General features: G+C 42.6%; 5 protein-coding genes across 6 annotated transcripts; 2 read left to right on the top strand and 3 right to left on the bottom strand.

The window, feature by feature from the left end:
- Positions 1-25440: 25440 nt before the first annotated feature.
- On the bottom strand, positions 25441-40485 carry mrpl3 (mitochondrial ribosomal protein L3). Its single transcript, XM_036555583.1, has 10 exons — positions 40256-40485; positions 39644-39825; positions 38921-39012; positions 38266-38364; positions 36581-36680; positions 36059-36119; positions 30839-30950; positions 29838-29915; positions 29276-29353; positions 25441-25855 (listed from the first exon to the last, which is right to left on the bottom strand). Exons 1-10 carry the CDS (start codon positions 40348-40350, stop codon positions 25706-25708), a joined length of 1047 nt encoding a protein of 348 aa, XP_036411476.1. The 5' UTR covers positions 40351-40485; the 3' UTR covers positions 25441-25705.
- Positions 40486-43643: 3158 nt separating this feature from the next.
- Positions 43644-86126, bottom strand: cpne4b (copine IVb). The gene is made up of 16 exons (XM_036555294.1): positions 85922-86126; positions 79036-79226; positions 69292-69471; positions 68192-68263; positions 66936-67010; positions 65360-65443; positions 65148-65237; positions 56445-56543; positions 54341-54427; positions 53838-53897; positions 52691-52824; positions 52118-52172; positions 51498-51549; positions 48050-48183; positions 47190-47426; positions 43644-43798 (listed from the first exon to the last, which is right to left on the bottom strand). The coding sequence occupies exons 2-16, from the start codon at positions 79204-79206 to the stop codon at positions 43667-43669; spliced, it is 1662 nt and encodes a 553-aa protein (XP_036411187.1). The 5' UTR covers positions 79207-79226; positions 85922-86126; the 3' UTR covers positions 43644-43666.
- Positions 86127-87366: 1240 nt separating this feature from the next.
- Positions 87367-97298, top strand: dync1li1 (dynein, cytoplasmic 1, light intermediate chain 1). Of its 2 annotated transcripts, none has more exons than XM_036516000.1 (13): positions 87367-87479; positions 87695-87768; positions 89220-89336; positions 90323-90553; positions 90782-90951; positions 91265-91358; positions 91868-92003; positions 92144-92255; positions 92911-92970; positions 93261-93305; positions 93572-93662; positions 93979-94110; positions 95888-97298. In XM_036516000.1, the coding sequence occupies exons 1-13, from the start codon at positions 87376-87378 to the stop codon at positions 96004-96006; spliced, it is 1485 nt and encodes a 494-aa protein (XP_036371893.1). In that variant the 5' UTR covers positions 87367-87375; the 3' UTR covers positions 96007-97298. The 2 variants fall into 2 exon arrangements, with proteins under 2 accessions (XP_036371893.1, XP_036371891.1); XM_036515998.1 differs by having other exon boundaries at positions 93572-93692.
- A 1701-nt stretch (positions 97299-98999) lies between these two features.
- Positions 99000-104266, top strand: LOC118796228 (CKLF-like MARVEL transmembrane domain-containing protein 4). The gene is made up of 4 exons (XM_036555023.1): positions 99000-99248; positions 101962-102138; positions 102538-102636; positions 104014-104266. Exons 1-4 carry the CDS (start codon positions 99126-99128, stop codon positions 104185-104187), a joined length of 573 nt encoding a protein of 190 aa, XP_036410916.1. The 5' UTR covers positions 99000-99125; the 3' UTR covers positions 104188-104266.
- A 4273-nt stretch (positions 104267-108539) lies between these two features.
- LOC118769015 (CKLF-like MARVEL transmembrane domain-containing protein 7) lies at positions 108540-112018 on the bottom strand. Its single transcript, XM_036516014.1, has 5 exons — positions 111735-112018; positions 110491-110667; positions 109997-110095; positions 109417-109498; positions 108540-108832 (listed from the first exon to the last, which is right to left on the bottom strand). The coding sequence occupies exons 1-5, from the start codon at positions 111840-111842 to the stop codon at positions 108819-108821; spliced, it is 480 nt and encodes a 159-aa protein (XP_036371907.1). The 5' UTR covers positions 111843-112018; the 3' UTR covers positions 108540-108818.
- Positions 112019-144179: the final 32161 nt, after the last annotated feature.

The raw sequence follows: 144179 nt of genomic DNA, 5'->3' as shown, positions 1-144179 counted from the left end.
CACCCTGAAAAACCTGTTGTGCAAGCGACCCCTGCTTGGTGTCAGCTCAACGAATGATTTCAAATTGAGCTGGTGTAATTTTCTGCGTCTCAAACAAACTCCGATGTGAACTCATTCCCAAGATATCCAGGGCTTGTTAAAAGTTACAGTCGCGGATGTTGTTTGCTGTGGTGGGTCCCGGAAGTGTCACTGAGATCAGGCTGAAACAGCGGTCCCTGCTATAACTAAGTGGCAGAGGGAGGAATGCACGCTTCAGTACTGCGGGGATAAAACAACGTTTCAGTCCCTGCGCCACAGCCTTCCCAGCTAATGCGCTGCTGATGTGTCAGACCGGCCTGTCATGGCTCATGATCTTCCATTTCCTGATTCCCGAGAGGGCGGGGCGTGAAAAGCGCTATTAGAGAGAGCTCTGCTGGGATGTGGCTCCGCGACACAGCAAATGGGTGACAGAGGGCAGCCGGCGAGTCGGTAAAAGCCCGTCAGTAAGCTGTGTTCTTTCGCCTCCTTCCTCTTCTGTACCGCCGTTGTCGTCATCATCACCATTATCGACATGATGAACATCATCATCATAAATGATGCAGCAGTGTAGCATAGTGGTAACGGGCAGGGCTTGTAACCAAAAGGTTGCAGGTTCAATCCCCTGCTGGATCACTGCTGCTGTACCCTTAGGCAAGGTACTTAACCCAGAATTTCCTCAGTAAATATCCAGCTGTGTAAATAGATAACACATAAAAATTGTAACCTCTGAAGGTTACTCTGGATAAGAGTGTCTGCTAAATGACAATAACGTAATATTAATTTCCTCCTTGTCACCACAGAAGATTTGGCTGGGCTCCTTGAAGCTCACCTCTATGCAAGCCATCAAACAGTTACAGGTGCACAAGGGCTAGCATTTAGACTCCTTTCTGGCTTTTACAGCTGCAGTCCAGTCAGCTTGCGCCCAGACACCCACGAAAACTAGAGATTTGCTGTTCCTCATAGGGAGTGCTGTAAGCACTGGATTGATCCTCACAGCCCCTAGTTAAGAGCACTGTCTCTTGCAGGCTTAGGAAACGAAATGTCAGGCTGTTTACAGGAACAGGGTGTGAGAGAGGAAAAAAAACAGGAGAAAAAGCCAGGCCAAATGGCCTTGGGAATTCTCGTCACAACTTGCTGCCACGGTCACAGATCAACAGCCAGGCTCACTGTTATGAGGTGGGAGCGGCCTGTTCGCTCTCTCCAAAACTCCTGCTCTCTGATCTGTGAGTCGAATGAGGGCTCAGCTACATCTCCGCTTTATGGGCATCTCTGGGGAAAATGAAGGAGGGGAGATTTCCGCATCGAGACTCACCGTATCTGATAAAAGCTGGCAAACCCAGCATGAAAGAGCTGAAGAATTTCATAAAAGTTTTCAATAGCGGAAATCAGACTACATGCGCTTTAGAATTATAAATCGATTTTTACTAGGCATTTTTGAGGGATTTTATGATATTATGAGATATGATGTGTGGGGAATTCAGCTTTTGTGCTTCTCCTTACTCTGAGAGTTTTTTTTCTTTTCTGTGCTCCGAGTTCCTAATTTTCTGGCTTTTATCTCAGTAGGTGCATTCAGAAGACACATATACACACACACACACACACACAATGACTGTGTAAACCACTACTGAGAACAGGCCAAAGTAGAACTGACTACACAGAATTGTCCTGTTTATATATCTCTCTTCTCTTTCACCGCAGCGGTGACAGCACACATGTCTAATGCATGCTAAAATCTTGGGTGCGTGCTAATGTCTTTAGTGCATGCTGACGTCTTTGACCCAACCTTATGTTCTCAGTTCTCCATCACTGAGAGGTGTGGATGTGCAAATGTGTTCTTGGGTCCTGAGGGAGGACAGGCTGAGGAGAAACTCTGATTTCACCTCAGTATGCATATAGTCACTTCGGATGTTCCCTGCATCACAAGACAAACTCTCCAGATACTCTTGGAAGGAACACCATGTTTTAGATGCAGCGAACCTGAGAGTGTTGAAAGGCAGGCATGTCCGCTTGTAAGAGGTCCCTGGTGATTGCGGGTAATGGAGTGACTGTGACTTTGTCTCAGTCAGTGCAGCTGACCTGATCCAACCCAACAGGTATAGTTAGTGAGTCACTGCTAGGAGCCCACACTGGGTAACATGTCAAAAGGTGTGTTAAATTAATCATTTGTTTGCCGTTGTTGAAAAGTGTTGAGTTTCCCAACAGCCCCCAAAGAGATTTTTGTACATTATATTATATTACGGTCCAAACATGAAAATGAATATGTATTTTCACATTTCTTTTACAGTCTTTTACAAACTGCATATGTTCTTCATTGAACATTCTTTCAGTCTTCAACATTTCACAGTGCAAGGGGATGTGACAATGGTCTTTTAATGTTACAGTAGTGATACAAAATTGCTATTCATTGCCTGGCCTGCTGAGAGACTACACAGTGTGGACTGACACCGGGTGTATCCAGTTTGATTTCAGTTCAATTCCCACAAACAAACATTTTTAGAAATAAAATTGGTTGACGTCCTATATTTTGTTAATTCCTTGCTTTTATCATTAGTGTTATTCATAGCACTTTAAAAAGTTTCGGGGCATTACTAAATTCTGATTACGCATTGGATTTAACACTCAGGTTGTCGTTGCCATGGAAACACACCATGAGCTGGGAGGTGTCACAGTGACTGAGGAGACCCTTTGCCCACATTTTTAAAAAAGCCTGTTTGCTATTCCAGCTATTTGGTTTCTCAAATGTGCATCTTACCATGCTTTAGCATTGGAATGGCATGCTTGGTGAACTTGTCTGCTCTTACAAGGTACAGAAGAGGGATGTTATTGTTGAATAACAGGAAACAGCCCCAAATTTGTTCTCTTTCTTAGGTGCATTGCCTGTGTGCTTAATGTTAAGGATTTTTTCTAAGTAGTAAAACATTTTAGCATTTTTCGTTCAGCATTCCATAATTACACCTTCTCATATTTTTCTGTTTTAGTTAGAAGAGAATCAACAAGAATGTTTTCCATCAGTTTGCTCTTTCCTCTATAGTTTTTGCTTCGTTTCCCTGTTAATGACCTGTTGTCAGATGTGCACATGTGTCACGCCTGAGTGTGAATTACAAGTTTGTTAGTGACGCAATAGGCCAGCACTAAAGGCAGCTAATATCACAGGTCCGCCCCGACTGGTTGAATCCGCATTTATCCCAGATACAATTCAAAGAAAGTCAATAATCTCCCATTTCCCCCTTTTTTACATTTAATTGATCCTGATTTTGACATCTTGAGACACCTGATGATGTAATTTTCGTTTCATTACTGCTCTGAGAAGGACCGAAAATGCAATAACTTGCACCTTGCGGAGATGAATTTTTCATAAACTCGCACCTGAAATCTAATTTGAGTGGAGTATCTCCTGCCATCCTGTTTCTGGTGGGGGGGTGGGGGAGGAAAGGTGATTTTCTGTGGGGGCCGCTGATTGACGTTCACATCTGAATCTAATTCAAGGTCCAGCAGGTAGCCTGCTGAGTGATTCAATATCGAACAGTTACACTGGTCACCGCCTCCCGCTGTGGGTCATCTCCTAAGGGGAAACTTAAAGGTCACCCTCCTTGGTTGTCTCTGACAATAAGCAACAATAATAACAAAAAAAAAGATCTTTTTCCATGCTATTTTTATCTTTCCGGTTAAAATTTCAGAGCCGCAAATCACCAGCAAAATGGTAGATCAAAGAAACTGATACCGTCCTACCTGTAAACTGAATTATTGTTTCTGGAACCACAGTGATACGAATGTAATGCATACTTTACATACAGGCTTGTCCTTCACATGATACCCACTTTAATTCTTTGCCCTGAAGTTCCGTGAGCTCATTCTTCAGGTATGCTATGTATTTCCCACAATATCATTTGTGTGCACAGTGGATTTCTTTTTAACAGCAGGGTGTCATTTATTTGACCCCCTGTTTTTGTCTTGGGTTTGATACAGCTGAGTATATCTATATGCAATGCATAGGAATGTTCAGTAAAGGAGGACTTGGAAACTTTTTTGCACTAACAATTATTACCTTGCATTCTAATGAAACATTATAATTACTGTAGAGGCTGTCTCCTCACAGGATGTGTGGTGACGTTAATAAGATTATCTACACTTGGTATACTGTTCTTAAGGAGGAGGCTTTTGTTTCATGAATATTGTGTTCCTCCCAGGTTTTATATATTCCCGGAAAGTAATTGTCTCTTTGATTTTCTGCAATTGTGAATGTCTCTCTTTTCTCCCTAAAATAACGCACACGCCATATTCCTTTTGTGACTTGCATCTTTGAAGGAAATCCCAGAGCTTGTTAATTATCAGCTGGCTTTGTTTTATCTGTGAAAATAGCATGGATAGTTCAGAGGTTTTTAGGCATGGGGGCGTTCAGTAGTCCCTCTGTGCTAACGATTCAAGATGGCCTCCAAGATGGTTTTAGGAACAATATCCCACCAAAAGTCATGGGACGTGAGAAGTTATGAATAAAACATCTCTTCTCCGAGAAATTCATAATGTGTTGGCTCAGCTTTAGCCTTTAATGGCTGTTTCAATGTGCTGTGGAAGATTTCCTTCTAATTTCTGGCAGAAAACTGGTGGTATTGTGCTTCACTCCTCCTTTAAGTCATTAGCAAGCTCCACTACTGAAAAGAGACATCATGGCCTTGCCCTAATTCTGCATTCCAATTCATCCCACAGATGTTGTAGTTAAAACCCCTTATGTCAATATCAATATGCCTCTGAGATGGCAATGAATTATTGAAAATTTATTTTGCCTCTATGGAGGCCATATTGGATACAGTGTCTAGTTCTCATTGAGTACAATGTCTGTTATACATCAAATTAATACCAATGTTTTCTTATAAAACTCAGCTTTTTTAAAACTCCTCAGTTTGACCTAAAAATGTTAAATATTTCTCAAGGATGACTGGCAGGGAAAAACAACAAGCAAATAGAAGTGTGACAGAGACAAAGCTTTAATCATAATTTTTCCATATTCATATAATGATTTTTGATGTGATAGTTTACTTCTTCACAGTCCCATAAATGCAATGTCACTTTCACGTTCCACCGAAAGATAAACTTCATGCGATATCATCTATGTGGGAGAGTTAGCTGTGGAGGATGTGTTCCTGCTGCAGACGGCAAAGGGACCTAAAAATAGTTAGGAGAACCAAGTGCTTGGACTCTATCTAAATTCATTTATCGTCAGTTGGGCATGTCAATCATATCTCCTCATTAGGTTTGTGACCAACACAATTAACACTGACACTCTGTACCATCATAACAGCTAAAAAAACGACCCCAAATGTGTCTGAAAAATCCGACTTGAGAGCAAATAGCAAGGATTATGTTAGACTTGAATTCAATTTCTTGTATGCTCATTAGCATTTTACAGCTCTTGAGTAAGGGCAATTACTAGTTTGTGTCTTTGGATTTAACTGCTGCCAGTTGCTCTCTCATGATAAACAGAAAGCTTTTTGCTTTTTCCTTTCTGTTACCTTCCCTTGAAGTTGAATTGACAATAGATGATTTTAACAGGAAGTGGTGTGGTAGGGGAAATACTTTGGCATATTAAGTGGAGAACGTGAGACTAAACCTAAGGTGTGTGGGTCTTTGTAAGCCCAGCTGTTTGAATAGGATACATAACAGAAATTACTTTTTCCTTTGTGGAATCTTTCATCATAATTTTGTTTCTGTTGGTTCTGTTTGGTTTTCAGTATTTTTTTTTTATGAAATAAAGACAGGGGGAATGTTTAACCCATCAATTTCATTGTAGTTCTGAAAGCAAACACCTTTTATAATATATGAAAAAAACATTTATTTTCTTGTTCTTGGACTGGCAATTGGAGTCTTGTCTGCTAAACTTTACAATCAGTGATAGGACTATGAGGTTTGGGGCTATTCCTGTATGCTTGCGAAGTTTGGATGACAATATCATTGAACAAGATCATTCACACAGCAACCAGTCTGCCATCTTTGGCCCTGGTTTTCATCAGAAACACAGAGAGTGTGGAAACTTGATTTTAACTGCCATAAGAGCATGACTCCTGCTTGCAATGCCTCCATCTTGTGTATGGTCTTTGTGTTTTGGTCTCCCAACAGCAAGGAAAATGGTGACTCCCGAAGGAGCGGGAGCTGAAAGATAAAAGAGGGCAGGTTTGCTGGGGTACGACTCCCACCCCTCTCTTGGCAGAGGCTGGAAGCGGGTTGGGCGGCAAGGAGCTTGGCGCACTCCTGCGGAGAAGCAGCTGTGCTCGGGATAGGGGATGTGGATGGTTTACCGGGCACCATGCAGCCTCAGAGTCCGACTCCAGCTGCGCTAACAGCTCAAGGAGAGACAGCCAGTCACGGGAGGACAGGTGTGTGTGTGTGCATGTGTGCGTGCGTGTGTGTGTGTGTGTGTGTGTGTGTGTGTGTGTGTGTGTGTGTGTGTGTGGGTTAATCACTTGCAGAACATTCCCCACTGTTTGAGAGAAGCCAATGATAAACCCTTCATGATGAAGGGGTGGAGTGACTTATCCGCTGGCCAGTTGGAACCAGGCTTGGAGGCATCACGCTGATGAGGCAGCAGTGTAGTGTAGTGGCAAGGAGCAGGACTCATAACCCAAGGTTGCTGGTTCGATTTCCCAGAGGGGAACTGCTGTTGTACCCTTGAGCAAGGTACTTAACCCACACCTGCCTCAATAAATATCCAACAATATAAAAGGCCTATGTAAGTCACTCTGGATAAGAGGGTCTGCTAAATGACAAAAATGTAAAATCAGTAGAACATGAAACAAAAGATTATATTCATGTCTTCCTTTACTTACTTTTAGTAGTGTCTTTAATATTCTGCATTTCTATTCTTTGCAAAGCTGTCCCCATTGAAGTCTCTCTTGCCGTACATTAACGCTGACCTACATTTGAAACTTTCTTTTTTTTTCTTTGAAATTGCACCCTCAGAGAGCAAGTACACTGAAAACTGCCGACTCACCCATGGAGTGCAGTCAGCTTCATAAAAACATGCTCAATTATTCATGAAAGCCGTGTACCATAAACGTGTTACTGGGGTCACCAGATTCCACACACATGACAGGAGACATGATTCTCCATTAGCCTTGTGGGATCGTATCCAAGGATAGAAGCAGGTCAGGTTTTGACTCTTGCACTGAATTAGAAAAAAAATGTGCTTCATCTATTACTAATTCAATTTATCAGTCAGCTTGATAAATGTAGTTCCTTGGCAGAGATCATGATCTGACCTGCTCCATGGAATTCTTTATTGACATTTATGCTTGAATTTTTCCAGTCAATACCAGAGGGTCATGAGTTCAAGCCCAAGCAGGAAAATTGCCATTCCTGCTCCTTTAAAAATCCATGTCTATGGATTGGAAGTATGAGTGGGATATGAAAATAAAATAATGTATAACTAGCGTGAATTTGAAATGAGTAAATGAACAGCTCAATAAAATTAGAATTAAATATGTCAAAATGAATAAATGCGTTAAGTAATAAATATGTGAAATTATGTGTATTATTTATTTGTTTTACATTTTTTCATGCTTTCATTCACACGTCTTTTTACACCAAAGCTGGGAGTATCATAAGCAGTCTAATGAGCTTTTAGTTCTTTAATTCTTATGTGCTTACAGTATGTGAATCTCATTTCATATCCAGGATGTTCACTATCAGATCTTTGTGAATATTATATTGCAAATCCTGTTTGGATAAACATGTACAGTTCAGATGTTTCAGTACTACAAAGGTTTTCTTTTCAAATTATTATGTCTTTTTAACTGGATCTTACATTAGCTTTTCTGTCCTGTAGTTTGATTTCTGAAAATTTGTTCAGTGAGAAGTATTCAACACAGTGGCACAGTGTTTATGGGGCTGGACCTCTACAGTAACTGTACACTTTCTACATAAACTAGATTCACATTCTCTCAGTAGACAACTAGCTGTCAATACTCAAGACCTGTATGTCATCACGGGTGAGTTCATCTGCAAAGAAAATCAATATTTTAGTTTAATATTGCAATGTCTGAGATGGTAATTTAGACAAGTAGGAATTTGCAAGAATGCAGTGTGCCTATTGACATTGTCATGTTTCAGAGGACCAGTAAAGATGCAGCACCTGTGCAAGTAGCCCTGCATAATCACAGTCAAGGTAGACATAAATAGTATTTGAATTCATGCTGATAAGCTTTTCCTTTTTTAACTGGAATTATTTCCCACTTTTGCCATACTGTAAATCATTTATTCAGATGGATTTTTGTTGCCATAACTGGGGCAAAGAACCTCACTCAAGGCTCCATCAGGATCTTGAACCCGCAACATTCAAGCTCAGAGTCGGACGCTTTAACACTCGTCCCAGCTACAGGGCTCTGCTGTAAATGATTCCGGTCCCTTTGTGGAGACTGTATGGATATTGCATTAGTCGGTGCTGCTTCGTTGACAGCCATAATGGCATTGTTCAGCTATTCACTGGGACTTGGAGACTCGAGACGGCAGAAATATTTTATTGCTTGAATGTGTTTGAGCTCATATATGGCTCCACTCTCCCGGCAGCGTCACGACAGAGAAAAGAAAGATCATACAAAATAATGAAGCACAGCTGAATCTTTTAAACATGAAGCAAATTTTATATTTGTTGTAATTGCCTGCTCTTAAACAATCAGTGTGATGGTTACTTTATACTTATTGTTTTAGAGTACACAGACACTCTGCATAGTAGATATTTTATGATCCAAGGTTTATCCCTGCAAAGTAACTCCCTAACCATACCTATGGGACTCTTGTACATAAAGTCGGGCTCTTCAAATAAGTGGCTGTCAAATGATATGGAGAGCGTCTCTCTGGCATCAGCAGTTCCAGCACCATATTAACATTGCTAATTAAAATCAATGAATTTCTCTCTCTGGAAAGAGGCTGAAAATGCTGACTTGTTTACGAATGCCCTGGGGTCATTATTAGGCCAGGGTAGCTGGCTCATCAGTGAAAACGCTTGTCTATGCATGCATTCAGGGTTATTGTATATTGTATAGGTTAGATGTAAATATCACCGCTTATGTGTGCAATTTTTGAGGTGTGGTTTAGATGCATGCAAGCCAGTACTTTGGCTGACTGTCTTTTATACACGACATTATAATAACTGTTTATTTAGACTTATTTTCTGGATGCAGTCACTCTAGCCTGATATTTCAGCGTATCAAAATAAATCAATCAGAAATCCCACCATGAGTTTCCTGTATTAATCTGCTGTTATCAACGGTTAGCAAGCAGTCTGTGTCCTGTTTTCGGCAGCCATAGCAACACCCAGCTGTTCTGGGTATAGGCTGGCTATTCCTTTGATGTCTAAGGCTGATAAGACCGCCCTGCATGGATTCTGTCCTAAGCTGACTGAGGTATGACTGATCACATGACTGACGTGTGGTTCCGAGCTGGCTTGTGGGCAGCTGGTTGGTCCCAGTGTATGACAGGTACATGGAAAAGCTGGGCAGGGGGATTGTGTTGGGATACAGTTATTGCAGGTACAGAACAGGCATAATGTGTTGCATATGAAAGAGGTGGTCAGCGAAATTATCACATGGATATGCAAAAATGGAATGAAGAATAGTAGGAGATGTGGGTGTGATTGCACAATCAATCCTGCAGGGGGCGCAAGCATTGGGTTCCAGTCAACAGACAGCCAGCGTGCCACAGCTCTGAGGACTCCAGATGTTGAAGGGTTTGATATTGTTTCACGAGCAACAAAAGTTAACTTTCTAACCTTGTCAGCAAACAAATGTGTACTGATTTTTAACCAAAAAAGAGGGGCCACGGAAAGGAGGTACATGAGCCGTAGCGGGATTAGGTAGCTCTTTCTTTTTTTTTTTAATTCTCAGAAATAACTTCTTTTTGACTGTTTGACTGAGTATTCTCACTCCTCATGAATACAAACTGGTAATAGAATGACGGTGTCCATTGAAGTGTGCAAATTGAAAGTTTAGTAATCCGTGTCAACGCAAAAAACTGTTCACTCAAACGTCCATCTCATCTCGTCTTATATTTCCAGGACAGGAGTCATAAATAAAAAAACATTAATGGAGAGGTTTTCAGATGCCTCTATATTGCAGTTTTCTGTTTGTTTGTCGTCTGTTGGCCACTTCTCAGTCGATCTCTGTTGAAGGTGTCAGTTATACTCAATGTAAGTCAATTATACAAACCGCTCATGCTTGTCGAGGGCTGTCTTGGCAATAAGCAGGTTATCAGCTCCAGCACTCTTGGACACACTCCGTCCAATTACCTGCACCGTCCCAAGTGGCTCGCTGTGACAGACAGCCCAAAACTTTAAGAACAACCGTGGCCTTGTCTGACACAATACATCATTTGTGTGCTCGGGTCCCTAAAGTCCCGCTGAAAGTCTTTGAAGTTGTTCTTCTTTCCTTCGGATAGAGCCCGTTTGCTCTTTGTTCAAGACTCCCAAAACCTATTCAACCTTATTTTAGAGGGAGGCCTGTGAGTACCCTGACCCGGTGGGTCTCTTGTGGAGAGTGCAGCAGGACTGGCTGAGGGGGCTCATTCACAGACAGGTAGACAGCATGTACCCTAATGGCTCCATTTAGCTAGGAGTGGAAGAAACCGGCAGCCCAAATTGTCACCCCAAGAGGGCATTGTTGTCGCTCTCTCTTTATCTCTCTCTCTCTCTCTCTCTCTCTCTCTCTCTCTCTCTCTGTCTCATGCTCACAAGCGCTGCTGCCTCAAGGGTATTTCAATGGTCAGGTAATCTGAACATTTTTATTGGGTTTCAGTGGGAATGGAGTACAGCTGCTGACTGGGTGATCATACAAGTGCATAGCACATGTAAACCCATTGCGTTAGCATAAAACCTTTGTGCAGATGCAGTGTGCCTTCAGGGAGTCAGAGATGATAGCACTTTCAGTCTGCTGCGTAAGAAATACGGATCTATTACCAAGATGTAAATCTGTGAACATGTTCCACCTCATGTCAGAAGAATATAAGAGCTAGACCTGGAGGAAAAGCCAAAATGGCAGTTAGCAGACAGTACCCTCATTCATATTCAGCTACTATGTAACAGGGTTTCATGCTCTGCCACCGCACCCATTATTTACAGTAGCCCCTGCAGACATTTGCTGGCAAAGTAATGGATTCTGCATCACAACATGGTTCGTGACTTTTCTGGGTCATATGAGGTTAGGATTTCACTCTTCCCCTATTAAACATGACAAGCAGGACAGAGACTCACACTGGGATATCAAGGTCTTTGAAGTGGTAACAACCACCATGCTCAGCCTCCCATATGGGTTATCCACTAAAATCTGGAATCCTGTTTGTTGCCCTTGACCTCAGTATCAGAGTATTCCAGGTGTGCTGTTGTTGACTTCATGCAGCGGATGCTATTTCTTAGACAGCATTGCTACACAAGCAGCTGGGAGCTGCCTCCCTTAGCTCTGAGCTTCACACCATTACATGCTATTCTGTGAAGCAGGAAGCAGTGTTGCTGTTACCTAACAGCCGGCTTGTAACGACCATGCTAGGCACCTCGGCAGCAAAAAGAAAGAAAAGCAGACATGAGCATAGAAGACATATGACACACACACACGCACATGCGCACACGCACACACGCACACGTACACACACGCACACGCACACGCACACGCACACGCACACGCACACACACACACACACACACACATACATACACAACACACATTCAAATACTTCAGATAACTACTGTGGGCAGAAGTCTGTTTCATTATTTTCTCGAAATTGTTTTTTTTTTTTTTTGTAATTTCCTCCAACAGTGGAAAATAGTTCTAATCTACTTTAAACTTGTCAGCACTTATTGTTAGCTGGCATAAAGCCTAAAGAATTTCAGTAAGGAAATGTCTATCTGTATAATCCCTGCAGCTCAGCTTTTAAAATGAAAATAATTCTTAGGTTGTTTTCTTTCCATTTGAATTATACGAATTAATAACCAGTGCGTCACAGCATAATCCACTCAGAGGCAAGTCATAGTGATATGTGTTCACAACATTAATCAGAAAATGCTCTCAGCTCCCTCAAAACAAGCCAATATTTGCCTGTAATTGCAACCACAGTCTGAGTGTTTCAGTTAGACTGAGCAAATGTTTCTCAAGAAAATGGGATAATATTATTACATGTCCTGGGATATGACCTGGACCATTCCCATGGGATAATATAATTATATTATATATAAAATTATGCTAATTGTTCAGTATAAAAATACTATCATACTGGTCATGGTGCAGGATTTATCATAAATGTATAATTATGCACCAGGACATTTTATCCAGACCACAATGTTAATGGTGGTCTCTGAGCACTGCACACAATACAAAATAGATTTTTTTTTATCAAGTTATTTAAGTTTTTGGGGGACAATATATATTGCATTTGGGGAACAACATACAGTATATTGCATTTTTTATTTTCTAGAGATACACAAGAGACTGATAATAACATAATCTCCACATCAGTGCTGCTGGAAAAAGGCACTTGTGCAACACTTGAGTGGCAAAGCTAGCATGCTCTGCAATGTGCTGACAGATGGGGTCGGATGGAGTGAGTACAGTAAAGCTGGCCGAGGCAGCGAGGTCAGGCTGAGTTTCTGCTCTCATGTGTAATTAATGGCAGTGCTGCTGCGACTGTGAAGGTCAGGCGTCTGCCGAGCGCCCTTCAGAGCATTTGCTGTGGGTCCTCAAGGAACGCGGGGGCCCCCGCCAACCGAGCGAGGGATCAGACGCATCGAGGTGCGTGCACGTTGCTTTTCGGAGGTCCGGTGGGGTCGCAGGAGGGACGAAACCAGAGGGCCCCAGATCGTCCCCCGCTCAGCGGCGGAGACGAGCGCACCGCGTGAAAAGGGTGAGCAGAACGCTTTCACCCTGACCTCTGACCTTCGCGTTCCCGAGTGGGTGCCAAACACAATCCCACACCCCGTTGTCAAGCTGTCCTCAATGCAATGCGCCGCTCGGTTGCTGTCGAGTCAGAGCGGATCTCAAAAAACAAAATATGACTAATGCTGCCAAAACTGTGACTCAGTCGCTCGTCGAACAGGACAAACACGATACAATTAGTGGCGTGTTTTTGCTCGGTGGAAGGCTGTAGGTTTGTGCGTCAGACCTCAGCCGCTAACAGAAAAGTGTTAGGGGTTATTAATCAGCGGGGGGGTCAAAGTTCAGATTCAATCTAGCTCGTTGCCCACAGTTCCAATGCCACGCTGTTTGATTATATGTGCTTCTCACGAAGGGGCTCTCTTGAAATTTATATGAATAATTTCAATGTTCTGGCACCGCATCTTGCCGAGGGCCCCCCCCCCCCCCCCCCCCCCCTGCTTGTGAGAAATACGCTTTGCATTCAGTGACTGAGCCTACTTGGGTGGTACGGCCTGGAATATTTAGTAGATAACAAGGAGTGTCATTGATTTGACTCTGCTACTATGGTGGACAAAAGGCACATTCCCCTTCGCTTCAAGCGGCATTTCAGAGAGAAGAAGCTTTTTAGCCCCCGGTTTCTTTCCTCTGTGAATAGAGGATGAAGCTCTTCTCATGGGTAAGTGATTTGTCTCAATGATTGACTCAGCTGTCCATGGGAGCCTGCCAGTTTCATTAAATTAATCTGAACCACTTTAGTGCCTTGTTTATGACTGGTTCAAGGGGAGACTGAGGTGCTGTCTGAACTGAGATGAACAGGAAATATTTTAGTAAAGGCCTCCTTATTCCTCCTCAGTGACTGATAATTAATGTCTTGCACATAGCCACTCCTACATTACTGTGATTACTGTAGCTTACTGTGACAAGATGTGGTTTGACCACACAAGTTACAGAAAAACTTCCCTACCGTAACTGTGAATTTAAGTACATTGTATTTTCATCTGTGAAAAGATTATGTAATATGGTGTCTAATATGTTTTTCTCTTCATCATGTCAGATGAGGTATTAGCTCATGATTGATGCTTTTCTCGGTGTAACATCTCGATTTATATTCAGCACAGACGAAGGTCCTCTGATCAACTCAATCATAATGAAGTGTTCTAGTTTGACTCCCTTGACAGGGTACTCTGTTTTCATTTGTGCTCGTATAAAAAGCCTTCTGAATCGATGAGTTAACAGTGATGTTCTCCCTGTTTCTGCTTGCCGTTAATTTTAAATGCGTCATTTTGATTAACATTTAACCTTTGGGCTTTGCTATTGTTTACAGTGATAATGAATGTAGGGCGCAATTACGCCTGCATGCGTGAGGAGGGGGCGAACTGATGACTCAGTGGTAAATCACAGAAACGCTTCCTGCTGCAGAAGGTCAGACAGCTTCTCTGAAGCGGAGCGGCATCGCACCTATTAAGGACCGATCTGCGCCGAGGTGTTCGCGGTGGAGACGGGCGCTACCGCGGAACACGATGCGCACCCCAGGCCGTGGGACCATATGTGGTGATAGCAGTGAAATTCAGGGTGAGAGTGCGTTTGGGATGCGGAGGCCCGGAGAGAACACTCCGTTCTCTTTGGAGGAACTTCGACTAACAAACCTTTGACGCTAACCGTGTGATGTATCCACCGTTTCCCCCCGGGCGTGGAGAAGACGTTATCTTGGAACTGATACTTGACACCAATGGAGTGCGTAACCATAGCAGCGAAGGGTAAAAAGACACAGCCAACAGAAAAAGTGATGCATTTAAATTCTCCAGCAACCGGCAACTCACCACCTTTTTATCTGCAATAAGAGACATGTTTTCCAGGTGGTTGACACAGAGGACAGCTTTTGTCATGTAAAAAAGTTAAACTTACACTAAAGTCAAAAACTGCTCAGCTTAAATGAAACTCTGAATGTTAATGATCTCATCCTTTAATGACTGTTGTTTCTGCTTCTGTTGACTCATATGAAGGGTTGCTTTTTACATTAACCTTCATGATTGGTGATTTTACAAGGTGGAGGATACCCACTTGTATTATGCTTTAAATTTCAATTCCTTTTCCTCTGGTACAAAACTCTTGAAAGCAAATCAGTAGATGTCCTTAAATGGCTTTAAAGAGTTGAAAAATGATTCTCTCCAGTTGTTTACTGATGCTATTTATATTCTAAACCCTACAGAGCCATATTTCAATCTCAGACAGAGAGAAAGAGAGACTCAGACAGCAATTACCTCAAGCTAAACGGGGCATGATACATGCAGGCAGTTCAATTCCAGACCTTTCGGAGGTTCGGGAGAAAATGGCAGTGTTAAAACTTTTTACCAAGTAAGTGGATGAGTTCGTGTTGCAGGATTCCTACCATGGCCATCCGCAATCTTATTAGGGGTCAATGGCATCCATGAACAGGGTGCCACCTGGTGCCCTCTTCCCCGGAGAACAGATACTGAGGGGTTTCCTGCCCCACTGTTCTGCCAGCTCTCTGGTTGTATGCGTCTATAAGCCATCTCCTCTCTCCAGGACCAGAAATATTGGCTCGCTCTATCTGGGTACCTTCAGAGTGAGGATGGAGCAGGGACGGCAGACCTGGACCATTCCCAGGTCCCTGCTGATATCTGAAAGGCGTTGCACCTTCAAGAGCGCCAGTCACCCTCCGGGAACGCTGATCAACACCGTCCCCTCCCCGTCGCCCTTCCCCGAAAGCTGAAAACAGGCTCGCCATGAGCCCTCCCAGGCTCAGGATGCTCACCCGCCTCCACCCTCGCGGGAACCAGCTGACGAACCAGCAGGGCAGTGAGGCGCTCTCTCCTGCTCTGTGGGCTGCGTGGAAGTAAAGACCACAGATAGGAAACGCAGACACCGAGGCTGCCTGCACCTCGCAGCACATACGCAGCACATAATCAATATGAGTACTTCTGGTTAACATAACTAAAAGAGCCCTTGAGCATTAATGCTCTTGGCTTCCAGATTTCTGGTTTAGGTCAGAGAGGGGGTCAGCTGCAGTTGTGTGCAGACCACAGTAAAGACTGAACTTTGCCCATGTTGCTTGTTCAAGTCATTCTTTCATAGACCTAGAAGTGGAAAGACTCCATGCTTGGATTCAATCAACGTTTATCTGTAACTTACAAATAAATTCTAGTGTTTCTTTTTTTCAATATAACCAACATTTTTCATTTACTTTGGCAATTTCTGAACTGGTCATACTGTGTTTTGTTTAATTGTAAGTCAGGATTAAGGACGAAAGCTGACTGGATCCAGGGGCAACATCCTTGTCTTGCTGTTCCTGTTTAATGCAAAAGTGAAACAGGGTTTGATGTGTGAAGACTACCTGATGCAGGTGAAGGGGTGGTAAATGAGGAAGGAGGAAGGTGGACTAAAAGGACCCTCTGAACAAGCTGCACCTGCAAACATTGCATGAAAAACATGGTACTTATGGGAGTGCTGCAAGAACTTTTGAATTGAGGGGTGTGATTGTTAAAGTCCATTTACCTTTGGAATGTGTGTGTGTGTGTGTGTGTGTGTGTGCTTGAATTCCACTTCCAACAGGCATTGGAGAAGATCAAACAGTCAACAGAGAGGAGAAGAACTCGAGACAGGTGATGGGGCCAGGCTAAATTAATACAGACAAGTGTTCGCAAAGACAGGCTCTGCAGAAACTGATCAATGCACACCCAATTTTCGCCCCGCGCAGGCATTCTGTTTCAGCCTATTGGACTCTTAATCCCTGTTTATTCCACTTCAGAGGTAAGAAAGCTGTTGTATGACTGACTATATCCATTTGGATGCTGAATATTGCTTTCCTATTTAAAAAGTTCCACTTTAAATGAGTTTCAAGGCACTTTGAGGTAGGTGTGGGTCAAACTAAACAGATGATGACCTGCATATTTAGGGCTTTATAAATTTATGAATTCACCTCTCACAGGACTCAGTGACCTTCCACAGCTCTTTAAATGGTGAAATGGTCAAGCAAGACAACCACAGAGCAGTTCATGTTTTCCCCGTTAAAACTGAAGAAAATGTTACGCCTTTTGGTCGGTGGTTGCCCGAAATGAAAGAATGAAAAGTTCACGAATCAAGAACGCGCCACACGTGATGAAACGTGTCACCCAAAGCCAGCGACAAGATAAATCAGAGGAATCTGTTGCCTCGGCCCAATTAAAACTGCTCATCCAACGGCCCGGCTAGAAGCAGCTGCGGAGGCCTCGGGTCCATCTCGCACAGACGCCTCACTGCACCCACTGAGACGCCGTGCACCATGGGAGCAGACGGAGCAGAGAAGGGGAGGCAGGCTGCGGAGTCTAAGCAGCCACACGGGCCGTCACACCCCTCCCCTCACCCATCAAAGTACTGCCTTCTAAATATTGTAGCTTGAATCGTAACTTTTAGTCTGAAACACTGAGCGTGTTGCAAGCGGGCCCGATTTGATTTGCCCGGGTTGCTAAGGTGTAGGCTACATGTGGGTGGGAAATGAGATGAGGTTCTTTGTATTCTCTGTAACACAGTGGGGTCCTTGAAGAATAAAATATTCCTATCACACTGTATTGTTTCACTGATGCGGTTTGAAAAACCTTCTTGGAATGCTGAAAACAACACTCGAGAAGGCAGCAGCACTCTGCTACCTTCGATTTGAAATGTTGACCTTGTGGCCAGACCTCTAGGCAGTATTCAGAAACTTCAGTCACTTCAGCTCTGTTTTGTCTCTGATAATGGCGGCAGTGTAGCATAGTGGTTAAGGAGCAGGACTCGTAACCGAAAGGTTGCCGGTTCAATCCCCGCTGGGACACTGCTGCTGTACCCTTGGGCAAGGTACTTAACCCACAATTGCCTCAGTAAATATCCAGCTGTATAAATGGATAACATTGTAAAGAACTGTAACCTATGTAAGTCGCTTTGGATAAAAGCGTCTGCCAAATGAATAAATGTAAATGTAATGGCTGGCAGACGTGTGTTTTGCAGAGAAACATGCCTGTTGTCCCGTTTCAGAAGGTGGAAGAGGATGGAGCTGAGCCACACTGCCATCGATCATGAGGGCGGAATGAGAAAAATGCAGTGATGCTGGCGCATGCCTGTTCAAAAGAGGGAAGCAACTGCAAAAGCAAATGGCATGGTGGTAGTAAAGGCACGGTGTAAAGTGACCCCTCATCCATGATACCAATCAGCACCTGGTGGAATTCAGTGAGGGTTGTGCTGTCCTGCCTGCTCTCTCTCACTTTCCCTCTCTTTCTCTCCTCTTACTCCCCCTCTCTGTTATCTCATCTCAGTTTTAGAAAGCATGATAACTGTCGTAGTATGGGACCGACACAAGAAATATACTCCCTGAAGAAAGATAGACCTTCGCTTCATGCTAATTGGTCGTAGCGTAGATGCACTGATGTCACAGACACGTGTCTCTTCCACAGTGCTTTCCATCAGTCAACGCCGTACGTCCTCTCCTTGTGCTCTCCAGGCTTCCCTGAACCACAGAGAATGCAGGCAGCAGAACACACACACCTGCATGCACAAAAACTCTGCACGGCACCTAATTTGAATACCATCTACAAGAATTTACCATTAAATACCACAGTCTGGTAATAGTTGTAATGGCAGCATTTAACTTAGGCACTATGTTAAATTGTGAGGGAAGTTTTGCCTGCAGTTTCTCATTTTGCTCTTTTCAAGGGTTCCTTTTGTTAAAGTTGAATAGCCACTTTCCCTCAAAAATGGATATGGTTCTTTAAATGAAAAGATTTGACAGCAATCACACCTTTCCAGTCACACCTATCCGGGATTATTGTTTGCCTGTTTACAGTTTTATTTTGAATGGCAGTTACTGGCTTTATCACAACAGAGTGGCGTGATTAAAGTGCATCTTGTATTTGGATAGTTATAAAAGTGGACCGCAGAGATCAAAACTCTGGTATTTATATGCACTCCGGGGTGCTCTCTAGAAAATGGCTTTTTTTTCATAACTTTAAGCACTTCCATTTCCCCAAGAAAAACGCCTGTTAACCTGTAATTTGGCATAACATAGCTGAGCATAATAAAGCTAGCTAAAAAAACAGGGTGAATTTTGAAATTCAGTGTGGTCGTGCAGCCCATTTTTTTAAGATTATTTTCAGCGTCGTGCCAAGCATGAAAACTGCTGAAAGACTTGCACTCAAAATGCTTACACATGGAGGCACATAAATATGCATGCCTGAACTGACACTTGCTAACACTTGAGAAGAAGTATCCAAAATCTTTAACTCTGATCCCTTATCCCAAGGGCTTGGAGTCTATGGTGGCTCTGAAATCCAGCATGGGGTTCTCTCCTGGAGTCCTCAACAACATATCAGCAGGGTACAAGCAGAGATTAAAGAGATGACCCTCTGAACAAGGGGGAAAAGGGTAATATCCTACATAAAGGTGACAGCTTTGAGAGGTCAACACTCAAGTGCTGTTGACCTTGTTAAAGCCTCAATATGTGCTCTGTGCTCTGTTTCGTATTTGGCCTGTGCTTCAGAGGACATTACAGCAGCTTTCATCACCTTGTCCCTGCATCTAACATCAAACACCAACCATAGATATGTGTCATATCCATCTCTGTCCACTGCATTCATTAAAACTGTAAAGAAATGGAGCACTGTATGTGCCTTGCAGAGATGGCCAGTTGTTTTTAAAATAATACTACAAGATCATGATAATGGTAATACTGATGATGAAACAATCAATTGGTCATTTTTTCAGCACAGTCACTGGCCATCTTTCAACGTAGACCTGAAAACCCACCTCTTCAAACTGCATCTCGGTTCCACTTCAATCCCCACCCCCTAACATAACAACTGCTATGTCTAGTATTTGATACTTATTTTACGTGTAGTATTGTGATGTACTTCTGTGTTCTAGTGACTGATGTAATGTAGTACTCTTGGCTTCCTTTGTCTAGTCAGATTGCACAATTTAACTTTTGGTAGGACTTGAATGGTGTTATGCCCACACTCACTGATCAGAGAATGTTAGTCTGGTCTGACACTGTTGCTCATTTAACTTGAACGAATACACTTCTGCACTATTGTACTGGAAATCAGTCTGAATAAGAGCATCTGCTAAATGCTTTTAATGTAATGTAATTATTTAAGAAAAATCTTTGCTCAATATCTTTTAATTGCTTTTGTAACACATTTGCAACATTTGCAGTAAAGATGTAGTAGATTGGGAACAAGGTGGTAAAAGTTCATGGAATGTGTACTGCCTGGGAACTGGGTCTTTTGGTCTTTTGAGCACTGGCCATCACTTACATAAGGGTGTGTGCTGTGGGACTGTGAAGGATACTGTGAAGAATCCCTTGGAATGTGTCTAGCTACCATTCCAAGTAAAGAGCATATATGTATGGTTGGATAACACTTAAACACTACAGATTTAAGACCTGCTTTCTGAACTTCAGTGACAGTTACCATTGCATTTGCCCACAAGTATTTCCCTAAGTGTTTTTCACAGCTAATTCCTCTGCTCTTGTGTTTAAGATACAGTCCCCGATAAGCATTCACTTCATGGTTTAAAATGGTTCCTTACTATTTAATATTAATTTTATGTTTTGTTTTTTTTTCTGCCTTAAGATATAGGGTTTATCACCCTCCAGGCTTCTGAACTGAGAATCCACACATCTGCAAAGCTCTACTTTATTATACTGTTCCAAAACTAATGAGGCCTCTGAAAGGAGTACAATACAGAATTCCCCCGAGGAGCACACATTTAAATAATAAGAAAAACAGAAATTTCAACAGTCACTGCTCATATTAGCTGCAAATGCTTTGTTGGTTTACCCGCCATCTAGGTGTGAATTTCAGTTAATGCAGTCAGTGCTCAATCTCTCAATCAATCAGTGAGTCAGTCAGTCTGTGAATTGGTGAGGGAATGGCGGACTCTTCTTTTTCTGGAGCCTTCTCCTCCAGTCCTGAAGAAAAAGCATGGTTTCTCCCTCTCAGGAGCCGAACACAGTGATTTAGTTCAATTATCTACGGCAGACTCTCAGCCCCATACACACAAATAAAAACACCTAATAATCTACGTGACAGACACAGGCAAGAAGCGGCTTGAGGCGGGGAACTGCAAAATTGTGGTGTGTGTTTACCTAAATTGCAGTAGCTTGTTTCGACATCCCCACTTGAGGCCAGGGTATGCTGCGTGCACCATGAAATTAATCACCTCCCTGTACTTCAGAAGTCATGCAACACAAAGAAAAAATCGACCAGTGGCGACATCTACCACAAAAGGTTGTACGATGATTATGGGCCACGGTAATGTGCATCTAGGAGCTTCCTGCCGCTTGCCAAAATGTACATGTTACTCTACAGGATCCCAGTAAATGAGGAACCAGGGAACAATGCTTCTTTATTTGTTTTACTTTGCTTGTACTTTACGCGCCCATCCAGGGCGACAAACAATACGATGAGTTCTGCAGGCCATTGAAGGAGATGGGATTATACTGGAGAAACAATGTCCAAAGACAAATGTCCTGCCTGTGCGCTCAACAGAAGCGGGTTATCTGAGATTCAGACCTTCAGTTCTCAGGGGCAGCTGGGAGCGCAATCACTGCGGTCTTTAGCATGTTTTATTAAGTGGGACATGCTCTGTGCATCATGTAACCGAGGCAATGGATCACACAAGAGGCGGAAGCCCAGCGTGTGGGAGAGAATCGGGGCAAAGATGTAAAAAATGTAAGGATGCTGTAGATGGGGCTCTCTGAAGTTGAGAAACACTGATTCACAGGTGGTAGGGGTTCTGAGTTCGATATTCAAACAGATGAAAAAATAAATGGCTCCTTTTGAAATTTTATTTCATTTAGAGAATCATCATAAATTGAAAGGCATCGTTGAATTCTTAGACACCATCGAGGCAGATGGGAGTGCGGCACTGGCTCTAGACCTGCTTTTTGGGGTTCTGTATGTGCCTGCCAGCACTCTCAGTCTTACCTTTTTCATAATGGAAAGCCACCACTAGTTCATCATGAGACGGACAAGAGGGAAGGGAGCAGGCCTTAGAGTAACGTAAATATAAATATAGTACAGAAAACTTACATATATACATATATGTATGTGCAACATACACATACATTGATGTGCAGCTAGCTAACTTCTGTATAGCTCTGGTAGTATTTCTTAAAGCCTCCATGGCCCTTGATAAAAGGAGACTTCTAGAAAGCAGGAAAAAGGAGGACTGCTGCAGAGGACCTTTTTGGATTATTATTATTAGAGAGAGTTTGAAAGTGTATCTCCATGAGATGTCAAGAAGCCCAAATAAACCCGGTTTGTCTGAATTCCTGGCTGTGCCATTAGACGCTGATTGAGTGCAACATTAGACAGCCTGTTTTGAACTAATTACATTTACCCTTGCAAATGCTCGTGCAATTTTTAAAGTTCATGTTTTAAATTGGTTCATCCATTTAGCTATTGTGTGCAAATATTTTAGTTAAAAAAGGCAGTAGGCAAAAAGAAACCCATTGAGGAACTGCTGTAAAAATTATTCCCGGAGCTTCTATTTTTCTTAATGACACCTCTATGTTAGACATTGATTTTGTGCAGATTACTTAATGAGCCACACAGTGTGTTTGTAAACTCAAATTGAACTTTTATCCCACAGGACCTCACAGCTTGGAGCATTGGCAAATCACTAAGGTCATCTCTGCAGTACTGGTCTTTAGCGATTTAGCGTCACGAACACTGCATTCAGTTCAATTGTGTAAAACAAATGAGCATGTTTCTCCTGTGAGATGACCTCAAGGTTAAGAACTTGCTCCCAGGGAACTGTTCCACCTCAATCCTGTCCCCCTAACACCTGCTACCTGTAGGACTGATGTTTATTTTACATGTAGTATTGGATTGATGTATTTTGGATTTTGTATTCTAGTGTACTTGGCTTCCGTTGTCTAGTTAGGTTGCACAAGGTAACTTGTGGTAGGGCTTGAATAGTGCTATGCTCACACTTACTGGTCTGAGAGTGTTTTTATTCTAGTCTGACACTGTTACTCATTTAACTTGAATGGATACACTTATGTTCTATTGTGCTGGAAGTTGCTCTAGATAAGAGCATCTGCTAAATACATGCAATGTATAGTAATGTAATGTAACGTGTGATTTTAGCTGAGAGCTGGAAGCCTGGGGACACTCAACAGGGTCCCGAGCGGCATAGCCTCCGTCATGTCGACTTCCAGAAAAACGGCGAAGCCTCCTTCCCCCTGGCCACGGATGCCTCCGAGAGCGCGGGGACGAGGGGAACTCCAGAGCGGAGCGCCTCCCCGCTGGATCCCTCCGGAGTCGCCGGGCGGATAAGGAAGCGCAGAGACCCTCCAAGCGCGTGACCTTTCAGGGAAGAGGAGGGGTGGCACCTCCTGCGCTCCTATTGGCCCGCGCTGCCTCCTCCTTAATCTCCCAGCCATTTCTCATACAAAATTGATGCTCTGATTTATTCGCTTTATGAAGATAAAGGTCACCTATTCTCATGCTCACGGGCAGCATCTTTGCCAGCCTCTGGGGTCAGCTTAGGTCTTCTTCACGGGGGAATTTAACAAAGCCAAAATATTTGTAAGGGGACCACTTTAAATACTTAAAGCTGCTTAAATACGTATACATACTTCCAGGGGTGAATTCATGAAGGCAGGAAATACTCAAATATTAGTGAGCCAAGACTTCTTGTATATGCACTTGCTGTTAGGGTCTGTAATACTGATAAACACAGGTGCTCAAACATATATTCCCATGCATCAATTTTCCTTTTGTAAAATTGTTTTGTTCCTATCGTCAAGAGTATGAATGAATATGGAGGACTCTGTATGCACGGGTGTGTAAATCTTATATGTAAATAGTTTACATGGGTGATCTTCTTTCTTTCAACCACTCTCTTAATTATCTATCCCTGTAGAAAGCACTTCTTTAAGTTTCTCTGGATAAGAGCACCAGCAAAATGACTGAACGTAAAAGTTATGCAATGAATTTACATATTTGCTAAACAAGGACACATGTAGCACAATGTGTGCCTTCATGAATATACAGACACCTCAACAGTACCCCTCTGCAGTGCTGACACACAATGGAGAGAACCCCTAAAAAAGGCTAATTCCCACCTCCCATCTTTCATCAGGAAGACGAGCCCGGCTTGGCCGAACGGCCCACGCTCGCTACACTTTGTACGTTCTCACGTTCGTCCTCGCGCTTTCACCCCTCTGCCAGCAGGGGGAGTGCACTGTCGCCTCTGTGCCCGTGTGGAGCCATTTGCTTCTCATTAGTCAGGCAGGCGAGCGGGCAGGGAGGGGGTCCTCCATCAAACTGTTCACAGTCAATATGAGGCCGAGGCGCGCGCTCAGCCGCCTCTCAATCGCTTCCGCATTAAGGATGCTCCGTGCGGGAGACATCCTGATGAATTATAGAATTGGGTTGGATTTTAGGGAGCAGTTGGCGAACCCCCCACCAACACCAGTGATTTTGACAGGAGCCGAAAAAACCCAGTGCCTTGCTTATGGGCACAACAGTAGTGTCCCAGCCCGGGCTGCGAACCCGCAGGTTCTGGATGAGCGCCCCTTATTTAAACTAACCCACACTGTGGCTCCACACAATGGCTCCTCGAACCATTTCTTCACATTTAGAATGGCATGTCATTTTTTAAATCATAACTCACTACATTATTGGCATTTAGCAGACGCTCCTATCCAGAGGGACTTACATAGGTTACAATTTTTCAGTTTTTACCCCATTTATACCGCTGGAATATTCACTGAGGCAATTTTGGGTTAAGTACCTTACCCATGGGTACAACAGCAGTGCCGCATCAGAAAATTGAACTGGCAACCTTTCGGTTACAAATCCTGCTCCACCACCACACTACACTGCTGCCCTCATAAACTCATAAAAGGTTACTTCTTACTATCACCAGTTTTCAGCAAAGCCACCTAAAAACTCTGGAAATGCTCCTCAAAACAGCATGGATCAAACTAGTGTGTGCTAGATGGAGCAGCATCATGGCACACCATGATTTAAGCAGGTAACATATTTAACTAATTAAGCGAAGAAACTCTCACTTATTACCAAGGTTGCCTGACCTATCCCTGTGTGATTCCTACATACTGTCCTACTCCATGCTGGAGAAATGGTTAATTAAATCATGTGAGGAATAATTTGCTGAGGCAGACACTAAGATCAACCCTGGCACCCCAGCCAAGGTAAACAACTTCCCTCCCTAAGGAGAATGACATGCCAATGTATGAGAGACAGGCGTCACAATATGGAAATGATGGAGCAAGACCCTTCAGAGGCAACGGTTTGTTTGAGACATCAAAGTAACCTTCAGGAAATCTACCAAGAGGCAGCCAAAGGACACTGCAGATGGTTGGTTTATTGGATATTTATTACAATTTATTTGCAAACATTTTGTTTCTTGGTACACTTCATGAATTTGGGATTTTATTAATATGCAAAGGCCTTCAAAACAAAGTAATTTGATCCTAAGTTTGACTGACATCTTTTGCATCCAGATTTATTAGTCCATGTTGAGGGCATTCCGGAATAATTCCACAGGGCTGCGATGGAGGCCTACTGCTTTGTGAATAAGTGCACCAGGTGATGTGAACTGCAGGTATTTCACTCTGCTGTTCTCTGAAAGCCTTGCACTCCCCACATTATCATGTCCTCATGGCCTCTGGCTTGTCTTTGTTTTAAAAAGTGGGTTACCGTGGCGATGGGAGGCCAAAAACGGGCAGAGGACAGCTGCGTGTCTCTCGCCGCGGTCCGGCCCATCCCCCGTGGGATCCAGATGTGGAGGCGGGTTTTTTAGGCCAAGGTGACGGAGGGCTCTGCGAACTGGAACACGGCCTCGTCGTACAGGTCCTCCGGGAGCTCCTCGTCTCCGTCTGTGAAGTAGGTGGGGAACGGGGGGTTCTGGATGTGCTCCAACCGCGTCGGCAGGATAGAGTCCCTCACCTGGGGGGGACGGGGGGGGAGCACAGAACAAAGTCAAAACGCCATCTCCACAACATGGGAAACTGTCTCTCTAGCCTGGGGCACTACAGCACGTAATAGTACAGTACTAACGCTGGCACAATTTCACAATAGCATGGAAAACGGAGACACCCAGACAGAGCTGTCTCTCCCACAGCAGCACAACATGGGAGATCTGCATTTCGTCTTATCCACCACAATAAGGGGCTTTTGACATCGCTCACAAGGTGGGCTTTTTCAGCAGAGGTTAGACCTGATACACAGGCTGCTGAGTGCCAGTGAACGCTGCCTCCTTACCCAAAGCAACCTAACACACCTTACACAGACAAGCTGCCCACTGAGTCTAGCTGTGCTGGATTCTCATCTTACTTCACACTCTTGTCTTAGATTCAGCTGTCCAGCTCTGGCTCATCAAGCACTACTCATGCTACTTGACAAGTGCTAAAGTTCAGGCTAGGCGCAATAACCACAAATAAAAAAAAAAGTTTCTCTTTGACACTGATGATTAAAAAAAAAAACTGATAAAAAGGTCTTCTTGTGCAGTTGTGACAGGTAATTTAATAGAAAAAAAAATCTCAATTTTGTACACTGTCAAAATAATTGCGAATACAGATGAAATGAAAAAGCTTTTTATCAATTTGGCACCGAGTGTAAAATGTTTAATTTGAAAAGGTCACTCAGTCAGAGGAGCACATCAAGGTATGGAGCTTCAAAGTGATCATCAGGCAGCCTGCACAGAGATGGTGGACCGAGACGCTGGAGCGTCACATTAACACCCACTCCTGACTGGCTTACCTGACCCTATTTGACCCTGTCCCAATACTGAACTTGGTCACTACGCTACAAGGTCGCCAGCGTAGCTACGGCTAAGGCTGCTACACTACAAATCTGACCGCAGAGGGAGCAAAATGTATGGTCCTCAATTAGCATCCATTGGCCTGTGATGAAATCAGCTTCGGGGATGATTTCCAATCTCCCTTCTTAATACCTCGCCGCGATTGTTTCCGATTCACGCGAAAGGGATCGCGGTAATCCATTAGCGCTTATCTCTGCGACGCCTGTCGTAAGCCTTTTCGGCGAGGCGCATAAAGCGTGCTTCCACCAGTCACCAGGGGAGGGGAGGACGGCCGATTCCTGAACGGAAGATTAGGCCCTGATAGAGTGGAAGGGAGATGCGCGTTCGCCGAGCGGGGATTAGGGACACAGTACGCAGAGGAGGTGGTGGGGAGGTGTACCACGTGAAGCGTATGCTGTGTTTCCGTAACCCCCCCCGACGCCCTGCCCCTCGCCACCTCAGGTGCCGCTCTTTTCGAGGAAGTGGGGCGTTCGCTTGGGCTGTTGCGTGACTGGCTTCCTCCAGGTCGGCTCCATTTCCTCCCAATGCCAACACACCGTACAGTGTGGAGCCAGTGGAGCCTTCCACTGTGACACCAAGGCTTGCTTCACCTCTCGAAAAAACACTTGCATACAAACACTCACAATGAAAGACTCAATCTTTGAGCTTTGAAGTTTTAAACACTATGAGCTCTGTGATTTTCTTCTGCCTGCTTAAGGCATGCTGAGGTCTGGTTTGTTTCAGGGGGATGGCTATTTCTGATCTAGTTTTGGTGCAGTCTGACTGGTCTGTAAACTTTATTTTTTAAGAGTCATAAAGTAAAGTCAAACCAGATTCAGACAAGCCTACTAAATAAGGTTATCAATGTCCATTTGGTGGGGGGTGTGGGAACCAAAGACCTCTCTGCTTGGAAGTTGCAGCCCAGCAATGCCTGGTGGGTGTGCCCAGGGGGTTGTCAGTTATACATTAAGATAAAACATGTCAGAGAACCCTGTCAATTCATCTGACTCACGATGGACCACAGATGACCGTAAAGGCCTCATGGGGAACATCAAGAAACCGTGCTGAAACTTTCAGCCTGTCTGTGGAGCTTCACACGAGAGAGGGAAGGGGTCTAAACGAGTTCAGCTCCACAAACGCCCTACAAGATTTTGTTAATGTGAGGTTCTGGCATTGAGAAAATAATGCGAACCTAAAAGAAGCTCCGATTTCCGCTCTTCTCTGCCAAGTCGGCTCTCTTCATAACGAGGGAAAAACAGATGGTAACGCGACACCCCGAAATAAACACTGCAACCGTCAGCACCATCGTGACCCCCGGGCCACGAACGACTTCTGCGAGGCGCAGGTATCCGCCTCATGGCTTTCCTGTGACGGCGGGCCGGCGGGGCTCGCGGTGAAGTCCTTCAAAAGCGCTGATGCGGTCAGCGGAGTCCGAGCCGCGGCGACCTAAATCAAGGGTGCGCTGAGCGGTGCGAAACGCGAGGCGCGTTTATTCCATTACCGGGAGAGGCGGAGCCGTCTCCTATCAATGCGTGAACGAAATAAACTATCCGCCGCGCCCCTCCCCAAACCCCCGTCCCTCCTGATGAGAGAAACCTGCTGTGACTTTGTGCTGCTCCTTACTGAGTGAAGGCCTTAGGCTGGACCTTACCTAACCCAACATTACATGTTCCCGCACATTCACAGACCACTAAAAAGCCACACCTTTCTGCCAGTGAGCCCAGCTATGGGTTGTGAATACGTCTTGTGGCATTGGGGGCTACTGTGGTTATAATGTGCACTCTGTGAAATTAGACGTAAGCCAACAAGCCACCTTAAGCATGAGACATTAGTCATGAAATGCTTCAATAATGTCATCCAGAGGTCAGACAAGATCATATGAAATATCTGCCACAGAGAAATCCCCAATAGAAGGTGCCTTTTTTGTCCCCTGGCCATTGATCTACCATTACCCTTAACATGAACAGACAGCAGACATTCCAAAGGATAATTCGAGAGCCTAAGGAGCACAGTCCACCCATCAAAGCCTTGAAATTTCCCAGTTTAAGTTGCTAAGATTCCCCCTTTCAGTGATTATGGCTGAGCAGAGAGGACACTGGGAACCCACATTCCCCACGAGCTGCGTCACAACTTCACATCCAGCCTTACAGCTGTTGCCCTCTTCAATTATAAACCACTGGCAAAGACTTTCTGCCTGACATAATGTCCCCGTTAACGGCTGAGAAACGATCAGGCCTGATCACCAGAGACAACGGCTCCACCGCTAATGTCATTTCGATTGTAATTCCTTCCCGTTCCCTGCATAATGCTAACGGCTCGATATTCGCCCGCAGGCCGTTCGGACCAGGAATATAAACTGCTGAGAGAGGTGATCAATGCGACCGAGAATGATTATTAATGCGGGCCTGCAAGGTGACTCGCTCCGCGTGTGTGAACTCTGTGGAGCTCCGGGGCTCCTGTCTCTGCCCTGGGGCGTGTCCTCACATCGTGCTGGCCTGCTGGAACTCAACACGGCCGGAGAACTGAATTTCGTGGACCAGTGGGCGTTTGGTGGAGCCGAGCCTTACCTTGACCAGGCAGCTCCTGTGCCCCGGAACCGACCCCTTCACGTAGATGATGTTGTATTTGGTGTTGACTCTCCAAACCTGGGACGGGGACAGGGGGACGGGCAACAGACAAAAAAAGAAGAACAGAGTGAGTCACTACTCCTCCACGCGCACACGCCCAGATTGAAGCGTGGAGCGAGCGTTCAGTCATGACTACGCGCGTCCTCTTTGCCCGCTCTGTAATTGGACGATAAATCACCACATTTATCGTCCCGCACTGGCGGGCTGACAGTTGCAATACAACATTTATACATTTTCTTAGCAGACAGCCTTGTCCAGGGCCACTAGTAGTGTAGATAGTGTTACCTTATTACATATCCATTTATACAGCTGGGTATTCAGTCCTTCAGATAAAGGGCACGGCAAGGACACCTAGTTGCCTGAGCTTTGAACCTGAACCCTTCTGGCTACAAGCCTACCTACCCACTGTGACTCACTGTTTCTTTTACACTCTTTGCTGATGTTGTGAGCCACAGGTGCAGGAGCAGCCTGTGACGGTGTGGCGATGTGCTCTGCCCTTTACCTGTAACCCATGCGCCGTGTCGTATACGTTCCCCATTCGGCCCGGCATCTTCTTCCCCTTGAAGACTTTGGCGGGATCCTGCAAAGAGGGAGCGAGTGCTTTGATCATCGGCGAGGCCCAAAGAGAGATAAAACTCACTGCATTATTTACGCTGGGGACACGAGAGGAAGCATCAATCTTCAAAACATAGTAACAGTAAGATAATTGCGTTTGTAAAGACCATTTCCTATAGAGCCTTCACTAAACATGTAAGTGGCTGGGTAACCACATTAGAAAGGCATTGCTATAGAAAAAGATATAATCACACGAGTACAGTTCTCAGTAATAGATACTGTACACTGAGTGTTTATTTCCACCATTTGGGCCGACAAAGTAGGAGGGAAAACGTATTTCTGTCCTTCGCAATCTTATTTTTCTAATATCTGAATAAGTTCGATGTGAATTTAAAGAAAAATTCATGGGCTTAACTATTTGGTATTTGTGAATTGCTGCTGGTAATACCACTATGAATGAATGAAAGAATACCTAGATACTCAAAACATCGCCATAATGAATCAATAAATACACAGTGCTCTCCACTTGAACATTCTGACCAAAAACCACTGAAAGCAAACAGCAGCTCCATTAGACAGTCCCATCACTACTGTATGTTATATACATTTGAGTAGGGGGAGAAAAGGTAGACTACTGCCTGTAATATTGTCAGAGGAATGTGGTATAGATCTGTTGTCAGAGAGGTAGTTTTTTGAGAGGGTGTCATGGTCTGGCCCTGGTCTGGTTAAGATGTTTCTTAAAGAAACTGCTCAGGGTGACCATATGGAAAGATAGAAATAAAAGTGATAGTTGTGTGTGTGTGTGTTGCTGTGGCTACATATTGTCAGGGAGACAAATGGACCCTTATATCGGGTGTATTTTCAGCACACTCAGCTCAGAGTCTCTGGGGTGACACTGCGGCACAAGCATCTCTGCCCCCCACCCCGCCCTGTGTCCTGTGCACTCACCCCCCCTGGACCTGAGGCCCCTGGCCTTCTGTGCGTCTTTGTTTGTCCATGGGTCGCCGGCTGACCTTTGAACCCGTATCTCTTCATGACCCCCTGAAACCCTTTGCCGATTCTGGGAAGGCAAAAGGCATACAAGAATGGAAAAAAATCAACACGCAATCAGTGCTGGTCCACAGTTGACACGTACAACCGAGCAGTGAGAATATTCTAGAACAAACAGTAAGACTCTATTACAAGAAGGTGAAGAGTGCAAGAAATTGGAGTTGGTGTTGCCTTTGTGACTATTCGATTTTCAGCTTCTGTGGTTTTATTAGCGGTTCACTGCGAGAGGGTTTTCTGAAAGAACACAAGCTGTCCTGGGAGAGGCCTGTAATTAGAGCCCAGAAGCCACACTGACAGTCCTTCAGCCTTACTGTGCTTTTCCGGACTGAAATCAGAGCACACATAACTTGTATGTTACTGATGTTACTTGTCTCTGATCTCTGATCTCAGAATAAACTCAGACCTTGCGCAGAATGATTACCACCTACCTGTACATGTGTTTTCATACACAATGCTTAAATTTGGATTTCTGCATCGGTCACCAAATTAAAAAGCCCAGGCTTACATGCTGCTGACAGCACTGTCGTGAGCTCTCACTCAACAAATAAACGGACCCAGTTTTAAACTCAAACCCAAACTTCAGCCCTGCCTGAGAAACTTCAGGTACTTATAAAGCTTATTGACTTGCACAGCTGACTGCAAGACTCTACACAAAGAGGCCAAAGGCAGGAAAGAAGCAGTACATAATTAATGGCTCTCAAAATGCTGAGGACAACAGGAGAAATACAAGCAAAGCACAAACAATCCCTGGAGTCTGGAGGTTTAGACAATAACACAGGACTTTTAAGACAGAAGAGATGAATGGAGGAGAGAAGAGACTTCCCTGCACTTGGTGTGTCCTACAGTGAGAAGAAGCTGAGGTTAGCGCAATGTACAAACCCCTAATCTTCATACGGGGCTCACAGAAAACAAGTGTGCAGTGTGTGTGTGCGTGTGTGTGTGTATGTACCTGTCTCCATGTGTGTATGCAAGTATGTCAGTGCATATGATGGCATGTGTGCGCCTGTCTGTGACTATTTCTGCACATACCTGAGAGTGTGTGTGCGTGTATGTGTGCATATGTACACTTCTCCATGTGTGTATGGTATTATGTCAGTGTGTGTGGTGGCACCTGTCTGTGTGAAAGTGTCTGCACACACCTGCGAGTATGAGTGAGTGTGTGTGTGTGTGTGTGTGTGTGCACGAGCTAAGTGTGGGACTTTGACAAAATAAAACAAACACTCCTCCACACAAGGCAACGTGACAGTGAGCTGTTAGAGCGAGCAGAGCCTGATCGAATTCCGCGGCTACCGCACCGTGAAGCGGGCTCTGTCACCGGAGAAACCTCAAACAGAGCCGCAGAGAAGAGGAGATGGGGACCTTTAAGATGTGAAACGCAGCCATGCATCTCACTGTTAAACTGTTACGCTTGTTTCTGTATACATCAGACAGCTCAAACAAGAGAGCTGGACCTCTGCGGGCCCAAACCTAATTTTGCTGTCTTCTGCAGTAGAGTACCAACTGAAGAGATGACAGCCGCCACAAACACTACATTGCGTTTAACGTCCTAATGTTTTTGACTGATTTCAATCAGCATCCCATTCCTCCTTTGTACACAATCACACGAAATGCCACCTCCCCCCGCAACTTCCGACGGCTCGCTTTTCAGGAATACCCAGCATGCTTTGCCTAACTGCCGGCCATCGGGAGCACTGACAGAGAGAGAGAGAGAGGGGGAGAGAGAGAGAGGCGAAGGTATTCATCCCTAACAAGCCGCCGGCGGGGAGTTCAGTGGGCTGACCTTCTACTCTGAGGGCCCTTGAGTGGCAGCAGGACCTGGACAATGCAAGCGAGAGGAAGAGGGTGGACAATACATAAGAGGGGGGGGGGGGGCAGCACTTTCATCTTCAGCACTGTGAGTCTGAAGAAGTGGTGGGGTGGTGGAGTGGGGGGGGGGGGACCTGCGGTTCCGTTCTGTTCTTTTCTTTTCTTGTAAAATCGCTCAGAAGAAACCGCAGCCTTACCGCAGGCTGCTCTTTGTGAGGAACGGCCGCTACACTCATCCGCGCTTTGCCCGTTTTAATGAAAAGGCCTGGTAACGTAACAGACGACAAGCCAACACAGAAGGGGAACTTTTCCTGCCGCTCTTGTTCTTGGGTGCATTTGTCCTTATGATGCTTTGTGAATGTAAAAAGCTAATTCAATTAAAAATAGCATGGCTTGAAGGCAACTCTATACACTTTGTTCAGCCTTTTGTACGCAAAATGGCCTACGTTCAGAAGGGAGAAAACAGACTTAATTACCCTTCATTGGTTTATTCTGTTTAACCACAGATACAAAAAAAATAAGACAAACATTTCTCACCACTACAATCCTCTTTTATACCTTCTGTTACCTTGCCACTTATGTCTGTATTTTTTCTTCAAGAAGAATAAAAGGATGAAAGATGATTAAGTCCCACTTTATCAGTGTGAGGGTGAGCAGCGTTGCATTTATTTTTTGATGTCTCATGGACAAATGCCCTCAATGAACACCTAAAAGCATCTGTGCCTTGGGTCTGTTTTTACCATTTGTACACATGCACATGCACGTGCGCGCATGCACACATACACACGCACGCACGCACGCACGCACGCACACTCAAGACTCCTTTATGAGTGAATATGGTTACAGTCTTCAAACACAAAAATCAATCAGCTTGACTCTCAACAATGAATGCCGACAGCGTGAATCCTTCATTTCCTTTACTTCTCCCCAAATAAAGTGAGTGACCTGACAGAAGAACAGAAGCAAAGCTGTTGTCAATCATGATTCAACTTTTCGCCTGGACACCGGGGCTCCTCAGACAGGGAGGATCAAGTCTCAGGGGAACAGAGGAGTTTTAACAGCCTCTGACCTCTGATCTAAACATGAATTCGAGGCGCGGCATTTGACAGCAGGTGTGAAAGACCTCCAGCGCTGGCAGAACGGCTGGAAGCGAGCCAGGTCAGAGGCATCACATCTGATCTGTACCAACACCGCACAAGGCCCTGGTGCCAAATCCCACAGGTGAGAAGCCGTGAAATTTATCAACCTTTTCCGTTTCAAAATTTACAACAGCAGGCCTTTATCATCTGTTTTCATAGCCGGAGGGCCCAAACCCATAACCACAACCAAGGCCTTGAACTTTCGAGCTAAAAATGCATGACATATTTTCGCTGTCACCTGCAAATTTGTTAAAATGACTTTCCTGCATTTAAAATAATTCACAAAAGCTGCCACGCAGGCCTTTTCCATCCAATTATCACACTGCTGCTGACACTGATAACCTCTCACCCTCTCCTAACTCTCTCTCTCTCTGTCTCTACCTCCTGTAAACCTAGTTACGACTCAGAGACAAAGACAGGAGTGTGAGTACTTCTCTTAACTGTGGGAAGTTTAAAATCATGTTTCACATAAAACCTCAATGATCCCTAGCTACAGACCAACAGCTCTTAATTTCATGTACTGGTTATTTATTCAAGCACTTCCTTTTGTTCAGCTGGTAACATTTCCCCTTGGCACAAAACAAATTGGACTGGGCTAAGGACAAGTATGAGTCATGCTCAAATGACATATGTACAGCATTTTGTGACAACCGAAATTGCAAAAATGCACAACAACAGGTAACACGTGATTGACTGATTGACATAACGTCAACTAAAACCGACAAAAGCCAGAAGATATCATCCTGTGACAATGTCACATGGAAAACTGCACTAACAAGGGGCGTAAATCTTCAAAAACTCCACGCCAGACCATGGACAGAAGGAATTGTATCAGCCCTGTGGCAGCTGCATTTGTAAGCTACAGAGGAGGGATCCCCGGGGACCGCCAACACAGACAAGTAAGAGCCTGCACTGATGCTACAGCGGCTTATTCATCAAAACTTGTGACTTGATAAGCACATGTACAGCAAATCATGCAATCCTCTGCTGCATGGCCCACGCTCTCACTGATTTGGCAGAACAGGTCATGAGCATGATTTAAAATAAGAAAGGCTCTCAATTAACTACAACCGGATCATTTCACTGCCAACAGAAAGATAAAGTGAGTTGGGGCGGCCGTGAGGGGCAGAAATCACAAATCCAGGTTTTGCTGGAGCGGAATATCATAATTCAAAACAGAACGAAGTGAACTGCAGGTCCGCCTCCCCCTCACTCACCCCACTCACCCAGTAACTGCAGCCCAAACCCCGGGTGCACCGGATAACGACGAACACGCAGACCTAATAACGCGCTTCCAGCACATAAGAGCGTAAATGCTGATAAATAGCTTCTCGTTCCTCTGGCCTTCTGCCTAGACTATTAGCCTGGGCACTCCGGTCACGGCGGGGACTTTCGATTCATTTCCTTCGATGTTACGAAGCGCGTCGGAATCGCTGAGCGTGTTTGAACTCTGTGAGTGCTGGGTTAAAGGTGCTCCCGGTCCTGTGGGCTGTTGCCATGTTCCCATCATCTACAGCTACAGAGGACAGGGGTCCAGGAACTCAGCATTTCAATGCAACGCTCAAAGCTTCATCAATGTTACAGGCTTCCCTATGTCATAGGACCATCCATGTAAAAGAACATATGTTTAATGATGAGAACACGCCATTCAGCCCAACTCAGACCATCACTCTGCCTATAGTCTAAAGGGAATCTGGCACTATAACATTACGTTACATTACTGACATTTAGCAGAGGCTCTTATCCAGACTGACTTACATCGGTTAGTTTTTTTTACAATGTTATCCATTTATACAGCTAGATATTTGCTAAGGCAAGTGTGGGTTAAGTACCTTGCCCAAGGGTGCAGCAGCAGTGCCCCAGCAGGGAATTGAACCGGCAACCTTTTAGTTATGAGTCCTGCTCCTTACCACTATGCTACACTGCTGTCGGCACTCTAAGGGCTTAATTTGCATCAGGTATAAATCCTGCTAAGATGCTCCATGACGCTGCTGAGCTATTCCATGTCCTCTAAGCCAACACATTATTGTTGTCTGTATCACAGCCTCACAAAAAGCAAAGAAATGCTAACTTGCAGCGTAAAGGAAACCTTAATATCATTATACAGAGTGGCCCTACTGTCCAAACAGTGGAGATGAGAGGTTGAGGCTGAGGCAAATGAGGATTCACTTACGTTTTGGCTGTGACGTCAACATACTGCCCCGGGCGGAAGTGGGCAGCGTACAGCGGAGTGCCTACAACCAAACACCAAAAAAAAACTTAAGAGAGAGTTACAAATCTACCACTACCTTTACTACGCCTATGGTCACACCAAGTAACACCACCAACAGACAGTGTGGTGGGACACGAATGAAATTCATCCAGTGGAACAATCACACTGTTCATTTTCCATCTTCAAAAATATTTAACTCCTCAACAATTAACACTGACAAGGCAAAACAATCCATTTCACACTAAATGCCTGAAATAATCTTTTACTGTCAAAAACAGATTAACAAGCCCACCAGCTGTATAAAAATAGCATTTTACTTCTCATGTCTCCTTCAAAAAAGCACAGTAAACTGGCAGAGCTCTTATGCTTTCCTCTTTTCCTGGCATGATGGGGTTCATGTACTTAAACACCTCAGTGCCATGAATGAGAACACTAATGCTATACCTGAAAGGTAAAGAATCAAGGTTTACAAAGTGGCCTTACCTGGTTTGATAATGGCGTTGTCGGACACCTTGAATGTCGTCACCTTCTGTTTCGGGGGGACCCCAGCCTTCCGGAACATGTCCATGGACGTTTCTGATACCTGTGGGCATATGAGAGACAGGAGAGGGTGTCAGCGAATGGCGAAATGCTGAAACTAACCACCTGTAGTTTGGACGCTCCCCTGTGGCCTTGATCCTTCATCTCTTTCAAAAACAGAAGAAAAACCGTAAGAAATATTCCAGGATGAAGTATTAGAGGAAACTGCTGAGATGCAAGCGTAGCATGCTCATATCAGACACCTCAATGCAGTGGCCTCTTCAGGAAGATCACAGTAGAAGGCACTGAGGACCAGGGATGAAGCACGAGGCTGCCGCTTTGGACTGCAGTGCACAATACGCTGTTTATTAGTGTAAAATTGCTGTAGTCTGTGGGGAAATAGGCATGTGGAGATGGGTTTTCTTTTCAATATAAGCAAAATAAGGCAAGACACAGGTGAAGCTGAAGGTCCTAAAGCAGATAAACCACCTGTCAGGCTGCAAATGAATCCGCGGAATCCGCGATACGCTGACAGCCACCATGTGCAGCTCTGCTTTCTGGGCAATGAAGCAGCCCTCTTTCGGCGCCTGCATTACTGACATGTGGGCTCTGTTTACACACCGTACGGCGTTTCATATTTCACACCTACCAACTGAACAAAGTTTTTTTTTTTCTCTCCTATAAAAGGCCAACGAAACTCAATTGTAAAAAAAAAAAAAAAAAAAAAAACACTTCAGGGCTAATCAATGGTGGTTCTGTCAAACCATCCGCAAAGGATCGATAACTGTCGACCCTTCTGTGTGTAATTTTGACGTGCTCCAAAAGGTTAATGGCCTGACGAAAGCAATATACCCAATGCCGTATCCTTCTGCGATTTTATTTCAAAACCGGGGAGGGGGGGAGACATTCCTTGTCTAATCTTTCAGCATTTGCTGATATTCACCAACAGATTTTTCCATTCCATTATTCTACTCCCCAGCTAACATTGTGATCAAGCCCTGGGTGTTCTGTCTCTTTACTACCTCCGCTGTTCTGCTGAGGTACACAGAAAGGGAGCTGCATTATTACCGTACAGCAAGAGTCGGGAACTCAGGTACTTTCGGTAATGAAACTCAAAATGAGAAAGTTGTGATGGTCCTGTAGGTAATCTGTAAGAGGCAGAAGGCAAGGCCACATGAAGGTCTCAACACACCATTGCTCCAGATTTATTCTGAGAATACCCTAGTCACCACTGCAAGCAAAAAAAGCTATTAGACTTCTTTCCCAAAACTCTCAGCCACCATGTCTTGCCATTACAATATGCGGTGAAGTGATTATTGGTGTAATCTCTCAAAGATGCTCTCAGCTATTACAGCTGCCAAGGCCCATTTACTTTACTTCTCAAGGAGTGGCTGCTGGTGACTGCCTTTAGGCAGTTGAAGTGTTCATGTAGTGGGGGTGGGGGGGTGGGGGGGGGGGCACAGAGCTGATATCCTTTGAAGGTGTCTGGACTATTTGTTGCACGAGTCTGTCACTAAGGCATTTATTACAACCTATACAGCTGCAAATCACTTTTGAATCTCTCCAATCATAAAAAATCCAACCATACCCTGCCGTGCTAGACGCTTTTCTGTAATATACAAATTTGGGGGTGGCTACTGGATACTCACGTGGAATGGAGACACATTTTTGGCCCCCACCATCAGAGCTGCAGTGTGCCCGTCATATTCTTCTTTGGACAGGTACTTGATTACATGGCAATCTTGCACCTGCAAAGGGGTGTAGAAACTAAATGAGTAAGATTACACATGTAATCCTTTATGTTATTAATAAATACACATGAACTGACAGATGAAATAAATAAATGCATATAAACTATATGGAGAGGTGTTTAAAAAAAAAAGTCAAGTGTCTTTTCAAGTGAACATGACATTATTTTCAAGAAAAAATAGACCTGTCAGTTGGTAACAGGAAGGTAAAATGCACCCTTGAACAAAGTCACTTTGTGCAAAACCGTAGCAATCATACACAGATTAACCCTTGGTGCACTGAAAGTAGAGCCCTCAAATTCCACCTAAGAAAAACATCCCCATCTTTATCCTCCATGCTTCACACTGAAAATCCTCAAAGAGTAATCAAACAGGCTGACAGATATAGCACAAACAGGACTGGTTGTTTGCGCCTTACTTTAGAAAAGAGCCCCAGCCAAGTCATTGTTCCCTCCGTGCTGTTGTGACCTTGCAGCAATTGGCTAATGTTGTGAGAATGCTGCAGGAATGTTAGCTGGGTGGACATCTGCGGCCCCTCCCTCTCCCTGCCTCTCACCTGCAGCATGGTGACGGCTTGTCTCTCTCCTGTTTTTGTCCACATAGGCATCATCCCCAGCTTCAGCGCCACCACACCCACTCTCCGACTCCCTGGCACACACACACACACACACACACATACACACACACACACACACAGTTACGAGATTAAACCCTCACCCCATTCACTGCTGTCTCCAAATGTATTACGTCCCCCACCCAAGAATCCATCAGTCATCCATCATCATTGCTGTGTTCTGTTTCAGTGTTTTCCACAAATGGGATAGAAGTACTGTAAAAACATGGTGCCTTTAAACACCACGGTAAACACCTCACTCTTACAGCAACATTACTTGTTAGGGCAGCGGCAGTATTTGAGACTCTGGGCCTAGAGGTGTTTTTGTGTTCGAAAGTAGTTAGCTGTTCTAGTAAGAATTCACATGTATCATAATTAGGATAGACGAAAACTGGAAGATGTAATATTTAAAACAACTTACAAAGAAAAAACATTACAAAGAAGTACAGTAGTTCAGTGAAAAACTGAAGTAGTTGATACCATTATCAAGAGCAATTTTTATTTCTTACATTTTGGAGGTCAGCCATTTCTCTTGTAGGATAATTCCCAAAGCCATTCAGGTTAAGTACCTAAGTACAACAGCACTGCTCTATCTGGGATTTGAATTTGCAACACTGTGTCACACTACACCTATTAAGTCTAGACACCTTTGTTTCGCACACTCACCTGGCTCCCACGCGTGTCTGGGCCAGGGCTCGTCTTTCAGGGGGTTTAATTTGCTGGCGGTCATTCTGTCGTACTCCTCCGGAACCGCTTTCCGCAGGAAGGCTGAATTCTCCTCCGAGAGATGTTCATCCCACCAGGTCGAGCTCTTGATGGTCCGCACAAATTGAAAACTTACCAAATACCTGTATAAGAACAGAATCACAGCAATTTCATTTAATTAAGGTACTCTGAAATGGAGAAATATCCAGTAGCTATCTTAGCTACATCTTATTTTTATCTTTCCTATTCCGCTCAAAACGTGTCGGAAAACGCTACCTAATCTGCATTACTTCCTGTAACGTTAATTCAGATAGAAAGACTTCCCAGATTCAGAAGTTGTGTACAGTTAGCTATTCCAGACTGCTACACCGTTTCGAGCACATGTATTTAGTGCCCGTGTTTCTGTGGCTAGCGAGACTGCTAATAGATGAGTGCACTCAAAACTAGCTTTCTGCCTTAGTTAGGTAAACCACTGTAGTACAGAGTAAAACACGAGATACAGATTTAAACTCAAACAAAGCTGGCCACACTGACATTAGCATGCTACCAATGTATCTGGCTTCGTTAGCGTACCTGTCTGTTGCGGGTGCTGTTCGACTGGCGATAAAATGTGCTCCTCTTAAAAGCGGATCTCCCAGTCTCAGAAACCTGCAGCTCCAAGCTGCCATATTGATATATTTCACTTTATGGATCTATCTGTAGGTAAATGTAAACGATACCAGTCACTGAAATACCAGTGTCATTAGCTACATCCCCACTCATGTGTACAGACCCTTCATTTTTGTCCAGTTCTGAAATGTCACCCTGAGAACTTCCGGGTACGTCTAGGATATATTTCCCCGTGCATCTCCAAACTATGGTTCCGACAGTCGACGTTTGGCCGTCAGATTTAAACGGCCAGTGTCTGCTATCTCCTAAACTGCGAATAAGGAGCTAGTAAGACATCTTATTGTATACAATCCCAATCGCAAAAATAGCTCTGACGCCAATATAACACCAATTTACTCAGTATGCTCACTTCGTCTTAAAAAACGTAAGTTACTCCAAGGGAATGATAACCATCGTTTCATCAGTTTCTCCAGATATGTCCGCAGACAGCAAGCCTTTAATATATCAATATCAGTTTCAAAGAAGCTACAGTAAAAATATATTAATACAGTTGGAACAGCCGGATAACCTGATCCATGATTCACCTGGATGGAGATGAAACCCTGTAATCATTTACTGTGTCCAATTCATATTAGCTGTGTCTGTGATATTACACACAATGCTTTCCAAGTCTTAAGAGGAACAAACAGGGTAGAACAGTGGTGAGAAGTACTATTGGGGCAGTTGATACGATATAATACAGAAGGAAAAGATAAGAAGGAGGAGAAGAAGATAAGGCAGAAAGTGAATCAACTCCTTTTTTTCTTCTAACATCTGGAAAGCAGGAATTTCTTGAATGAACTTGTCAGAGTAATATTACTCTCAATATTGCTCTAAGTGAGCAATTAAATTCAAGTTTGCATTATTTATGTTGATATTGTCTCTTGACTAGATGCCCTCTGTTATTACCTAGCCTGACTGTTTATTGTCTGTACTCCGGCTGAATATGTGCTGTGGATTTGCTGGCTTTTCCTGGAGATGCTCCACTCCTGAGAAATAGCACTGCCAAAGATTCGCATCCACTGTCATTTGAAATTCAGGTCTGTCAGCTCACTTGAGCTGAAGTGGCATGCAGGCTCTGGACTTTCAAGGACAGCCAATGTGTTTTGAATACCCAGCGTTAAACTTACATGTTCTCCACAAGCAGGTCGATACCAGTTTTGTTTGATCGGTGAATGAGTGTAATTATGCATGTGGAGTGCAATCTTTCCAACAGTCATATGAGTATCTTTGTCTAACATAACGCGAAGACGCATGATGAAATTAGGCAGCGATCTGAGAATCTGGGGCAGAGGCTATAGCTAGTCAAGTCATTAAAGTTATATAACTTCTGAGGCCTCAGCCCATTTAGAACAGCGAAGCACAAATGGGCCTTCCTTTGGCAATGCTGTGCTTGACCACAAATGCATTTGGAAATCATCAGTGAGTATGGCACAATGTTGCAAGGCAGTACGTTTTGGTGTTTCAGATGTGCTCATGATATTTCTGCTATGCATGCAGATGTATTTGAGATCTTTCTTTTGTGTATTTAGATGCAATTGTGATGTTTCAGTGTCCCATGCAGATGTGTTGGGATAATTCTGCTCTGTAGCCAGATATTGAATATAGTTCAACCTTTTCGTGCAGGTGGTAAGGGGGGACTGTGTTGTTTCTTCAGGTCTAGACATTGGCTGGTGGATGTGTTCCGGAACACTCATCCACTGAGTTCACAAAAAAAAAAAAAAGGATTTGTATGCATAAGAATGACTTTTACAATATTTATATGCTAACTATATCCTTTGAACACTGCATGGAACTTTGTTTTGATAAAATCAAAGGGTATCATTTAATTTTCTCTCTCAAGTAACAGAAAGAAATTTTGCAAGCGTGGATCATGAGGGCACAATGATAAACTAATGAGAAATCCTATTATCAACCACACTGGCGTTTCTCACAGCAGACATAGCAACAGCACTGAGAAAGAGTTGGAAAGCTGGATGGAAATTCATACACATTTCTTTACCCAAAGACAGTGTGTAGTGTAGTCTATACATACTTTATGTCATGTAAAATTCAAAAGTGTTCACCTGCTGGAAATGGAAACACTGAGAATTATTTTGAAAAGAGGTGGCTGATGCATTCCTGATTATTAGTGCACCAGCAATTTATCATTTTTTTTTCCTTCTCTGCTGGATCCCCCATGAGCTTGTCCCAGTGATATGCACTGTTAGTCATTAATTATGCACAATGGCGCAGTTAATTGAAAGGCCTCTGCACCCTGGACTTCAAAGAGTTGTGTGATTCATAAAGGTTCGCTGATATCTCACCCAGGCCTCCCCAACATCTCAGTCTGCTCCAGGATCCCCGTAAACAGTATGCTGTTCTCCCAGTGTTACTGCAAAATTTGAACAACACTGTCTTGAGAATGCATTGCAGAGCGTAATGGTCTACATCATTCCTGAGTACTCCGCGAGAGGAGGAAAATCTTGACTGCTTGTTCACGCATGCTAATTGATTTGGATGTGAACTGAAGGATAAAATCTAATGCCCCTGTGCTCTATTCTGGGTTACTTGTGTTCTCATTGTGTAGCCCATTTGATAACATGTATGTGCAGCAGTCCCTCCAATGTCAGAACATTATCACTAACTGGACCAGCAGAACAGCAGTGTGGAACAGTGTTTAGGGCACCAGATTACGGCTCTCGTGATTATGGGTTTGAATCCAAAGCAGAACGCCTCTTGGTAACAATGTAACTTCAACCCAGTTGTACCAGTGAAAATTAGTATATTTTACATGGTAGAAGTATATTAAACTTCAGAAGTCACCATGGACAAGGGCATTTGGCAAGCAAGGAAATATAATGTAATACAATCTTGCACCAAAGTGCCTACTTGACAGAATCAGAATATAAGAGTCAGTGAAAAAACAAAACAAAAAACAGCGTCTCTTTTATTGTAGACATGCAAAATACAGTCCATGTATCTGCTTATCTGGGAAAAATACTCAGTCGGAAGCAGATGATTCTAATACAGGTGTAGCTGCTAATCACTTTCATTGATCCAAAATGCTTTACAATGTAAGAATATTAAGAAATTTAGCAAAATCTCAACAAACCTGTAGAAAAACCAAAACAGATATCTCATATACGTTTTTTTTTTCCAAGTCAACATGCTCTTGTTTAAAGGAGTCAGTGTATAGTTATTTTATTCCCTATGTACAAATTTCTTCAAGAACACAAGTTCTGTTACAGCTGCAGGCCTCAGAGGCCAGACATGCAACGAAGTTGTTAAGTTAAAAATCACCAAAAAACATGCTATTTCTGTACGGACAATGTGGAGCTGTTTCTGATGATGATGTTAGGGGCTAAACGTCCTGGAAGACTCAAAATCGGAGAGACACTTGGGCTTGATCCCCTTGCCGTTGTAGTAGTCAACCACTTGGTTGGGAACTTCGGCTAGAACACTTTTTGCCAGGGCTGCTGGAGAGGCCTGGAACAAGGACATACAGTATTATGAAAATGAATTGCATTCTTATGGTGAACGTAATAGAAATATGGCACAACAGCACAAGACCCAGTGGAATTCTTAGACTAAATATGTTAAATGGTACCAACATGCACAATAATGTCTAGTGCAATTTTGAATTACGTAGGATTTTGGAGGGGGTTTTACAAGTAGCTCTCTTCTGTAGCACGTCAGAAGTTAAGCATGACACAAGGAAAACAGGGTGATGATTAACCAGTAGGGGCACTCTTCATTTGGGACATGGAGAGCAATACCAGTTTCCCAATGTAGTGATTTTGGCTTTTTTGGGGTCTCATGCATCGAAAATATCACTCAGAATTTGGTATTGCCAATCAAAATGTTTCCCTTTTCAAAGAAATATTAGTCAATCCTGCTGATACCTGCCTAAATTCTCAATCTTGCCACCTCATTGCCTCCACAGTGTAGTCACCTGGCTCTGCACCTTAACTGATGTGTATCACGTGTTATGGAGTGCACTACCTATTGAGTGTCACCCTAGTGGGAGCTTCCTTTGGTATATTTATAAGGCCTTTGTGCTACTCCACGCTGAATAACATTAGTCGGGATCCACGCAGAAGCCACACTTTTTAAATACTACAACAAATGTTACATAATGCTATTACTAACATTACTATTACTACTAATAATAACAACAATAATGGCTATTTTTATTATTACTGCTATTCCTCTGCCTCTTCTTTTTATTATCTGGAGCAGCAGTATTAGTTGCAGTGCTGTTACTGCATTCCCAAGTTTGTTTTTCAGCTGTGTTCTTTTATACTCTGTTCTTTCCCTGCCCTGGCTTTCAGAAAGTGAATGAGGCATGTTCAGTCCACAGTGAACCACTTGAGATGCAGGCTTTTATATCAGGCAGAGAGACCATCACATTGTGGCGTGGGTGCCTCAATTTTCGAGTGTCTTCGGATTAAAATACCATAGCAAATCTTCTTGGCTCTACGCTACGTTGCACTGAAAGATGAATTTGGCTAGATCACTGAAGCTATAATGCCTTGTCATTGTCAATTATTTAAGACGCAGTGTCTGAAACTTTGAATGTTTTCCCTGCCAGTGTCTCAGTGTATGAATCATCACTCATTAAGTACACTCATACAGCAGAGTTTGCGCTGTATCAATGGGGGATTACGCTTAGACAGATGCCAAGCACCCATGAAGTAAAATGCCAAGTGTTCATGCTTTCAAAATGTCACAGAAACCAGGGAAGTTATTAGAAGATTTTCAGAAAGAATGTGCCACTGGTACAAACACATCCTCAGTTACCTTGTAAGAATGATATGATCCATACAATGCTACGCTTCAGCGATTTAACTAACAGGCTGGAGAGGAGTTCAAGCAGGGCAATATTTTCTACATTAACAGCTGTGATGTTTTAAGTATTTGATAATTTTGCTCAATGAAGCAGGTGTCTCACAGCATTCTAATGCTCAAGAGCATGAGTATCTGAAACTAGCTGAAGCGTGCGGTCTCATCCTTGCTATGACATTGAAAACATCTTCACCTAATTTCCCCTCACAGAAGAGAAATCTCACCGTTGATTATTTTCTGAAACATTGCTGTATGAGTCTCGGTACTGTCTGCAAGAAGGCTCTGACAGTTTATAAGACAGCATCAGTATGAAAAAACACTTTTAATAAATGTAAAAAGTTACATGCCTTTAGGACTCAGAAAAACTCCTGCATTTCTCCTGTTATTTCATGCTGAAAATGTTGATTTAAAAAATTAAACCATCCTACATTCTGGATCTGTCCAAGAGTAAGGAAATATAAAAGTCTGTTTGAGACAACATTAAATATAGGACTCGCAATCGCTCAGTCTCATTGCTCACTTAATCAAAAACTCAGCTGCTCTTTCAGTTGTTACTGATCTGCTTTAAGTCTTGCCCTTGCTCATCTGGTTTAATATCAGTTCAATCAGGGACAGAGACGTTTTTGCAACGCATACCAAACCTAGTCAGTGGTTGAAAATTGCAGATCATTTTACACATACGCCCTGCTTTTTTGGGCACCTCTCATCGATGGCTGATGCCATGCATTACACAGGGAGGAAAACAAAGGTACACCAGCCTGATCAGGCATTTCTGCTTTGTGTTAATGATCAAGTGCATGTTAAATTCATCTGCTCTTTAAAACCACTTCGCTAATTCAGTTTGTTGGATGTTTGTTGTAAGGTTGCCCTAGGCTGCCCTGTGTGGTTGATGAGACGCTGCACCCAGGCCGGCTGAGAGTGGAGTGCACAGAATGCATATCGCTCTCACAAGGGTTCAAGTCTGAATTTAAAACTTCAAAATATGACAGAGCCTGCCTCAAGGGGGCCAGACTTCATCTAAGAGTGCCGGGCCCGTGATCTCTGAACGAGACAACAGAGGCTGTTCATTGCCTATGAAGAACGTTTGAAATGTACATTCAATAAAGCATCATCTGCACTTCAAAAAAGAGCCTGAAATACCACACGATTAGATATTTAGTACAGTACTTTAGGATCCAATACTGGCAGGACTCTAGGGGGTTCTTAAATGTGGCGAGTCATCCGACATCTATCTTGCTATCTCTTGTTCAGTCAAAATGAATCAATCTTTCATTGTACCAGATGAGGGGGGATGGACAGTGATTAACTGAGTATTCACACTTGGGCTTACTAGATCCCGTCAGCTATAAAGACCTGGGGAGATGGAAAGGGTAGATACGGCAAAGCTAATCAGTCCAGACATGGTCTGAGCAGCATGCGAATAAGTGATTCTAGCAGGTAGTGGGCTAGCTAGCAGACAGGCTCTGTTTGAGTCCACCCTCTGCAGCAGTCCTATCTCTTCTTGTGACATTCCTGCAAAGCAGGGCAGTGTATTACTAAATTATTTAGAGGAAGACAAAGGAATAAACAACACAGATCGAAAGGAAGTGCTTACAGCTTACAGCACTTCAAAAATGCATAAAGGCTTGCAGTGAGCAGTTGTGGAATAGCACAAAACCAGCAACAAGAACCACAACAACAAAAACTAGTAAGAGGGGTTTAATGTAGACCGTGCTCCTGTCTCCAGGCTTGCTTGTGATTGAACAGGGATAGCAGTGTGGTGTAGTGGTATAGGCAGGGCTCATAACCAATAGGTTGCTGGTTTGATTCCCCACTGAGGTGCTGCCATTGTACCCAGGCAACGTGTTCAACCCAGAATTGCCTCAGTAAATATCCAGCTGTTATGAATGGATAAAACTGTAAAGTATGTCAGTAGCTCTGGATAAGAGATTCTGCTAAGTGGCAAAAATGTAATGTAGGGTAATGAATAAGGACAGTGACAGCTTTGGAAAGCCTTCTCTAAAGATGGCGGAGGCGCAGCGGCGGAACGTACGTGCTTGAAGTTGCGGAACGGCACGAATTGCACGATGTCCCGCAGGACGGGCTCCCCCTTGGGCGAGCGGAGGATGCCGTCGTCCCCGTCCAGCATCTGCATGTCGCTGAAGTCGGCGTTGCCCACGCCCACGATGATGACGGACATGGGCAGGTGGGAGGCGTGCACGATGGCCTCCCGGGTGTCGGCCATGTCGGTGATGACGCCGTCCGTCAGGATCAGCAGGATGAAGTACTCCTGTGGAAGAGAGGGGGGGGGGGGGGGGGAGAAGAGAGGAGAGAAAGAAAGTAAGAAAGACAAGGAGAGAGAAGAGAGAGAGGGCGGGAGAAAGAGAAGAGAGGAGAGAAAGAAAGTGAGAAAGACAAGGAGAGAAAGAAGAGAGTGTGTGTAGGAGGAGAGGGGTAAGACTGATCAGATGAGCACTGGTGAGGACAGAAATTTCAATTCATTTTTAGATTGAGTCAGACAGAACATTATTAAAAATGGATAGTCAATTAAAACAATCAAATTTGTCCTCTTCCTTTCTTGTAATGTTTCAGTGAAATTTCCCTATTCTCTGCATTTTAACTTCACGAAGGTCTCTCTGGAAATTGTTTAAAACTTGTCATAATCTCTAAAGCAGCAGGCAGCTGTGAAGTAGCCTTATGTGACTGGACTCTGCACCTAAGATTTGTGGAAGCTGTTATACCCAAGAACAAGGTACATGCGCTTCACCTCAGTGGATTAAGTAAAATCCCCTAGGTGTAAATGTATGAAGAGCATAGATATAAAATTATAAGCAGCTCTGTTCAGCAAAATAAGCAATGTAGCACCATGAATTGTGGTGTAATGTCAGATTCATCTCAGGGCTCCACCCTCACCATGGCCTCCTTGGTGTGCATCTCCTCGGAGGCGGAGCTAGCCACCTTCTGGATGATGGGGGCGATGTTGGTGGGTCCGTACAGCTGGATCTTTGGAAGGCAGTTCTGGTAGGCTTCGACAACCCCCTGGATTCCTGCAATGCAAGCAGAAAGATACCAGCTGAGACATGCACAACATGCAGGGAATTACAATGAACTGTTTAGAAGCTCCATGAATTAATCGCAAAAGAATCATGACATGACAAGGGAACATCCATTACTAGGTGAGCATGTTCAGTCTGCCATGCATTTACCGGTAGAGCACTCATGGACTGCTACTATCAGACCATAAAAAATCACTTTAAAAGCCACAAGCATGCTCTCTGTAGACAATATTGTTTACAGTACATGCCGAATGATGTCAAACATTGAACACACATATTGTACAATTTTATCACTAAGCACCATGGATGTCAAAAGCCAGAGAAGCAACGTCCCCATTTCATACTCAAATGACAATTTTCCTCCTAGGAATATAAACCTGAGGTGTGCTTTTACCGAGAGCAAAATTCAGTAGGCATGGCTTCTTGACAGAATTGTCAAGATCATATATTTCATCTTTAGTGAAAGCGTACAGCTACTGCAGCTCCTCTACATGACACCTACGAGGAAGAGCTATGCTCTCCTCAATCATCCTCTTTCAGGAGCCAGGAGTACAAGGGGAGGATGTCTGGATGCCAGTCAGAGCACAGACACCTTGCTCTTATCAGGACTTTGCTATTATCAGAGCATGAAGGAAAGGATAACTGGAGTGGACTCTGGTCCATGCAGGCTAAAGATCAGTCCCTGTGGACACCTTCCCTAAATGACTGTGAAAATGTGCACGCACACTCACACACATACACCTACAAACATACACATGCACACACACATGTGGACACATTCACATACACACAAACTATCATATCATCAGCACTGATATGATAGATGATACTAGTGATATTTGTGCAGTGTCATAGGTAAGACATTAACACCTTCAACACTGTATGTTAACATTCAATGTTACATGTGGTTCATAGACAAGGGGTTAGCAAACATCTAAATGGAAATATACATGCACTCCAGTAACATTATGCACATGGTGGAGAACCATAAAGTCTTTATTGCTGAACTGTCAATAAAATCTCAGAGATAATTGAGAATAAAAAAGTGAACAACACTATCAAACCTTCAGCATACACTGCAACATGATTGTCTGCAAGTGTGTGTGTTTCTGTGCACTACTAAGGTCCTTCAAATTGATTTGTTACTTTTTGTGTATTCAGACATTTATTATCAGTCACTAAAAGTGAGAGTAATGCTTTAAGTTACAGTCAAAAAGAGTTTCTTTTTCAGCCATTTTCAATTTCCAGGTTGATTTTCCATCTAAAACTCCTTCCACCTGAATAAGGAGCACATGTGGTGACAGACTCCTGAACCCTACTGTGCTGGCGGGAGAGCACGTCGTGGAAAATGGCGGATGATATCATTAATTAGACAGCACGCATCCTCTCCTGTCATTCACTTCACTGGAGCACGGGCTGGCGGGGATGCAATACGCCTGAGACTAAAGTTAAACAGAGCTGTCAGCTACAGCGTGGCACGCGTTCGTCTCAGACAGCCGAAGCCGAAGATGCGATTATAATACCACATTCCAAGCAGTTCTGGCCCTCATGTTGCTCCTTGTTAGTGCACCCCCCCTCCCCTTCACCCCAGTTATTACCATTTTACCCAGTTTGGTTGTACCCAGTTGGTCGCAATTTATGTCTCGTTACTGATGTGATCAGTTTTTATCGTCGTTGCACCTGGAACCACTCTTTCATAGGCTCTGTCCCAAAACGCTGGACCTGCTGAGGCTGCTGCTGGCTACATTGATGGCCCATATTACAAATGCCTCTGACCTGTTTAGAGCTCTGTCCATGGTGCTGAACATTTATCAGAGGCTTTCTCACAGCAATAGACCCAGAGTAATGTGCTAAAAGAGAGCACTGGATCCTCCTATATTTCAGGCAGGACAAAGCATCATTCATGGATTCAGTGTTGACACATAATAGACTTAATTGCATCAGGGAAATATATTGTGTTATAGATTAAACTAGTAGATATTACAACGGCTTAAATGCATTCAAATTGAAATCAATAACCTATCACTGCAAGGAAAGTAACATGACTTGAATGTAAATGCTACATATTACAATATTTGACTTTTGCTGAATTGAGCTATTTCTCGTTAGTGGTTTTTATGGTCTGGAGAACATTCCGGAGGTCCTTGGCTGGAAACACATGAAGAGCAAACAGGAGCCCCCTCCCAGTCCTATTTAACATGCTGTCCACCGTGCCAGCCTGCTCAGAGTGTTCGCCACGACACAACGCTGCCGTTTTCAATACGACACATCTGCTCGCATTAACGACTCCTTCCCTCTCCGGACGGGTGCGGGCGGCCCCCGGAGCTTGGGGGTGCATTTAACGGGCCGGTTCCTCTGAACGGGCTCGGACGGGGCTGCCGGGGAGCTGAGTGGCAGCCGGAGCGCGCCCGGGAGCGGGCACAATGCGACCCATTCACACCGCGCCCCATTCAGAGCCTCTCCCACCCTTTCACTCCAGCTGCCTCTGAAAGGAGAAGCCATGACGCGTCCCTCTTCCCTTTTGGTAATGCGCGCTTTTATTTAGCCGTGTAGTTAACTCCGAAACGGGGGTTGTGAAGCGCAGTTGCATAATGTCATGTTATTTTGGTGTTATTTTGTTGATGCTATTTTGTGATTAGACATTAAACATTAGTAAAGGGCAAAGGTTTTTCTGTCATTGCCATTACAGGAAATTATTAAATGCGACCCAAAGTTTACTGCCCGATTTTTTGTGAGTTCTCAAAACTATTTCTTGTACCCTTTTGTACTGACACTATAGATACTCTATATCAGCCTGTTCAAGGCTAATCATAGCTGAATCTGGATAATTCATTACACTGGCTGAGGATCAGAGCCACTGTTATTACAATGATTCCATTCTAGAGTTATTTCATTTCTGCTGTGTGAGAAGTGTGGCTGGATTATCAAACTGAACAAAACAAAAAGGTAGAATAAGCCACACACAGAGTACATAAGCACAGCAAGGTCAAGGTATTAAAGCTGACAAAAGCTCCAGCAAGGAGAGAGACATGACTTGAATATCCTTATCAGAGACTTGGGTGTTGGATGAATAACTTGAGCTGTACAACAAGTCCTTAAAGTCACAATCAGGTAAATCCCTCAAAGAGCACTCTCGAAATTTTTAATCACAGTCCCTGGACAGCAATCACTTAGTCACCATCACACAAACTGGTTTCTGAATAACAAATGAGCAATGGAAACGCATGGTTCGATGAAGAGCACTCCTGACCTTTCAATAAAGGGCAATCATAGGTAAAAGGTCAGACCGCTGGCCGCATACTCACCAGCACACTCTGGGTTGTCTTCATCAAAGTTCACAGCAAAATCATGAGAAACCTGGAAGGAAGGAGAGACGTCTGTATGTCATTACAAGGGAATTATGTGCCCAGTACATCATGCACACGATTACTATACGTGTGATAGACTCTTTGAAATATCAGTTGCACCGGTCAGATCCGGGTACGAAGTGGACAGAAAATCAATGCTGCCTTTTCTGGGGAATGATCAAAGGAGTTCAAGACAGATTCCAATCCACCGCATGGTGCAGACCGTTAATGCTCGATGATATACTCTGAATACACATGGTATTGTGACAAATCATGATTTTCATACAATATCTGTTACATGTACAGTACTTGTACAAAAGTTTACGAAAATGGCACTCACTAGAAAAGCAACAGAGTTATGAACTGAGAATTTTAGCTTTCAAAGGGTGAAATATCACTTGCTTGAAAAAAATTCTTTAAGTGAAGGCAGCAGCAGAGAAGTTCAGAGAATATCTGAGATAGGTACATAAGGGCACTTTTCTCATTGAGAGCGGCACTGTCTGGAGAATTCTGCCACATCATGCAGATTGTAAAAATGTAAACAAAGTGCAGCTCCCACAGGAAGAAGGTATTTTTACCTTAAAGTCAGGTGGTATCTGAGCTCCGAACCCGAACGCAGGAAACATTTTGTCGCTAGATTTTTAAAAAGAAGAGCGGTACATAAGTAGACTGGACAACATGAAGACAACACAGTCTGTGATCAACTCAATTCACAACCTCTCAGTCCTCCATCTCAGCTCCATATAAAATCAGCTGTTAAGGTACTGATATTTACATGAGGGTTAGAGAGCACAATAGGAAAAGACTGACACTGATATCAGATACGGATTGACTATAGTCTCAAAGTGGAGAATGCCTCATAACATTAGACAAAAGGTGCTATGAACAGCTACAAGTTCCTTTGATTTTCCATATATTCATTTTGATTATACACATTTAAAATCTGATCCACATCTGGATGGAAAATTCTATAATCCTTTACAACCTACATTCTGCCTCAAAGTAATCAATCAGTCCTCAAAGGCTTTTATCCAGTAGTTATGTAGTCTGGGGTAATATTCTGTTGCTTTGGACCTCACACCTTGTTTAAAAATGTGGTAGGTTTATATTGGCCTGGCTGATTTAGCTGATCGACTGTGATGTGATCTTGCCTGTCATAGTCTTGGCAGATCTCCCCCACGGCGACCAGGGCCTTCAGATACTCATTAGGTTGGTACGGGTGGATGTAGTGCAACGAGCAGCTGTTTCGTGGGTCCCCGTTAGATGCCGTGAAATCGATAGCTACCTGGTAAGAGAGGTGGCAATCACTTGCAACAGGCAAGGTACAGAGCTAATTATCTCTGATTCATTCATACCCTTAAACATTATGAATGCCTTAGCTTTTAATACACTTTATGCAATGGATATAATCACAAGGTATTGTTTATCTGGAAATGGCAATTGACCTACCCAGTCCATGAAGAAATGACCTGTCATTTCTTTATGGACATCCAGAAATGAGTCAATGAGTTATTACTATAATTATATTAAACAAACAAACGCTAAAATGGTAGCATGGCCTATTTGGAACTCCTGAGAGATATTTCATTGAAAACATTAGCTACACAAACCATCCATTACATTTAGCTTGACAATGTGTTAACAGCAAATACATTTACTGAAATGAAACAGCTAGAAAGATACTGTGTATGCCAAATGTGTCTGGCAAAACTTTTTTTCAGTATGGGAAATGTATGTTCTGTGCAGCCTATTAGTACTCCTAAAGTAGATTGTGATTGCGCTAGAACAAGCTGCTACTCACGCTGAGATAATGACCTATTTCTGTCGCTGAAGTGCTAATGAGCAGGTGCTCCATCCGCATCCTGCTTTAGAGTCTGAATAAGAGCCGCCTGTTTTTCAGGACTTCAAAAAGCGAATGTAACCTGAACAAAGGAGGTTCACAGAGCTATTCATTTGCTCACGGCTCAGGTCAATTTTACGGGCGCTTGCTCTAAAAGTTAAAAGAACGGTGCCTCGAGGACATACTTTCGAAGCTCCCGCATTACAAGCTACATTCGAGAAGCCAGATTTGTATGGGAGGAGGGCATTGTGGGAATTTTTTTCTCACTCAATGTCATCGACAAACCATCAGATGTGCTCACCGTAGGTCAAATCAACCATCCTGCCGTAGTTGCTTATTTGACAAAAAGAAGCTTCCTCAAGGGTATGATTGCGGCGTAGCACCCAGGAACAAATGTTTACCTATCAGTCCAGTACTCTGCAGTACTAAACACTGTAATCGCCACAAGATCTACTTACTGTAAACTGGATTTGACATCCTCCCATGATATAATCGAGGAAGGAGTGCATCTTGATGATCTGCAATAAAGGGTTGATTTCAAAATTACCTTTTACATATAAAACATTCCACTGGTAAAGCCAAATGGCAGCACAAGCACTCCCAGAGCAAATATCCAGCAGAATAAAGGGCATATTAGGCATATCACAGTTTACAGTCATTTTTACATCCATTTCACCATTCATTGAACATGCCAACAGCTCATTACCAAGAAACATCCAACTATTCTATGAATTTTTCAGGACATTATTTGTAAACATGAATGTTTAGATCTTTTAATGATTAGACGGTATAATCAGGGATAAAGTCCTTTATGGGTTTAGGTAGGAAAAATAATGTAGTGCTTTTTTGTTTTCGTCTTTTTGTATGAAAGTTCTATTGTTAAGATTCAGTGTGTGCGATACATCAGATTATGTTTCTATAGACTCAGCAAGCGCTAACAGATAATGAGCTCACTCCTTGCCTTGCATTGGTTGAGAATAACAACACCGGAGTTCCTGTAATTCTTCTTCTTGACCTGGTATTTCGGATTTATGCATTCCCACTGGATCTGTCGTGACGGGGAAACAAAAACAGAGCACAGCCATTACGTAGGAGTGCAGAAACTATGAAAGATTAAGGACCCCGAACATCTTAGCCGGAGCATGATTAAAATTGTTAAAATGTTTGGAGAATATTTTTCTCCCCCCATTGGTGTTAATTGAGGCCAAGGTGCCGGACGTGTTGCCAAACAATAGACGTCAAAACGAATGTAGCTCACGGTGACGGGAGCGTGCGCCGCAAAGCATTTCACAAACTGATTAACAAACCAGACGGCTATTGTCTGGCGGATTGAAATACGGGTTTTAAAAGTCTTTTGTTACCTCTTAATGAAAGCGTACATTAAAGGAAGAGACATTCTCGACTAATGCTCTTTCAGCTTGGAGTTTTAACGACTCTGTGAGGTGCTTCCGAGATCCGAGGCAATGAGCTGCACAAAAGCAACGCGGGACCACTCTCATTGTTTTAAAGGAATAGAAAAGAGCTGTTGCAGAAACACCCGCACCTCTCACCCACAAGGAGAAGGAGGGGATGCTAAAATACTCTGCCCTCAAGGATATTCACCAAAGCAGGACACCTTTCCAGAACTGCTGTTGCGCTCAATTTTCCCTTTTCGTGCTGACAGCTATCACGGCCTGCTCAAAGACAATGTGTCAGAATCACCTGGCTTTTGTTGGCAGTTGCAGAAAAATTCATATCCTTGCATGTTTTTTTTTCCTCTCTAAGTCCTTTGACAGGAATGAGCCAGTGTGGATTCTAGTCAAAAGTGCTACACTATTCCCATCTCTGTATGTACAGCACATGAGGGAACATGTGGAATAAACTTGAGATATTATGAGATATTTATTACGAGATTTGTTCCTTCTGAAATGACAGCAAAGACAGTACATACAGAACATATAATTCCATAACAGATAGAACATATACTTCTTCAAGCTAGTGGGAAATATATATGGATAATATAAACAACAGAACCTAATGTGCATATATAATGATAGAATAAGTCATTAGTGCTATTATGAAAAGAAATTTCAACATCTATGTATTGTATTTATTTGTGCACATATTTATTCAACTGCATTTATTTCACTCACATTTAATTATTTATTCTGACATTGAATGCCATACAATGATATATATTTTAATATATTGAGAAATATGCTGTTTAGCCCAAGAATGACTGTATTGCAAATATTGTACATTTAAAATACATTAGTGCAAAGAATAAATATATTGAAGTATACCGTGTGTTTTTGATATATTGACTGAGCTAAAAATATATTCTGTAGATATATTCTCTCTCTATATATTTTTAGTATGGGATAGCACTTGCATTTTCTATTTATTTTAAGTTATTTCTGAAAGGGTTCTGATCTCCATAAATAGGAGGTGAATGAAACAAACTTGTGTGTCCCTGAGCAGTGGCAAATGGGCCATGGATTGAAATGTTTCTTTTCATTAACAGTTGTGTTGACACAGCATTTCTCATTCATTTCTAAAAGCTGACCTTTTTTAATCAATTGCAAAACTCACAGAAGCAGCAAAATCTCAAATGATACCACTGGGGCGTTCAGTCATTAGTTACAGAAAAATACAGATGACATATACACTGTGTATACAGCTTTTTCTTTTAAAAGATTCAGTTAATTATTTTATACAAAATCAAATTATGACCAGATGGCATAGAGTTGCAGTTTATGGACCCGTGCAAAGATGAACCATTTACTAACAATCTGGTTTAAAACTGTTTCGTTGAACGAATACACCAACACTGAAAAAGGACTTCAACCACCCATGTTCACTGTCCTACGTCCAGTTCTATAGTTATACACATAGAGGCTGATCCAAAAAGGCAAAAACTGGCAGTTTAAAGCTAATTCAATGATATATGAGAGGTATCTGTATCAGCATCAGGAACGCAACTGAATGGAGAGACTTGAGCTTGTTTCATGCAGAGTATTTAGGTGACTCAGTAATGACATGAACACACACACACACACACACGCACACATCATTTCATACACTACCTGTCTCCCATCCATAGCTCCTCTCATCTCTTTAAAAGTTGTCTGAAATTCTCCGATGAAGTCGTGCTTCCCATTGGAATCCCAGTCCCACACGGTGCACTGTAACAGGAAAAGGAGATGGGAAGAATGCTGAACGCACAGGAAGTGTAGGACAGTGTCCTGGCAGGTTGTGTAGGACAGTTCTCTCAACGAAATGTCCACACAGGAGGCTGTACGGATTCCATAAGAAAGGACAGAAAAGTCAAACACATGACCTAGACTACAAGCAAAAAACTGATTCACAATAAAAAAACAACACTTAATGTTGCTGTGATGATGTCATAAAAGACAACTTTCCATATTCTACATCCAGCCAGAGTGCTCACTATCACAGCTGTCATAAAGTGTTGTGGACACTTTCTGCAAAGCAGAGCACATTACAAAACAAAGCCAGTGGAAGCTGTTAAATAATACTGTATATCAAACTACAGTCCTGCATGTTTGTCAGCCTCACCAGCCTCGAGTGTAGAACCGCGGACCATGCACTGAGAGCTCCGCAGTTGGGCTGTGATTGTGACCTTCACATGTAATTTGATTTCATGCTAATGCATATGGAAATGAATTATATTTAAGTTCACTGTTAATTCATGCTAGGGTCAGAGGGCAGCGTCACTCATCACCACCATGAGTCAGCTCCAGGATTTGCATCATCAAACTCGCACTGCAGGTTGGGAGTGGGTGTAGGCAACATCTATTGCTGTTGTGATTGTGGTCCACTCAAAGAAAACAGAAGACCAAAGGGTCAACTGGAAGGTATATACTACAAAATACCTCAGCCATTGGCCGTGAGCCTGCACAGACATCTGGCCATTGGAGGGGAGACAACACACTCAAAGGTGATAATATCAGCACCACAGCTGCCCTCTGAAGGCACACCTGAGCTCTTTAAACCCTTCCAGCATAAGGTTCCATTGTAGGTCTCGTCATTTTCTTGTTCATTGTTTGACATCACAGTCAGAGACTCCCATGCGAATAAAAAGGTGTCGTTCGTTCAGAGGGAAGCAGACAGTGGAGGGTAAAGCAGCTTAACACAGAAAAAAAGAAGCAGGGATGAATGGATATATGGTGGATTGTCAATGCATGACTTCAGTCAAATGACTTTTTATCTTACTGGGCAGCTGCTCTTTCCTGGAAGATGAGAGTTAGACTGCCGGGCTGTGATTCACATGGCATACTATTACAGTTCACAGAACTTAAGTTCTTTAATAATGCCAAAAGTGCTGATGTGCTCTGAACTTAGAAAGAAAGAGAAATGTCAATTTTCATATCAAACTGAATAAATGCATGAACATGGTGGACACAGTTTAAAGCTCATCCCTTTTTTTGACAGTTTTCTTGAACCCAGACTGTTATATTTGAAAAACACAGAAATAATGTATGTTGCTGTTTCACCATCCTGTTAAAGGTCATGGAGGAAGCGCATTGAAAATACAGAGAAGGTATTGTCGATTTCCCACTGATCAGCCTGCCAGATGTGCCACAGTGTTGTTTTGATCATTCATGTGATGGGACACTTTAGTTTTTGGAACTGCTTGCTGTCCCTCTTGAAAACAACCCAGAGATTTAATTCCAAAACGTCTCCCCTTGTGCCCCCCACCCCCCACCCCCTCCACCCCCCCCAACTGATAGATTTCACTCAGGAACTTGGAGATGATTTGCTTCGTTTCACAGTTCATTTCTAAAACACAGGTGAACCGCTGAGGTGTGACGGGAATGAATGAGCCGGGCCTCTTGATCTCTTGTCTCTCATCTTCAGAGAGCTCGTTCCGAATTCCCTGCTGGGGCGCGAGCCCTCGGCGTTATCGGGGAGGTGAAGTCATCATCAGCCGGGGGGGAAGTCAGCCCAGATGGAAGGATTAAAAGCTTGTTTCCTCGACTGCCCCGGCTCCAGCTGATGAACTCAATCAGCGATCGTTCCTTGATGCCTGAGGGTCGGACCCACAGGGCTTTGTCCTGCGGCTCAGTGGTTTGCCTCACCAAAGAAATGCATATTGGTATTCTTTACCCATTAAGTGCTAGGATATTAATTGCCTTAATCTGTAAAGTCAAACCTAAAATGGCTGACATCACTTCATGGATGGGATGCAGCCCAATCAATCGAATGTTAATAGCCTATTGATGAACCTGGCAGGCTTTTTGTCCCTATGTGCCCCCTTACTATCTGGAGTGGGCTACCATTACAAAAGTTGTCAGACTGTTGCCAACTTAGTGACAGTTTGGACTCTTCAAGCCAGCAGCAAAAAAAACGGACTGACTTTTCGAAATCAATTTGACTGTCCAAAATGGTGCAGCTGCTTTCCCCCCCTCCCGCATTTGTGTCAGTCTCTCATTTTCCACGCATGACTGCCGAGCACCATCTCCCTGCACCGCAGCGCCGGGCCGTGGCCCCCGTCGCAACTCCAACTCTAAATTACGGATCTAGCCAGAGCAACAGAGGTGCTGACACGTGAGGTGAGGTAACTGTGGCTCTGAGACGAACAGCTCTGGAGCCAGAGTGGGAACAGCTGCTCCCTACATTTTGGCTGATGCTGGTAGATTCATGCTGTCTACAAAAGCCTGGGAGTTCTTCAGCACCTCGGGCAGCAGCTGCCTGACGAATAGGGGCACAGCACCTGAAGTTCACTGATTTCACTGTGGCTTGTTGCCTTCATCGGGCCTTAAATAAAATGGCACTACCTGTGTGCCATTGTGGAGAGACCTCCACTGGCACAGCCAATGAGCATCCTTGTTCTCTAAAACCCAAACCTGGAAATATTTACCTTAACGCCTCATATCAGCCACTGTGGATCAGGCATACAGAACAGCACTGCACTGGGGTTACATGCAGCCAGCTTTCTGATGCTAATAATGCTTTTTGTTTGTTTGTTTCTCCATTATCAAAGGGCCAGCAGGAAGTCCATGGCTTGCAGTATTTGACCCCGGCACTGCTAGCTGAATGGGTCTTATCTAAATGTGCAGGGGGATTGAAAGTTTATTCAAGTTTATTGAAAGTATGCAAAAAGTCTGGTTCTATTTACAGCACTATTAAAATGACACTATGTATGTAAATCACCTGCTTTCAGATATGAGGGTGCATGCCTTTCAGACTGACAGCAAGAGGGAAAAACACTGCCAATTCTTGCTGTTGCCAGAACTCTTCTTGCACACAACATTTAATTAAAAATGCTAAAAATATATATCCTGACTGAATTCAGATGATTTGCAGTAAGTTTGAAGCCATTTAAGCAATTACGTCCTAACATGGTTTACTTTTTTTGGTAAAATCTCAAACTGTCTGTTCTGTTTGCATGCCTAATGAGTATGGTGTGTGAAAATCCATAATTTAAGCATCTTCAAAGTAGTCTTGGATGCTGCTCATTTTCATTAATTCTGTGGTGTAATTAACATGTTAGATAAAGAATTGGGTAATGGATGGAATAATTACAAAAAAACAAAATAATCACATTCAATATGCATTATTCATTATTTACACGAAATCTGGGGCACATTAGGATAAGAAATGTTGACAGAATATTTTTAGCATGTACTGTACAAAGAATTCATATCCAGTGTCAAATCCACACATCCTGTCTTCAGGTGAAAGGTTTTAGAATCGATGGGGTCAAGACAGGATTTCTCTCCAATGAAGACACAGAGGATGACATTGGGTATTCTAAATAATCTTATCTCTTTACTCCAATTCAGACACTATGGAGTGATGAATTGAGGACATACATTTTTTTCAATGCATAATGAAAATTTCCTCCCCCTTTTAGTGAATTATTAATGGTATTTCACATGTCATATTTTTCTTTTTATTTGACTATATCATCTCAGTCACTTTGGTCACAACACACAGAAACACAGGAAAGAAATTTTACAAAAGAGACATTATATGTCCTCTTAATCCAAACTAAAAATGGACATGAAATACATACAAATGAAGTATTATTTCTAAAAGTGAGAATACATATCATATGTTGGTTAAGTAACTCCTAACTCTCCTCATTCGTTGCCTTGGTTGTGCTCTTGGATTATCCAATAAATTTTCTTATCAAACTGTAACCAGCATATAGATACAATCATGACAAAGATGGCTGATTACTTCAAAGCAAATGGTAAGAATTTACATTAAAGGGAAGACCATTTCAGTGTTTAAATAATGTTTGACTTGAGAATGTTGAGAATAGTTACTGTTTACCTTTTGTCTCGGCTGTTCTGATAGGCACTGTGGATTGCACAATCAAAAGTCTGTCTACAGCACTACGCAGCATGAAGATGAAAAATAGTTCACCAGAGTCTGCTGTACTACATTATTCTGCTGCGTAGCTCTGCCTTTTGCGCTTGGGAAGGTGCTAGATTTGTACTGCCAGATCACAACTAGTGCACAACTGTGCAAAATATGCATTTTTGGGGTTTTTATTACATTAAAGTGAAGCTTCCTGCTCCTTTCTACTGTACTTTATAGTCTTGGCACAGAACTGAAAATAATTCCGACTCAAGCAATGGCCTCATAGACTGCAAATTTGCAATTTCCTAGAGGAACATTTTTTGTCATGCTGAGACTAATGTATTTGTCCCCTTTTCTACTGTGCTGTGATCCAGAATTAGTGTTAAACATTTTCAGCCTCTGATAGCTTTCTGCTTTTAGACACCGTGCGGTTGTGGACAGTCAAAGAAGAAACGCATACCACAGGGAAATATGTATCACAACATGAATGTGTATAATACAGTATGTAACATGAGGGTCACATCATAAAATTGACCTTCCCTTGTAGCTTTTACAAGATGTGGCACTGCCTGAAGCATACAAGTACAAGAAGCAAACAGACCCCCCAGACCATATCGCACAATACCCAAGTGGCACTGGGAAAATGGGGCCAGAAAACTACCTGCTTCCGGCACAAATTAGCTCAGCGCTCCTGCTTATAGCTCCAGCCTCCTCTGGGGGCCCATGGGGAGCATTGTCTTTCAGATAAAACTTCAATGTGTTGTGCATGAGGTCAGCAACAGTGCTGCTTTTATGACTATGTAAATGAATGTGTAAATAATAATACACATACATATTCATATGTATGTCCATATAAATAAACACACACACACCCACCCACCCACACACACACACACACACACACACGCACAGACACACAATGTATTACCAAATAGCATCTTCTGAGTACCAGGTTTGTCCTAGGTCATTGTGCATGTGGCTACACCATTTTTTTCTGAGTTTCAGTGATGTTGAATCTTACACAGAGCAAAGGGACGTATCTCAAGTCCAAAATTGTTACTAGGGAAACCGCAAGAACTGCACCATCTCCCCAGGAGCCCCTCTCACCCTCAGTAAGGATTCCCTGAATATTTAACAAGGACACTTGAGTTTGTTTACAGCAAATCACACCACATTCTATTAGGGCATATGGTGTTTGAGGGATATTTGCAGGGTTAGAGAGGTCTCTTGGGTTACAGCCTTGAGGCGCTGTGATCGTCTACACTCCAAACCAGGGCAAACAGCTCTCACCATCACCATTATAAAGTAATTGATTTGCAAGGTACACCCAGACTGCCTTATGAAGCTTTTAGATTCACACCTCTCATATTCTCATATCATATTTGCAGAAACCACTTTCTCATTTATTTTAAACCCATATATTCATATTGTGAAACCCATTTACACACCTGGAAAAAGTGAGGAAAAGTATGAGATGTAGCACATCCAACAGCATTGCCTCACTCTGCAAAAAACACACACACAATCCAGAGGTATGGAGCTCATCTCTTTTGCCCCAGCAAGCAGTGATGCGTTATCTTAGCTACTTAACTGATATCCTGAATTTGAGGTAGTAAAGATACAGAGCTGAATGGCTCTGGAGAAAACTAGCCAGTTTCAAAATAGGATTGGCTCTACACCAGCTAAACATGCTCTTTGGCAACCACACTACTGCTGCATTAGATGAACTGGTCCAAATGCCACATTTGTCTAAAATAGCAGAGGCTGGGTGTGGACTTCCGCTGCTGTTGGAATGTTCTGGATTTAATTCACAGTGGAGTAGGCAGTCTGAATCTAAATGAAGAACATCTTTGAGTTAGTATGCATTGTTTCAATTTTATCATGGTACTGCTGAACTCAAAAGTTGTGAGGGGTTATGGTGCATGTCAATGAGGCATACACAGAGGGGCGTAGTCATTCCTAAATCTAAAGCATCTAACAGTTTAGCAGCTATTTAGTGTAATTCCCAAGATGAGTGTAATTCCTCTAGTCCCCAAAAAAACATTGCATAGCAGGGCCGGCACTGATCAAGAAGCACTTAAATGCGTATAAACAATATGGTTAAGGAGCTTCAGTTACAATGAGCAGCTAATGTGAGACTGCATGGTGTTCAGGGGCGTGATAGCTTCTCGAGTGCACACAGCAATATGACCATTGTTCATTTTTTTGAATAATCCTTTGCATGTAGTTCTACTTACAATGACTGAGTATCTTTAAAATGTACACTGTACAATCATATCATATTTCACTCTCTGCCTGCTTACGATCGGAATGACTCTTCTGTGTGTCACTCTAATGACAGGGGTGTCTGTGTTTACATCTTTGATGGCAAATGGCAAAGCAGCCGGAAGAACTCATGGCATGCTCTTTCACGTATCGGTGAACTGCAGTAACTGCAGTACCCGCGTTTACGTCAGGTTTAGCGTCAACTTTTTTCGCAAACACCCCCTGGTGACCAACCAGTGAGGCAATCCAACCAAGCAACGCTATACTTAAATATGTATATATATATATGCATGAGTCACGCACAAATAAATGAAAATGTGCCGTGAACCAACACCATCTCTTCACTGCCTCTGAGGAGGTTTTAAGTGGCATAAACTGTCAATCTGTTAATGCGCTTTACGTTACATTCTTGTCATTTGCCAGACTGTCTTATCCAGAGTAATTTACATAAGTTACAACTTTGACATGTTATCCACTTATACAACTAGATATTTACTAAAGCAATTGTGGGTTAAGTACCTTGGCCAAGGGTACAGCAGCAGTGCCCCAGCGGCATTCTTTTGGTTACAAGCCCTGTTCCTTACCACTATGCTACACTGCCCCTCATGCTATGCTACACATACCCTATAAAATATCCCTTATAGATTATCAGAGGGAAAAATCTTAACCCCTTTCATTTTGGTCCTAGGAGAGGAAAACTGTCACCTAGACTACCTGTGAAGTTAGATTTGAGTTAGATTTGAACACAAAAAACAGTATGGCAGGGGTGAAACTCACACAAAAGCTTGCGCACAGGGCCAAATTGATTTATTTTTATACTTGGCTATCTTCTCCAAAGTCGTTGATTTCTTTTTAGTTCCAGTCGCACTTCCTCCTCTACGCTTGTCAGGATTAAGCCGCGCTGCACCGCAGCTGGTCCAGGGTAATTACGCCGAGTTTGAAATACCCGTCAGCCTCCGCAGAAGGGTGTCAGGTCGCATAACACAGCCAGGTGTTGGCGTTACGTAACACTTCACTTCGACTTTGCATTATCTGGGAAATTATCGCCGAGCAGAATGTCCTTTCGTGCGCCCTTTTGCTGTGAATTTGAGGGAATGCTCAGAATATGAAAGCGATGTACGCCAATGATAATTCCCTGCCGCTGCTGAGTGCTTAAGGCCGAAACACACGCGTTTCCTTGTCCCATGTGAAGGAGGCCCTGAAGCACAAAACTCCATGAAAAAAGGCACCTTGAACTTAAATGAATTTTTTTTCTGCTGTTTGAATGACAGTCTTTCAATGTGACCCGCAATAACCATTCTAGAAAGGGGCATTATACTCAACTATTGGAGCTAAATGATAACCCCTATGGAAACACATATGGGTCATACTAGATTAATGGATCTGAATGCCTTTCATGCCTAAGGTAATGCAGGGTATTCACAGTTAGCGAGCTCTGATTGGCTAGTCTAATGGTACTTGTAATCACTTATTTCAGGCTGTAAGTGTATTTAAGCACTGATGTGTGAGAAATTAATAAATCAAGCAGAAACACTGTATACATCAGGGCTCAAAGACTCAGCAGCATCAGGAAAATGCCTCTCCTCCTGCAATTCATGGCCGTAAGGCAAAAGGTTGCTAGCATTCTATCTGAATTAAAGCAGCACTCTGCTTGACCACTACATGACCATAAATCAGCCTGGAGACTCAAATGTATGACACTGAGACATGAAACTGGGCTCCACGATCCAAAAGAGCGACTTCATTGGTCTGCCAGGGAGCCCTTTTGGGTTAGCTCCCAGGACCGCAAACACAATGAATTCCATTTCACCCTCCATCACACAAACTGCCTGACAGAGAGAGACCAGCAGTGGATGGCTATCGACCACCTGTGCCATATGCAATTCACTTCCAATTCCACTTCCACTTCAACAGCTGTTACCCCAAATTAATTTTACTTGACAAAGACAGATCCATATTATTTCAAATATCAAAAATGTGAAAATGCTAACATTTTGTTGAATATTCTGTGTGACAATTTAGCTTCAATGTCTTGCTCTTCCAGGTTACCAATATATACACTTCCAGTCCAAGTCTCGTATTTTCAGGCTTTCATCGAATGAAGACCCCCTTGAGGTTTATGGAACTTGATTACCGAGTTTACCTGCTTATTGAGTTATGGTAAATACAATCACGGGGGCAGCTCCTACCTTTAGTTCACGGTCATGGTCTCCGCTGCACAAAGTGTTCAAAGAAACCTTGAATGTTTTCCACACCGGGTTGAGATTGTTCATAACGGTCTGTAAAGGGCAGGAACGACAGTGTATCTGTTATATTGGACGACCTAATTGTCATGGAGAACATACTGAATGTCTGCGCAAGCACAAGCAGAGAGGAACTCCAACGTGTTTGGCGGACTCACCTCAGTTCGATGGACAAGCGAACCAGTGCCGTCATCGTTTATTCTGAATATTTCCAAAAACGGATCCGACTTGCTGAAAAAGTCCTGAGATTAAAAAAAAAAAAAGTTTAAAGTTTGATGCACGCACTCTGGTCTATGTGATCTGATGTTCTCTCCTTGCGTCTTGAGGATGTTTATAATAATATAATAATATGTTCTAGCAGAGAACAAAATACGTTCCCATGGGTATGTTCGGTACATTATCAAACGTATTACAATGTCACGAAAAGAATCTGACGATCATGCTGGTTGACAAACAATCTTGTTATACATTTGTTCTAGCAATATTGCCACAAGCTGAACTGTAAAACTATAAATTGTAGCATCCGCTTTGTATATTCACTTCAAAGGCTAACCCATGCTCTTTTGTAATTGAAATTTCATTCACATCTCTGTTGAAAAGGTTATGTTTAAAACATTCATGATGAGAAGGCTGTCCCATTTCATAAGGGAGGCCATGTATTTTACAGACTGTTTGCAGAACAGCCAAAGCAAAATATGATTCAGTAACACAGTGCTGGCATTGAAAGTGCTATTGCATAATTTAACTAAAATCCTACATTTTTAACCAAAGTATAAATTAGCTCTTTTAAATGACACACTTCTTGCTTTGTCTTTTTTAAATGATAGAAGTGTTTACAGTGCTAATTACAATCAAATTCCTATGTCCATATTCAAGTCCTATTGCCAACTACACTCCAATTAATGCATATGGACTGGGTGCACCATATTATGCCAGTTTGATTCAGTTCATGAAATGTTCCTCTTTCTGTGAACATTCTCTAATTTGTGGCAACAGCACAGACAAATAAGAAAATCCTCATTCGCCAAGTGTAACAAATTGATTGAATTGCAAAATATTTACAAATTGAAAACTTTTATTATGGTCACAGCTGTTATGTAAATGTAGTCTGCGTCTGTCGTGTGGGCCTGTCGTCCAGCATGTCCAGCGCAACCGAGACGATTCCCTGCCGGTCACGTTGAGCGTTCCCACACTCCCCTGAACCAGCAGCGGGGCCCTGGACCTCCTCCCGGAGCTTCGTTACCCGGCCCCGCTAATGAGAACGCCTCGTTCCACCCCCCCCCCCCCCCCCCCCCCCATCACCACCACCACCACCACCACCACAATCACCAGTCCCCGGCGCTCCCACAATCCACCTGTCCTCCTTTCGCAACAGCTCCTTTCCCCTGCAATCGGGTGCTGTGCTGGCCGCCTCATCGATCTCTCATCTCTTAATTAATCGTCGGCTTATTATCTCGGCGGGGTGGCACAGCGCAACCTTTCTAATGGAGGATAAGGATTAGGCGAGAATCTTTTCAGCTCAGACCGACAGCACCTTTAACTGCCAGCCTGGTCTCCTAGCTGTCACCTTCACTTATCCGCTTATCCTGTAGCTCCGGGTCCCACATATTATAGTGGACATTATTTGTGGCACTTTAATTGTGCAAAGCCCATTCATATGCACCAAATAGAGAAACAGGCATTTTAAGACTACACAGTTTGCCAGATACGTATGTTTAGATAACAACATCTTACCTTGTCATCCAGCTTCCTAGCACTGAAGGAGAGCTCAACGTAATCGTCATTTCCAGACAGCTCTTCAGCTGTAACCTAAACAATAATTGTAACATATTAGATATAAAATACTTGCATGAGAGGCAACAGACTACATTCTTCAGTCAATCTTAACAAGCACATAAACCCTTTGCCAGGTGGATTAATTATGTCCAGTTCATATGAGAGGACCTCCATTTCAGGCATCAAAAGAAACCACCTGTTTATCAAATATCGTAAGTGCAATATATTGCACTAAAATCACAGCCACAGAAGTGATCATATAACCTTTCCTCAACTTATTATTGGCAAACATAATAAATATAGCAATTGCTTGTGGTGAACCCATAAGAGGTAGCCTCCCAATGTCAGTACAAAAAAAACTTACACCTCCTTTTCCTGAAATGGATCTTACTTACTTGGATCTTACTGACTTCTTTGGATAAAAAGATTGCCTTGAATTTAAACTCATTATTGTATCTGGTATCGTAAAACATTGGGAAATATAACTGGATATTGCATTCCGAACAGATTCTGTTAATTACTAAAAGAAAACTGCAAGCACATTGCCACCCTATGTACCTGAATGGCTGACTGAGCAGGATGTGTTGAAGATCATGATCTAAAACCACATACCACTCCCTCATTTCCAGTCATTCCAAATGATCGATCTGCACGCTGCCTCAAAACATCAAATGTTTACTAAATGCAAACATATCAGAAATTTGCAAAGGATGCTGGGAATGGGTGCTAAGCTTTCTGTACATAGTACCTTTCCACTACATCACCTTTCCACAGCAGAATGTCCATGCAATTACACATTCTCTGTGGTCTATAGCCACTACCTGTATGGTAGGATACGAACTTCCTTAGAAATTCACATGCATGGACAGGAGATTAACACTGATGTCCATTCCAAAACAGGGGGACTTTCAAAGAGCTAATAATCCATATGAACAAATGGAGGAATTGAAATAGAAACTTTTCAAGAACGAGCTACGCACATTACAACAAATGGGAGCATGAAAATATGTGGCACTCTAAAAGAAGAAGAAACATGAATATCTCATCTCTGCTCTAGAAAAAAAATATACCATACACACAACATTTCCTATAGGAGATGTGCTAATCCTGGCCTATGTGTTTGTACCATATGCACGTACATGTGTGTGTAGGAGTTTACATTCCTGTCCTTCCAGACATTAGAGGCCATAATCCACGTGTCGAAAGGCTCTTACCGTGATGGAGGACTTTCCGGCAGTGTTTCCCTGTTTGAGTAAAGCTTTGGACAGTTTTCTCTGGGATACAATCTGTTTGGGAGAGAGATAAGGCAGAAGGAGAGGGAGCCAGAATGCAGATTTCTAATGGGTTTTTGAATCCGCCGGGGAAGGAGCGGGGAGAAATCAATCAACGTGAAGCATTCAGGGCACCATGGACTCAGCGTTTAACTTGCGATAAAAACTTCACATGCAAGCGTAATGGGCATAAGAATGCATTTGCTGTTCTAAGGAAAACAAGCCAGAAGAACATTTGGTGCTTAAAAACAAACCCATGGGAGAGCGTGCAGCTGGATGTACAGAGCACACACAGGTACTCATGCCTCACTTGTCTGATTTAGCACTTTTTGGTACATACAATCCTACCACCTCTTTTATTACATTCAAAACTATCCCCCCCTTTTTAACATCCAAACATATCTCTTCTTTTTATACCCAACCCTATCTCCTCCTTTTTTACATTCTGTATCCCCCTCTTTTTAAACATCCAAACCTACCTCCCATTTTTTACATGCTAACCTATCTCTTCTTTTTTACATTCAAACATATATATATTTTTTTTTTACATCCAAACATATTTTCACACGCTGTACACCTACAATAGTTGCCTTTCAAATCAAAGATGCATTCTGACAAGACATGGCAATGCAAAAAAACACAACCGTGTTCTCACAACTGCACTCTGAGCAACTATACTGTACTATACTGTACAACAAAACTGAGCAACTCTTGTTTGCGACCCTAGACTCTGGCAACACTGAGCTGCTAGAGGCTCTCTGAGAATCAGAAGTTACAACCCCAATTACTTCATTATCAAGTTTGTGCACCTGTTTAAATATGAAAAGCAAACACAATAAACATCCTATTTAAATCTGGCAACCATTCAGTTTCATTTACTGTTACAATTCCTTCACTACCTTTTAAAGTCTGTTGAAAAAAAAATGTACGCTGATGAAGAGAGTGAGAAAATATTGGAATACAGCTAATACAGCTCATGCTGCAGCAAGTAAAAGCAGAAAACAGAATAAAAATAAGCCGCAGTAAAAGAAGGCTGAGCTGACCTGGCCAAGCGTGCACTCCATGGCCCCCAGGAAGTCGGCCTCCTTCAGTCCATTATGGTTGCTGCTGATGTCATGCAGCTCGAAGCGTAGCCGCTGGACCTCCTCGAAGTAGAAATCCACCGTAAAGACTTTGGAGAACACAGGGCTGATGCTGCTGCGGATCACCTCCGTTCTGTCCACCTGGAGGAGGGGAAAGGAAGGAGGATGTTTCACCCGGCTGCAAAGAGAGTTTATTACCCAGGTGCCTACCACAGGGAAAATTACCAGGTTCCTACTGAAGAGAAACTCACCAGGTCCCTACTGAAGAGAAACTCACCAGCTTCCTACTGAAGAGAAACTCACCAGGTTCCTACTAAGGGGAAAGTCATCAGGCTCCTACTGAAGAGAAAACTCACAAGGCTCCTACCAAAGACAAATTCACCAGGTTCCTACTAAATGGAAATCCACTGGGTTCTGAATACATTCACAACATTTCCAAAAGTGTAAATTTACCAGACTCCTAGTGAGGGTAAATTAACCAAAATTCAAAGCAAATAAATTTGCATAATATCTGGAAGGGTCACATCATGTGACAGGTAAAAGCATCTGTGCATTATTACCACTGTTATTCTTTGTACTTCAAGTGGCAAAGTGATGTGTTTAAATATAACGGTGCTCCTTTGTTATAACACAACATGTACATGAAAGAGAATTGTTGCAACACATAACTTTTCCCTAGCATATCCATTTTCATAACCGTAGCTTAGATACATTTTTATAATCATGACCTTTATTTACATCACATTTATAACCCCAATGCTTATATTATGTTGTCTCCAGCATAAGGATCACAGTTGCACACTTGAAACATTGTAACGTTGTAATCATTACCATAATTATAACTGACATACATAATATACCCAACTGTAGAAAGGTTGTTCCAATTGTTCCATAGAAATTCATTTTTGCATAATAATGCCACCTGAAAATTTGCTTAATTACAATAATGTGGAATTAAAATGAAAATGCATTGAAGCGTTTCAATATTAAATAAAAAAAAGGTCCTTTGACTGGGATTGAATCAGTCTGGGAACTTCAAAGGGCTACGTGGGACCCTAAGTAGAGAAGACAACATTTCTGTTTAGATCAATGCTTCCTCTGTGACCTAGATGTATTAGTGAGCAATGGGCTCTTCTAAACGTTGTCGCCTTGTAAAGTCTTATCACACAGAATTCACTGAGACAGTGTTATCATTAAGTGCATGTGTGTGAGTGTGTGTGTGCGCGCGCGTGTGTGCACGTGTGTGTGTGTGTGTGTGTGTGTGTGTGTGTGTGTGTGTGTGTGTGTGTGTGTGTGCGAGCGCACCACACCATCCATAGCCTAATGCTTGAGTGTCCTTCCCTGTTAAAGTTAACAGACAATTACACTAGGTAAGGCCAGAAAGTGAACAATTTCAAGCCAAGATCACAGATGACAGAAAAGATGCTATACTTACATGGAGGTGCACATATTAGCCTGACATTACTACAATATTAAAATAAATGTTAACCAATACTGTTCTACCACAATAGGAAGCTGAAGGGACCTCTCTACCCCCATTAGAATGACCCCAGGTGCAGTTACGACAAGAAAAAAGGACAGGTATCTGTGACATTGCTTCTTATGAGTTCACCTAGTACTATAAATGGTGACCTGAACAAATTGATATAATGCACATCCCTGCAATTTAGCGGTGGACTTATTTATTGTTGGGAGCATTGCATTGCATCATATCATCTTTTCTGTAATCCTACAGCATACAGACTTGGGAAATAACAAGTATCACAGTTAACTAGTCAGGGAAAATGATAAAGCATCATCCGTGCTTTCCAGCACTATGACTTGTCCAGTAATGCTAGGGATTAGCGTTCTGCTATTGTACAACGCGACTAGGGCGATGAACCGTGAATCGGTCTCCGAAAGTTCAGCCTACGTGCCTCTAATCTGCCTCTCGCAGGCCGACTCACGCACGCATTTCATCTTCAGTGGCTTAACTTGCAAGCCGCAGATCAACGGGCTGGGCTTTCTCATCATATCCGTGTAGGGGCGAACGCTGATGCAATCAGAGAGGATCTCTGCCCCTGCATTCCAGCGCTAAGCTACGTACCTCTTAGCGCTAGCGTGCCGCGGCTGATCAACCAGCTCCGGCAGCATTGCGGGGGAGAGATTTTGCACGCCTGTACTTCTGCCCAGATTAGATATGCATGTTCCCGTGGATGGGTGGAAGGGAGATTTCAGTGGCTAAATGCTTGACAAAAAAAAACAAAAAAAAACAACACAGCTCAAGTCACTTTGGAGGCTGCGCAGCCATAAGATTGCGTGCATTATATCATTTGTCAGGCCGAAACAGATGAGGCAAATCTCTTTGACTTGCTGTGTGGTTTGGCAAGATCTTCCCCGGCAGACGTTTTTCGAAAGCCTCGCTCATTAACTACCCAGAAGACGCATCGTATCGGCTGATTCCAAGAAGAGATTAGCCTGCAGGCCAAGCATGAGGAACATCAACGTTTCAATTGCGCTTTCGACAATTTGTAAAAAAACACAGGGATTCTCCCTGTGCCATTCTTTGGTCATAAGGTGGGGCAGATGTGTGTTTTATTGATGGGATCTCCCCACACTTCAGGATCACTCAGCACGTGTCAAACTGAAGACACCTGGGAAAAGTGCCCAGCAAACATTTGGAAATGCATCAAGCTCAGGAATCCCACCCACAGTGTGTGCACCTGGAAATGTGCTGGGCCACAGGACAGGCCTCTGTGACAGGTTAGAGCAGACCTCCGCCATGGAAAAGAGCTCTCCCTCCATGCATCTTCTAAAATGGGGAGAAAATACAACCCTGGGGAAGTGCTTTATTGGACATATCATGCATTTTTAAAACAGCCTTGATTTGGTGTGTGCCTGATTTTCCCCAATAAACATTTTCTCTGTGTCAGGAATGTAGCTGTTACGTGTGTGTGTGTGTGTGTGTGTGTGTCTAAGACTGTTTTCTGTCTTGCAAATCTCCAGTAAAGGTGTGCTTATGTTCTTTGACGGAAACCTCTTGTGTCTCATGTTCTCTCTGCGTTTGGGTTCACTCTGCTCCTCGTCACACCCTTGGGTTTATCTTCAAATACTCGCCTTCCTCCAGTAAACATAAAATTAAGTTCAGGTTCCAGTTAGATAGAAACATTTAATGATGATTCCAATGTAATCTGCCAACCATTTCTCAGAGGGCATTCCTAGATGTCCTAGTCTCTTATAAGCTCAATGACTTATTAAGTAAACCTAATAAAAATAGTAATGCAGCTCCAAACTCTTTATTCGTCTTTCTTTTTTTCAGCAGCAGGTAATAATACTGTCTATGTTCGATAATACCATCTGCTGTCCTATCACAATTCTCCTCTAAGTCACCCTGTGCCTCTAACTCCAATTTCAGCAAAAAGCAAAGTCTGGGAACACTGTGTCTATACTGTATGCAAACTCATTTCTGTCAAAGCTTATCAGTCCCCTTAGGTCAACCCCATTTCCCTCGCTCTATTTGCATGTATGTGTGTGCATGTGTGTGTTGGTGTGTATGTGTGTGTGCGTTAGTGTGTATGTGTGTGGGTGTGCGCATGCTTGTGGGATGGGATCAGAGGTGTTCTTACTGCAGCAATGTGAGATTTCTGTGTGTGTGAGTGTGTGTGTGTGAGAGAGAGAGATAGAGAGAGAGGGAAAGAGATGGAGAGAGAGACTATCATGATATCAAATTCAGCCAAAGGTTCAATTTTTTGACAGATTCCATAATGATTCACAGTGAGAAATATAATCAGGTCAGTGGTTTTAGTCATAATAAAAGACTGTGTTTTATTAACAAATGGCTACATTGGGAGTGTTCGCTTCTCCTTTCTAAATTGCAGCTTTTTAACATTTTCTACATGTCAGAAGTGTTTTGGTCAGTTTCAACTGAATAATTCAATTCATTAGTGATAGTTCATACTTTGGGTCCTCCTTATTAGCAAGTCAAAGCAAGAGTGGGAATTCTCTGAACTAATTAACATACTAATGTCTTCAACAAGGGTGAGACATCTCAGGCCATGACTCCTGGGAAACAAAATGGAAAATCTGCCCATCCATCTCAAATGTTTTCCATATTTTTGTATTTCTGTGGAATTCTTGGACTTTGAGGCAGACATACTGTCTGGATGGCTACATGTATTTTACTGATTACATTTTCTCCCTGTTCAAATAATGACCTGAAAAGTCAGCTAGACAGCACTCATTTGTCTGTATTGGCCAGAATTCCAGGTGAGATTCATCTCTTGGTATTAGCGTGTATCTGAATCTTCTCAACAGAGTATCCACAAACTTACATACCAAAATCTGACAAAAGTAGACATTTGGACCCATCCACCTTTAAGGTTAATGGCGGGGATAGATGTGCGAAAAACAAGAAACAACAACCCCTCCACTTGCACGAGTGCAGAATTCTGGTTCTATTTAAAAAAATCTTACTGTGATATGTATCATATTAGTTTTAAATGAACAAATGAACCATTTCAACCCATCCTTACAGGACAAATTCCTATACCTTCCCAGTAATTCACAGGCAGAATTTTGACGATTTTTTTCTTTCAAGAAAAATGAACTTTATAGCTAAGTTCAGTGAATGAGGAAGGGGTGCCTCTGACCCATCATCTCACCCGATAGCTTCAGCTTTTGCTGTTGATTTCAAGACAGATGGACTGACCTTGTCTACCAAGCCACCCCATGACATTAAGTTCAGCATACATGCAAAGTTATGCTTTTAAAATGAAACAACTGTGTACATGCAATACCCATTATCTAAAGCTTCAGGAAAAAAAAAGCTCAATGCTGAGAAGACATCTGTTTTAGCATTTCACTTCATGACCTATTTGTCAACTCCCCTGTATTTAATCCAGTGGCGTCATTAGGCGCTATAGCCCCGAATATTTTAAGCCTAGCCCCGAATATTTTCGCCGTGAAAAAGGAGGTGTCAAAACAACAGACAGACTGTGTAACAGAGCTGAACTTGACTTGCAGCGTCCGAGGGTGTGATAATATTTATTTATTATAAAGGTAGATATAACCTCCCCAACCTACTGATGCCATTCTCCCTTCAAAAAAAAAGACAAGCCCCAGGCAAACTTGACTTAGCCCCTGATCTTTTTAATAGCTAGAAACGCCCCTGATTTAATCCAATGGTGATTCATGTACAGTGAATGTACTGAGTCATGATATGGTTTCTAGCACTTAGCTCTGAAAAATTGTTGCATGCTTTACATCCATTTGAGGTAATTTCCTTAGTGAAAGGAATGTTTCTTAAAAGCAGTGATGATGTCTGAAGAGAATCATCTGTCTGAAATCACTCGAAGGTTTCTATGGTTTGAGGAACAGGCCAGGAGCAAAGAGTCATCAGCAAAGCACCTGGAACTTAATTTGATGAGGGACTATGAAAATGCTCTGACTCAGAAACTTAAAAAGAATGTAAGCCTCCATTTGTCATTATGAAGACTTTGGAAAGTTTTTTGTTGAGTTAATTATTTTAAACAGGATTCCCAATGACAAGAAATAATTTAATCTTTTGTTCTGTGCTTTAACAACAGTGACTGTTTTACATACCTACTCTTTAATGACTCAAACTCAATATTCTGGAACAGAAGGAACAGATTTCACTTTTATTCCCCTTGATAGACTTCCCCTAAAAACCGCTTGAAGTTGCCTTTACATCAGCATTTTCTTGTGAAATATCTTTTTATATTGTTGGGCCAGTGTCTCAAACCCAGTCCTGGCGGACCACTGTGTATGCTGGTGTTCATTCCAGATAAACTCTCCATTAATTGGGTTTGATTGTGCTAGTAAATGAAAGCTGACCTGGATTTGACATCACTGAACAAGAATGGGCTTTTAGTTCTTTGTAACAAATACGGGTTGTTGAAAGTGTTTTTGTTATTATACTAGTAGAAGGATAGAAATAAAGTTTCTTCCACATTATTCATCTGACAGCCATCAACAATTCATGGTTTGTTTTAGTTAGCCAGGTTCACTTGTGGTTCAACAGTTAACATGGGTTCATCTAATGAAACGAAACTGCATTACCATGAGGTGCCTCTTCCATCATGGTCGCAGCTACTAACCAGTGCCACTGCAAACAATGTAGCAAATCTTTAGATGGGCAAATCTGCAGTGCAATCACGCCCTGGCAACATTGATTAGTAGGTAGCCAAATGTACCCGGAGTGACCTGCTTTAAGCCTTACCTGATGTACAGCTTCCTGTAAAAGGAAACTGCATTTTCAGCAAGGCCACAATTATGTGCAAGTGGATACGTGCGACTGGAAAGGAGGCATCAGCAATACAATCGGGTGTGCAGCTTTATTGATTGAATGATAATTGAACAACTAATTAAGCATAATTGAAATTCCTGCACCAGAGAGGGCAATTAACAAAAGTGTGTTGAGCAAACACCAGTACTTAGTGTTTGCAAAAACACATCTCCAGCAACACATTCCCTTCTCAGAGAGCTTAAAGCAGATTAAAGGCACGGATTTCAAATAAAGATCACCGTTCAGTTAAGAGTTCAACATTATTGACTAAGAGCTCATCTGGAATGACAGACAGCATTCACAAGGAGTCCACACGACATCACATCATGGAGAAACACTATAACTCAGATTTCATCCACACCACTACTTCCTCCATACAGTGTAGTATAGTGGTGAGGAGCAGGGCTCATAACCAAAAGGTTGCTGGTTTGATTCCCTACTGGGGCACTGCCGCTGTACCCTTGGGCAAGGTACTCAACCCAGAATTGTAAATATCCAGCTGTATAAATAGATAAAACTGTAACCTATGTAAGTTGTGCTTGATATTGCCTGTTAAATGCCAATAATGTCATGTAATTTAATGTTCCCTGATAAAAGTTGCTCATGAAGAGATGTTACTTAGATCTCTGGCTATACTTCTGGATGACAGGGGTTAACTATCGACCACATGGCATTAGTTCCCATGGAAAATAATGTGTTTATCAGTACTCAGTGACCAATTACATGGACATCCCACAGACCCTTGGTGTGAATGTATCCATTCAATAATGTTGTCAACCAGCTCAACAATGAACACAAAATGGAGCCATCACTCAGAAATGGCACACCCAATATTCCAAAAGAGATTCATGACAATGGGAATGACCATCCAATCAAAAAAAACTCAAACTGACTGGTCTTTGTATATATTTGATTCCTGTAATAGGAACTAGAAACCAGATGAAAGAAAGGCTGAGCTGAATGAAATGAACATATCGATCTGATTTTGAGCATGCAGTTTCTAACATAGGTACAGTGACATTGTAAAAGCATGACACACTAAAGGAATAATATCCTACAATATCTGGACAAGAAGACCACTGAAAATTCCAGGTTGACTCATTAGTGCCGTTGTGATGCCCCGAACTGATAGACACTTCTGCTCTGATAACTCTAAGACAGCTCATACTGACATTGGTAAGATGGCAAACACCTTTTGTCATGTCACCGTGTTCATCCACATCAGCCTCCGTGTCTCAGTATGCATTGACGGCACATCCGCAGACAGTAATCACCAGCTCTGGGTGACTGGGAATACTACAGTGAACGTCTTTGTTGTGATTCCTTACGCTGAGAAACAAGCATCAGGGGCTGATGGAGAAAGCAGGGCAGAGACTTTGAGGCTTCCAGCCCAACAGGCTCACTGAGTCGGTAGACCCAGCTTGCGCAACGCGTGGGTGACAACTCATTAGCTCCTTTCTGTCTCTGCCCGTCCCCACCGCCCGCCCCCGATGAAGACCTCTCTTGGCGATAAAGACTCTGCTGAATGTATTAACCTTTATCAGTGCCAACGATTATCTCGAGCGGAACCTCTTGAAATTGGGTCCACCTTCCGTTTAAAGCACAATTGAGTCCTGTGTTATCCTAAACTCCCGCATTTCCGCTGTCTCCGGTTGTTTACTGCCTTTGACTTTGACTTGTCCGTTTTTTTTTTCAAAATTTCTGTCGAAGGAAAGCGAGAGTGAGCCACATCGTGAGGAGAAACTTTTTTTCCCCTTCTTCAAGTGTATTATGCAAATTCACATGGCAGTTTCAGAAGCCCTTGGAACAATAATTGCATGAATGTATTTGAAATCCCTTCCGATTCAGGTGTGTTTTAGAATGCAGCATGAAAAAATATAAACAGTAGCTGTGACTCACATTCGAAACGGAGCTGCCCAGTGGTTGAAAAAAGAGGAATAAAACCTCTTTTATATGGTAATCCCACTTGTGATGGGTAAACCATGACACTGCCAACACATGGAAGATTCCTCCCTATGTGTGTGCAAAAAAAAAAAAAAACACATGGGAGAGCCCCATGCCTGCCTCATTATATTACATACACACACACAGGTCAGAGTCCACAAGACATTTTTTTCCACCCTTGAATCACTTGCTACTATATACAATATAACTCTGCACTGCACAAAGCACAAAAGAAATGCATTCGTGCTCCAGTGGAATTTTCTGCCAAGACCTGATTTCAGAGCAGTGGCTGAATCCATCCAGTTATCCCAGTTATCACTATGGAACGCTTTATTTTTTAAAACTAGAGACATACCTTTACGTGACATATCATTTTTACTTTGAAAAATGAAAAATGTTATATTCAAATGTAATATGAATATAACATTTAAGATGCACATAAAACCTATGGAGTTGTTTTGGTCTCAGGAATTTTAGTTACTCTGACAGGGTTATGTGAAATCTATCTATTTTCATTGGATTCCTTGACAAAGGAAAAAAATAAAACTTGTCCCATGATAAACACATTGAATGGAAATGATTGAATTGTGAGCATAAGTAAATACGTACATTATATGTAGAGCTGTACAACTGTGCACATGTATTTTGTAACTGTTGTCCATGTAAGAACAAGTGTAGGGTTGTGTTTGTCACTGAATTTAGTATAAAAGTTAGTATAAAAGGGTTATATGGGCACTGCTCACAGAAAGCACAGAGAATTGCACTGGTGTTCTGCATTACATATCATGCAATCATGTTAAACTGCACAGCAATTACACTGTGTTTTATACAAACATAAACAAAAGTAATGAAGTAATACAATGTGATTATGTACTGTGTGAGTATATCCTACTTTATGCACCGAGTGATAACATCTACCCTAAAAATAGAAAAATACCTTCAGAAATTCATATTTAGGCCAAACTGCATGACCCATATGGCAGAGTGTTAAGAAATTAAAGCCTTTATTTGTGTGGTGAGCAGAACTTGCTGGCTAACAGCTCTCAGATACACACAGATACAAGAGAGCAATCATTTAAAATAACCTTCAGTTGTACTGTGCATGATTGAAGTTGTTGGCATAAAATAGTTCACCACCACTCTTTTGTGAAATACACTTTCACTTAACAGCATTTCTTAATTGTCCCCCACATACCATCCTGGCGCAACAACTTTTACTGCTATCCTCCTCATAAAGAACATATACCACTCCCCCACTACCTAGGCTCAGCAACTTTAATTTCACTCACTTCACAATGAATTAGGTGAATTGATTAACTGAAAACTCAAAACACTTTTAGCTAATGCATTAAAAACTGCAGCGACAACAGTTTGTAGAGTATGCTCTACTCAGCTGCCACAGAGCTCCAGAGAGTCTGAACCAAGACTAAACTGTCCTGGGGGGTGACAGTGATGCAGGCAGGGGTGGGGGGACGCACCTCAAACCACTGGCCGTGAGACTGCATTTTGAGGATGACACAGGGGTCCGGTTTGGACAGGGCGTCCCGGTCAGAGATCCCCTTGCAGGCCACACGCAGCTCCACTTTGGTCAGGCACGGGCTATTGAAGAGGCCCAGGGTGTTGGCCGCCGACTCGTAGATGTTGCTCATCTTTCTGTGCGATTCTTGTGCTGGAGAGGAAGACATGAGATGAAAATCAAACTCAGGAGAACAGAGGACACCTTGGAAAATACATTTTTTTGGGGAATGGAGTGGATTGTTTATCCGTGACAGTTCCTGGGAAGGAAGAAATGGAGGGGTGAAGAAAGTGAGCATTTCGCACATTGTTTAAACAAATTTGTCACCTTGGATGGGTGTGAGATGACCTGCCATGAGCCAAGCTCTGTGATTGGCTGAAATTTGCTGGAAAGACGTGGCGGAACCAGTAGCTGTGAAGGAGGTCTGTGGAGGAGGACGCAGCAGACAGGGGATGGCAAAGACTTAAGAGGACGCCTAAGGTTCCCCAAAAAGATTCATTCGGAGGGTTCTGGCTGTTCAGAAAGACTTCTGATCCATGCAAAGCCACACTGTATACATAATACAGACTTTTGTGAATGGGGATTGGCATCTGGTCTCCGGAAGGTGAGAAAATAATGTTAACATTACAAAATAAATAAAACAGGTATTTGTAATGGAAATGATGTCACTCTTCCTGTCTAACAATCTGGTCTCTCTTCTCTAGCACATCAAAACAACAGGATGACTGACGTGCCCACGAGACTGCAGTTACCCAGATAAATGAGCCTCTCCTACTATTTCAGTTGTAAAAGAAAAGTCTCCCTCTGTCAGATAAAGTGACCACTTGGCAGCTTAGCTTGTGGAGGGAAAAGTAATAAATCTATATGAGGTTTCTGACCTTTAAAAGAGTTGCTTTATGCTCTTTCGTGCCTTGACTCTATTCCCTGGAGTGAAGCAAAACCTTGTCTACCTCACTTTGAGTGCTCCACATTTCTCTCTGTGCTAGTGAGCCTGCAGGTTGTGCTTTTCCTAAAAAATTACGAGAACTAGAGTGCTTTTCAGGAGCATCAGTGCTGGCAGTCTGGCAACCTGGCTATATTCTGATTGGATGCAGGCACATTTTTGCCCGTCATTATTGCGGTTGTTTCAGCATTTTTGCTGAGGTGGGCCGAGTCAACCTCTCCTCTGAGAGCAGACCACACGACATGACCAGGTCAGAGAGCGCACCCCGCCACATCAGGCGGCCATGAATAATGTATGACACCGACAAGACCAGGAGGTCATGACAAGGTGACTCAAACCGAATGAAAAAATACATATATGCCGAAAAGGTGCGCCTCATACCAGGAAGACCAAAAATCTTGAATGTGGAGGATTTCAATCTGCTGCACAAAACTTGTTGAACTTTTGCTACACAATTGTATCGAATCCTTGGTTCTGGGTTTGATTTTGGTTGCAGGTCTTCTGGATTTAACAGTCTAAGGTGTATATAAAAGTGAGCACAAATAGTCTCTGAGAAGACAATATTTCAATCTGCACACATAAGGATCTAATCATCTTCCTCTGGGCACATCTTTCATTTCCATGTCCTCATCTGTAAGAGGCAGATTGCAAGCAGAAATAAAAGTCATAAAATATATACTAAATAATTCATCGTTAAATATCTAATGTTGTGTTATTAAAATCTAACACATTCAGCAATTGACTCCACAATTTAATTCTGGAAAAACTGTATCACATACCATCTCTAAGATTCAAACTAATTGCAATGCTCTTAGGACATTGAGGACTTTTTTGATAATCTTTGGATAATCATTTATGCAGACTGTTATTATTGTTCATTGTACAATATTAACTTTCATCCATTTAGATACTGCAGAACACGCAGAATGTCGTGTAAAAATTGATACTTTCATTAGTGTAATTTAAGGCACGCTGTGGATTAAACGCACATTGTGGATTAGAATAAACAAAGGCCTAAATTACAAACTACAACAAACACATAAAAGGGCCATGTTGTGTGACTACATCCTTTTCAAATTCTTCAGTGTTTTCTGGCTTGCCACACACTGTACTGTAACTGTAATTGCTCTGTCCATCACCCCTTCATCACATAACAGATAATCGGTAACACAGCCTTACTATTCAAAACAAAACTGCGTCATCATTTTCATTCTGATGTCTACGACAATATGGATCATTACGCTATGTAAACTGGGGTAAAGGCTTACAGTAATATCATCCCAATAACTGCAGCACTGATAACTTCTTGTACAATCAACAAAACCAAGGGCACTTTGGATGATAAAACCATGCATTTCCAATGTTAGTACATATTCCACACTGTTTCCAAATCTTTCTCTCATCTGGATTTTAGTCGGGTTCTTTCTCCGGGTGCTCTGAATGGCCTCATAAAAATAAAAATAAGAAGAATAAGAATAAGAAATACTTTATTAATCCCGAAGGAAATTTGAGGGTCACAACTGCACCGTCTGGTACACATCAAAAACAACAAAAGAATAAATTGAATAAAATAAATAGAGAGGTATAAAATACAATAAATAGAAAGATGTTTGTGCAATTATGCATTGTGCAGTACTTCTGTAGCTCTCATATAATAAATAAATGAGAATAGTGAGATGGAGAAGTTATCATCTTTGTGCTATGATTATATACATAGTATATATTGAATTATGAAACAAGAATAAACAAGAGTAAGGTTATTGCTATTACACAGTATGAAGTGCAGTAGAAAAAGTTATTGCTGTACAATGTGCATAACAATGATAACTGTATAGTGCAAATCCTGACCAGATAGCTAGAGAGGATTTGCACTATACAATCTAATCGCAATCTCAGTTCACATATCAGCTTCCACCACATCACACTGCACTCAGTGCCCATACAAGCCTGTGATTCATTTCTGCTTCCCGTCACCTGGAAAAATGATTCCCTGAAACTTGGGATCGCTATGGGTATTGTGTTCATTATGACAAATAATAACATACTTCACTGATTCATATTCTTGCTAATGACACCCACTGATTCAATAGGCTGTAAAGCATTTCTGTGGGCTTTGTCATGCATTCATTGCAGTTGCTTCCAAATGTGTTTTAAACAAAGGCAGGAAATGACTATAATGGAAATGTACTGATCGGCTACACTTCTCAATTGCAGGTAATTATTCACACTTAACTGGTACAGGCAATGTAATAGCCTGTGGAACCGTTAAATGCTATCCATCTATAGAAATGTGAGAGGAACTGCTTGTGTCTCTGTCTCTCTCCCCGCTTTTAATATTTAATGTTGTTCACATGTATATGAAAAAGCAGTGATGCTTTGATTATTTTTAGATTGAGGCCGGTAAGCACATGACAGGTAACATCTGAAGCAATTTCATTTAGCAGAGGCTACGGAATGAAACGTATTCACAATGGAAATTACATTTCAGCATCTCTGTGTCTTGAAATGCACTCATATTTTTACAGCTGAGTAAAGCTAATGTGAGCACAATGATAAATGTCTGTCTTGCAAGGGAAATGAGAAAGATTGCTTATGGAGCATATTTGTTAGCTGAAGTATCTCTGCACAGTGAATTACATTTGGCAATCAAGATTTATAAGGAGACTACCAACTAAATTACAGTTTGAAATGTACCACATGAACCAATCACACATACTTCTCCACCCTCACTACACACCAGATAAAACTGGAGGTCTCAGGTCTGCAGACATTCAGAGGTGCACTGTAGAGGAATACACAATCTAGTATTTGCTTATCATGTGGTGTCACTTCAGTTTTGTTAAAAAAAGTGTGATGTTCCCCAAAGAACATCAGGCTAAGGTCATCACACCATCAGATGAATGTGTGACAAAGCAGAGTCTTTTCTTCTGCTTTCTGTCTGTAACCCCCTCATGTAAATGCAGCTGTTTTTGAATAGAACAGCACACACATGCACACATACATATACACACACGGGGGCACATGCACACATGTACACAGGCTGACACGCACATACAGACACACACACACTCATACACACACACACACACACCACAACACATCTGTTGGCAAAACATTTAAAAAAAGAATTCATCTGTGATCATTATGTGCCTCCTCAGAACTTGCAATCTCATAACATACAAAGCTAGATCAAAATTTTAAGAGGATTCACAGCTGTCTTCAAATATCCACATTGTGAAAGGTGTGAGACCTTCTGAGAAATCAGAGGCAGAGACAACTGATTTAAAAAAAAAAAAAAGTTCATGAAAGTTTCGATGGAAACTTGGTGTTTTTCCATCAAACTGCATGACTGCCCCCACCATAGACCACACCCTTGTGCAAGAGCCCCTCCCATCCCTGCTGTAACCAGGGGTTACACCATACAGCCAATGGACCATTGAGGAGTGACTCCATAGCCTGTGATATTCAGCCCAATGACAGCCACTTGTTGGTGTAGGAACAAATATCTCAATGAACAAGTGAGACACACATGGACACATTAGACAAAAAAAGGCTGACCATTAGACTGCGATAAAAGCCATTTTGAACTTGCTATTAAAAAACTGCCATCACACTAGACACAAGACAGATGGCCACTGTACTGTTTCAACCCAATTACTCTGTACAGTAGCCAGTGCATTGTGACTAGACGAATAAATTATGGCTACAGATCTCCCCCTTTAATAAGATAATTTAAGATACCAGCAGCTCTCTGGGCTTGGTTTCTGTGGGACGGTGGCAGACCAATGACTGACAATCAGATGTCCTGCCCGCTCTGCCGTAAGAGACACACAAGGGACTCAGCATACCAGAGGAAAGCCGGCAACAGGTCAACAGGTGTCCTACTGCATATCCCGCTGCGCCAGCTGCCAATTAATACCTGCGGTGTCTGTGGAGCACGGGCTGGGGGGACGGTGGCCTGTTCGTCTGTTTGCTGTGGAAGAGGAGCTGCACTCCCTGTTCTCCCCTATGTGTAGCCAACCTGCCTTCCATTACACTGAAACAATTCAGACCCTCACAGTGCAGTGGTAACATGGTCAAACAGACTGGAGGGTTTACCTTCACTATCTCATCAGCTTCAAACTGTATCCACAATACAATATCCATTCTCTAACATATTACAGTTAACTTGATAGAAGGCCAGCTGACATTCTTTCAAGAGTGGAGTTTTAGTGCCAGTCAGCTTTGAACTGATTTTGGACAAACAAGTGCTAAATGTGCTTCAGAGCCGGCAGCGTGTGCAAGGATTGGCGAGGATGACGCGTACGGATTTGAAAGAAAAGTTTCAAAACAAATGAACGGAACCGCGAAAACTTTCAGGCTGAACAGCCAATGACAGCAGAGCGCAAATAGCAGCTGGCCAGCCAGGTGCTGCTTGAAATCAATTTCGCAGATCAGCTGAGTTATCCCATCATAAGCTGAAAAAAGCAAACCCGTTATCACATTATGCGATCTGTTATTGCATTACATATTCATGCATTAGGTAAATAAAATTATGACAGGATGAGACGCAAGTACATTACTCATTAATGATGATGTTATCGATTGCTCCAGATGCACAGAGAGGAGGAAGGAACCCTTCGTCTGCTTATTTTATATTTATATCTGTCTCCTATGGCAGTGTTTTAATCATACGGAATAACACAAAGGTGAGGGACTGGCAACACAGAAGGAGCAGCGTGTGAAATTATAAGGTGTGAACACTAACGCCTCTGTATAACCTCTGAGGACAAGCGCATTCCTTTCAACGTTACATCACATGTGCGCACACTTACAGCGCAGAGGGCGCAGACCACACAGAGCTTTACCGTGACTAATTACAACCGAAAATAATAACCGTCAGGCAATCACCCCTCTTCCGAGGCAGAGAATGCGTACATCGTAAAACTAGCTTCAAATCAGCTTTTTTTCCCCTGGAAATCTCGTATTTCCAGTAGACTTTTTCATAGACATTTGAGATAGCAACCCATGGTGTTATGGTTATTTATTGACTGATTTTTCATGACACTGAAGATGGACATGCTGAGACGACGTGTCCCCTGTAAATCTCCAGCCCCTCATGTCTCCCACAGCATTTTCACAACACATTTCCCCTTACTGACTCTCAGCATCCCCGGACGACTCGCCACCACTGGGTCGGCAGGTCAGAAAGTTACATTCAGTTCACCTGCATCAAAATATTATGGCATTTTGTCATCACACGTCATGTATGTGGAACAGTCAATGTCTACAATTTGCAAAAAGATAAATATTTTACCAGCTAAACCCTGCAGAAGCAGGCAACATAATCCAGGAAATCATTCACAACTGTTACATTAAGAATATGATTTATGCTATTTTTAACAGAAAAGGGACTGGTTGTATATAATATTAGCACACACATACACACACGCACGCATAAATGGGAAAGAAACATACAATGACAGAAAAGTCGCATTTAAATGTCTGTTAACGCATTATACATTTAGTATATTAATGGTTCAGTTAAATCCATAACTTTGTATTTCACTGTTGTCAAGTATCACGATAGTCATGTGAAGTCCAGTGTCTCTACTTGGCTTCGAACCTATAACCCGAAACTACACAGCTCAGTGGATTTGCTACTTGACACCTGGACATCGACTGAAAATATTTTACACCTAAGAACCATGTAAACTTTCCCTAAGGTCTTGAATAATTCATTTAAAAATTCCCTCTTTCACTAGTAACGCCAGTTCGTATTTTAGTTTCTTCATAAAATAACGAATTGCAACGTGCTTAAAATATACCAACCCATGCATGCCAAGCTATCTAACCATCAATGTTAAGAACCCAATACGCGTCTCCTCATTCTGGGAGAAATGAATGCATCAAAAAGGCAACTCACCGTCAGCGAATATAAAAAATATTCCCAGGCAGTAGTGCAAAAAAGACAGACAAAAACTTCCTTAATTTATAGAATGTGATGTGAGCAAACTCGGCTTTAAAGGGAGGATGCTCCATGCGGTGGGACAGCACCCATTTTCAATCCATCGTGTGTAGACCAGCGACACGGGAACTACCGTTGATGTGAGTTTGTCTCAAACTCCTTTCACCAACCTCTCCTCTCAATGAAAGATGCGAAAGAGCAGCATCTCACCGGCTCACTTGACTTTTTAATGCCCACAATCTTGAAGGAGGCCAGTTTGGCTATTCGTTAAAATATTACTCCAGTGCCCTCTCGTGGAATGTCTTTTTAATTGCAGCTGGAACAGCACAGTGAAATTCAGTTTTCCTTAAGAGCAAATAAGATAGATTTCCATCACGATAAATGGATTAAATTGTGGTGTATCAACACAACCAGTTGAGTTGCCAATTCTCAGACTGTATTATAATACAAACATACAAGCCTTTTCTTCCAGTAAAAGAGTATCAATTTAATTTTCGACTGAACAAGCCAATTTTATATAATGTAGAAACAGAGTGTAGTTGGCCTACTTGGCTTTAAACCTTCCTGAGCACCTGTTGTAGGCTAACTTTAAGTATTCCGAGTTAGAAAATCAAACATTTGCCTTTTATTGTATTTTCCCCAGGTCATTACAGTTACATAACCGCTTACCCATAAAGGGCGTCAGAATGAAAGCTAAAAATGATCTTTAACCCAACAAATTGTGCAGCCCACCTTAAATTATGCTGACCTAGTGCACGCTGGTAGACATGCTTGGCTGAAGTGAACACTGACCATCAGCCGCAGAACCCCTGACTGCGGCCCAGGCGAGTTATACACGAATGGGGGTCAGCCAAGTGCCACTGCCAGTCGCGAATTTTCATGATTGTTCTCTGACAAATTTATTCCTGCTTTCTCACTTTTGTGTGTTTTGACATTTTTTTTTCATCATCAAATAAAGTGGTACTGTTATGTAGAGGGAGCCGAGGGCGTAGGTTTCGCTTAATTTCCCCTTTAATCCAGAGATATTGGTCAAACTGTTACTCCTGACAGCTTCTGAAATTAATCTGTCATTAATATCAGTTATTAAAGGAACAATTTTCTGATCTGCGCTGTCGATTAATCAGCAATGTTGAATTCTCTAAACCTCCATCAGAGCCATACACATGAACTTACATATTCACCACAGGGACTACATGAGGTCATTTGTTATCATCGGTCATTTGTTACATTATTATTTTCTTTTATTTATTTTGGTGGTGATGATGGTGGTGGTGGTGTGTGTGGGTCACACCCATCACGGCACTGCAACAACCAACCCTGGCTACAATTGTTTACATACCCCACCCCTGTCAAACTGACTTGGGCTGGGCTTCACATCCGGGCATCTTGGCGGGTGTCACAAGCCAGCGAAGATGGCCGCTGCAGGGAGAAGTGCAGCAACATCCATGAACTCAAATGTAAATAACAGCACCTTGGAAATCCAAAACGGAGAGGACGATGATGGGCAGAATTTATGGTGAGGACAAACTCTGCACACCAAATAACACAGGTGGCAATTCGCAGTGCAGTGCGTGTATTGCTGTTCCGGCTGCCGTGTGTCATTTAGCTTGCTTGCACGCTAACTTAGTTAATTTAACGGGCTGATCCCATCCTATGAATGGTGACAGTGGATCAGATTGTGCAGCTAAATAGCTGTGAATATGTCACGATTTATTATTGTATCACGTGCAGGTCGTCTATTTTGAGTGAAGTGTCCACGCACTCGCGATCAAAGCTGCCATCGGGGAAAAATGTCCTTGTCTTGGGTGAGTGTTATTTTCTACACATATAAGCGGAATGGTTGAGGGATGGCCCAGTGCAGCTAGCTTGCTCGCTAGCAATAGACAGAGCTGGTGCTGCAGCTAGCCAGCAGAGACAATGCATTGTCTTGCGTATAACGGTAGTAAGGTAACGTTACATCAGCTGGCTACAGGACGTTAGCTACCTGCTGGTAATACGGGTAGATATCCAGCCAATGCTGAATTTGTTTCCTCATAAATGCGTGTTAAAATAGATTTCTACCGTTAGATACAATGTTTATAGCTAATCTGCTGACTAAATCATTGCAGTGTTTGTATTGATAGGGTGTTCCCATGTTCTTTTTCAGACCGGACGACTGGCACTTGAGACAGAATCTGTTCAGTAGCAATCTAGCTAACTAGCTAATCCCCTACTAGAAGTTAATCAGTGTAATTAAAGTGTTAGGCTGTAATTGTCCCGCTGCAGCGTATTGTAGTTCTTACATACGTAGACGACTACTGCAGCGCCAGTTCGATAGCTACAATGTAGCTAGCCACAGTAGGCTAGTTAATCGCAGGTGGGATGATCGGGTTTATAGGCTTGTGTCTGTATTTACGTTGCTAGCGTTACAAACGTGACTAACTAATGTTCACGAGGTGTCCATATATTTATGTTTTAAAATGTAACGTTTTCTTAGACACACCCTTTCAGTATTAAATGATGACATAGTTTCTATAGTTTTGTACCTATACATTCCGTTAGCATAGCTTTTTTCTTTTCATTGGTTATTTAAGAACAGTAATAAAGGGTGGTGCGCCTGACAAATGGCCGAGGCTAAGTGGGGCTGGGCACGTTTCGATTTTGGGTGGGAGACCCGGGGAAATCAGTTCGCTACTAGACGTGGTGTTTGTTGGCCAACAGGGGGCACTCTTCCCTCTGGTTCAGATATGCAGTGCAGCGATGGGTTCAGTTTAATGTAGAATTTAACATCTTCAGGGAGGGGTGTTAAACTGAGGGCCTGAATTACTGTCTCAGAAAGTAGAATTGTTCCTCTGAGTTCTGGCCAGATTCTCCATCTGGCTGTTTTATCATGCCTCAGTTTAACTGGATAATCAATTCTTGCCTATCCACCTCAAATGATGTGAGGTGAGTGTTCTGGTACAAAATGGCAACTTTACATCACAAAGGTGGGTGCTGAGGTGTATATCACTCCCTCCCACGCTCCCATTCAAATTAATCCTTGGAAGCCACCTTATAGATGTAATTTATAAAAGAATACTGTTGATATAGCACAATAATTAGTAGTAGCAACAATATCATTATTACAAATAAGGTGCCCCCTTTTAATAGTCTGACAGGCCAGTGAAGATATCAGATGCTTCCTTCTGCTGCTTTGCTGTGTCCTTGTTCATTTCCTGCCCTCCGTGTTTGAAGCCACCCCCAGGGCATTACTCCTGTCCCACCGTTGTGTTTGCAGGAGAAGACGGGGCTGGCAAGACCACTCTGGCTGCCAAGCTCCAGGGTGTGGAGGAGTACATGAAGGGAAGGGGCCTGGAGTACCTCTACTTCAACGTCCACGATGATGATGTCGACGGTAAGCGCGCGTTAGCTGCCGCCGCGTGCGAGCCGCCGCGCGCTGCTCGGCTCGCTGTCTGACGGCGCGCCCCAGATAAGGGCCAGTCGCTGAATCTGAGCCCACATTCCTGCAGTGCACTTCTCTGCTGTTGCGGCGTAGGGGAGATGGAGCAGAGTAACGGTTAGGGCAATTGACCTGAGGGTCATTTGTATGAATCCTAGTGTGAACCACAGTGTAAGCTATTGCAAGGTGTTTACTTAAATTCCACCTGAAAAAAAGCAGTAAAAATTTTTTACTACATGTAATATCTAAGACTTATAAATTACATGCATCCAGGTGCCTTCCTAAATAACTAAACATGTCTGTATATGGGCTCAATTTTATTCCTTATGCATAGGAGACACCATTATCCAGGGCTTTTTTTATTTTGTCATACAGCTGAATATTTACTGAAGCGATTCTGATTGAAGTATATTGTCAAAGGGCAACTGAAATGTCCCACTGAACTGCACCTACAGCCCTCTGATTGCAAGCTACTGAACCATATTGGTGTCCCAGTTCTGTAATTGAGGGGGACTCAAATAAAAAAAGTTCACATACTTTAAGCTGGTCTGTGCTGTGTGAATAAATTCTGTGTGCTGCCCTCAGTTGCATAATAATGCATGCCATAACCTTGCTCTGTACCTGGAGTCTTACCTATGTATTTTAATGTTGCGGAGAACAGCAATCTGCTCCATATGTGGGATTAATGATTAATTCATTTTTTCTCATTTTTCAGTTCAGGGAGGCCTCTCAAGAATTAACATTTATGTCACCTTCAGTTATATATTGAATTATTTGATAGCCATCTGGGGTGGTTTGGGGTAGATGAAGTTCATAAGATCTTAGCCAGAATCATCACTTTAACAAAGTCTGTTCCTTTTTTCCCAAATTCTGAGAATCTCTGGTCCTAACTTCAACTGTCCTCTTTGTTTTCTTTCGGTGATTGTGCCATTTTGCTACAGACCAAGCCAGGTGTAACGCCTGGATATTGGATGGTGACCTCTTTCACAAGGGACTCCAGAAGTTTGCAGTGTCCTCGGAGAACCTGGTGGACACTGTCGTGCTGTTGGTGGTGGACATGTCCAGGCCCTGGATCGCCCTGGACTCGCTGCAGAAGTGGGCCAGCGTTGTCCGGGATTACATCGACAAGTTGCGGGTCCCTCCCGAGGAGATGAGAGACATGGAGCAAAGATGTACGTGGGAAGGCCACACATAGCATTACTTTTGCTGAGGTGTATTGTGGGAAATGGGCACAAGCAAAGACACACACGCAATGTATCAGTCCAATGTTCAGTGCAAGAGACAGATTTTCCTGCATCCCAGAGTAATGCTACTTCTTATTTGCCAATCGTAAGTGCAGAATTGTTCAATGTAGTTGCTTTGGTTCCACTGTACTCACCATATCGTGTGTTTTTACACAGTGGTGAGGCAGTTCCAGGAGTACACGGAGCCGGGGAGCAACCTGAACGTGTCCCCCCAGAGGAGGAACCCTGCTGCGGCCGATGGGGGGGAGGAGAGCGTGGTGCTCCCCCTGGGGGACAACACCCTCACACACAACCTGGGCGTTCCCATGGTTGTTGTGTGCACAAAGGTTTGGACCAAGGGCTTTATGAAGGTGGTCGCTGGTGCTGCAGCAGTGCTTACAGAGACGCACACATTCTTGCTGACTTGCTTACTCACTCTCCTAGCATTTGATGTAGATGTTCTGTGCGTACAGTAGAGAATTTAGCGGTATTGTCAAGCCTCTGCTTTGTCACCAGTATCCTTGAATGCCTTTAAGCAAGTAGTTGCTAGAAGCTGTTAGATATGCCGCTTATCATTTGAATTTTTCAAGAAAGTTAATTTTCAGTCTGTCTGTCATGTAAATGTGTATTGCAGGTTGCTCTTTGTCACCCTCTCTACAGTGCGATGCAATCAGCGGGCTTGAGAAGGAGCATGACTACAGAGATGAGCACTTCGACTTCATCCAGTCTCACATCCGGCGCTTCTGCCTGAAGTGTATCCTTCACTGAAACCACTGGAAACCCAGAGTCCTGGAGCCAACATGGTCGTTAGTGTGGGGGTTCTGCTGGCATGTGCCTCAGCTGTCAGATGGAATGAAACATATCATAAACTCAGACATCTTTCAGTTGTTTTTATTCTAAAAATTCCCAGCGGCCTAAAAGTAGTGACATTTATGCAGCTGGTGCCGGTTCAGTGCGGTTGCCTGACTCCCTGACGTATTTGTCAATGTAGCCCTTTTCCGCTCTCAGAATGCCACAGATCACCACCGCAGGGCGGGCTTTTCAATACAACATGCAGTCTTGTACCCTGTAGTGTTCTGCCTGTCGAACAGAGCTCAGGTGTCTGCCTCGGCTGTCATAAACCCGGAACTCGGAGCCAAAATGGCCATAGGTCTGGAGGCTGGACATATTGACTCAGGCAGAGTGTTGAGCCAACATGGCTGTAGCTGCTCAGGGGAAATGTGGTTCACACTAAGAATGTTTTCCTTGACAGTGACTGTGCAGATGGCGCAACACTACTGTACACATCCATGAAGGAGAACAAAAATCTAGATTTATTATATAAATATCTCGTACATAGGTTATATGGGTTTCCTTTCAGCTTGCCTGCTCAAGTCGTTGAGAAAGACGCAGTATTTATGTAAGTCTGGAGCTCTATCTCATTTTGTCTTTCTAGTTTAATTTTTTTGAATTAAAACTGTCCATCGTTGGGGTATGCACAGTGTATATTTGAGCAAGGCTTTCCAGCTGATGGCATCGGCATGCGTTCCATCTCTGCAGTCCTGCAGGGTGGGACAACGAGAAGAAGATCGCGATCCTGCACGAAAACTTCCAGACGATAAAAGCGGAGGACAACTTTGAAGACATCATAGTGAAGCCGTCAGTGAGGAAGGTTGTTCTCTTTATCCGGCTCAGACATGCTGGACTGTTTTGCTGTGTTTCAATCCTGTTTCACTTTCTTGCCACACACACACGCACATGCTGGGCTTTGACCTCTTTAACACTCCTCCATTCCTTTATCCTTTGTCTGAGACTGACCTGTCCTGGATGGGTCCAGTCCCCTGGGGTCCCACGGTCCGGTGTTGAGCCTGACCGAGAACATGGCCAAATGGGGCACACGTCCCTGAAGCATGGCTTTCGAGATTGGGAGGGAGCGAGGGGAAAGCCATGTGATTATCCCAGCTAAAGTGGGATAATCAAATAGGCCACATTTGGGATATTCAGGATTTCCCCCCTTTTTTCTGTTTGTCTCCAAATCTTGTCAATGGACACTCTTAGCTTTGATATGTTCACACTTGGGGAAATGATTGATTCACATTTATTTTTGGGATTTTTTTTTTTTTTTTTTTTAATCAAACTGCAGAATTATTAAAAGTGTCCATGCTATAGACATCTTCATGCATACAGTGTTAGTGCCTTATACCACATACAGTGAATAAACACATTTGCAATATGTGATCTCATGCTCAAAAGGAACAATTCAAATGCATATAACTATTTGGATGTTGATGAATGTTTTAACCAAATTCATGTGTTTTGGTTCCCAGTTTGTCCATGAAAAGGAAATTTTTGCTGAAGATGACCAAGTATTTCTAGCAAAGCTGCAGGTAACTGAAAAGGACCATCAACTCTCTCTGTTTGGACTTAGATTTTGTTTGTGTCCTATGTGATACAGAACTGGCAGAAATCTGTCAGTCAAAGAAGTTTGAAGGTGCTTAAAGCCCTCTGGAACATGCAGTTGGCTTAACTTGAGGTTCTCTCATGCAAGTGATAATTTTTGGGCTCAGTGTTAACCTCAGGCTTGGTGTGAGTCCTTTGCATGGTCATTTGCAGGTCAGATTCGCTGGTAGTCAGGTGTCCTTTCACTAAAGTGTTGTCCTTTGTGGTCTCCCTCTAGTCTCTGCTAGCAAAACAACCCCCTGTTACTGCGGGACGCCCAGTGGTCAGTATTTTTGCCTTTCAGAATTTTTCGTTTCAAAATCAAACAGAAATGAACTGATCTTAACAATATCATTGACATATAAGATTCTTAATTAACTCTTAATTAACTTAATTCAGAAAAAAAACAATGATATATATAAACATTGATGTATAAAAATCTGTGTATTTATGTGTGGGTATTTTACCTGCTGTACGTACTGAACTAAGTGATGCATTATGCTTGTTTTCTCTCCTCTAACCCCCTCTGTTGACCCCTGGTCTGAAAAGGACGCCACTAGCAGAGCTCCCGGCGGGTCTCCAAGAACAACAAACCGCTCCGCGGCGTCAAACGTGGCCAACGTCATGCCCATGCAATCAGGTACCAAGAAGATCGATCCCAACATGAAAGGTGTGTATATGAGCCGTAGACTACGGCTGCATGATGGCTCCGCCCCTTCCAGCTTTCTACTGCATCTCTTCCTTCCAAATTAAAACAAATGAAAACAGGAGCTCGCCTAACACCTTTTCTGGGATTGTGATCTTTTTGCCTTGGGTGTTTCTGCTTGCACGCATCCGTTTTCCTTTTTTCTCTCTCTCCTCTGCTTTCTCTCTCTTTGCTAATTTAAAACTAAGCCCCAAGACTAGAGTTTGGTCACAATTTTCTCATGGTTGTGTCTCCCCCTGGTGGCTGGCAGGTGGACAGACAAGCGAGGGCGTGCTGGCCAACTTCTTCAACAGCCTGCTGACCAAGAAGGCGGGGTCTCCAGGGCCAGGGGGCAGCCCAGCAGGGGGAGGAGGGAATACACCCGGGACAGTCAGGAAGTCAGGTACTGCGTGCCGTGCAAACTACGTTCTGACTCAATTATTTGGTGTACTAATCAGAATCTGTTCTCTAACGTATAGCTATTTTGTCTGCAAGGCTACAGGCTGCTAACACAAGGCAAACCCACATCCTTTAACCCACCTTCTCATTGAAAATCTGTCACGTACGGTGATGTGTTCTATCAGTGATAGAAATCCTTTTCTTTTATCTGTCCGTAAGTTGTGCAAGGAGGTAGAAAGCTAGTACATCCAGTGGAATATGTCCATAAACATTTAAAGGCTTGTCTGTGATAACATGTGAGCTGTAGCCTAAGTCCTTCAAATCGAGAGCTCTCATTCTTCCTGTACATCCTGCTGGATGGAGCTCTGCAGGGACATTGTCAAGACCTGTTCAATCCCTCTGATATCAGTACTACATCAGTGCTGTATCAGAGGCACTTTCTGAATCATTCAGTGCTCACAGTGTTACATTTCAACATTTGCAATCCAGCAGTACTAGATTTTAACTGAATCTGTTAAAGACCTTTGGTGAAGGGCAGAAAAGTAGAGGCCCTCTGGATTCAAACCTACTACCTCGAGGCCCATTACTGCTTGATCACCACTCTGTGTGTTGAAGAAGCATATTGTGTGTCCGTGTGTGTCTGTCTGTGTGTATGTGAGATTGTATCTTCACATGCTCAGAAATGTATATGTAGTCAGTGAGATGAGATGAGACTCTCACTGTCTAAGTGATAATGGTGTTCTTCACCTCCTGTGTATCAGTTACAGGATGCTGGCCCCGCTAAGGTCTGTGTTGTAACGTTGCGTTCCTTTAGCGCCTCTCCAGCAGACGTCCCCAGCTAGCGGGACCTTTCTTTTTGTCCCCGCACCATTTCAGACCTGTCTCCACTCCTGTTTCCATGTCCGTTGCTCACTTTACCCAGCGCATCCTGCATTACCTTTCTGTTCACTTTGGTTGGACACATTTCTCCCCTTTAAGTCTTCATTTGGCCTGCATTAATTGGCGTTTCCTCACTGTTAATTTCTTCCCCACTCTGTTTTGTGGCTTGTCTTGCTTGTCGAGCATCTTGAATGGCTGTTATGTGTACATGTGTTTGTAGCCAAAGCCTCCCATTTGATTCCCTTTGTCTTCACAGCGCTCTTTCCACACACGCAGCTTGCCAATGTGCCGTCTTGTTCATTTGCTGTGGCATAATGCATGATTGTCCCTCAAAGAAAGAAGCACAGGCCCAATCACGTAGCTAATTCACATAGCACAGGCTCTACACAAGACAAGTAGCTGCATGGAATTTATTTATTTTTTATGAATGAAATTTTTGGGAAATGGTGCCCCCAAATGCAGATCTAGGATCAGATAATCCATTCATAAACGTAACCTCAGCCAAGTTTTGCATTACGTTTTACACTGACCTAGTGCATGGGAGGTGCTATGCATCTGTTTATATGTGGATTACATGAGGAACATTATCACACATATTGGTTATCATGCATGAGGTTTTCATGCATTCGTATCACTAAGCCTGCATGACTGCTACATAGCATGATTACAGTCATCAGTCCTTGAAAATGTCAAAGTTAATCAGATGTCATCACAAAACTAACTAAAATCCAGATTTAGATACTCCCATGCCACCTCCCTCAGCCTGCCCTGTCAGGTTTATGTCGGAATGTCCTTGTCAGAAGCCACGGACGAGTGCCCCACTCTTCTGCTTATCTATGGCAGGGGTAGTGTGACTGCATGTGGTAGGCCTGTAACCGCATGACTTGTTCCCCTCCCTAAAGGGTCGAAACTGGGCTTGACCGACGTGCAGGCTGAGCTGGACCGCATTTCCAACAAATCCGAAATGGACACATCGTCCCCCACCTCGACGACGCCGCCAGCCGAGAACGACGAGTCTTGAAGATGGGAGGGACCGCAGCCACTCCCCCCCTCCCCCTTCTCCTCCCTCCCCGAAAAAAACCCCCTCTGCATCGCCCTACAGGAGTCTGCCTCTCTCCCTTACTTCGTCTTCTACTTCTTTGTCTTCATCTTCTTTTTCCGCGGGTGTACTAGCCAATCGCAGAGCGGAACAGTAAACTCAGACGTTATGTTGCAAGGCCGGCCGGATTTCTCGCTTGCTGGCCAATTCTTAATGTTCTGTAAGGAAAGAAAGGAGGTAAAATATCTAGCTGGAGGGCTAGCCCACAGTGAAAGGTAGAAGGAAGGCTTGTGTCCTTGTCACCCTGGGGTCATGGCCACTGGGTCTAAATGGTACACTCTGTTATGATTGCTATTGAGAAGGTGATGGTTTGGCATCCAGAAATACTTGCTTTTGTGGGCCTTTTTGGTGGTTGGATCGCTCTTGAACTGGAGTGACAGGCAGCTGCTAGTTTAGCGTGGAGGTTTGTCTTAAACCCTCAAAAGGCCAGTGTTGTTTCATTGCTAAAATTGGCTTCACTTGGACATGCATGCCATAATAACCAAAGGCGGACAAAAAAATACTGACAAAAAAAATTCACGGGAAAGAAAAAGGGAACTTCTAACCTCACCTATTTGTTGATGAACAGGTTTGTTTTTCCTAAATGAAGTTTAAAAAAATGCCATTAATATGCCATTAATCAATCAGGTCGTGGTTGCATCAGCTATGTTTTTCCGTAACCCAGTTCTGCACGGTGAAGTCCAGAACATACTGCATAACTTTCAAACGTTTGCTCTCACCACTGAGGTTTACAGAAGGAAAGAGCACGGCGTCAGTCTCCCGCAGTGGCGTTTTGTAAACACCCCTGGCATCTCATTGCTTTCAGTGTGTGATGGCCTGTCTTTCATCGGTATGTTTGGGTACAGGCATTCCCACAAAAATCTCCTGCTCCCATTCATTTAATGAAGATACTTTGTGACTTCCAGAGACATCGTGAGGCCACCTCGGTCCCCTGCATCAACCATTGTGAGGGAACAGTAGACACACACATTTGGGAAATTAGCATGAGATGAGCATAGGTGCTTGCATGCTCTTTTTCCTTCTGTAAACCTCCTTGCTATAACTTTGCTGCAAACAAGCTTAAATGTAGGTGGTGCACCTACCCCTAGGTGGTTAAAAGGGTAATGATGGACCTTAAAAAAGGTGTATTTTCATTAGAATGGGAACCCAGGGCTGTTTTCATTCATTTAACTTGCATAACTTGACGTGAGCTTGACCTGTAGACTACATTTTGTTGAAATTGAACCACAGGGAATGTGTGGTACCAAGCATGCCCCAAGCACAGGGCCTTTACAAAGCAAATGTATCAGTGCTTGTTCCATCTAAGCTGAAACATCCCCTAGGTTGTCCTCATAGAACAACCCAGGTGTCTTTAAATACAAATTACAGGTGAAATGAAGTGTGTCAAATGCGGCCTGTCTGGACTCAGCCCTGGTTCCTGGCCCCTTATAACTTAGAGAAGTATTGGAAGATGCACTACGAGTGACCATTTAAGTATTAGGTTTCATTTTGTGGCCAGTTTGTTTTGGGAGATCTTAATTACCTTTAGTTGCAATGCACTGAAGTGACATATAGATAGCATTAATCGTACAGTCAGTTAGAGGTTGCTCAGCAGCATCGGGAGAGGGGAAGGGTTTAGCCTCATCAGACGAATGTACAGTCATCATCAAACTTGAAAAGGATTGGTCCTATCATCTGAGATATTGTAGTGACGTTTCAATGGATCAGGTCTGTAACCGTTAAATAAAGTTGTATTTATTTGGACACCTTTTTTTTATTCTGAGTATTTTCATTTCATGTTTTGTGAGTGACTGGGGAGTCTGGGTCTCATTACTGTTGGAATGTAGGATTGTGCTGCCATCCTGTTAACTGTGTACAAAGACACTTCAGTGTGGGTCCAGGTCCTGTGGGGCAGCAGTGCAACATATTGGTAAGGCACAGGGTTCATACCCCAAAGGTTGCTGGTTCGATTCCCCACCAAGGCAGTGCTGCTCTACCCCTGGGCAAGGTATTTAACTCACAATTACCTTAGTAAATATCCAGCTGTATAAATAGGTAACATTTAAATATTGTAACCTATGTAAGTTGCTTTAGATATGAGCATCAGCTAAATGACAATAATGTAATGTATTGTCACGCAGGTTTAGCTTGGTGGGTTGGTACAAAGGAGGTGTTTGAAAAACTATCACAGGAGTGTGTATTTTGCGCCTCACCTTAGAATATGTACTATGACCATGAGGCCAAATATATCAGTGGGCGAAAGATTGTGCAACGGTTAACCGTAGCGCAAATGCTGCTGAAGACCTGAGCAAGAGAGTAGGTGGGTTAGCAGTCTTTTGAGAAGCAGACGCACTTGTCCAGGATGACCTACATACAGTAACACAAAGCTGGATATTTTCTGAAGCTACTCTGATTAATTGCCTTATTCCAATTTACAACAGCAAACCTGCAGTTTCATCAATCCTGAGATGTCAGGCTCGGTTCCAAAACACATACACCCACTACTGATGCATGCAGTCAAGGACCATGCATTTTATTCGCATTGGTAATCCACCTGACCTTTAAATACAACAGACATCTCATCTAAACATGTGAACGTTTCTAAATAATACTAAAAAAAGATACATACGTACGCATTTTACCTCTATATTTGCTCTAATACATACCAACAATGTTGGACGCCCTTGGACAGAATTATACGAAATTATGGAAGAAATGTATTGGTAACCAATTCACTCTACTGTATCGCTTGCACAGCAAACAACGGTGGAAAGACACCGGCACGAAATAAATCGGTTAATTTGGATGAAAATACCAAAACTGGTAAACCTGGTGCTATCTCCCATACAGTAAGCAGTCAACGGAGCCACCGCCCATTACGTTGTGGGCTGAGCCTGAGATCGGTAACGAGTAATATATTAACCTCGAGTTGTCATTTCCGCTAGAGTTCAAGCTTCACGTTGTTTTGAGCGAAACATCCAATTTACCGGCTTTATAGTAACGTGGGTGAGCTACTGTTGATAGTTATTGTTGTATTTGTAAATAGTTATCACGTAACCAGGATGGATTCCGACGATACAGTGTACAGGCCGACTACCACACAAGAAACGAAGTCGAAGAAGTGCTTCCAGATACCATCGAGACATTTGGATAAAACCAGGTTTGCCATTAAAGTCATCGAGGTGGTGAGTGTCCCATTTCATATTTCAATTTACCCAGCTGGTGCTCCTAGCCTATAGTAATTTACAAATTGCACAGCGCTTGAGAATTAAACCAAGATATCAAATAAAATTTGGACTAGGAAGATAACATCAGAATACAGAAACTATTACCCACTTTACTATTTAATCTGTAATTAATAGTTAACTAATGCTGTTATTGTGTAGACACAAAATAAAGTGAAATAATCTCATCTGTAAACGGAAACAAGTAAACTGCAACGGTAAACTCTGTTGCCGAGCGCGCCTGTTGTCTGAAGTGAATATCCAATGTTAACCATTAAAATTTCTGCGCTGTAGGGTGCAACTTCCCCGTGAACACGGTACTTTCCAAGACCATCTTGCGAGTTTTGATTATGTCTATGTGCACATTGTAAACCTAGGCTAGATGAAGTGTGGTCAGTCCTAGTTATGTGACATAATGCATTGTGCTAGAAAAATTAGTTATCTTTTATACTGAATCAGAAACAGCCTTGGTTTCCCCCTTCTGTGCGGTCAAGTCGACGTGCGCGGTGCATGCATCTCATGACACAGAACTGCGTATGTTAGGAATTCCCCAGTGTCCAACCAGGCTGCCATAGTTCTGTCTGTAAGATCAAAACATCTTACATTACTGTGTCGAGGCTAGCTCTATCTTGCCAGCACACTGGAGTACATGAACACAAAATGAAATGTTAAGCTCAGCAACACTCCTGCAACATTATGTTTGATAAACTTTTATTCACTTAAAAAGTAAAATTTTGGTAAACTGATAAATGTACCATTGTTTTCTAATTGTGTTATTGTGGGGTAGCCTGTGTTTACACTGAGCCAACAGCTAAATTCTGTGACAGACAAAACTTTGACAGATATGAAGAAACAAATGCTCATAAAATATGAAATATTATTTATAACACTGTGGGGGAGGGATTGAAATGAAATGTGTGACATTACCTGTTGGATTCGCGTTGTTAAAATGAGACTGTAAGCTGTGTGGTCACTATGTAGGTCATCAGTATTCACATTAGCCTTACTTTTGTCTGTCAGAGCTTGGTGACTAAAACATTTAAAACCTTATAGCTGTTGTCATTCTTATGGTTGATGAAATCTTTCAACCATTCACTACAGGGGACTCACATGCCTACATAGAGTACATAGAGTACATAAATCACTTTCAGTATGTCCTTTTGTTCTGTGTTCCTACTGTCCTACCGTTTACATAAGGAAGAGTGGATCCTGATGATGACACTTTGTTGAAATGTTATCGAAATCATTTGATTTTAATTGATATTGTCAGAAACAGTAAAGATAATTTAGTTCAAGGAGCAAGTATGTATTGCCTGTCAGAGTGGGCCTGTTCCTGAGAAGCTTGTTTCTCTTTCTCTCTAAGGCTGTGCCATTGTTCCCATGCATGTTTACCACTTACAGTGTGAAGCCTGACCCCATTTATCAACAGTGACCCCCTGGGTGGGAACAGATGAAGCACAACCGAATGAAAAAAAAAACAACTAACTGCCTTCTCTTTTTCTCGAACACTTTCTGTTTCACTTTGATGTGGCTGTAATGCACCACTCTACCTAACTAGGCACATGGTGCATGTTCAGCCCTGTCTTTATTTGATTTGGATGGATCAATGTTTTTGTAAATGTCAAATGTAAGAGTTGGATGCTATACACTATATGGCCAAAAGTATGTGGACACCTGACCATCACACCTATATGAGCTTATTGGACATCCCATTCCAAAACCATGGGCATTAATATGGAGTTGCCCCCCCTTTGCAGCTATAACAGCCTCCACTCTGCTGGGATGGCTTTCCACAAGATTTTGGAGTGTGTCTGGGAATTTGTGCCCATTCAGCCAAAAGAGCATTTGTGAGGTCAGGCACTGATGTTGGACGAGAAGGCCTGGCTTGAAATTGGCGTTCTGATTCATCCCAAAGGTGTTCAGTGGGGTTGAGATCAGGGCTCTGTGCGGGCCACTGGAGTCCCTCCACACCAAACTCCTCAAACCATGTCGACAGTTGCAGTTGCTTGTCATTGCGCATAGTGATGTTGGGCTTGTGTGCAGCTGCTCGGCCATGGAAACCCATTTCATGAAGCTTCTGACGCACAGTTCTTGTGCTGGTGTTGCAGCCAGAGACAGTTTGGAACTCTGTAGTGAGTGATTCAACAGAGGATAGGCGGTTTTTACGTGCTAGGCACTTCAGCACTCAGCAGCCCCGCTCTGTAAGTTTGCGTGGTCTACCGCTTCGTGGATGAGCTGTTACTGCTCCTAGACGCTTCCACTTGACAATAATAGCACTTACAGTTGACCGGGGAAGATCCAGCAGGGCAGAAATTTCGTGAACTGACTTGTGGCAAAGATGGCATCCTATGACAGTGCCACGTTTAAAGTCACTGAGCTCTCCAGCATGACCCATTCTACTTCCAAGGTTTGTCTATGGAGATTGCATGGCTATGTGCTTGATTTTATGCACCTGTTAACAATCGGTGTGGCTGAAACACCTGAACTCAATAGTTAGGAAGGGTGTCCACACACTTTTGGCCATATAGCGTATATGATGTGTTGAAGCCAGATCTGAAATGTCTAGATGAGAATTCTACAAGTTCACAAGCAGGGCTCTTGGCTAGTGTTGTGGCTGTTTGAGCAGTAAGCGGTCCCTGGGTCATAAGACATGCCTCTCTGCTCCCTCCTGCAGCTCCTGTCCTCTGTGGCCTTCATCCTGCAGGAGGTGGTGGAAGCCTGTTCGTCCTGCTTTCCGCTCTACTTCTTCGAGTTCGTCAGTTGCTTGGCCTTACTGTTCACCATCCTCCTCCTTGTCTTACTCTCCACCGACTTGCACCGGACAGTGCACATCACGTGCTGGCCCAGCCTGGTCAGTTCGCTGCCATTGTTGTGATAATGATGATGATGATGATGACGATGATGGAATACAAACATGATTATATCATAATATAGTATGAATATAATGATTATATATTTATGTTAATGTAAATAGAATATAATACACTGAAACTGTAATTTAAAGGATATGATGAGGGGATTCAAATGTTGGTCAGTCTGACAGACATGACAGAAAGTCCAAAACAAGTCATATGTAAAGACTGTGTTCTAAATTCTGGGAAAATGAAAAAAATAAATAAGAAGAGGAGGATGACATAGAGTCATAGACGGAAGAAATAAAATCTGATCCAGCAAATCTCATTCCAGATGAAGAATGCCTGAGAACCCCCCCGTTCCTTAAACCCTTTTCTGTGATTGCATACTCTCACAGGACCTGGTGTACACAGCAGCAGTAGCGTTCTTGTTCCTGATTGCATCCATCACATTCCTCGCTGATAATGAAGGAAGTCAACTGGAGAGGGCAGCAGCGGTATGTTATCTTTTCACGTGTCTATTAGTATCTATCGCCACAGCAGACACCATTGCCTTGCATACGTTTTGCACACGGATCAGTTGATACAGCTGCATATGTACTGAAAGCAGTTCAGGCTGGTAATGTTTTCCATTGGCAAGGTGCCCTTTCCACAAAATGAAGCGCCACGACTGGTGTCATACCGTGCCTTTTATTAGGAAGAAATCCAGAGAGTGCGAAAGGCACCTAATGCAAGCAGCCAGATATCCAGATGCAACCTGTTGCATCTCACAAGAATCGCTTCTTTTACACTTTCAAATGATCAAAGTCTTTACTCAGAGTCCAGCTTAGACTGGCTGATTCATATAATATAGTTTTACTGTATATTTACACAAGATCATTCAGCCATAAAGAACAACAAGAAGTAAAAAGGTAAAACAGTGAAGAGCAGTACCGGAGCTAAATATCAACATTGTTTCCCTGTTCCAGTATACAAGGGTTCAAACTACAACCATTTTTGCAAGTCATTACAATGAATTCTCTGACTTATTATAAAGGTAAGTGCTATCTAGCAGTGCCTTACAAGGTGCCCGGATCTGCAAGATTACGGGTTTACATTCAGCTCCACAGCCACCATGCTGCACTGATGCACAAAATGTCAGTGTGAGATTTAATGGTGTTTTTTTTTCATGGAGAATCATTTTATCTGTGTTACAGTATTGTGGGTGTGCCTGCTATGTGTCTATTGCACAAATATTTGTTCAAAGGGAGATCGGTGTCGAGAAAGAACAGACAAAAAAATTATTATTTCCGACTCTGCATCAAGGATAATTTTGTGCTGTCATCCAAGCCTGTCATCCCAAAATTCATTATTTGTTAAAGAAAAAAAGAATTTACACCTTTTAAAAAAAATAGACAGTAAGATATACATTTTAACTGCTTACATACTACCTAGTATCCTAGGCAATTTAAAACTAATGTGAAATGTTTAACAGAAATAAAAACAACTAATCTGAGATACATAGATTGAAATACACAGCACACTGGAGTGATAATTATCAATATGAATGGCTAAAAAATAGGTTCAGGCGGTTAAGGCACTTGCTTCAAGCACAGGTCCAGGTTAGAAACAGCCTGTGTCATCTACCGACAATAATGGGAAACCCACATCGGCAGAACACATGGGCTCTGTTTCCCCAGAGACAGAGGTGGGTAGTTTGGTTAGACTCCCATGACTGTGACACTCTTGGCACACTGTGACTCTTGCAGGTGCCTATAAGTTACTCGGATATCATGTGTCCTCCGCCAGGGTTTGGCCTCCTGATGCAACGAGGGTGAATAATTGATGTGTATATATTTAGTGACGCGTATTAAAAAGCTGCTGTTGTGTTTCAGGTTTTTGGGTTGCTGGCGACAGTTGCATTTGCGGTGGATGTAGCAGTACACATCAGGACTAAAGATGTGCCTTTCTGTAAGAGTGGAGAAGCACAGAACAGCTCCCAGAGGGCAGCGTCGGAGGCGGAGAAACTCAATTCCAACGGGGGGAACGAAGTACTGCAGTCCACATGAATGAGGATTTTTCTATCAAGGAGAATGCCAAACAGTCTGCCATTTGCAGTACCAGTCAAAAGTGTGGACACACCTACTCGTAGAAGGTTTTTTCTTTATTTTTACTATTTTCCACATTTTAGAATAATAGTAAAACCATCAAAACTATGAAATACCACAAATTAAATTATGCAGTGACCAGAAAGTGTTAAACAAAACAAACCTACCTTATGTTTTAAAGTAGCTGAGAAATCATTTAAAAAACTTTTTTTGAAAGAAATTCATACATAGGCACAACTTCACTATTTATATTTGTGTAAGAAACAAATTTCAAGCATTTAAGTGTAAGTCTTCAGATCAAAATGTCTCTGACTGAATGTTTACCATTGTCTTAACTAGGTTTGTACACACTTTTGGCTGGTACTGCAGGTTTAATGTATCTGCCTTCTTATTAGAAGTAAACATATCGATAATTTTGATTCTGCAAAAATTATAGGAGGGAACTAATGGAGAAGCAGCAGTTTTATGCCCAAAGAAATGATTACTCAACATCAGTAAGACAATTCATGATTCAACTGCTCTGTACCAGGAATTGGATTGATTTGTTACTGGTGACAGATAAGCACTTAATAGGAAAACCTCCTATCCAGGACTTGTCCTATAAGTCTTTGCCAACTTTGAAGGCCTAGTTTGTTTTTCAGCACCTTCTAAGGGGCTGGAATGGATTGAGACAGCTTTCAGATGCAATATTAGATACTTTTGATACTGTTCCGGACACTGGTAATAATGAAGTGTTTTTAATTATTATTTTTATATTTGTTGTCTCTCAATAAATACACTATATGGCCAAAAGTATGTGGACACCCCTCCTAACTATTGAGTTCAGGTGTTTCAACAAGTGCATAAAATCAAGCACATAGCCATGTAATCTCTGTAGACAAACCTTGGAAGTAGATTGGGTCGTACTGGAGAGCTCAGTGACTTTAAACGTGGCACTGTCATAGGATGCCATCTTTGGCATCTTTGGCACAAGTCAGTTTGTGAAAAACTGTCTCTGGCTGCAACACCAGCACAAGAACTGTGCGTCGAGAGCTTCATGAAATGGGTTTCCATGGCCGAGCAGCTGCACACAAGCCCAGCATCACTATGCGCAATGACAAGCAACGGCTGGAATGGTGAAAAGCACACCGCCACTGGACTCTGGAGCAGTGGAAACGCGTTCTCTGGAGTGATGAATCAAGCTTCACTATCTGGCAGTCTGATGGACGAATCTGGGTTTGGCGGATGCCAGGAGAGCGCTACCTACCGGAATGCACAGTGCCTACTATAAAGTTTGGTGGAGGAGGGATAATGGTCTGGGGCTGTTTTTCAGGGTTTGGGCTAGGCCCCTTAGTTCCAGCGAAGGGTAACATTAATGATACAGCATGCGAAGACATTTTAGACAACTGTATGCTTCCAACATTGTGGCAACAGTTTGGGAAAGGCCCTTTCCTGTTCCTTTGCCCCTGTGCACAAAGCAACGTCCATAAAGACATGGTTTGAGGAGTTTGGTGTGGAGGAACTTCAGTGGCCCACACAGAGCCCTGACCTCAGCCCCATTGAACACCTTTGGGATGAATTAGAATGCGAATTTCGAGCCAGGCCTTCTCGTCCAACATCAGTGCCTGACTTCACAAATGCTCTTTTGGCTGAATGGGCACAAATTCCCGTAGACACACTCCAAAATCTGGACTCCACTGGAAAGCCTTCCCAGAAGACTGGACGCTGTTATAGCTGCAAAGGGGGGGCAACTCCATATTAATGCCCATGGTTTTGGAATGGGATGTCCAATAAGCTCATATAGGTGTGATGGTCAGGTGTCCACATACTTTTGGCCATATAGTGTATGTCTCTGCTTGTGTCATAGTATTTGCAATCAAAAAATAACACAAAGTTCAGATCAACTGAGTAGAACTGGTATCATTTCTTATTTCTAAGAAAAAGCAATTTTGTATGGAATTTTTGTTAATAAATGTGATACCACACATTGAAATTGCATTCTGTGTAAACAAAATTTAATTCTGGTACTCAGAATTATGATGTTCCACATTAACCTGTCATTTTTCATATTTTTTTTTTTTATCAAATGATGATTTTGAATGCTTCCTCTTCAACAACATCCTTGCTTATGGTATGGCCATGTCTGTGGAGATTTTGGACTAAGGTTGATTCTGTGTGTGTGTGTATGTGTGTGTGTTTGTATATTAAGGCCGTCAGTTTTTATCCCTTAATGCAACATAATGATTAATTAAGAATTAATTAATTTAAATATTTTTAAAGCTGATAGTTTACACATTTTTATCACCATCATCGCTATTTTTCTTCACTCGTATATATTCACTTTTTTAAATCATGTCATAACAAATGAAATGAATAAAATATTTTGCCTCTGTTCGTGAAACCTTTCTGTCCTCTGCAAATGTGAATTTACGGCTGTTTATTAGTTCCGGCAGACCGTAAGGGGGGAATGTGGGAAGGCTACTGCTTGGCAAGAGCTGAATGTTCCATGTCCTTGGTGCTGTGTTCTGTGAGCCTGCTGTCCTTGAGTTGTACCCCCCTCTAGTGGTGATCATGAGAACTACTACTATTTTTCATACTTAAGGACAATCATGTTACAGTAATGGAGGGATGCACAACAGTCATTTTTACTGCAGTGATAAACAACATCTTATTCCTGGGAAAATTAACCAACTACCAGGTCTCTGTTATATATGCTTTTATGGAATATATATATATATATATATTTATATATATATATATATATATATATATATATATATATATATATTTTTTTTTTTTTTTTTTTTTTACTGAAACACAGTAAAACATATATAAGAACCTTACACTGAATTTGCTTAACATATGCTCTAATACAGGGTGGCTTAGAATACAATAATCAACAATTTTTACATGTTATGCACATGTTTTGTACAGCTGGATATTTATCATGGAAGTTTCAATTAACTAAAGCTGTTTATGGGTACAGCAGCAGTGGCCCATCTAATAGCAAACTGTTAACGTTTGAGTTACCAGTCCTTCTCACTACACCACACTGTCGCCACATGACGACCTATGATTTGAAAAGCAAAACTTGCAGGACTTGTCCTTTGCAATCTTATGTATTATTATGTATGGATCCTCCTCCACGAGGGCTGACCTTTGTGCTTCTGTGGGTTTTGGACAGTTATGAGTCACAATACCCACTCACTTTCTGTTATGGATGTGTTATGCACTGGAGACCTATTTTGAGTGGGGAAATGGTAAGATAGGTGGCAGGGGTACTTTCCAGAACTGTGCTGTGTGCAGTGTGCCCTGTGGTGAGTTTGTCCCAATGAAATTGCACCAATCTACTCTTACATATCACCGCTTTGGGAAAAAACAAAATTGCACTGCTTTCTAAAGGGTAGTATAACATATCCAGTGCAGCTTAGGTCTGCGTTTGGTTCATGGCAATTCCAGAGGATTTTGCCTGATGCTAGTTTTGAAGTTGATTGTCTAATCCCTCTTCACTTCTTCTTTCTGCCTCACTGTTGTGGAAGGATTCTCACACTCTGAATAGCACTCATTTCCAGTCAGCGTGAGAAAAGCACTCTCTTTCTAATTCCACTGACACAACCATCAGACAATTTTCACACTCTTCCTTGGCATCTTGCTGGGGGCAGGGATTGACTGATATTTCACTCCGACTCTTGCTGAACTTGTAGTGTCAGAACCACGTGATGCTTCAAACTTCCTAATAACTGACTGTAACTACCAGATATTGTACCGCAAATTTCGATACTTTGGAGAAGCACTTTAAATCATAGCCAATGTTTCTTCTAAGTGGACTTCGTGCTTACTCTTGGGACTATAATTGCTTTTTTATCTTGCTAAAAATTATGAAATTTCAACATGATAACTACAATGATGTAATCTACTAACTGCAATACATGCAGAGAGCGTTTTTAGAATATTGACTTGCCTCTTGTGAGGCTGAACCAATTGACCACATATCAAAACAGTCTCAGGGTGTTCATGTCATTTATTTCAGATGGCAGAAGGCACACCACTGGATAAAAATAAAATCACCGCAGAAAATCACATGGCCGGAACCTTGGCTAATTGAAATGCATTTTTAATGTAACTGGAAGTGAAAAGCACCATCATGTTTTAATTGTGCAAATAAAATATTGATGCAGTAAATGTACTTCACTTGATTCTGAAAAAAAAACACACTTTATAAGTGGACAAAAAGAAGTGATACATTCTGTGATGTGTAGTCCTTTTGTAAACAATGTATCTGAGTGAAGCATAAATCTACTATATTTTTAGTTTTTTTGTTTAAACAAATTATAAAACTCAAACTGAACCCACCAACCAATTAGGAAAACAAGCCCAAGTCAAGAAACAGCAAACATTTTGTCTGAAGTGAATTCTAGTCATTCTGTACTCTGTGAAATTACCAGTGACAACATCTAGGCTGTGACTGGTGCATAGAGGATTTTTATTGGTCCTGGCCAGTGTGGATCCATGCTTCTGATTGGTCGCTTGAGACTGGAGGCAGGACAGTCTGGTTTTAGAAAGATACAGACTGTGGTGTCATCTTTGGAGAAAATAAAACCACTGAAATACTTTTACACATCTGCACCTGAAAGAAAGCAAAAAAACATTACATTACATTTCTTTTTTAGTAAGAAGCTTCCAAGCTGGGAATCCTAGAGGATTTTACAGCCAGTTGTCAAACTACTATAGAAAGCAGACAATTCATGACACTGCTGACACATCTTGTATCATTATTTGTAACATATGTTTCTGTTTCACAATTTGCAAAGAGCTCTGCAACAATTCAATTGTGAAGAATGTTGTACTAAATAAAACTTAGTAACAGACTAAACTATACACATTTGAAATGAAACATTTTCAGATATACATAAACCCGTTATCCATACCTAAAATGTCAAATATGGAATGAGAAATTACTGTTTATTTTGATTTTCTCAGGCATGGTGCCATAAAAAAATGTCCAAACCTGCTTAATTATGTTTGATTTCTCTACAGTAATGGGAACATTAGTTCCTCTGTACTGTACATTAAACATACTCATATCTCGCTCTAATGGAAGAAGAGGAGTTTCCATTTTTGCTGTATCAATTAATCACTTTAATCTAATAGAGCGTATTATTTTCCTGAAAGGAATAAACTGTTGCTTAGCAGATGAAGCATTGCACTCACTGGTTGTCTGGGACCCACATGTGACCTTGTATGATGTCCATATGCTGATGGCCATCAAGAAGGTAGCGATGAACCCAAAGACCTGTGAAACACCTTTCAGGTCAAAGCAGGCCAAAGACTGTCCACTGAATTCATGTGGAATTACTTTTAATATTACTATAATATTTCCCAAATGCATCAGTGTTCTTTGACCGGTTTCATTGAGTAAAACATTTTTTGCCTTACATTTTGTAAATACGTACCATGAACATGCACAAGCCTATGCCTACATGCACAATACCAAAATCAGGTGCCACAGTAGTGGTAAATATACATGGAAATAGCAGTACTTAGTAGTACTCTTGCACACGCATACTCTCCTGCTGAATGTAGAAATTCCAAGGTTGCTAACCCTAAAACATTCTGAACCCAGGCATCATTTCCTGTTGCGAACAAAAGAAATGAAACTATAAGGCCTGTTTGTAACTGACTCCCTAAATTAGAAACAAGTGAAGCAATCAGAGAAGTGCTTCAACAAGTTTAAAACTGTTTGATGCATTTCCCTACTAGTGGAAAGAAAACAAAAATGGGTCAAACTCACTGATCCAGCCACGAGCGACGCGTACCCATAACTCATCACAGCTGCCACTATGGAGGCGATGAAGATGAGGAGAGCTCCTACAACATAGTGCAGGAACTCCTGCCATACGATACAGGAAGTCAGAACCGCACACACACCTCTCTTCCCTCACATCTCACACCCATCATAATTAGCTTGTTGCAAAAGAAGCAACCAAAAGGTGGAACAGATCACACCCTTGCAAAACCGTGGGTAATTATCAGAGGTCAACCAGAAGTCATTGCAGAAAAACAAGACAAATAAAAAAAACGCCTTGTGGTGACTGTGGTGATTGCCGTGTAGTTTCTGAAGTTCTGCAAGACAAGCCTGACGTTACAGGTTGTTACGATGTGTGAGATACCAACGCTTTGACATGAAGCTTTGACTCAAGTCGTGTACGGAGATTGCAGAAGGTATGTATGCAAAGAAAATAAACGAAGCAACAAGACAAAATGAAAGAAACTGAAGCCATGTACCGTTAATGTCCAGTTAATGCAGACCAATCTACCCTGGAGCCCGAAGATGTACATTATGAGGAAGATGAGTAGGGCGAAGAAGAACCACAGGGTGACCACCTCGAAGTACCGGTAGGCAGAGTAGTCCGTCCACCCCGGTGCACAGCGAATGCACAGGAAGGCGATTAGCAGCACTCCCTAAAGGACGGAAAATCGAGAGGTGAACGTGTCATATGTGAACCACTGAAACGCCCTGTCGGGAGTTTAAAAAATATCACATTATCATTGCAACCTCTCAAAGAATGGTAAGGTGCCAGGAGTGCAAGGGACTGTTTCCCTGTGGTGTATAGCTAAATGCCTTCAAACAAGATGCCTCTGGTTCCCTTTCACATATGGTGCCTCCTGGTTGTCAGCAGTAAGCACTGACTGCACAGGTGCATGCTGGTCCTTGCGCTTACCAAGGGTAAATACCCTATAGCACTTCATAGATGCACCCAGCTGCCCCTCTCGTCACTCCCCAATTTGCCTCCAGAAAATATTTTAAATGCATGATATGTTCTGTCCATGCTATGTTCATACAAGTAACTTCCTAGTCCGCTGGACCCCCGAACACTATGTCCTACCAACTACCGCTACTTCAATGTCTTCCTTCCTTATAAAGTTGCCTGCACTTTCCTTCAGCATCTCTGTGTTATTTAGACCCCTGCTCAATTTAAACGGGGAGGTCATTTCTATAGCAGGGGGCAACAACTCGATTAAACGCATTTTCAAATGGTCACCGCAGTTTCAGAGGGCAGGAAAATACGCTGAAATGGGCAGCATGAAATGAGAGGTGTGAGTGCTGGCTTCATTGTGCAAAATGCACTTCCTAAAATGCGGAGACGGGGTCTGCAGAGAAACTGCATAAATTTCCACCAGCTGGTGACCGGCAGTAATCCACTCAAAAACGTGAAATCAAATATTATTTACATTGTTAATTTGCCTGGCAGACGCCGGTGTACAAGCGACTCACATTTCACCCGACCTCTCTTTTTATCCATGTGTCCGAATGAATATTTACAGAAGCAGGACCATAAGTCAATGTACCCTACCGCTATGTAACAATGTCAACAACAGTATGGGCCTGTTTCAATAACACCGACATTTGTGCAGAAGCTAGCTAGCTAAGGAATAAGAAAAACCCAGTCCGTATGCATAATCACCGCTGTGTTCGCTTCATGATCTTTTTCGGTATCATATGCAGAGCGGAAAAAAGGTACACTCACCACTTGAGCAATCCTCAGCATCCCATGCAGCGATCTTGTGTAGCCCAGATTCATAATTCCTCCGTCAGAAACTGTCGTGGTGGTCGTAGTTACTACAGTGTGCGACATTATGCTTTTCTTTTTTTATATAATTTAAAAAAACCTCTTTAAATAATAACGCTGACAGCAATGCAGTTTTCTAAAACGCACGCGTCCGCAACGAGACCAAACGGGCGTGTCCGGCTGGGGGCTGGGCAAGCTTGAAACGCAACTTCTCTCACACAGCCATGTTAGCTAAATTTACGAGTGAGAGGAAACCCCCCGGCCATAACGGACCAGTAGGAGCAGAATTACTGTCATATTAGGATCAATTTTTATAATTTATTCTCAGCATACAGCATTGACACGCCTTGGTGTGTTGTTAGTGAATGCACTTCGTCTTCACGGGGATGCATTTTAATTATATTTAGTATAAGTTTAGTACAACGGGAATGCATTTTAATTATATTTAGTATAAGTTTAGTACTTATATTTGTGTGAGTTTTTGAAAAAAAAAAAAAAAAACAACATTGTTTACATTCACAATTCCGATTTCTCCTTGTAACATTCTCCGGACAAATCACCTTTCAGGGAAGCTGCACCACCTCAGGAACGCACAAATGCACGTGCGTACATCCATCCTATTGAGTTTTTCCACAATAAAGCTACCTAATAATTACCTTTATTAGCAAAGCACCAACATCATACATGCACACAGACCCTCATTATGATCTCTGAGTGGAACATTATACAATAGTGTTAATATGGTCAAACAATGATCCTTAAAACATTCACATTATCTCATTAACAAATTATGATTCATAAGTCTACATAAATCAATGTCAGGTTTAATTTAGGAGTTGGAGTGATCACATACAGGGTAGTAAACAGTCTACAGGTCCATGTTCATGTGCTGTGACAAGCTTAATATATGTTGTTAATTTATTTGAATGGTGAAAATGTCTCCTTAGAACTGGTTTCTGAGTGCATAGAGTGCAGTTACCATAGAGGATACTGCATCACTCACTATCATAAACAGTCCAACAGGTAGTCTTCACTTTTATGACAATGCGTCATGTTTTGGTGATATGCTACATGATCAGAGTGTTAATCACAGTCACAATTCTAGTTGCCTAAATTTATTGTTGTCAAGAAGTTAACAAATCAATTTACTTTGGCTTGAACATTTATTTGCAAGAACACTAACCTGCAAGACCACGGCTAAGTGGTCATTTGTAGGAATTTGTACAAATCCTGGACAATCTATCAACTGCTCATGTATTGTTTGGGTGTGGCTGCCAGTCCTATGAGCTCTAACTGGAATGTCACTTGACCAATCAACATAGCTCTGAAGCTGTCTTTTGGCTGTGGTTATGCGGACACATTTTCAAATGGGAGCCTATTTGGGGCCTTTAATCTCCTTACTAAATTTACTGACTGTTCTTTGATCAACGATTCCAGAGGGGAGGTGAAGCAGGTAAATTCTTACCCACCAAAGAATGTGGAATTGTAAACTACATTAACCCATGCCTATGCAGAACGACTGCCCTGATCACATTCAGGTGATTCAGGTGATTCCCCAGGTATTGGTCTGTAGTTTAGAAATGAGGGCACTTCATCAGACAAGCCCATCCTGAAAACTGCACTATTTCACTGTTAGTATGGCATTAGCTGAAAGAACACTATTTGCTGAATGGCACTGCCCTTTTGTACCTCTTTTTCTGCCACACCACTGATTGCTATATACTCATGTGGTAGTTCCACCCCATGGTGTTTCTGCATCAAAATACAGCCATTGTATTGGTCTAAACTGAACTTGTAATTGCAAAGGTAGAAGACAAACCCCTTCTGAGGTGAACGTGTTCCGACCACCAGGCCACATTTAGCCTGGTTTTGGCAAAGATTAATCTGAATGCTGAAATTAAGCTGTTTAGCTCTGCACAGGAAAAAGAGAAACCGTGAGGAAACAGAGGAAATGCCTTTTGCTGGCTGAACTCTTTCAGACTTCCCCTCTCCAAAATGGTGTGAGCCAGCTCTGAAATCTGATCGCTCGATCTCATTGATGAAAAGGAAAACAAGTCCTGGTGTCCTGGTAAAAACAAAGATATGTATTACGGATGCAAGTTAGCCCTAAAGTACATCCATGAATAGGTGTAGATTAGTTTTCAGTTGAAGGGAGGCAGTGGCAATGGTATGTCTTGCATGGCTGAGTGGGTTTTACAGCAGACTTCCTCATTAACACAGGACATGCATCAGAATGGTTTACCACAAGCGAGGTGAGTGTATTTTAAAGCTACACATGCTAGTGGGATCTCATCATGGGTTTTGTCCCATTCTATTAGTAAACTATGATGTGTTACACACACGGTGCTCACACACCGTGCGTGCGCGTGTGACCATTTCATATACAGTATATGCAGGGGTTTCATATTTGTGTGTGTGAACGTTTCATGTGTAAGTGTGAGGGTTTCGTAAGTGTGTGTGTGTGAGCATTTCATATGAATGTGCAAAGGTTTGGTCAGTGGGTAAAGCTTTAATTTTGCACAACACGTTGCTTTGAACAACCTGCAGACACTGTATCACGTAGGAGATGAACAGTCTCAAGACATCCACAGAACTCTCATTTAGAGTGTACTGAGAATACACACACATTTTTCTAATGGCACTGGCTCACTCACCAAAGGGAAGAATTGATATGCATGAAAAACTACTTATTTGTTTACATACATGACTGCCTGTCACACATACTAGAAAGGGCTCTACACATGCCAATCTTGTCCACTTTCTTCAGAGTCACCTATCTGCAGTGATGTCTTAACCCAGCGGCTTGCTTTCACTCAGAGAAGAAGGCTACGTAGCTAACCTTATGTTCTCTATTACAGAAGGACAGACAGACATGGACTGTATGGTGGGGTGCAATGCTCTGCACTGATATTTCTTAAGGAAGAGGTTGTCCTTATAGAGGCACTGGTGGTTGAATGAAGGAGGGGGAATGGGTCGTATTTTGGTTCCTCTGAGATGTGCCTTCTCAGAACAATAGCCTGAACAAATGTTATTTTCCCAGGAAGCATTACCCCCTCCTACCAGATGCACTGCCCTGTCCACATTTGCTGAAAATGGTCTTGCATGCCTAAAATGCCATTCTAATTTTTGAAGCTTAAGAGGTTAAGTCACTGTGGATGAAAACTGACTGAGTTGTATTGTAACCATGAGAACATAAACTGGTTCAAGCCTTGGTGAAGTGTAAGATGTAGAGGTGAACACATAAATACTGAAGTGGACAATGGTGTGTGTGCAATCCGCAAGAGTGGGCCAGAGACAATGAAGGTGGTATCAAATGCATATGGTTTAAATCAATGATTTGTGTGTCTAGTGAAACAATTGAAATAAAACGCATTTAAAATGTGTTTCTCTTAGCTGCCTGCATCAAGTTCAAGGCCTTGATGGTTTGCGTTCAGGACAACCAACATAGCTGCACCTACCTACCCGAACTCACTACTACAAGCCTATGTTCCCTTCCGAACGCTACGCTCTGCTACCAATCAGCATTTGGTGGTCCTGCTGCATCGCAGCGCAAAATCACTGTCGAGAACTTTCTCTGCCGTAAATAACCAATATGTGGTATTTAGCAGCAGGGGTCAACTGAAAAAGGGCCACTGTAGGAAAAAATTAGTAACCCACTTAAGTATTTCACAGGAAAGAATCATCAATAGCGGCTGACATTGGCTTGCGATGGTTTTCACTTTAAACATCACCATCATTGGTTCATGAGTCAGAGTCTAAACCATACAAGTGTCAGGAAGTGATGGAGTGAGATTGCTTATGTTGAATAATGGGGTGGATAACAGCTCAGAGGTCGCAGAGAGGGTGTGTTCATAAGCTGAATGCTTTATAACCCTGGACCATCACCACCTCCCAAACACACATACACTCCAGCTGGGGAAGATTATATGAAAATACAGAGGTTAAAAGTGCTTGGTTTGGAGCACGTTATGCAGCTGGGCATGCTTCGAATCAAATTTTGTGTCCCTCTTCTTAATATGATCTGTTTGGTTTACATTGGCACTTGTTCGCCCTGAAGAACCACCGCCTGAGCAGCCCACCTAGCTTTCCCCAACCACTTCTTTGGTACATGCTGGAGGTTATAAGGTCCCACACTCTCTCCAGCTCCTTCTGCTGAGGCTCAAACTCATCTGTTTCACCATTTTTGGTGGTTCTTTCCCAGTCAGCCAATGACTTTGTTGCATTTGTTCAGGATGCTCTACTTGTCCTCATGACTGATCTAGTGACTGATGTGTGGTAGTATACTTGGCCTCCCTTTTCTAACCAGGTTGCACAAGATAACTTGCGGTAGGGCTTGAATAGTGTTATGCTCACACTCACTGGTCTGGGAGTGTTATTTTCCTGGCCTGACATTGCTCATTCAACCTGAATGGATACACTTCTGTTCTTTTCTGCTAGAAGTTGCTCTGGATATGTATCTGCTAAATGAATTTAATGTAATGTAATTTCTTCCTGCACCAAGAGTGCAGCCCAGAAAAAAAGGCATGGTATTAAAATATGATAAAACTGCAGGCATTGTATTAAAATATCATAGAGATATCTGACATGTTTTTATTCCTGTAAATCGAACAAAGTGCGCAGTGATCATCCAATCAGCCTGGACTAAAATAAAGAAACATAGTAGAGAGCAGTCTTAGCAACCTCATTTTTTTTTTTTTTTTTTACTGTAGACTGTAGTAAGCTATTTCTGCCAGCAGATGGCAGCAGAGACAGAATGGATAGAGTGAATCTTCTCACTGTGCATTAAAAATGGTTTTCGTCAAACTACCGGTTTGCATAGGGAGGTTGTTGTGATCAGAAGGAAGTGGGTTCAAATCCTTGGTGGAATTTTTTTGTTGTCTTGTATATAATTATCTCTATGAATGGGCAATTATGTTCAATATAAGACACAGTGTATGGCTAAGAAGCCACTCTAACCATAGGGTTCAGAAAAAGCTGATGTATTTTCTTAAGTATTAAAGTAAATGTGAGGATGGTGAAAAGACAAGACAAGGCATAGTGAACTCAAAAGAACACCACCACTGAGATATGTACAGTCTAACCATTCGTTTACACTGCTAAATACACAGCTTGGCATGTCCTCACATACCAACTCCCAATAGGGGGCAGCAGAGGTACATATAAGTAAATAGGCTCACTATATGATATTTGGCTCAAGGCTCAAGCAACATTCAGCATCTCTGTTATTATGAGGTTTGTGTCTGTGCATGCGTGCGAGTGTGTTTTTGTTTGTGAGTGTGCTGAATGTTACTCGGCACATCGGTCTCATAAAGTTCCTGCATAAAAATGATTTCAGTGTGATGAGATAGACTTGTTACTGTGAGACCGTGGTGCTGCACAGCGTATAAAAATCCATCCAATGGAACAGAATGTGCTAAAAGAGAGAGTCTGACAGGAAATTAGAAAAAGCAATGAGCTGCCGTTAGAGAGGTGCTTTACCCAGCGGGCAGGACTGTTGCAAGTACGGTCACACATGACGTTAGGATTGATGGGGGACAGAAGGCGAAACGGACAGACGGGGCCGGTTTCTTCCGGGCTCGCAGAAGGTCAGACCACCTGCCGGTCGACCCGACAGTCGCGCAGTCACGCCTGCCAGTCCTCACAAAGCGGACTCAATGGCGAATGGGAATGCAGGTTCCTGCCTCCTGTTGCGACTGCTCTTAGCCGTCTGGTGAAGAACCAGGTAGTGGCTGAGACAACGGGCTGGAGGGGAGCGATCCTGGCGACTGAGGTGGAAAGAGACAAAGTGATTAGGAGTTTCTCCAGACCATATAGGTCAGTTAATGCTAGTGTAGGTAACAAGGTAAGTGATTCAGTCTGTTTAGTGACAACCACAGCAGGAGCTGCTCAATTTTCACGTGTCTGAAAATATCAGGGCATGCCATTCATCAGCTCCACTGTTTTGAATCATAGGTAGTAGTGGCCCATCCCCTTTTTTGGGAGCCAATGGCACCTATGGATCTAGGGTATGTCTTTAATATTATTTTATACTTCAGAGGATAGGTTCCATTTTGCTTGCAGCCATTTTCCCACTATAAGTATACTTCTTTGGAGAGAGAACACCATCATTACACATCAGCTATACTTGATTGCAGCTGCAAGATAAGGATGGAACTTCATAAGCTGCAGGAGAGTAAACACAGATATTATATCCCCTTTGAATTGTAACATGGGTTTCTAGGCAACTGCCAGGTAGCTAAGCAAATTTACATTGTGCCATAATTGTTTTTCCAAGTCAAAACTAATTTTAACCTGTTGACTGCAAATACACCAAACTGTATATCTTGTATAGCAAGAGCTTGTATAGCAATGGTATCTCAACAAAAGTTTTTTTGTTGAATACCACTTTATTGCATTCATGTGCTTCTTGGTTTTATATCCACTAATGCAGGCATACTAACATGTGGAGGGTGTCCTCTACAGATTCATGATAAACCATCTAAAAGAAAATAGAGCATATTTAGAACATATTTAGAGGTTGTGGCAAGCTATACGTGCAAGAGACCTGATTTTTATGATGTACATGCTAGCCTCTAATGCAAACACAGATCTGTCATGCAAGCTGAATGAGGTGGGGCATCAATAGTGGTATTTATAGTGGTATATGGCAACAGCTCATAAAGGCTGCAGCAGACAGGAGTGCAAACAAGCAACAGGCACACCTATTAGTGAGCTGGAGGTGTGAGGGCAGCCATTCGGGACACAGACATAATAACTTTGAAAGCGTGGTTGCCCTAGTACCATTGCACAATGGCTTTTTACCAAGAACAGCATTGTACAGGCTTTGCTGTGAGCTCAGAGGAAAAGGGAGACTCCACAATGATACAGACAGCGAGAATGAACCAATTTGTTTGTGTTCATAACAGACACTCCATTCACACCTGCAAATGACTCCACATAGACACGTGAATGCATGTAGTCATGTGTATGTTAATTTTCATTAGTGTTATTTATATGCACAGACACAATACATCAACACAATACAATGCACGGTCATACTCTCCGGTATATTCTCCAGTTCCTTAGTTAATTTGCTATTAAAACTAAACAACTTAATACTAAACAACCCAATTACACTGCTGAGGGTTTGCGTTTTTTCAGTTAGTCATTTCTTTGAGTAATTTATTTTACCCCTTAGCAGAAACAGTGAACAGAGTCAGAGACAGAGAAACATTTTCAAAATTCCGAATGTTCAGTCGATTTCATAAGTCTCACAAGCAATTGTTGAAAGACTGTTGTCATTGTGTAGTTGTGTAGTGCCGATTATAAAAGAGGCACGAGCTGATCCAGGATAGCTATCAAACGTGAGTCCTGCTGCAGTCGGTATTAAAGACTATCCAGGCATTGATTGAATGGATCCTCTGACGGTTGACATGAATTACACTGTTGACCAATGGTGCAATCAACAAAAAGTGCAAGCACCCTGACATGACCTTGTATAGAGCAGAACTGACTGTGGATCAGGCAATACCAGCAGCTGACCACACAGTTTACTGGAATGACCTGGGGGAGAAGGATTGTAGAGGGAGAAGGCACCTTTACATCAACAGGTGGTGGTACAACTGAAACGGATATGAGCATTCGCCGCAGGTGTACAGAGATCTCCAGAGATGTCAGAGAGATCTGCTAAAATTTGAGGAGGATGCACTCTCTGCTACCCCTTTAATTATCACCTCCACCTGTAGAGCTAATGCACATATTATTCTGTCAGCAATAAATGGCTCGTTGAGAGAAATGTCACATCTTGAATGACCTTTGCTATTTTGATTCTTACTTGGCTGTCCATTGCTGTCTCTGTACTCTAGCTGTCTTTGTTCAGGTTTTATTATTCTGTCTCTCTATCTGTGTCTCATTGTGGTTGTGAAGGGTATCAGAACCTCATGCATAATATATTGTCAGTGTTATTATTTGATCAATGAGGGCTATTTGTAAGAATATTGTATTTCAGATAGAAGGTGGATCAATTAGACAATATTACAAGCCATGCAAGTCAGCTATTCTCCTGTTTATTTTTTTCTTTTGCGTGGTTGATGCCTGCAATTAATCAAATTTTTAAACTGTGTTTTTTCAAGAACTAATATTGTGATTGAAGTTATTCACTACATCTCTAATAGTTTATACTTAATGAAATTTCACCTGCCATAGGTTTAAGGGTAGATACTATGCTGGGCTTTTTGTGAAATCTCAGGTGGTATGACCACAACGGGGAAAAATGCCTTCTGCATTGTGTCCAAAATACCACTGCACCCCACATATTCACATCTATGCCCTACATAGTTTGGTCAACACCCATCCCCCTCCTTCACCAGTTACCACTACTGGAAAATAAACCGCAACCGGAATTTTTCCCCCACAGCACTGACATCAATTTTTCATGGCTGCCCCACATTTTTGTGGCATTAAAATAGGACCCAAGGTGTTTAATCTCTCCAGTATCATGATCTTGCTCACTTACTTATCTTAGACACAAAGGTAAGAGTAGACAAAATACTGCCAATCTAATACCCACCTTAAAGGGGATGAAATAAATAGTTTTGATTGTCTGAGGCTGGAGACATTCTTGATTTTGAGAGCAGCGAGATGAAAGACATCTCTCACGTACACACATTTCTCTCTGTCTCCTTGACTGTCTCACACATATACACACACAGTCTCTCTCTCTCTCTCTCTCTCACACACACACACACACACACACATTGAATTCTTTCAATCTTATATGCTGCCAAAGAGTACGTTCACATATCTGTAGCTCTTTCATCACTCAGACTACAACAGCTCTCTCAGTGCTCTACATAATTAAGGCCTACAGCTGGAGGGCTGGGAAAAATATGGCTTTTACCCCCAACTCAAAAACAAGGTGCTGTTTGGAGTAGTTAGTAAGATCTTATTCTTTCATAAACAATAAGCTCCAATAATTTTCTCTTTGCTTCATAATTAAATCAGTTATATATGTATTTAGCTTTACCTGTGTCTCACATGACATTAAATTAGTGTCATTTAGCATATGAGTAACTTCAGGTTACATGACATAGGTTACAATTCTTACATGCTGTCCATTTCTGCAGCTGGATATTGAGGCAGTTTTGGGTTAAGTACCTTGCCTCAAGGTACAGCAGCAGTGCCCCAGCATTGAATCAAAACAGCGACCTTTTGGTTATGAGTCCTGCTCCTTTCCACTATGCTACACTTCCACTTGTACAAGTTAAATTAAAATACTGCTGGGTTGCACTAGCAGCATAACCTCTTGCGGCTCTTTCTCAGCCTGCTGCTGATGCTAGGTACAACAAGCGCTGGGTCTGGTCACTGCTAGGGTTGGAGACTTTGGCAAGGTGACACCTGGCCACTATGCCAGGCAGTAATTGGACAAAACCACACCTCCTAAAGCTGTAGATTTTACCTGCTGCCTTTCGATTTTCCCCACTATGGGGCTACAGAATGTAGTAACAAAATAGGTGCAAAGCCAGCCATCACAGGCTCCATCAGACAGTTCAAACTCAAAAAAACAAGCTTCCCTCCAACCAAAAACCCTCTCCTTTCATAGCAGGTCCGATAAAGGCAACAAACCACTCCTGGACTAATTAGCAATCAGCTTACGCTGGGCAGGTGCCTGTCTGAGAGGCCTTCTGCTATCCCAGGTCCTAAAGCCTCCCAGGCTGTGGGAGACCACAGAAAGGGGTGACGGCATCCAAAAGAATGCAGGAGCAGCCTTCTACTCCGTCTCCACCCCTCACAGTGTCACAGAGACCTAAAAGAGAGGATTTGTTACGCTGGTTCAAAACCAATAAGCAGCACTTTTTCAACTCCAGTGAGTTCAAACCAATACCCCAGTGCAAAAACAGAGACACTGGACTGTATGAGGCTTGTTTTTATGAAAGAGATGTTTAAACGAAGATCCACACTCACTGTGGTCGTTAACCTCAAGGCGATATCAAGAAAGACAGATCCCACTCCATGCATTTTTTTTAATTTGTGCATTGAGTCAACCCCTACAGCTGACTAGCTAGAAAATCCCTTAACTCCGCCCTCCACATTTCCTCAGGCCTCAGTAGGACTTGCCTGTTAAATAAACTGAATAGGAATGCAATAAAGGAATAGCTTGCCACTAGAAGAAATTGAGGGAAAAAACTGAATGCAGATATTACACATTTCTTACCATACTTAATGATATGTGCATGCACACCAGTGTGGAGATGGACAATTGTGCCTATGGATTTAGACTGCTGTAAGCAAAGAGGCTGAGTTGATACATTGTATTAAGCGAGTATCAATTTAGATCAAAAAGTGCCGAGATCAATCATTAGGAGTTTACAGCGAGACTATAATTAACTATGGCGAAAGCCTCGGTATAATAATCATCTGTTGTACCAAAAGGCTTTAGGTCTCATCTCTTTATTTACTTCTGTCAATAAGGACTCTAATTTTACTCAGTGATTAGAGAACTGATTCTGTAATCGCAGTGTATCAAAGTTTTTCATTTCACAAATGTAGAGGTAATCCTGGATGGAGTCACAGGGGTGATTAAGGGTTTTAGCACGCAATTATAATACATGCGCTGCCCTCTCGGCTACCTGGGCCTCACCAGAGAGAGGCCTGAACGCACGCTCAGACCAATTACTCCGGCTCTGTTTCCGTTCGGAATGCTAAACATGCGCGCTATGCGAGGTGGAGTCTGAGCGCTGCTCGTGGAGTCAGTTGCCTGTGAAATTGATTCCCGGGTCGCAGGTGTGGCCGCGGGTCGCTAGCCTCTCCCAGGCTCCCGCTCGGGGAGGGTGCAGGGGCTGCTGGGAAGTGGCACAGAGCTGCTCCAGAGCATGTGGCAACGGTCCAGCCACTCATGGAGCATAAGTCTGGGGTTATGGGGGGGGAGGACAGAGGGACAGGGGAGGTCACAAACTCCATTAACCGATGAGCAGAAAGGATCGCAAAGGCTGGGTGTCTACACGAGTATTTTTTAAATGAAAGCAGATTTTTTTCGTACTTTTCTTTATTTCATTACAGGGAGGCTCGTTACAACGATTGCAGTCCACGCTGCTTCAGTGGTCTGTCAGTACACGTGGCATGAGCTGACTGTCAGCTCCTGAACACTGTGCTGTACGGTCAGTGTGAAGCAAATTGTCTACAGCCTGACAACAGCTGTTAGTATCACAATAGACTGTTATTACAAGGCACTGATAGTACAGGGTCTGTCCAAGCAGATTGTGACTCTGTGAACGTAAATAGATTTGTTTGGCACCTTCGGGTTTTGTAGCACCTACAGAAGCACGGTGCACAGCTGCTTTCCTTCCTGTCCGCCGGCAAAGGTGTGTTTGGAAAGTTGAAAAAGACGCTGTTTGTCCTGGCTGATTTGGTGAGAAGCTGAAGTAACAAACACCCTCGCATCCACTCCAGGCCAACGGCCCTCCCAATGTAACTTATTTCCATCGCAGACCAGTTTTCCACACCCAGAACAACGCCGCGGCGCACCCGAAAGGCCCACCGCTGGCGCTGCAGCGGATGCGAGGCCGGCGTGTGACCCGAGTCCCTCGGCGAATTGCATCATTATCATATTTAATCAATTATGCAAATGGGCTCCCGCTCTGACAGATCGAAACGGAAAAACGTTGCGCAACGAGCCAGAGAGAATGCAAATGAAGCTGCTGCCGTGAACCCAGTCTGTGAACTTGTCGCTCTCTCTTTGGTGGAACGCTCTGACGCTGGCGCGAGGAAAAAAAAAAAAACATGATGGACTCGCATGATTAGAGCGGAGAAAGGAGTTTTGTTGATGCCTCTGCCGAAGTTATTACATATTTAAATATTTAATCCCGGGGAGTAACGATTACTTTCTTGTTGCTAAATTATTTCAAACATTCTTCACCCGAGCTTGGGGATCATTTAGGTCTCCCAGCAATTAATTTAAGTTTCATTCACTAGAAATTTTATGCAAACTGTTCCCTGAGCAAACCGAGTTTATGGGCGGATTTGCTGCTCCTGGAGGTAGTAGGGCCACTTCTATACACAGCCCACTGGAATCTCTACGTTTCTGAACTGGAAACAAGGGTCTTAATCTTTTAAGATGTGCCAGCATTGAGGTTGCAGGTTCAAGCTCTTACATGTATGGCTTTTACTTCTAGGTTTCAGTTTATTGGAAAAGATAATAATGTCAAATAGTTATTTCTTTTGACATTCAATTCTGACAACTGGAACTGACAGCCAATAGAAGAAGGGAGAAGACAAGGCTTTTAAAGCACCTCCCATAGGGAAAGTGTCTTTTTCTGTGTCTTTGAGAACCTGCAACATACAGCCACATGTTGATGCCTCCATCCTCATTAGAAATGAAAAGTCAAACTGACACGTTTAGAATTTCAAAAGGTTTTCAAAACAATATCACTGATTAATTAAGACAACTGATCTTGTGACGGGGGAGAACGTTTCCTCACAAATCTGGCTAAATTAGTACTGAACTGAACTAAAATTGAATTAAAAATTGGCACCATTGTAAGCCAAATGTTTATACTGGGTTTGATTTTTAATATAGTGTATGTATGTGTGTATGCATTCTTTCCTGCTGGTGGAGAAAAATGCAGTTTTTCTCCTTTTCTGAGTGCTCACTGAATGCTTTATATTCTACCTTTCCATGCCACACACACAAGGGCCCAGGCCCATACAGTCACCATGTCATGAGTACACAAAGATGACTGCAGCATCTCACTGGCTGGTACAGACAGTGGCTGAGCCAAGCTTGTGTGGTGTAGCAATTTACACACACACACACACACACACACACACACACACACACACACACACACACACACACACACACACACACACACACTCCTACAGCCCAGCAGCTCTGGGAAGGGACTGGATTTTTGAGGAAAAAAAAGAGCTCTGCAGGTTTGCACATAGGCTCTGTATAAAGCAAGCTCCTGTTGCTGTGGCAACCCTGTCTAAATCATTACACAAATGTGCGTGCATGTGTATGTGCCTGTGAGTGTGTGCAAGTATCCAGGACAAATTTGTTTCCAGTGTTTAAGCTGTTATGACTGGCAGCTACGTGAGCAAAATGTGTGGGTAATTTGCCACGATGCTTTATTTGGAGAGTTCCCTGTGATTTCCACCTCTCTGTGGTTGATACGTATCTTTTCAGTTCTGTTGAAAACTGCTGATGAAAAAAGACTTCCTGTTGTTTCACAGAAGACATCCTGTGTGTTCTTGCAAATAAGAAAAGAGATGAATCCCAGGCTATGTGTCTTGGCTATCTTCCTAAATGGTAAAAGTGGCAGTGTGGCATGGTGGCTGGGAACTGGGCTACTAACTGGGAATATTTCAGTTTAAATCCTGTCTGGGACACTACTGTTATACCTTTCAACAAAGGTATTTATCCTGAATTCCTTCAGCATACATTGAAAATATGATAAATGACAAACATACACAAATGCGTTTAGGTGAAAAATAACCATGTTATCAATGTGAGATGGTCTAGATTAGGCCAGCTGCTTCTCCAATAAACAATACACAATAATGTTGAATGTGCTCTGTTAATTCCACTCAGGCCCCCAGCAGAGTGGAAATACTAGGAGAGACTTGTCTGAGTACTCTAGGCAATGTAGGCATTGGTGATCAATTTCCAATCTCACTGGGATTCTGACTGTGCTCGTTAGCCGTGACACCCAGAGAGCTCCTCAAATTAAGCAGTTCCACACGTTTTGCACGTTAAGAGATCTGCACCTCAGTAGTTGGCAAAGGGCTCCATGCTAACACTATGACTGATGGAGAGCACTTCTTTGTAATGTTTCAACAGTGAATACAACCCCTCCCCCCCAGAAGCGTGCCCCCCTGCCATCACACACACACACAAACAGCAATGATGGATCCCAGAGTTTGGCATTGATTTATGCAGATTTGCCACAACTCTCAATTGAGTGTATCATAATTGCCAGTTTCTTCTCATTGATGTCAGCAGTTCATTACCTTGATTTAGACAAAAAAGAAAAAAGTTCTGCCTAGAGGCCCTTATCCAGGAAAATGCATGGAGTTTTACATGTTACAGTTTCTGAAACATATTGATACTGTGATTCAGTTAAGTAAAAGAAACATACCTGTGGGACTTTGAAGACAGAAGAGCTGTTATAGGCAACACCTCCAAAGCTGTTAAGCTGAACAAAGACAGGTTTTTACAATTCCAGTTTAACAGCACTTTCATGCCACACTTGGGCCACCTATGCAGAATCTTAGGAGAGAGAGACTTTTTAAGGTTACCCTCACCCATTATAGCAGTGTTCATTGTCTGTCAGTGATTTTGCACCACTTGGAAATTCACATGTGTTGCAAATTGGGGGTGCTCAGATTTCGTTATCAGTATTTTCTGAGGGACTGGGGTTTGGCATGTGTGTATGTGTGTATGTATGTATTCACATAAAGGACCTGATCAATAATGTCAGGAACCATAGTAATGGGGATGTATGCTGACAACAGAAATTCACAATGATCAGAGTAGCTTGTAAGTTAATAATACATATGTTTTCAGGGGAATAGAACTGTTTCATGATTTCAGTTGAAGATACGAGGCAGAATCGGTGGGTGATTTGAATATATACCGAGAGGTACACGATGATCAATTTCAACGTTGATTTAACACTTGTCAGACACGCACTCTGGTAATCCAAGCTGCAGGCATGGGTGTAGGAGTTAACCTGACCTGGCTGCACATAATGAGATGGCTTCCACTTCACAAGTGACTCACACGGTTCAGAATGACAAGCACAGTCTCTGAGGCTGGGGGGACTCGACAGGCAGCTGTGACCGAGACCGTACACATGTCACAGCCATACACTCTGTCCACAGGTGCCCAGGGCCTTTGGCAAGGGGGCAGGAATGCGTGGGTTGGTTTCACCTCAGATAAAGTTACTGGGAATGAACAGTGACTCACCCTGAGTAGACTGGGGGGTGGGCGGGTGAGTCATTTGCATGTTCAGGAGTGACTTCTCACATTCATGTTTTTTGTCCTGCTGCTCCCTTCCCCACCACACACCCTCAGTAATAAAATACTTTAATGAGCCCTTAGAACAATTTTTGCCACACATTACAAGGAAGTATAGAAACAGTCAACCATTCCTAGCTAATAACTCAGAACCAAACTAATGCTTCCTCTTCAGTAGCTAATAACTAAACTATTACCTCCTCTTCATTTGACGGCAATGTGCACTTCTCTTTTAGGACATTCTTGCATCCAAAGATAGACCAGGTGTACTTTCAATGCCCTTACCTAATGAAGTCACAAGTGATTTAGCCTAGGCAGCATTCCCACCTGCTTCCCTGGCGAAGATGCAGATGTTGTGGTGGCAAAAGCACAGTTGCGGGTCCCCTTACAGACACTGCATGCAAACCCCTGCCTCCCAGCCTGGAGCTTTGTGGAGGGAAATGGGAATTGAAGACCCAGTGTCATGTGAGGAGAGAGGCTCTAGAAGCCATTCTGCAGGTGGAAGCTAAAAGCCTGCTAAAGAGATTTCTTTTTTTTTTTTTTTTAAAGGTGTATTCAAGGCTCGCTAGTTAGGGGATCAGATAGCATTTCACACTGTGTGGAGGGATTACGCAGCCAAGATAACAAGCAATTATCAAAGCTCTTTAAAATCGGGTTCTGGCACCGGTGACAGCGTTCAGGGGTGTCCCGGGTGTTACCGATGACAGGGCTGTGCTAGCTCGGCGCATCTGAAGTCGTGGCATCGGCGTGGGGAGGCCTGCCAACCAAAACAAGGCCGTCACTCAAAACGCGCGCGGCAGAGAGCCCGAGGAAACATCAGCCATCTGAGAGGGAGCGAAGCCAGGACAGGTTGAAGGGAGAGGCTTAGCTGAGGATTAAGGTGTCAGATCCCTCATCAGGAACTTCAACACGGAGGCAATTAAATCAGCAACTACATAAATATGACTCCGCCCTAGTTGCCTCCGAAAGGTCTGGCTGGAGACGGTGGCGAAGCAAGGGTGTGATGTTGCTATTATAACCCCTGCGCTAGAGTCACCACGAGGCTGCATTTTAAAACGCTTTTACTGATCACTTTTTGTCTTCTGCTAAACCCTGTGACTTGGTGGATGTATGAGATTAGCTTATATTTCTGTTTGATGGTTTGGGGGGATGAGAACATGTAGGTTCACTGATATCATTGACAGAAAATGGAAACTATAGCACAACTAACAATACATTACAGGTGTGCCAAAAAAAGCTGTATATTTTAACTTTGCCACTGATGAATAAATAAGGCTAGAGACTACAATATGAACCTCAGCTTTGAGCCTTTAATGACTTCTTCTTCCCATTTTAGTAACCTGAGAGCACAATGTAATTCTTCTAATTCTCTTATCACAGGCTTGAATATGGCCAATAGGACACAACAGTATATTGGACACACCCATCTGCTAGCCAGTATGCTAGTATTTTTCATGTTTTTGTTGGAATCACCAGTTACACATTATTGTGCCCACTACAATCTCTGCATTCATGTGAGCATGGCAACCCATGGCACTCATTTTTTTTGTTTGTGTTTTCAGACTAACATAATGTCAGGTTGCAATTCAGTGTTGTTTTTCTTGACTTTACTTTACCTATAATTTTAAGGGATAAGAAAATTGTTCAGATTTGCTGCAGTTCACTGTACTTCTAATATACAACAAAATCATGAAATAAGAACACAGCGACGGAGTCTCCACTTGCATGGAAAGGAAAGTTGAGGTTTTGCGTGATTGGTGGATGGATGCCAAAAGCAACCGAAAGGCCATGGACTTACCTCCCCTTCATAAAGCCTTTGTTGAACGCCATTATGCCTGACTGAAAACAGGTACTCAGAAGGGGACAAGACAGCATCAAATGGTGTGGGGTACAAAGCAATGTGTTTTCTGGCCTTGGGTCCATGGAATTCTTTTGTGCTGCAAAATAAAGACTTGGATTGATTTAGGACCTTTGTAACTCTTTTCACAAAAAGAAAAAACAGACGCCCTCTATATTCTTTCTTTTGAAACCTGATTTAATGCCTTGGAGAGCACAGAAAAGTTACGTAAAGAATAAAAACAGTAAAATGAGGCTGAAAGCCATTAACAAGATACCTTGTGATGATGAGTCACTGAGGTCCGTGAAATAGACAAAAAAATCTGTTGTTTGAAAATTTGAACAATGTAGCGCTTGCTCAAATTCATCACTTAAAGTCAAGGAAAAAACTACATTAAAGCTGGATTGAATAAAAGCTGAGAGTGAGGACAAAAATCCACCCTTTTCTTAGAAACAATTTTTAAAATGGAGGTTCTACCACTCTGTGGTCAAGAGCAAGGGTTGCAATTAATGTTGCTGGGTGTCTGTCTCAAACAGAGAGGAACTATAATGTGAACTTCATCTCAAGATTGTGATGTAAATACAGTATGCCTTGACCGGTCAATATGTTATTACAAGATTTCTCCCTCAGGCTTCCCCTATTCCCCCGGCCCCATCATCTACAAGGCAATCTCCCCCCAACAACTTCCACTTGATGTTTCTCCCATTAAAAAAGCAATTAAGCCCCTGTGGATTCATTTCCTCTATTATGGTGACTTTTAGTCATCTGCAAATAGCTGGTGAGATTGCAATGCAGCCTGGGAATTTGCTTGCAAATCCTACCCTGGATATCGCCTCATTGTGGACTTTAATGGGCTTCTGTTATTTCCAGTGTTCTTCCCCCTCACTAAGCAATGTCTTATCAGTCCTAATCACCGAAGTCCAGCCTGCTAAACCATTGCACTTTCCGAAGGCTGGGTTTTAAAGCTCTAATTCCCACACAGACCGGAGGCAGCTAGCTTGGTGTTCATTGATACATGTAAATATCTGAGCTATATGTATGCCTGAAATACATACATATAGTCTATCACTGATGATAAAATGACAATTTAAATGAAAAACACTTTATATACTGCATATTTGTTCTAATTCAGATATGATTTTGTTTGCTTTTGATATGATGTTGCTTGTGCTGCTGCCGAGTTTACAGCAGAAGAGGCGGATATATTTGCGTATGGGCATCCAGATAGAAAAAAGAAGCCCATACATCATGTGACTTCACTGTGACATTGCTATGACAACCTAGGATGCTAAATGTGCCAGAGTTATTGTCTTGCATCTAAAACCCATACTTCTGTGTGTCATAACATGAAACTGGAGTTGTTTTGAGAGTTGTTGCCCCTTAATATACAACAAGCTTCATGTTGACCACAGGTTAACACAGGTTAGGTGAGGTTGGCTACACAGCAGTTGTCCAAAGATGTGCCTCTGTTAAACTCCACTAAATACCTAAAATAATGTCAGTGTCCTTGCTTAAAAAAGTGTGTGTGTATATATATATATGTATATACTTTGAAAATAAATTTCTTTAGAATAATTTCAATGCAAGTAAAATTCCTTTTACTTGCATTGATAATGTCTGAATTAATATTCAATTGTATATTCAGTATTCAGACTTTCATTCAATATAATGAGCAGTATTGCTGCGTGTAAGCACACACACACACGTAAAATATTTGTATATATAGTATCCTATATCATAGTATTGTATCAGATGTAGGTGGGTGTGTGTATGTGTGATATATCATTCAATATATAAAAATATGGTGAATATGCAATATTTAAATGTCATTATATATTTTCTGGCACCCTGTAATACCTTTATTTATTTTTTCCAGTAAAATGTCATTTTGTTTGCACTCCTGTGCGTAAATGTGCCTCTGGCCTGTGGCGGCCATTTTGTGTCTTATCAGCGGTTGGCAGATGCGGTTGCTCAGCTGCAGTGTGTGATGGAGCGGGACGGCCCATTATGCCCATAAAACACTGAGGCTGCCTGTTATCCCCGCTCCGACTCCACAGGAGCAGTAAGTGCCAGGGATGCGGGGTTTTGAGGGCCGCACTGGCTCAGTGGTTTATTAGGCTTCTCCCTGGTTCTTAATGCATCCTGTTTGCCACGCTTCCTGTCCCCCCCTGCACCCCCTCTACCACATCCATCCCCCCACCCCCCCCCCCACCCAGCTGTGCAGTGATGGATCCCTGTTAGTGACTCAGACCGGGTCCGGAACATCAGAACTTCCCTAATCCATTACACGTCATGGATTGATAATGGAATGATAAATAAATGGAGGGGACGTCTTTTTCAAGTGGTACTGTATCTCTCTCTCTCGGCTGCCCCTGGACTAGTCTGGCTCCACTTTGAGGGATCAAGGAAAAGTTCTCTTGGCCTGTTTTTTTGGCAGTGAGGGATTGCTAAACATCTGTTTATAAATCCCTGAAACAGTAGTAGCTATGTAGCTTGCTCAGCGATTAACCAAAACTAATAAGAATTAGAGAAACAGCAATGCCTGCTGGAAATGTGAAATTATTTTTGCAGGACCTTTGATTTTATTTTTATCACTGCTAACATGGAGAACCAAAAATGCAATCCAGTGGCAAAACTGCAACGATTAACTTGCTGACCAGCTAGATAATAAATGTAATGTCCAAAAAAGAAATGTGATTTAAAAATGAGTTTTAAATTGTTTAGCAAGTTACAGTGAAGCTGAGACTTTTTACGTGCAGAAAACATGGTGTGATGGAAGGATGTTGTGGGAAAACATACTGTATTTACATAACCTCTTAAGGTAGAATATTTAAGGTGAGGCATAATTAAGGTGAAGGTTAAGACGGCTATCTGACCTCTGTATTTGTTGTCCATGAAAACATGCTTTTGAATTAAAGGCGTGCCCAGCTATCTTATAACACGTCTTAAGTCCAGGGAACTGGTCTGATTCCTTACAGAACAGCCATGGGGTCAGTCTTGCAAGACAGCACAAAGGGACGTGTACGGTCTAACCTTACAGCTGTGGCTCAAGAGCAGCAAGATTCTCCTGAAGACTCAGCTGCTGTCAGTGGAGAGCAGTGGCATTACTATAAATTAGTACAATGCCCCATTCTTCCTTACTTGCATGAACACATGCCTGCTCGTCTTTGTAGCTGCCTCTTTATCGCTCCCTCACAAACGCATACGTGTTCTGTCTCCTTTCTTTCTTTCTCTCTCTTTGTCTGATTCTCTCTTGCTCTTTCTCTCTGCACATGCTTTTTTTTTTTTCTCCCCGATTGTGTGAAGCGCATTGTTTCAACCGACAGTTTCTTGATGAGGCATCATCTGGACCTTGTCCATTCCAGTGACTGGCGGCTACCGAGAAGAATTAGGCGGCTTCATTTTCGCACATTACATCAATGCACCACTTGAAAAGCAAACGAGTGAGCGGCATTCATAATTGCTGTGTAGTCCTGCGTTGTGTGGAGATGCGCGCGGTGAGATGAATTGCTTGATTTGTTGACAATGGCCTCAAAGTGTTGTACAACTTTCTGTAAAAGGCAGATGCACACTTTTTGGTCAAAATATGATTCAGTTTCTTCTCACCGCATGGTCATACAGGGGTGGCGAGGAATGTGGCATATCATGCAAAACTCTATCGGAGCTCTGCTTTCGTGTTTGGGAGCTTTTGTGGGGCACGCAAATCCTATAGTCTTGTCACATTCAGTTGGCGGCTGTTCTCGTATTACATGATGGCCTCTACATTAAGACTGAGTTGCTGTTGGGTGACCCAAACACTCTCCAGCCAATCAATAGTCCTGGCAGTGATTTAGAGGAATGTGATACGTAAAGACAGGCGGCCATTCCCTTGGCCTTGTTCTTCTGTGTCAGTGGTCACTGTGCTTCAGTTTAGTTTCAGTACATCGGGGCCTGTTTGAGGCTGGAACTGACTGTATTTGTGCCATTCTGAAGTCAGATTTTTTTTTTTATATGATCTGTGTGGACTCATTGGTTTTCTTTGTGACTACCATCTGAATGGTCTTAGAAGTGGCTTTAAAGTGCACTCGGCTGTAATTGTATTATGCCGGACAAAATAGCCATTCCAAAAAAAGATTTAACTACTAGGACTGGTAGCCGTTTTTAGGTGGTGTTCTTTGCTCAGAGGCTTAGTTGCTGGAGAGGCATTTCCACGTCAATGTTATATAGTGTCTGTCGAGTGGGCCCTCATGTAAAGTGACTAACAACATGACAGTTAAACATAGTTTTCACATTCACAGCTGTGTATATCCAGGCTAAGGACCTTGCTCAAGGATATAACAGTTATATCACACCTGGGCATTAAGGCTGCAACACTCTGGTTGCAAGCCAGGCTGCTTAGGATGGCAGTGTAGCACAGTGGAAAAGGAGCAGAACTCATAATCAAAAGATGGCTAGTTTGATTCCCTGATGGGGCATTGCTACTGTACCTTTGGACAAGGTGCTTAATCCACAACTCCCATAATAAATACCCATCTATATAGATAGATAATAAGAGAAACTGTAACTTATGTAAGTCACTCTGGATAAGAGTGTGTGCTAAATAATGTGATGTAAATGTTCAGCCACTATGCTGGATCATTCTGTTGAGGAGCAGCTCTGACTGCAGCTTAGCTCAGACAACATGCTCATTCATGGGCACCAGTTTAAAGCAGGTACAGTATAGATCAATTTCGCATGACTTGGATGCATTAATATACTTATATGCACCACTATCAGCCCATCCATTAGAAATAAAGATCAGTGGACCTTCTCTGAACCGATGCCTGTGAAGAAGGATGATGTATGCGTACAGGCCTCTGTGTCACCTCTAAGTGTACCTGGCCCTCCATACATGCAAAATCAATCAATCGCAAATTAACAGTTGAGGCACGTTTGTTCAGGAATAAATTAACGAGCCAAGGAGTCACACTGAGAATAATGGCCACTAATTCAGAATTAATGCTTTCTACTATTCTCATGCACGTTCATGATCTCAGACCCGTATGGATTTATTTTTTGTTCTCCTTCTACAACAAATCATGAATGTGATTTATTGTACGAATAAAAGATAATTTAATATTTGATGGTGGAATTAACTCATTTCTTTATAAACCCACTGTTGCCTACAGACTTCACATTAAACACAACTATAAAAGACACCCTGACCTTTTCTTCTTTCTTTTCTCATTGTTTATCTTATGAGACTTTTTTGTCTTATGAGACAGGTATATAAATATAGCAATCATCATAATAACACAGAAGAACCTCATCAGATAAAACTGTATCTGTATACAAATAAGTTGATACAGGTTATTCTGTCACATAGTTATCAATAAGCGCACATTTCAAAAGATCATGTTGTTGCAACATTCATTTGTCACTCTCGCAGGAAAGAAAAACAACAATGAATGATGTTAAACGTGTGTGGGTGTACTATTTAACACCATTCCTGAGAGCAGTCCCATTGGTCCCACATAGGTCCGCATGAGTGTAAAAAAAAGAAATCACCTTCTGTTAGGGAACAAATCCTTACTGGGCTCTACTTATCAAAGGGAAAATAGAGGTCCCTGTATTGATTTGAGTCTCCTGGTCAAGGGGTGCTTCTGCCTGTGTGATTGGCAGGGTGGCTGGAGAGGGTTGTTGTGTTTTGATATTTTTCAGCATACACACCTGTTTTTTTCTGGTTCTGTCTGCAGCTGCTGTTGCACGGTGAGGTTATGGTGGCACCCATTCTACACTGCCTATCGACATTGAACTGGCCAAAAGGGAGGTAGAGAGAGAGAGAGAGAGCAAGAGAGAGAGAGAGAGACAGAGAGAGAGAGAGAGAGAGAGAGAGAGAGGGAGAGGGAGAGGGAGAGAGAGAGAGGTAGAGAGAGAGAGAGGAAGAGATACTGAGCGAAATGGATGGATCGAAAGAAACATGGATGGGCAGATGGACAGAGCGAGAAGGAGAGAGAGATAGATGGATGATGGAGAGAGAGAGAGAGAGAGAGAGAGAGCTGCTGAAAAATTCATGCACTCTGCCAACTCCCTCTATTCGCCACTCAGCAGGAGCTCAGCTTTGATTCTTCACACTCTTGGAAAAAAATGCTAATGATTTTCTCTGCGATACACGGGCAGAATATATCCTTGGCAAAACGAGAAAAATTCAAACCCTGACAATAAAACGTAGCTGCCTTTTCCTTCCTTTCAGCTCTGGATTAGGGGAAAAAAGTGTGTTTTAGCAATGTCAATGGCGTTTTATTCACTGAGTATTACAGAACATAACAGAACTGGATTTTCACCCTATTTATTTTTGCTGAATGGTCGAACTAAATCTCCAACCTATGAATGAAAATGCTACTTAAATCAGAAAATGTGTGCAAAAAAAAAATGAAAACGTTAAACCTGATATTGTTAGCGAACAAGCTCCGTCAGAGACCTTTTGTATATTACCATACAGACCTTGTCAGGATATTGAAATTTAAAAACAAAGACGTTTTCATATCAGTGCTGAATTCTCTTGCGCGGTGTTTATCTGGAACTCAAAAGAAATTTAATATGGACTGAAAGTAAATATTGGATGCGAGATACGGAGAGATGGTTGGGGGGGGGGCAGGGGGGTGGTGGCAAAACTGACAGACAGATAACACAGCAGGGGGTTACCGCTCCAAGCTGATGGACTGGTCGTAGGATCTCTGTTCTTTCATCCAAGATCAGTCTCAGGAATGCTGATTAGAGACACCAGAGTATTTTCAGGTTTTTTCTGTCTGTGTCTGCATGTATTTCTCTAACTTGCAACATTTATATATATATATATATATATATATATATATATATATTTATGTGTGTGTGTGTGTGTGTGTCTGTGAGTGTGCATGTGTATGCATTATTTAATTGTTTCTTCCTTTTTCATACTACAACCATTCAGCTGTTCCAACATTGAGACAGAAACCAATTATTGTTATCTTTAGTTGAATGCAGCAGGTTAGATGTAGGGCAAGGACAACGGGTAAATGGAGGGATGAGGCAGACGAGTAAGAGCTAAGATATGGGGGAGCCAGGCCGGCTGACGGGGTGCTGCGGCTTCAGGGAGGGCAGCAAACGAAGGGTTAAGGGGGTTCTGTTGGGGCTGAGCTGGGCTGTGACGAGGGTGGGCATGTGGAAGCACGCTCGGTGGGAGCCCAAACTAGCCAATTAGGGCGTAACATCTGGGCTGAAGGCCGAGTCAGTGGCTGAGCTGATGTGGGAGGGAGGGGTTACGCTTTGTGCGGTGACAGCAGGAAACATTTACAGAAATGAGCCATGATTTGAATGCACAGCAAGCCTGGAGAGGGAGAGCAGGAGTGCTGGGAAAGTGTGGACACACACACACACACACACACGCGCGCGCGCGCACACACACACACACACACACAGTCATGCACACATACTACCCTCTCTGTGGCGCTCTCTTTTTCTCCCTCAGACAGTCAGCACACACATACATACACACAAACACACACACTTATGCATACATGCACACACGCGTACGCGCACACACACACACACACACACACACACTGCTGCTATACCAAAGCTGTAGGGTTGAGGTGTGAGATGAGTGGCAAGATTACAGCTTGTCTTGAGGCTCGGGGCACCTTGAGGTGGCGGATCCACACGTGTGACTAAGCTGAAGCAGTGCTGGATGCCTCTCCCCCCGTGTAAATACACCAGTAAACCTCTGCACCCCTCACAGCACAATGGCAACCTATCATACAGACGCATTTGGCAAAAACAGAGGTTCCGAGAGCGGGCTCCGAGGCCCCACCCCTTCCCCGGCTGTGATTGCATCAGTGCTGTTGACCGAATGTGCCTGGATGCCGTGACAGGCGGCCTGCTGTGGTCTGCTGCGGGCTCCCGCGGAGCAGCTGTTGTTGTCCGTACCTGGCTCCTCCAGCGGCCTCCCTCCTGGGCTCGGCGCGCCGAACAAAAAGCGACGGGGGCCGGGGCGTGACCAAGCACGCGCCCAGACAGGTGAGGCGCATTGTTGAGCTCACCGCCGTGCCAGCTCGCTCTTCTCACGACAGGAGCTGCTCCAACACGCCGGAGACGAGAGGAGTTCCGCAGTCATTCACAGAGAGGCGATGAACACTGCACACACAGTGCAGGACATACAGTACCAGTCAAACGTTTGGACACACCTGAGTACGATAATGGGAAACATGCATTCAAAAACATTTTGATCTTAAGACGTACGCTTGAATGCTTGGAATTTCTTTCTTACGCTGAAGTTGATGCCTGTGTATGAATTTGTTTCCAAAAAATATTGTTTAAACAATATTTTTTGGCTACTTTGAAGAATCTGAAATATAAAGTAGTTTTGATTTGTTTAACACTTTTTTGTGGTCACTGTATAATTCCATTTGTGTTATTTCATAGTTAGTCTATGTGTACAAAGTAGCAAAAATAAAGAATAAAAGTTGAGTCCAAACTTTTGACTGGTACTGTATACAGTGGGCTGCCAGCACAGAAACACAAATCAACACATTAACCTTTGCTTTGACAATGATGAAGCTTATCAATGCTAAATTAAAGAAAAACATTTTTCACAGATGACTGCATTCATCTGAAGTCATTACCATTGCAGCTGTATCTATGTCTCAGACCTGTTACACGTGGATTAACTGGATTGACTAGATCTGTGAGGAGGAGGAAAAATTGTTTCAAAATTGATTCCATAGTAATAGTGTGGCTTGCTGATTGACATCAGTTATTATATAAGACACTGTTCTTGCTTTGAAAAAGCACAGTAATGTAAAGTGTAGGTAATTATCTTCACTAATTATTAACTGATATATTTTTATATATGAACCAGAGGTCAAAACGTTGGGTCAAAAAGAATTATTTAAATCCTAGAAAAACACTGATTTCAGATGGCAGGCTGTGAAAAGTACTTTAGGACAGAGTCCATTATCACAACAATTTATTGTACATCTACAAATCTATGACATATTGTTTTTCTGCACATCAGACCATGTTAGGTTAGGGGACTACTGAAGACAACTCCCCCAAATGTCAAACGTAACACTTCCTGGAGAGAAATCACCACATTCGCGTTCGTACTTCTAAAATTAGACTGGATTTGTATCTTGCGTGTACATCGCAGTGTTATCTCTTCCTGGCGTGAGTGTCGGTTAGGTCTGATGTTCCAGCTGTCCTAATCAGGCCCTGTTATCATGCTGGCTGCGAGGTGTGGGCTGCTGGCTGCTGGAAGAGCAGGCGGGGCCACTGAAAGCACGTCAGAGGCTCCCGGTCTGGCCCCCGATCCTCACGCAATCCTCAGACGGGCAGGGAGAGGGAGAAGGGGACAACGGCGAGCCTGCGCTTCTCACATACCCGCCAGCTCTCCCCTTTTAGGCCTGAGGCTGCCCAAAGGAACACTGTTTCCATGCGCGCCCTACTTCAGGCACAATTCCCCCTGGCTTTTAAAGCCTCCATGAAAGGTGTCAGTGAGGGTGCGGAGGTGTCAGCGACGGCCATGCGCCCTCTAGCTTTCCCTCTCCAAGGAAATTTTAGTCGGAGTGAGACCGATTAATTGGTTTCATTAATACAAGCGCTGAAAAATTTAAAGGGAAGAAAAAAAAAGCTGAAAAGAGATTTAGATGGTGAAAAATCAGGGCCTCCCACAGCCTCCCACCTTTCCATCACAGATGGCTGGCTGGTTTGCTTTTGATGGTTTGAACGGGTAAAAGTCACAGATGTGTCCTCTGTTGCGGGGCTCCTTGTCATTCTGAGAACGTTATACCACAGTTTTAGATCTTTGTCATGTCTTCAGGAGAATTAAACTTGGTCCTACACTCCACAAACAGCAAGATTCTTTGGGAGGCAACTTGGTAAACATCCTGTTGATTGAACACATTCTTTCAGTTATCGATTATAAACCAAATTACTTTTTACAGAAAGATTTAGGAGTATTTCATTGACCATCGTAGCCCTGAACCAGGATTAAACCAGATATTTGAACTACCCCTCCAAAAACATCATTTGACTGCAACAGGTCAAAGGTCGCCCAATCTGAAGCCAGCAGCGGATAGGAAGTGTTTGCCATCGGGCGGAGTTTGCTGCTGCGATCACAGCACTCTCTGTGTGCGCAAGGCATTTGGATGATAATCCATTAAAGCGGGGAATGCATTTTCCACTGTCTTTTGGCGTAACTCTGACGATCCTGTGCTGTCCCAACACACTTCCAGGTGGCATCTGACCACGGAAGCAGGGACGCAATCCCTTCCCTCTCTTTGGATGGAACGATGCAGCCAGCTGGTCCCCCCCCGCGGATTGCACGATTCCTGCGGCTTGTTTGTTTTTCCAGAGGGAAGGGAGGAAGGCCATGATGCATATGCTGCTCTGCCAGCAGGATCCCCTCTGTGTTTACTGTCCCCGATCTGGGCTCCTCTAGTGACGGCGTGGCCTGCCAAGCCCAACATCTGTGTCTACACTACGCCAATCTCATAGACTGCACAGCAGCATTCGCTGCCTGTCCTACCAATCTGATTACATTACATTATTGGTATTTAGCAGACACTCTTATCCAGAGTGACTTACAATGTTATCCATCTATACAGCTGAATTGAATTATCTTTACTGGTCTTAGTATCATGAAACACGGTACGCTATACTGATGTAAACTGATAGCTTGATGTAGGAAAATTCAGACTGGCAAATACAGAGAAATACACCTTTTGTCATTTTGTCAAACTAGTGTTATTTTGTCACACTAGTTATTTGTCCCCCCCCCCCGTGTGATGTCACTGACCGCACAGGGACCCCTGTGTTCTCTCTGTGCTGATGTCACTAACTGTCCAGGAATGGCACGTGGACTTCCAGTAAACACTACTGTGTGGTGGAGATGTGGCAGTATCCGGGAGCAGGTTTGTGGTAAACCAACCCCTCCTAATTACAGGGCTAATCTTAGATTCTGCCCTGGCCTGGATTCGGGGAAATGTTTTACAGATTTTTCCACAAAGCAAACACCATGACAGGATCACCATTAAATCACTTCAACCTGCCCTTAACCACCAGCTGTAATTCTGAAAGTTTAGGGTGTGTTCACATGTGCACCTAGTACTGGAACAGCAATGGTAATTACTCTCCCATCTTCGAATTCTGCGGCATGTGTCAAATTGTAGGAAGGAACGAAAGGAGGGAAATGTTCAGGGCAGTTTCGCCTCGAGCTTGGATTCTGGGCCCAACAGAGTTAAGTTTAGATTTGTAAACAGATTGCTTGAGAGAGAGTCACTTAGGTTTTACATAGATATTGGTTTAGAGCAGTGTTTCTCAGTCCTACTCCTGGAGCCCCCCCTGTCCTGCATATCTTCTATCTATCCTTGCTCCAAACACACCTGATTGAAATTGGTGATTAAATCAGGTGTGCTCAGCTAATCAAAAGTGCCACTGATGTGTTCACTCAGGTAGCTAGAGCAGGGAAAGATGGAAAACGTGCGGAGCAGGAGGGCCCCAGGAACAGGATTGAGAATCAGTGGTTTAGAGCAGGAGTTGGAAGGGTCCACTAGTCTATATGTTATCTATGCTTTTGGCTCTATTAGCCAAAAATACTAGCAAGGAATTGCATCACTGAGCAAAAATACAATGATTTTTACAGTGACTTGTTGGTCTTTATGTTTCTTATCACATCATATTGGTGTGTAAGCCGTGACACTCATCACACTCTACTATGGTACTCTGGTATTACAGTTGGAACAGTGGCTTTTGCTGCTGCGCAAGACCAGTGCAAGGTGATTAGTGCCTTCCTGCTTCATAATGTAAATACAATTGTGTATTTTTAAAAATCTGAATATGACCTCATGCTGGTGGAACATTATACAATTAAACGATGGATACACATTTCAGATGGAATAAAATTTCCAGGAATACCTTGCATGTGTCTGCATCTTTCTCTGGGGTGCTCTAAGACCTCACCATGGTCACCTGACCTCATCACAGTATGGTCACCTGACCTCGCCGCTGTATGTCGGTCGGACTGAAACAAAGTGGCTCTTAGCGGCTGGCTAACGTCGGCGGCGCTCTGAACATGCCCCCCCCCCCCCCGGCCCTCAGCTCCGCTCAGTGAGTCTGAAGTGGATTAGAGAGGGAGGAGCCGTCTGCGGCCCTGCAGGATTGTCAACGCCGGGGCACAAAGGAATGAATTTCAAATGCAACACAAAGAGAGATGCGCTCCATTAAGCAGCAGACACAGACTCGATGCTTGGAGGTAGCAAACCAGAATGAGGAGGAGAGAGCGATGCCACTGCAGCTCTCCGCTACTTGAGTACTCATGCTACTGCAAAATCCGGGGCTGCATTGGCTGTTACACAGCTATGGAAGTTTGAAATACTATACAGAATCAACAATATTTAAGCAGCAAGGGTCACAGCAACTGTGTTGTGTTGGTACTACTACTCCTGTGGCTGTTTCTATGACTACCACTTACTACCACCACTGCAACCGCTGTATCTACAACAATCACGTGTGCTCCTACCCACCAGTGTTTCGGCTTCAGCCTATCAACATCCTTGGTTGCTGAATACAACGTGAGAGAATATGATGGGATCTGGGGTGCTGTGATAATTGAAGTGCTGGAGTGAAGACTGTTAATTACCCTCACACCGGGGAGGGGTCATCAGGCCCGTAAATGACAGTCGGTGTGGCCAATCATGTAATTAGTTAGGGCTGACATTCACAGCTGGTGCCACCCTAGCCCCATTCTCCCTGACCAGAGGTCCTCCTGAACCCCGCCTACTTTTGGCCAGCACTAACATCCGTTTTATAGCAGGCTGGGAATTTGGAACTGGTCAGGCACTCTTCAGTTACAAAGGACCACGCCAGCACTCCTAATTTACAGCTCAGTTTGAAAGATGTACAGGCAGGAAACACAGTCAATATTAAAATCATCCATGCTTATTAAAGTATGTTTCCTGCCCAAGTACTCTCTGATTGACAGCTGTCAATGTAATGGCAATACCATCAAAGGAAAACCATACATTGCGATGTGATGTGTATTTGGGCCATGCAGGTACATGCAAATTGATTGTTACGTGATGTGTATCCGTGAATCAAATAACTCTGAGAGGATACGGTTTGATATACAACCTCTTACACTTCGTTAGTTGATGAGGTGTGGACACGGTGATGCAGCTCTTCTGAGGATGTGATGATCCTGTCATGGGGATTAGTCTCAAATTGCATAAAGCATTGAAGAGGCTCACTGATGAAGTCCTTCATCTCCATTCCCCGGTGGAACCCGCATCCACCTGAGAGTGTCCTTAAGAGTCATCTCCTGAAAAAAGACTATGATCAGCTGTTTGCTGTGCAATTTTTATATAATATTTATGTCTAATTAGAGTTTGAAATAAATTATATACTCTGGAAATAGTCAATACTCATTTAAAAATGAACTACCATGGGGGGAAAAAAGCTAGTTTGGCTGACCAAACACACAGCAAGTGAAGGGATCTTTGCACAAGTGATTTATAAATGCCTGGCACATATATAGGTAGCGAAAGGGAGAGGACTCATACATTATTCATTTACCATGGAGGGTGAAGCCTGTATGCTGTCTCTCCCATGATGTCTTGGGGGTTTATAGCCATTCTAACCCACCGACAGGGTATCTCATGAATGTGGGTCATAGATTTAATGAGGCAGATGGATGCGTTTGGATATATTTTAAATTGGAAATAAGAAACAACTGACTGTAAACATCAACCTTTGATCTCTGCAGCAGGATTCCATAGGAAATTATTCTTTTATCCCAGACATTTGGCTCTGACTGTTTCACACTTGGAGGAGCAGAGCTGTATTTCAAGCGTCTGGAGACTGTGCGGATTTCACCCATAGGGAAATGGTGGATGGGCTTGTATGTTTCTGTGGTGGCATGGTGTTGCCTGTTTCAAGCCAAGGCCCACCATTATCTCCTGCATTGTTTAATTACATCACACAGTTTCCTGCCCTCACTGGCTGTGTGGTGATACTGTGAGAGGAATGTCAGAGAAGGACAGAGAGCTGCATTAACTTCACATGCTCAGGTTGACCTGTAGTACCACTCAACAGTTTGGTCACACCTGATTAAGATAAACTGGAACATGCGTTCAAAGACATTTTGACTTATTCTTAAGCTTATGCTTGAAATTTGTTTTAGACAAATATAAATAGTGAAGTTGACGCCTATGTATGAATTTATTTCCAAAAAATCATTTAAAATATATTTTAGGTTACTTTGAAGAATCTAAAATATACTCAGTTAGTTTTGATTAGTTTAACACTTTTTAGTCACTGCATAATTCCGTTTGTGTTATTTCATAGTTTTGATGTCTTTACTATTATGCTAAAATGTGGAAAATAGTAAAAATAAATAATGGTGTGTCAAAAATGTTGACTTATAGATGCATTTCCTTGTCTTGATGTCATGACCATGGCCTCCATAACATCTTTTTGTCTGTAGAATTCAATTCTACCACTTCCACAGCAAGTCCCACAATGCGTTCTGATGACAGCTCATTAGTAAAGCTGAAAGACTAATGTTTGTTCGTTGACATGAACAAATCAACTGATTGATTACTGATTCTTTGTTGTAAAGGATCATATCTTCTTTTTAGCTATCATTTTTTGTTGTGATTTTGATGGTGATTAAACTAAACGGTAATATTACATTATATGAGGTTTACTGAAAACATCCCAAGCCAACCCTTTCATGATACAGCAATATCAACAATCATCAACATCATTAAAGGACACCTCTTTAAAATTAGTAGATTATTGTATGTGGGATACTTCCATAATATTCCTCAAATTAGCAATTAATATTGAATAATGGTACTAGCTAAAGCTGAACAATAATTAAGGTTCACACATCCCCCTACTTGCTATTCAGATGACTTCACTGTCATCTGAATAGCTAAAGCTGAGCAATAATTAAGGTTCACACATTCCCCTACTTGCTATTCAGATGACTTCACTGTCATTTTAAAAATGATTCTTTCATTTAGTTTTGTATTTTAGTCATGTGTTTATAACTGAATTAACTAAGAATGGTACTATGACTATTTGTCTACAGTATGTGCTTGAGGCACATTTCCATTTGACTTCATTGACAAAGCAGTGTATGATCTGTGTAGAGGTGAAAATATACTCACTTACAAGGTGCCAAATTTTAAAAAGGATATTTTCATATTGGCCCAAGAACCAGACCTTGTGGTACACCAAAAAGAGAGAGGAATACCATTTACTTTGCACAAAATACTGATATGATAATTAAGATCCAAGCATAAGAATGCATATCCTTTTAAAACATTTTCATATTACTCATAAATACTTGATCAATTCTGTTCTGTACAGCACACAATTTTAGCTCTCAGCATTCGGAATCTTGGTGGCCATTCAGTCAAACAGATACAACAATTTATTTGAGCAAAAAAAATCAAAGGAAGTATTGAATTTTTTTCACAAGAATTCTTTCATGATGGATTTTTGCATTCTATTCACAATATCCACTGAATTTGCGATGGTGACTTAAAAAATGATAAACAATAACATA

The sequence above is a fragment of the Megalops cyprinoides genome, chromosome 21 (genome assembly GCF_013368585.1).
Source record: "Megalops cyprinoides isolate fMegCyp1 chromosome 21, fMegCyp1.pri, whole genome shotgun sequence".
NCBI classification, from domain to species: Eukaryota; Metazoa; Chordata; class Actinopteri; order Elopiformes; family Megalopidae; genus Megalops; species Megalops cyprinoides.
This window is presented reverse-complemented; position numbering and strand designations above follow the sequence as displayed.

What these genes read in the sequence shown, in the direction of transcription:
- mrpl3 (XM_036555583.1), bottom strand. Translation starts at nt 40,350, where the DNA reads ATGGCAGCTTGGAGCTGCAGGTTTCTGAGACTGGGAGATCCGCTTTTA. An exon ending in ACAGCACCCGCAACAGACAG is followed by an intron (nt 39,826 to 40,255) that starts GTACGCTAACGA and finishes GTTCTTATACAG; the next exon opens with GTATTTGGTAAGTTTTCAAT. An exon ending in AAGCCGTCACCATGCTGCAG is followed by an intron (nt 38,365 to 38,920) that starts GTGAGAGGCAGG and finishes ACCCCTTTGCAG; the next exon opens with GTGCAAGATTGCCATGTAAT.
- cpne4b (XM_036555294.1), bottom strand. Translation starts at nt 79,206, where the DNA reads ATGAGCAACATCTACGAGTCGGCGGCCAACACCCTGGGCCTCTTCAAT. An exon ending in CTAGGAAGCTGGATGACAAG is followed by an intron (nt 65,444 to 66,935) that starts GTAAGATGTTGT and finishes TTTTAATCTCAG; the next exon opens with GACTTTTTCAGCAAGTCGGA. An exon ending in TTATTCTCAACCAATGCAAG is followed by an intron (nt 53,898 to 54,340) that starts GCAAGGAGTGAG and finishes CCTTTATTGCAG; the next exon opens with ATCATCAAGATGCACTCCTT.
- dync1li1 (XM_036515998.1), top strand. Translation starts at nt 87,376, where the DNA reads ATGGCCGCTGCAGGGAGAAGTGCAGCAACATCCATGAACTCAAATGTA. An exon ending in CCGGCGCTTCTGCCTGAAGT is followed by an intron (nt 91,359 to 91,867) that starts GTATCCTTCACT and finishes GTGACTGTGCAG; the next exon opens with ATGGCGCAACACTACTGTAC. An exon ending in TTACTGCGGGACGCCCAGTG is followed by an intron (nt 93,306 to 93,571) that starts GTCAGTATTTTT and finishes TGGTCTGAAAAG; the next exon opens with GACGCCACTAGCAGAGCTCC.
- LOC118796228 (XM_036555023.1), top strand. Translation starts at nt 99,126, where the DNA reads ATGGATTCCGACGATACAGTGTACAGGCCGACTACCACACAAGAAACG. An exon ending in TCACGTGCTGGCCCAGCCTG is followed by an intron (nt 102,139 to 102,537) that starts GTCAGTTCGCTG and finishes ATACTCTCACAG; the next exon opens with GACCTGGTGTACACAGCAGC. An exon ending in AACTGGAGAGGGCAGCAGCG is followed by an intron (nt 102,637 to 104,013) that starts GTATGTTATCTT and finishes GTTGTGTTTCAG; the next exon opens with GTTTTTGGGTTGCTGGCGAC.
- LOC118769015 (XM_036516014.1), bottom strand. Translation starts at nt 111,842, where the DNA reads ATGTCGCACACTGTAGTAACTACGACCACCACGACAGTTTCTGACGGA. An exon ending in GCATTAACTGGACATTAACG is followed by an intron (nt 110,096 to 110,490) that starts GTACATGGCTTC and finishes ATCGTATGGCAG; the next exon opens with GAGTTCCTGCACTATGTTGT. An exon ending in CGTCGCTCGTGGCTGGATCA is followed by an intron (nt 109,499 to 109,996) that starts GTGAGTTTGACC and finishes GGTGTTTCACAG; the next exon opens with GTCTTTGGGTTCATCGCTAC.